Source organism: Aulostomus chinensis, chromosome 6 (assembly GCF_037954235.1).
Source record: "Aulostomus chinensis isolate RoL2024-O1b breed Wild chromosome 6, RoL_Achi_v1.0, whole genome shotgun sequence".
NCBI classification, from domain to species: domain Eukaryota; kingdom Metazoa; phylum Chordata; class Actinopteri; order Syngnathiformes; family Aulostomidae; genus Aulostomus; species Aulostomus chinensis.
The window spans coordinates 27334439-27456334 of record NC_141325.1 but is presented as its reverse complement, the minus strand read 5'-3'; the positions used below and the strand labels follow the sequence as shown (position 1 = coordinate 27456334).

The 121896-nt window shown below is 42.3% G+C and overlaps 4 protein-coding genes and 1 long non-coding RNA gene across 7 annotated transcripts; 3 read left to right on the top strand and 2 right to left on the bottom strand.

Moving 5' to 3' along the window:
- Nucleotides 1-2275: 2275 nt before the first annotated feature.
- Nucleotides 2276-29300, bottom strand: slc15a4 (solute carrier family 15 member 4). The gene is made up of 9 exons (XM_086207314.1): nucleotides 29087-29300; nucleotides 28244-28858; nucleotides 24886-25178; nucleotides 23637-23778; nucleotides 23294-23374; nucleotides 19768-19948; nucleotides 16986-17144; nucleotides 12530-12688; nucleotides 2276-3946 (listed from the first exon to the last, which is right to left on the bottom strand). Exons 2-9 carry the CDS (start codon nucleotides 28820-28822, stop codon nucleotides 3795-3797), a joined length of 1746 nt encoding a protein of 581 aa, XP_086063440.1. The 5' UTR covers nucleotides 28823-28858; nucleotides 29087-29300; the 3' UTR covers nucleotides 2276-3794.
- A 50-nt stretch (nucleotides 29301-29350) lies between these two features.
- Nucleotides 29351-48836, top strand: glt1d1 (glycosyltransferase 1 domain containing 1). The gene is made up of 12 exons (XM_086207315.1): nucleotides 29351-29844; nucleotides 31048-31199; nucleotides 31313-31418; nucleotides 32517-32568; nucleotides 33463-33499; nucleotides 35113-35169; nucleotides 41321-41419; nucleotides 42029-42078; nucleotides 45550-45593; nucleotides 46045-46165; nucleotides 46748-46846; nucleotides 48406-48836. Exons 1-12 carry the CDS (start codon nucleotides 29777-29779, stop codon nucleotides 48550-48552), a joined length of 1032 nt encoding a protein of 343 aa, XP_086063441.1. The 5' UTR covers nucleotides 29351-29776; the 3' UTR covers nucleotides 48553-48836.
- Nucleotides 48837-49115: 279 nt separating this feature from the next.
- On the bottom strand, nucleotides 49116-80708 carry LOC147260629 (transmembrane protein 132D). 3 transcript variants are annotated; one of them, XM_086207312.1, is made up of 10 exons: nucleotides 79755-80708; nucleotides 73752-74628; nucleotides 64582-64719; nucleotides 59476-59668; nucleotides 56600-56743; nucleotides 53750-53955; nucleotides 53255-53519; nucleotides 52561-52752; nucleotides 51663-52473; nucleotides 51355-51580 (listed from the first exon to the last, which is right to left on the bottom strand). In XM_086207312.1, the coding sequence occupies exons 1-10, from the start codon at nucleotides 79825-79827 to the stop codon at nucleotides 51495-51497; spliced, it is 2985 nt and encodes a 994-aa protein (XP_086063438.1). In that variant the 5' UTR covers nucleotides 79828-80708; the 3' UTR covers nucleotides 51355-51494. The 3 variants fall into 3 exon arrangements, with proteins under 3 accessions (XP_086063437.1, XP_086063438.1, XP_086063439.1); XM_086207313.1 differs by having other exon boundaries at nucleotides 51442-51585; XM_086207311.1 differs by having other exon boundaries at nucleotides 49116-52473.
- A 4708-nt stretch (nucleotides 80709-85416) lies between these two features.
- Nucleotides 85417-92607, top strand: LOC147260628 (uncharacterized). The gene is made up of 4 exons (XR_015116309.1): nucleotides 85417-85486; nucleotides 86495-86710; nucleotides 87420-87466; nucleotides 91396-92607. It is a non-coding gene; the product is annotated as an uncharacterized LOC147260628 (long non-coding RNA).
- Nucleotides 92608-117782: 25175 nt separating this feature from the next.
- Nucleotides 117783-121185, top strand: fzd10 (frizzled class receptor 10). Its single transcript, XM_086207310.1, has one exon. The coding sequence runs from the start codon at nucleotides 118530-118532 to the stop codon at nucleotides 120279-120281; it is 1752 nt and encodes a 583-aa protein (XP_086063436.1). The 5' UTR covers nucleotides 117783-118529; the 3' UTR covers nucleotides 120282-121185.
- Nucleotides 121186-121896: the final 711 nt, after the last annotated feature.

Sequence of the window (121896 nt, the reverse complement as noted above, 5' to 3'; positions counted from 1 at the left end):
TGCTCTTCGTCGTAGGAAGGGTGTCTGCGTCCTGGACTGAAACTGGGAGACGGGTCCACAGGAGGGGAGCCTGATAGCTGAAGGCTCCCATTCTACTTGTAGAAACTCTAGGAACCATCAGTAACCCTGCATCCTGGGAGTGAAGGGTTCTAGCTGGGTAATCGGGACTATGAACTCTGTCAGGTATGAAGGAGCCTGACTGTTCAGGACTTTTCATGTTAGAAGAAGAATTTTGAATTTTATGCTGAATTTGACAGGGAAGCAAAGCAGAACAGGAGAGACATGGTCTCTTCTACCAGTTCTAGATATGGTGTGACACAGTGAGCACCTGAAAGAATTATTGTACGATATTGGGTGAAGTATCACTTTAACTACTCCTGGTGAATTGTGGCATTGTTTTCTTAATGCCTTACTATTTTCAAATTCATTCATTTTGGAATGCAGACTTGAAACTCTCCAGGACTATTGAACAGCTGTTGAAAAGTGAAATTAGAAAATCCAGTGATGCGATCGAAGTGGAAGGCCGTAGGAGTCACAGGGGCTGATGGAGAGCGTGCTCCAGGAGAAAGACTATGCATGCAGGAGGTGTTTTTGCTGTTGTTTAAATCCCGCCCAATAAATCAACCTAAAATATTGGGGGGCCAGGACTAAAACTATATATCTCAGTGTTACTGCCTCACTATTCTGCCTCCATAAATGCTCGGATGGGTCGGAATTTCCTCTCAACATGAGAAACAAGCCGCCACGCTAGAATTATTACCCGAAGGCATCTGCGTTGGTTCCTAACATCAAGCTGTCTGCTCTGTCACGGCTGCGTGGCTTCTTGGACCAAATGAAACAGGAAATGGCCCTCTCCTCTCCCCCTGCCTCCTGGCTGGGAGGTTCTTCGTGTTAAAGAGTGATCCGCGATGACGTCTTGATTTCAGTTTGTCTCTGATGGAACTACGAAGAAATATGTTGCATTCCCATCAGGACTGCAGCCGTATTCCGAGCAGCCTGCCACAGGGTGTGTTTTTGGTACTATAAATAATTTAGACGCTCCGCTTTGAGTCGGCCTTAAACCCGTCAAAGCCTAACCCCAGTCATGAAAGCATCGTGGCGCCCTTTACAGGCGCATTCTGGGATTCAAAACACAGATGTGATAACGGGCTTTCACTCCATGTTCATGTTTTCCGATGCTGTAAAATGTTTGTTTACAGCAGTCATGAACAGAAGAGAGAGTCGATAAATACACAAAGAATAAAAGTAGGGCACTAACATTTACTTTATACAAACACTGATTTCGTTGAGAGTGTGAGAGTGAGAATGAATAGCTTGTTATTAGTTGACAGAAAAATCTGTGTTTTCTGTTCAAGATGCCGGTTTCCATAGCAACACTAGAAGGTTTACGTCATTCATTCAAAGCGCAACAATTAGCATAGAATTTTTGTCAGAATGAAAAGAAGTCCTGATTGGATATTTGTTTCACACTGACGTGAAGTTTCCCGATTTTTTTTTTTTTTTTTTTTACATTTTGACTTTTTGCACTCAAATATCAGCAATAAAGTTAGTATTAAATGAAACTGTGCTTAATTTGTGTCTTCATTTCAAATGGTTAAGATTGGCTTGAAGCTTTAGACATGTAGGATGAGTTAATATTGACATCAATCATGATTATTGCTATGAAAAAAACTGGCATGTAGTGAGCAGGATTGAGGTGCAGCGAAGAATGAAGTATAGGAATTTAGTGGCGGTTGTGGTTTCCATGCGTTTGAGAAATAAAACCCCTGAGTGCCATTGACTTATTTAAATCAAAATCTGAAAATAAAAAATAAATTTAAAAAAAATCAATATCTGAACCTTTAGAACTGATCAGCGCAAATCATCATGGTGCTAATTAACATTTCTATTGATTCAGAATCTAAAAAAAGAAGAAGTTTCATCTGCAGTTGCTATTGTCTCCTGTCAGATTACAGATTAATGAACGGATTTAAAAAAAAGCAGGCAACAACCTCCAAGTGCCATTCAACCCCTTTATCATCCATTAAGGAAATTTAAATAAATTAAAACGGCACTTTTCAAAACTTTATGGTCTTAACACACTGATGCGTTTCCCAGCCTGACTCCGTCTAAAGATGAAGCTGCACCATCAACTTCACACTTAATCTCTCTCTCTCTCTCTGTAATACCCCCCCCCCCCCACACACACACACACGGAAAATACATAAATAAGAGATTTGCAAGTCATTTGTTTGAAAAAGTAAAACCACACCAAACCCAGCTGTCAATTAGCAATATTTTAATGACCACAAATTTAATCAGAGAACAATATTCTGGTTCTGTGGCATTACGGAAACAGTACAGAACGAGAAAGTAAACTTTAAGAGACGCTGTAAGAGACGACAAACCCAAGTCTTTACAATGCAGTAAAACAAAACAAAAAATGTCCATTTATTCACATAATTCAACACAACTCGAATGTCTAAGAAGCTTCTAAAAATAAGCTTCTCAGTACTGAAAGGCTGTTTGACATTTCCTGGAGAGTTTCTGGCACAATTCAAGTCCTGAGAGATTTCTCACCGTTAAGGAATTCTGTGTCTTGTGCTGTATTTTTATAGTTATATAGTTTCAAGAATCACACACTGGCAACAGTTTTGTTTTTTTTTCCATTAAAAGCATGGAGCTAAAAAAAAAAAAAAAATCACAGTGAATAAATACAACAATAATACAGAAGCTTTGTTAATTTTATCCGCCAAAGGAGCAGTCGTAAAAAAACCACCGCAAAAAAGTTTGACAAGAAACAGCGTTTATCCTTTAATCAACAGTTACTTCACTATGAATGTCTAAAATAGAGATGCAATGTGAGTTAAGGTGCATTTTGAATCCTTGTTACGTTGGGAGTTTTACAATGATTAAAGACGAGTAGATGTCTTAAGAGATGAAGGTTTCCAGTTTAATGTTAGCTGCTAATTAGTCGTTTGTCACGGACTCGGCTCAGCCAAAAATAACATAAAAGGAGTCATGGAGGGTTTTGTTTTTTTTATTTGATCTTTTCTGAGGTGTTATTATTCATGTATGGGGATGTCTGTGGATTTAGAGTAGATTTACAGACCACGATCACGTGCACTGAGAACAATATGGTACATATTGAAATATGGGGAAAATGTGCGTTTTTTTTGTGGGATCTTCTCAATCAAAAGCTCCATTTTATCTGAAGATTAAAAGTGACCATGAATTTCTGCACAGACATCCAAAGCTCTCTGCCAGACCAATACTACAATTAAAAAAACAAAAACATTCAAGTAGCTTTAAACCTTGAACAGCCCAATTTCAGAACACAGATTCATCATTTTAATGTCACGAAGTACCGATGTGTAGTACAAGTTAGTGGTTAGCAAAACATCTTTCAAAACATACAACAGTAAAAAAAAAAAAAAAAAAAAAAGACAAAAATCGGACTATGAAAACAACTTAAGTAGACTATAAATCATGAAATGGGTGTTTGTTTTTAGCGGCGCCATTTCTCACGTCTTGTGCAAATGATCGAAGAACGTCAACAGAGTAAACAGGAAGGAGAGAAGGAGCACGGAAGAAGAGATTAAACAGACGGCTCCCGTGGTACCTGTCCCTCCTCCTCCTGATGTATAAACATTACTGTTATAAAAAAGGATGAAGACTCCCCGATCACAATCTAAAACTTAAAATTACAGACACACACGTACGTGTCCTCTGAGGAAGGCTTGGATCAGTCTGCGCCGACAGGACAGGCTCTTTGGACTGGAGAAGGCAGGCGTGGTGACGGCAGCATGTCGGGGTCAAGACGAGACGTGCCTGTGCCGTTGGCTTCCCGCTCTGCTCCGCTGTTTGTCGTACTTGACGGAGACGATGAGGAAGACCAGCAAAGTGACGCCCTGAATCCCGGCCAGGAGAAAGAAGTAGTAGTGGAGGGAGCAGTCGTTGATGTTACCTAGAGAGAGCAAACACATCGAGACTGAGACACGAGACAGACTTTTAGATGACAAACACAGCGAGTAGCGTGACAAATATGGAAACAACAGGAAGAAAAGAGCTGTGACATTTTCAGAGGGTTGCAGCTCCACTCCATGTTTCAAGAACACCAAAGGCAAAGGAGACGACCACCAGCTGCTTCTACCAGACACAAGACGCGGGATTGAACTGAGAATGGCAGGTAAACACAAGTCTGTCATGACTGCCTCAGTGAAGACAGTCGACCTCACAACTCTGCCTTGAGTATTGATGACTAAAGTATCACAACTACCAGAGCAACACTGGCTGTGATTTGTCCCAGCAAGTCTTTCATCAATATTAAAGGGAAGGTTTGTTTCCTCCTGGGAAAAAGGCACAATAAAAAGGAGCAGAAAATAAACTGATGCTTCCTCTGTGATTTCCAGGGACACAAGTCTGAGTTGTACACAGAGAAACCGGAGCACAAACAGTACCTTTCAAGCAATACAAAACTGACTAATTATACTTCTTGACATTCATCACCCATTTTTAAAGCGTTTCTGTGTTTCAAGCCTTTAAACACAGCCTGTCTTTGCATTCGCTGCATGCTTGATTGAAGTGGTCGTCCTCATTCAGCCATCAAACTCGAGAGGAAAGCTCTAAACAAATCCTTTCCTTATTGCAGAGCTGCAGTTTTTACATGAAGGGCAACGCTAATGACAATTTCATCGCCCCCACTGTTCCACTGAAGAGACAACTTGATTGGAATAAAAGCAGCTTTCGTCCTCTTTGACCATTTCAGGCTGCTGCAGAATCATGAGTGTGATAACATCATGCGATGATGCTCTTTGCTGGTGAACCGGCCCTTTGACGCGACAGCATTTGGGGCAACATGTACTGAGTTGATGGGACAGGCTCCAGATAAAGTTCAGCCTCACTTAGCGGACAGAGACACTGTTAGCTTCCACGCTACATCATAGTCAATGCCACGTCCTGGGAAGGCTCCCACTAGCTTCCCCATGTATAGGTGTCACGTTGAATAAAGAGGCAGAAGAAGAGAAGCTGGCTGGATTTTTTATTACATATAAGAGCAATTCTCAATTCCACGTCTGCCTTTGTCACATGATGGTGCTTATGAACTAAAACAGGACTGTTCCATACTGACTGCATTTTGTTATTTCGTCATTTTAAATTTTTTGTTTAAAGCAGACATCTGTCATTGTTCTGCGTGGCAGCAGATTCTGCTGATATGAAAAATACACGTTGCTGTGAGGGTTAGCAGGGTGCTGCACCCTATCAGGCACTCACCTGGAAAAGGTGGGGACGGGGAGCCACAGTTTGGTTCTACTGAGACGTCCTTCATGCTTACAGTGATGATTAAATTACAGTCAGCATTACAGTGACTACATGAATGACCAGCAGCTAATAAGGGCGGTGTTAGCTTCCATCACAACCATCCACTTCCTCTCTCAATATCCATCTAGTCTGGTTTCCATCCACGTATCTCGAAGTAGCACTTCAGAAAAGGTTAATGGTAAAATTTGAGAAAACATCCTCAGTTTTGTTGCAAACTTCCACTTGCTTGTGGTTGTTTTTGCTTTTAACAAAAAGAGGTACATGCAGGAAAGGAAGGATGGACACCAATGTTGCAAATAAGAGTGGTCACATGACTGACCAGCTGTTTCCTGCTGCAGAAGGAGCTGTTGCTAGATGTCAAAAACGGAATCAAAACACAACATCATTGAATTCAAAGGAAATTTGGGGCGATTTTGGGTGATTTAGCTGTATGTTTAGGTATTAGCAACCTTTGGAGTGTGCCAGGTGAGCTCTTCTTCCCTTTCCAGACTGTTTTATTCTATTCTAAGTTAGCTGGTGGCTGGTATCAAATCCATTTTTACTACACAGTACAGTAGCAATCTTTGCACTCCTTTAATACTTACTATAAATACTGAAGTCAATGAAGAACATAAGAGATTATGAACAGAAGAATTACTGGTCCTTCATAAGAGAAGATGATGTTGGTATCTACGGGTTGTGGCCCAATGCCAGGAAGTAAACTCTAAAACCAGGCAGTGAATATTCCCCAGCGAGGAACCGTAAATAAAACTCTCTCTGCATTCCAAGTCGTACATAATAGTGACTAACACAGAAACCTGCGTGTCCTTGAACAGGATTGAACAGCTCCTCCTTAGCTGCTGATCAAGGAGCAGGATCAGCTAATTGAAACAAGTGATCCCAGAGCTTTGCATGATCACTGGGGTTCAGCAGAGGAGATCACACTCATGTCATCCCGAGTATCACTTCCAGAAAGTCTTTCTGGTGTGTGCTCACACACTCTTGTTGGTAATTAGAAATTGAGGGGGAAACAAAGAAAGCCAGTAATGATAGGATGCGGCACCCAGGTCTGATTGTTCTGTCAGCGCGTTGTGCAGTGGGCCATCGACAGAATATAGCTGGAAACCTTTGATCTGGGAAGAGAGAGCTGACGGACGACTGTGATGTTCTGCCTGTGCATTAATGAAATGAGTGGCAAATGGAGAATCTGACAAATACTTTGACCCGTGTCACAGTCTTAACTTATTTTGTTGTCATCATAATCTGGTCAAAGGTTTAAATCGAGAGAGATCAAAAGCTGACGCGGCGTGTGAATAATTCATGAAGTGGAAAACAATGTGGCTGACAGGGAGCACGGCAGGAAGAGAGAAGTGCATTTGCAGTGAGAGCGCCTGTATTTCCAATCGATAATTCACTTGAACGGATAGTAAACCAAGAGTCTACTGCTGCAGTCTCAATTAAGGAAGCAGTAAAGCTTACATAAAGCAAGGAATTATGAATGTGAGTAATGAACAGGAAGACATACATACTGGGCGAAACTAAAATGGTTTTAGTACACGATCAGTGTTAAAAGTTAAATATGGACTCACTGAGTGGACTACAGAAACATGTTCAACACTGCGAGTCTGCTCATAGCCGGGACTTAACGTCAACCCCAGGCACATTACAAATCCTTATTTAGGTTATTTTTATCCCTTAAATGGAAAAAAAAAAAAGTGTTACGACTGCAGCCTTTAGATTATTCTGACAGATGACTGGATCTCAACCTAGTTATAGATTATAAAACTTCTCTCACAACTTGGACCTGAGAAATGAAAAAGGGGACTGGCAAAAAAAATAAATAAGAAATTGCAAGGTTTTCAATTTTGTAACAGTTTTTTCCTCCCTCTAATTATTAAACATTAAGTTAAGCTCTACCTCCTCTTTTCAGCCTCCGACCCCCAGGGCCCACTTGGCTCCCGAGCACTCTTAAAAATATGGAAAGCTAATTACGGCAGCAAAAGACTAAACAAGGACTTGCTGTAAAAATCATTAATGAAGCCCATAAATATTTGACAGGTATTTTAAAGGCAAATTCCCAGCAAAGAAGGGGAATAGTAGAATACTGTGGAGGAAGCCTGGCTTTTGCACTTTTGTTCTCAGAGACGTCCGTGTGTGAGCTTCCAGGGCCTGTTTTTCATCACTGTGTTAGTAAATGACAAGATTGTGATTACACCGAGAGCTCCAACACAGGAGCTCATCTCTCTGAGTGATAGAACTTGAGGGCCAAATTACCGGCGAGTGAATCTGAGCAGGCCACCAGAGTCCATATGAAACGGGTCAATATCAATTTAACATTTGAAAATTGATCAATTGATTCAGGCCTTCAGTTCAATGGCCCTACATTTTAATGCTCTGATGCCTTCAGTGCCATTCAGCGCTGCAGAATGAAATTAGAAAAGGATCGATACGTGTACGTTTCAGCCATAAATATTGGCTTTTTTGCTGCAGAGCTCCACTTTCGCTGGAGTTTTTTAATCGTCCAGAGTGTGTATCCTGCACGCTCCCATCTGTATTGACACCCACATTCTCATGTTTGACATACACACCAAAACAGTTGGGTCTACTATCGTTATCCTGTTATTGATTCCCCACCCCCCCAACCCTTTAAAAAAAAAGTCTGAAAGCCGCACATCAGGTTGACGGATCAGAACCCAATGGGTGATCTGATTCAGGCCTTGGCAAGTGCCTGCTGCTGGACTTACTACATTTCTAAGCCCTAATTTCTACGTGTTTGGGGTAAAATGATCGCTGGGACTAAGAAAGTTCAGTTGCTCCAATATGGAGTGAGAGCTCTATGACTGTAACAAAGCCACAACTGCGACTTGTGTACAGGGAAACTATGTCGCCACTGACAGGCTCAGACTGTCTGACATCGCTGAAATGATCCTACAACTAAAGTCTCGTTTACTTGCTCGGTGGATTACTTGTTATGATCCCTCTGCTCTCGGCTGTCTCTTCCAGTTTGACAGTGTTGTGTTGCGTCTCTGTTCTGAACACTGCTGGACTCGATATGATATGACACGATATGATAACAGTCCCATTCTTTAAAACAGCGGCGTTCTTCCTTTGTGAATGTCGGGAGTGGAGCAGCCACAACCACCACCAACACCTTTTGCATCTGTTCCTCCACAGTCTTTCTCCACTCTAGTTCATCTACCTCTTACAAACAGGGAAGACCATCACACTTGGATATCTCATCCACCAGTTCAATACTCCTTCACGACTGGAAGTAAACCACTGGTGGCAGTTCTTCCATGTTGCAGAGGCCCAAATGCTCTGTTCTGATAACTTTCAGGTGATTTCTTCTGTAAACAAGTGGAGGCACACCCAACTACATTAATGGCAGAGTGCGACAGCGAGACAGACTGTGGCACACAAGAGTTGCCCCATGTCAAATTTGCTAAAAACTATCATGAAATTGGTGCTGGTCCTTCTAATCTCATTTGTATGACAAAAACAATGATATACAAACAAAAATTACAGCAAACACATGGTCAGCATCTCTGTCTGTCTTTGACTAGGAAAGCATGATCTGAAGCTTTGCTCCAGATTCCAAGCATTAAGTTTGAAAAGTAAACACAACTAAAAAGACGAAAACTCTTTAGCATTTATCTTTTCAAAAATATGAAGATTTAGAACCCTTTCTTTCGAACCCGTTCGAAAAGGACGGATGACAAAGTTAACTCAATCTCTGGATCAAAAGTTACATTTCAAAGTGAATATAAGTTTTTTGTCATCATAGCCGGTTTTGACATTAAAGGCTTCTATTAAAACATTGACATTTCACTGAATGTGATCCGTGAGCAGGATGTACGAATGTCAGCTCGCTCTGAATGTCATAACATGTCCCAGACATCTGATAGGGGATCACTCAAGACTTGAACACTGGTCAAAGAAAAGGCCATTTCCTGTCATGTGACTATTACAGCTTACAAAAGCCATTCATGTTGAATGAAAGAAACCCACACAAAAGGGCTGGAAATTAAATGGAACATAGTGGACGTTCAATAAACAAAATCCTTCTTCTGTGTGACGGATACGCTTGTGAAAAGAATGGAGGTGGATCTTTGACTGACTGCTTATGGCTTCATTCTGTCTTTGATAGGAGAGGATGAGCGGTTTTATTCCAGGCCTCCGTGAGGAACTCGTCATCAAACACAACACAAAGACACAAAGTGCAGAGGGATTTGAGCGCACCATCATATGAAGCTTAAAAACACATGTTTCCACCACAGCTCTGCCTAATGTACTTCTCACACAGTCATTCCATTATGGATTCTTATTGCTACAAGAACTGAAGGCTAGTAATGCACTTGAGTCAAACACAGATATTATTATTTTTAAAGTTTGTTTGTTTTGTTTTTTTCTAACACATTTTGATCGACAAAACTGTTATCCATGACGCTGGATTGAACACTTAGCAATAATTTCAAATGACCCCCCCCCCCTTTCACTGACTTTTTCAGCAGTGTCCCAAAATCACTGAGCAAAAGCAGTGCTGGATGTTGCCACAAAATCTGGGACCTCCCAAATTGGGACCAGCACCTGTCTGATTGGATTTGACACCTCATTTATCACCATTAAAATCAGCTGCAAAGCATGTTACCTTATGTGTTATTCTTTTTTCTCGTTAGTTACCTGTAAATATTTAGTTTGCCTTTTTTAGATGCATTTTAAATATACTTGGAAAAATAAAGAGACATCAATCCCTCTTAAACACAGTGGACAGCATAACTGACTCGGTGCTAGAGATCGATAGACAGACACGACATGTCAGCAAGTTCAGTTTCCTAGCCTGTTTGCTTGTTGTGCTTGTAAATAGTCTACAGCTTTAATTCCATTTGTCCCAACTGTAACGCACAGAGGGAGAGGGAGAGAGAGAGAGAGAAAGAGAGCGCTATATGCCGCACTCAGCTGTTGTTCAGTCTTGTTTCATTTTAACAGCTAGCGAGCGCCTCAGCCTTGTCAGTGTGCTGTGCTGTGTGCTTCCCTTTCCCCTGACCCAACAGATCAGAAATCTCTGTGTTCCACAACCTCCTGATTTAAGAATGAAGCACTGGCTAATAGGTTACAGAGCACATCATGGGACTAAACTGTTGCTTTATTATTAGGAGCATTAGCTTCACTTAGTTATGGCTTCTTGCAAAGGGAAAGTTTTTTTCTTATGCCCATTTATTCTTATTGGGTGTTCCTGGGTTATCCTGCTTTCTTCTTTGTCAAGGAACTCAGTAAACTCTTTTTAGGAGTACTATCAAATCATTCAGTAAATCTATGCAAAAGGGGTAGACAACAGGCAGTTAGCTGAGACAGAAGCAGAAAGAAAAGGTTAACTAATGAACACTGTGATGGTTGTGCAGTGACATGTGACTGGGAACTAATGTCATGTTTTTGAGAAGAACAAATTTGGATTAAAAAAATCGCTTCCTCATATAAGACCATAGCAAACCATGATCTATGCCGCAACCACACAAATTCACACATCCTTTTTTTTTTAATTTGCAAACAGCAAGATTTTCAAAACACACACATCCCTCGAAGTATCAAGACAGACATGAGACCTGTTCTACAGTGAACTGACTGCCCACTGCCTCCATTAGTTGCTTACACAATGGCAACATAATTGCCTCTTAATAGAAGTCATTCCCACATAGTTCAACAAATGAGGCGAGTCAATAAAATCCTAATGACCTGCCCAGTAGCTGACTGCTCAAATGGCTTGGGAGATTTGGTGTGTGGGCATTTCTGTGTCGCTTCCTGCCAACTTCCCCATATGAAGGTTTTCCAGCCTTGAATGTTACAATGACGACAAACATAATATTTGGACTTGATGTGACACTCTACCTACACTGACTAACTGTGCTTTACAGCGAGCAAGTGGAGACACAGTGATGGCATGACAGGAGAGCTGAACATCCCCCAGTGTGATGCCAGACTACTAGCAGCGCCATCCCCATGTTAGCGCTCCGGGGGCAGCTTTACTTAAAAGGAGCAAGGCTTTGTAATCAGACACCCGGCCTGTGATTAATGTTGCTCATCTATCTTCAGGCCAGTACTGCTCAGTACTACAAAGCACAGCTCACCCAAGATGCTGTTTACCGCACACCATTCTGCCTGCAGCTATGGAAATAAGTTGCATCCATTTCACCGAGAGAGCCATGAGATCTTGAAGGAGCTACCATCCAACAAACTGTGAAAAACAGACACGCAAACACACTGCTTGATTCCTGACTGTACTTAATACCTAAGCTTTGTGCCATGTATCTTTTATCAGTGGCCAGGAGGCTGTTTTGTTCCATTTCTTCAGTTCACCTTTTAAATAACTTGTTTTGGAAAACAAAAGCAGTCTTACAGGCAATCTGACTGGAGTTTAACTGCCCCTGAAGTGAAGCAAGACTGGGTAAAAGATGGATTTATGAAGCATGCCCAGCATCTTCCAGTGCTAACATCATCAAAAGTTCCTCCCTACCTGCTGGCACACTGTATTAATGAGCTATTAGGTGTTGGTGGGTAAACAATTTACAGTGTTGGCTTATTTACGCGTGCTTAGTGAAACACACGTCTGGGTTGGGGGCCTCCTCTCGCTAGGAAGCCCATCCATCTGCTTGCTATTCATTCTACCACTTGGGCAGATTTACGCAAACCTTTTGTCAAAGGTTGACATGTCTATTTATTACAGAAAAGACTCTTAAAACAAGAGAACTGCACAGACCCCCCCACCACCATCTCATTTACAAACTTCTTAAGTGGATTTGAATCAGCACTACCTATGAGCGCAGCACAGACATAAGGCATGTCTCACAAATGAATTTCTGGATTTTGAATCGATATCAACAATTCTATTACACATTCACACAGACATAAGTCGATAATGCACTCTGCAGAGCTTCATGGGTGGTGTGTGGACAGCGCTGTGATCAATCGTCTGTGTTGACGAGGACAGCATCATTTTCAAATTAAATCAAAGACAATATAATCTCATGTTGCCATGTGGTTGCAGGGGTCAAGTATTCTTGACAGGGTTGGGTTCACGATTGAATCGGTGCAGGAAACAATGTTCGAAATTTAGTTTCAGAACCCAGGAGTACTTTTTTAGATATTTAGCTTTTCTCTAAATTCACAAAAGTGTAACTAGCACGTATCAATGATTGCCTAATTAGAAAGCACATTAAGCTTTCAGTTGTCAGTTAGTAAAAGCTGCATCTCTTACCAAAATCTTTGTGGGAAGACATCCAGCCAATCCCCTTTAGGGACACGATCGCCAACAAACCAGAGCCTACAAAGGAGCCGATTCCGGAGAAAAAGAAGAACAGCCCCATGATGGCACTCTGCATGGACCTGGGGGCAGCAGAGTAGGCAAACTCCAGGCCTGCAACAAAGAGAGGACAACACATCCATTGATTTGTTTTAGAATGCATAGGCAGAAAACATTGACAAAAGGGCACATGCTGTGAAGTGTAGCAAAGCCTCATACATACTGTCTGGAGCAATCAATGAAAACACATCTACCTGGATATAATATCTGTCTGCATGTAAGCTATGCCATCATGTAACATGGTTGACTTTGTTAACAACAGCTGTTTTTCATTTTAATATATTGTACACCAGACCTGAGGCCTCCTCAGCAATTTTCTGCGGCGGTGCTGGTGTGTGGTGTCATTGTTGGGTATCTACTCTGCTGTTCACTGCTTCAAAAACAGTTATTTCTGGAAAACCCATCTCTCTGTATTTACTGCGTCATGAAAGAAAGAAAAGGACTGAGAAAATGGGCAAGGGACTGAAGAAAAAGAGAGATGAAGAGGGAGAAAAGAAACAAAAAAAAGTATTTTTTTTTTCCTTAGAGATCTGTCTGTCTGAGAGCTGACATTGATAAATTCATGGCATATCAAACGAGATTTTTCCAATGAAGCCCTATAGCTACATCTGTCAGGAGAGATTAGAGAGCTGCGGTTAAATACGTTTGCCTTTTAGGACCTTCCTTGGAGGGGTTGGTAGCACAAATTACAGTGATGAACAGTTTCCTTACAGCCACCTGTGTTAGTTTGCAAGAAAAGCAGAGTTTAGAGCGTGGCAAACATTAAGCTATTCCTCAGTTGAAATAGTAATGACCTTTTAGAAGTTCCGCTCATGTCCAACAATAACCTTTTGATGCAACAAGCACTGGTTCGGATTGCAAAGGTTGAGGGTTCAAAGATTCTGAAGAAACCATCATGACGACATAGTGTTAAATCACCATTTGTCTCAGTGTGAACAATAATTCAAGATACAAAGTGATGTTTACGGTTCCACCACAAGCAAGACAAACAGTTTGACCTTTCTCAAAAGGCTGAATTGTTAAATAAGAAAAGTAAAATTTTAAAACACTCAATAATCCAAAAAGCAACGCAGAAAAAAAATGGAATTAGCCTTTAACATTTTTCGAATAATACATAATTTAAAACAATGTCTGGAATGATTTTTGCAAAGTTTTTGCATATTCATATTGCCGGAAAGCAAACAAACTTGTGTGTTGCACAAAGAATTACACATTGTCCTCTGAGCCTGGGGATTGCAAGGAAGAAGTTTGATGGCACCAGAGGTTTTAAACAGATTTATTCAAAGAGAAGAGGACTAAGGGGAAATATTACTCTTTAGCAGACATACTGTATGTCACAATTCTGTCAGCCAATTTCCCTTGAAGTAAACCCTGTGGGACAGAGTGGAGGGAAAGAAGTTTATTTTAAGGATCCCTGTAGCTTTTTTATGCCTGGATTTGACTTTCATAGGCACCCTGATAGTTTTGAGCAAATTCCAGTGTTTATGCAATTCTGTTCAAGCGCTTAATTATACCAGAGCTTATTAAACAAATTTCACTATCCGCTCAAACAGGATGAATAACTGTTTCATTAAAAACCTCGTGACTAGATGGGCCCAACTATTCCCACACTGTAGCAAGAACAAAACGTGTGAACATTGATGGTTCAGTCTTCACTCGGGATACTGACGTGTTACACAAGAGAGCCAATGGCAACACGCCAGTATAGCAGGGGAATTGCGCAATCGTGGCCAGAGGTCTTCGCAAACCCACTCAGACAACCATGGCCTGAATCCACCACCATGACTGAGGATGAGACGACCTGAAGAAATGAACGTTGATCTTCCCAGAGTGATCGATAAAAATGTCCCACTGCTGCTCAAGACTTGAATAAAGCGAAACAGGTTAGTTTCTATTCTTTAACCTAATTTTGTAGCTATTATTTGACACAATGTGTTATATTTCACAAGGACCAATATAATGTTACCTCTAATAGATTTTAATGTCATTTCCTCCTTAGGTCAGCCCTTGCAGGAAGTGAGCTCATAAAGCAGTTTTAAGCCAATACCAGCAACAACATATCAAATAGAAGTTTGTAGCTGTCAGTTACAAAAGAACTCTTCTGGCCACTTTTGATTCAATGCTTTTCTTTTAAATTGGTTTCTGGGAAAGAATGGGGAGACTATTTCACAAGAGAAAAGCAAACACTGCAAAGTTTCCGGTGAAAGATTACGGGTTGCTTCATATTGACGAGTATTTGTCTCAGAATGATATTTACAGCAAAGAGTCATCCAAGCAATAAAACTTGAATTCCAATCAGACACAAACGCCATTATAAACCTTCCTACTGTAAAATAGAGGTAACAATGAATAGCAGCAATTAAGACAGCTTCTAAATGACTAATGAATTAGAAGGAAGCTCACAGAATCATGTCTTTGGGACTTTCAAGAGCTACTTCATCAAAGAACATTTCCTCATCTACTCCAGATGTCGAGTCATGCAGATTCTTTTATTCGTGCAATCTTTAAATGTGTGCCTTTAGAATCACAGCATCCAACCGGTAGCAAATGATGGAAAATAAGACTTTAGTTATAATATAGACAGATTTTTTTCAAATATTAGCGCTTTTGTGTACCCTTTATGTCACATAGCAACATCCCTAATTGTACTGAGTGAGTACGAACCATGCTATGAATAATAAGCAGATATGGAAACATTGGATTTAAGAGATTTTAGATGTTTTTTGAATATTCAGCAAACTGAACTGAGGATTACACCTGACTTCTCGACCGACTGTTGTTTTTCAATTAAATGCCAATAAAAATGTTCCTATTTCATGACATGTATCAACAAGTAACACCAAAAACAATACCTGTGAATGTTTATTTGAACTCCCCCTTTCATACCGGGGGTGCTTTCTCTGTGGTGAGCAATTAACATATTCTATTACCGGTTTACAGTAAACCATGAACGGCTTTCATGATTGAAGTCCATGACTGGTTAACTGCTTTTGACGGATGACATACTTGTCTTGAGGCTCATCTGTATCTCTTTCAAAGAAAAGATTTAAATGCTAGATAAATATTCCAAAAATTGTCCAGGGATATTGTTTAATTTTCTGGGTAGTCTTCATAATAAAAATACTATGTTGTTTTGTAATGTAACAGCTGTTGTAGCCATGGAACCAGTAAATGTAGGGCTTCATTGAAGACAGACTCTAATTGGGTGCATGATACAGATATTTGAAAGTACAAAAAGGGACACAGGACAGAAACTTCAAACCACTCAGACTCAGTTAGCGGGTGCATTCAAACAGTCTTTTAGAGAAACTTTCCTGAGTCAAATGTCCTGGAAGTATCTGTGTGGAAGCAATGATAAGAGATGCTGCAATGTTTTCATTTATATCTCCTTTCACAAAGGATAAACTGGACCGTCCTTTCAGAAAGAACAGGAGATAGTCCCGCAATTCCTTGCATTAACAAGACACCATTCAGCAGACTGTGAAAAAAACCAGCCAGTCAACGTGACGGAGCAGGACGAGTGAGAACACTGCAGTCATCCCAGTGGAGTATAACGCCTGCAATAGAGGGGGTTTAAGCATCTTCCAAAGAAGTTTACAGGTCATTTATGCCTGTTTGGATTACAGGTAAATGGAACAGTAGGTACCTTGATAATTATCTGAAAATTAGATTGAAATGAATGCCTTTATGGACAATCAGCACGCTCATCAATAATTGGTAATAAAATCTATGTATGCAAGATTTATGCATTATCTTTCTTGAGTGCGAGAGTGTGGTGATGATCGGGCAGTCTGGGATCTATCAATCATAATTCAACTGACAGTTATTTAATTCTCAAACATCGGGTGATAGAACACTGAGATGAGAAGTTTAGGTCAGGGATATACACTACAGTACTAGACATATCTATGTATCTATCTTCTTTATTGCCCATCTGTTCTGACAACTAATGGGGGAATAACTTTCTTGTGAAACTGGCCACTGGTTTGAGTAATCAGAGCTTTCTTTATCATTTCAATCCAAAGAGCTTACTTTATCCACACTTTATTCATAAAACGTCCCATTAGTGAAGAATGTCCTGCAGCGCTGTGGAAAATCAAGATAATCAATAACAGATCGATATCCTGGACTATTTGCTTTGAACCACAACCTGCAAACAGATGAAGCTGGAGCAGCCTGGCAATGAATCAAACGCTGTTCAAAAAGTGTTTACACATTAGTCTTCAGTGCATTCTGCTTATGAGAATAAGCTACAAAAACTCAATCCCACCATGCAGACATTTAATTATAATGTCTACCTAAACACAGAGCTTAACAAGGGCAAAATTATACAGATGTCAAACAACTGTACCTGCAATGCTGGCAAATATTTCGCTGATTCCTATGAGCACATACTGAGGCACCTGCCACCATATGGCTAAATCTGCTGCGTAGTAGATAACGTTGCCAAGCACCTGCTCAATGGGACCTTCTGATTTGACGATCTCGAGGCGTCTGGTCTCCAAAATACCTGGACAGAAAAAACATTTTTTTTCCGCACACGCACACACACACACACACACGCACGCACGCACGCACACACACACACACACACACACACACACACGCACAAATTAGCTCTCCAGACCTGTGTGACAATTAAATCACGTGATGTCCAGAACAGTCAAGAACACACACAGCCCAACACTGCGCGGTACAGGACTCACTTATAGTCAATTAGGGATTTGGTTTGACGGCTACTCCACCACATCTGCATGCTTCCGTATTAGTAGTGGAAGAGTGCAGACCGTTCAATAGAAAGAGCCGAGCAGTTGTCATCAACCACTGCTGCTTCCTAAAAGCTTTATTCAATAGCTATTATCATGTAACCAGCAGCTATTTCAGATAACTCCCAGAGACAGCCTCCTATCATAACTACACTTAATGCTCTATTTGAGAGGAGTTGTAGCCTTGTAATCCGACTATCCTATAATACCAGCCGTCCATCTCAGGCAGTGTGGCCACTGAGCGGCCCAGAGCAAGTCTTCCTCCAAACACACAACCTTGCTTTTTTCCCCCCCTCATCACACATCAGGCAATCCAGTGTGATCCTGACAACTCAGCTCTCGCTCTTTGGACACCTAAATGACATTGAGCTTCGACCAAAGCAGATTAAGAGAAAGTGATAAACCATGCAAAAAAAAAAAAAAAAAAACACTTCAAAAGCAATATCAGCAAAGCTGTAGCGCGGCGGCCCCGGTGAGGGACTGACGTCTGAAACCTTTATACACATATAAAACGGGATCAGAAATCGTCCGCTGTCATTGCATGACAGTGTGTTTTCAGTTGTCCCTTTGCACTGCATGGGAGGTCCTGCTCCCCTCACTATGAAGCACCATGAAACTCAGTGAAATATCACTGCAACACTATCATGACAAATTCCTGCACATTTCTTGCACATGGTGATGAAAGCGATTTGAGCTCTGAACAGCAGCCAATGTTGTGGTGGGCTGACAATTAAATGTGTTGGACTGGCTATTCTCTGGGCAGAGGATGCCACACTTAATCATTCGCAACCATCCGTTTGTCAACAGCCCGATTGAGCCGGTGGACACATGCAGACAAGCACTATGGACACAAAGTGGGCTCACCGAGGGAAATGCAGTTCAAAATAGTGTGAGGCAGGAATCAATGCACTGACTGAATGTGACACAAGGAAAGACCGCCAGTAAGCAGCACTCACGCAGAGCAAATCATTAATGGCTGAATAAATATTGAAATATCTATGACACTCTTCAAATATTATGATTATTCAATAGCACAATGCACATTTTTGTACAGATCTGATCTTGTTGTTCAAATTGACTTTTAAAATCCAGGTCAAGACCCGGTTGCACAGTCGTTGTGTATTCAGCCACTGTTCTATGACCAATTCCCACATCACTGCACCATCGTAAACCCTTTCTCTCCACTCCCAGGACCTCAAATTGCTTTCTGCAATATTCAGAATTTATTTTGCCTGAATTCGTATGAAAAGGGGTGCAGTCTTTCAATGAGCCAAATGGAAAAGTAGATACTTCAATAGCTTTTCAACATCACACATCAACATGTTAGAGCACCTTTCCATCTGGGAATGCTCATGTCCTCGCAAAGGAAAATATGACTTTAAACTGAAAAGTAGACATGCAAGAGTTGGTTAATAGACCTTGCGCTTCACCACTCTCACGGAAAGAAAGGTGTTTTTGATGGGCTGACATCAATAACATTCCAACTTGACCATCAAAATATTCTCAAACTTTCACACCCTGCTTGTAAATTTTTCCTTTGACAGTGTATTTACAGCTTATAAGTCTGAACTCAAAAATATTTTGGAGTAATCAGACCTGTAACTAGTATTTTAAGAATTTATTCATGATGATACTGCATTTATCATAATGGGTTATTTCCTTCACATTTGTCAAATCTGATTCAATGCATGTTAAACAGAACGTGTTTGTATCCTACATGTCGAACATGTGTTGACTCTGAGAGAGGAGAAAAGGAAGTACTCGCTGAAAATACTATGTGTGGGTTGCTTTCCTCCCTCTTCAGGCTTGCATCTCTCAAAACATTTTAGCCTGGATGTATCAATGCAGCAGCACCTACTGACAGGCCACGCTCAGCCGTCGAAGATAATCCACAAGCAGAGACTGAAATGAACTGAGCGGCAGCGCTGCAAGTGGGTGCAGTCATTCAGGACGAAAAAGTGAGATGCCACAGCTCCCCCTGTGCTCTACAGGGGGAGGAGGAAAGAAAAACCTCTGGAGCTGTTTTTCTCTTTGCCAGGTGGAGAGATGTTTTGATACATCGACAATTGTGACAGGCCATCCGCTGAGTGCGAGAAAATAAGCCACAAAGCAAAGGCCATTTTTAATCATATTTAAAAAATAAATATATAAAATCCAGGCTCATGTAAAAGATGGCTAAATACTCAATAAACTGTGTGCCAGATTTGTGCAACCATTGGTGAGGTGTTTCAAAGGTCTGCCAGTGCACAATTAAATTTAAGATGTGATGTGGGCCTTCACTACGGCCTGTCTGGCAATTATAACAGAAAACACACTTAAAATTTCCTTGGTGTTTGCGTGACCAACTTTGTCTGTTTATGCACTCACCCGCTGCCACTGCTGAACACATAACAAAGAACATCCCCACTGCAATCCTCTTCAGAGAGGAAGGCAGCAGGCCACGTCGTTTTAGGATGGGGTCCACCACTTTGTCCTTAAGGGGAATCAGCATCAGGATGAGCACGGCGTCAAACATGGTGAGCCAAGCTGCTGGGAAGCGGAACGTCATCTAGGGGATCCAGCAGAGAGAGATGAGGTAAAACTGTTCAGAGAGCAGCAAGGCATGAAAACTAAGAGGAACGCCGGTGCATTCCACCACTGTGTGTCCAAGTGAGTGTGAGTGTGTTTTCTTTGGGCTTGCTATTGCTTTGGCACCCTCAGGTGGTCAAAGCTATATATAAGAAAATGAAAATATTCACTCCACAGTAAAAGAAAAAAAAAATACTACAATGCCCAATCCAGTAATAATTAGTGATATGTAATGTAGAGGAAGTGTTTTTTTGTGTATTATTAATAAACGTTAGGATTGTTTTATCATAGCTAGTATTAGCAGAGGCAGCAGCTTCAAATGGAAGGTAAATAAGAAAACTGTACTTCAACTGTTATCATAAGTCAAGTCTAATTTCTAAAGGAACAATTATGCTGTTTAAACAGACTGGATGACCAATGTGAGCAAACAAAAGAATCTACAACTTTAGTCAACATATTACAGTGAGCACCATTGAAATATTGAGATTCTTTTCTTTGAGATTCAAATTTCAAGTGCCATCTGAGCTCCTCATGTGTCTCTGGTTTAACACTTCTGATAGCATCATTTAGTTTCAAATTGAATTTCCATTTCATGGAGAAACTGCTGGCGGTGCATCTGTAGCTCCTAAGAGACTGTTTTCCTCCCTTGTTTGCACATTATCATATTCAAAATGAGAGAAATTGCCAAGAGAGATTTTCCTTTGCGAAGGAAGGTTATAATGATTGACATGTGAGTTGGTGTTTGGTGCTCTGTTTCCCTTTCACATATACTGTATACTGAATAGTCCATCAGTGTTTTCCAACAAGGCAAGTGTACTCCAGGGTCTACATGGAATGACTGGATTGTCACTCAGCTAAACCATAATTATTTAGTCTAAGGCAAAACTAAATCCACATCATATAAGCAGCGGGGATATTTATACACGGGATTAAAAGTGGCGTGATGCGGAGCTCCAGTAACGTAGTTTCCCTCCAGGGACAAATAAAATTTGAGATGCTAAATTATGACAAATGTAGGACAAACATGAAGTATCCTGCAAACCACCGTAGGTTCTCCTACATGTTGCAATTAGTGCTGGTGAATCACAATAGCAATGACAGCTTATGCAATTACACAACCGTTAAAAAAAAAAAAAAATTAAGTATTGTACAAGTTTTGCAAACATAATTTGACATGTATTTAATAAGTAAAAACATTTTTATTTATGCAAGTTAATAAAACATTATTTTGAAAACAATTTTTTATATGCTACTTTAAATTTATATATTTGAGAGTTGAGAAATACACATTTCAAAATGTAATTTTTGTGCATTTTTCTCTGACTCATGATACCACATTTAATTATTAACATGTACACAATAACGGCAAAATGACATTTCCAACAAATCGTGCAGTACTAGTTGCAATCTTAAACTCCACCACTAGATGTCACTACATCTTAGACACACTGGTGCTTTAAAAAAAGATGGAGTCCAGACAAATCTTTGTCCTCCCACAGTCCAAAGACATCAAGAGGGGATGAGGCTGATTAATACTCTGAACTGACTGTAGGTGTGACTGTGAGTGTGAATGGTTGTCTGTTTATGTGTGTTGGCCAGGCGATGGACTGGTGACCTGTCCAGGGTGAACCCCGCCTCAAGCTAGAAGGCTACTGGGATAGGCTCCAACCCCCCCCCCCCCCCCCCCCCCCAAGGCCCTTAACAGGACCAGCGGTAGAAAATGGATGGATGGATGGATGGAATCCAGAATCTACACCGGATGGATGAATGCAAGAGGTGATGGAAGCAATACTCCGAACACAAGTTTTGCTAAGCGTTAAAAGTAATCCTTACTTTTGTTTTCCTTCATCAGTCTTTCACTTCATCAACCTCCCTATTTATACATGCCTGCTCACCACTGAGAGGCCTGAGGGAGATTCAATATCAAATAAATAACAACAGCACAAGCGTTCACTGGCCAATTCACTGCTGGCACTGTGTTTTCCATGTTTTCCAACATACATTCATCCTGCCCTCTGAATCACAAAGTCACATGTAGTTTAAAGATGGCTTCAAATAACAAAAAGCTTTACAGTAGAAATTCTGTACAAAATACTCAGTGATTAAACAGACACAAAGACATAAAATACATACAAGGACAACAGAGTGGTAGTTGTAGAATGTAATCTAGTCATAAAGACATTTGCTCCTGCCTCCCGTTTTCAGCTAACAATAAGAGTGTGGGCTCAGTCGTCTTTAAGAAGCTGTAGTGAAATGTGTCAGCTGAGGAAGCAAATCACACCGACATCTACTCTCACTTCCCTTTTGATGTGGAGAAGTCAAGACTGGTGGCACAAAAGGCTCACTTCTGTTTTTGGTAGTAGGTATATCATACGTGAGGAAAAACAACAGCCCGCCAATATCGTCCTCTAATAGTTACACACAATGAAATATGAGTAACTAATAACATGTTATCCAGGGTCACCAGTATCAGTATGTCTCTGTATATATATCTAGTATATGTCATATAAAAAATTGTGAGATTTTGTGGTAAAGGGTGTTTCACTTCACATTTCCATGAACTTCGTGCCTGCTGAAAAAGTAGAACACCCGTGCTATATATGCTCTAGTCTATTTCAATTTCATCACTTGTAAACATTTGATTTTCTGAAGAGTTGCCTATCATGCAGAGTAACTGGGGATGTCTCAGTCATCAAAGCCTTCATGGAGTCAACATACAATCTGTCAGAGTGAGAGGTGGGGAGGCAGGTATCTCAGCAGCACTAATCTGGAAAGATCGGGTGGAGGCGCTGCTGTGGGGCTACAATCACAGCCAGGTTGCTAATCTGTGAGGCATTAGTCTGTGAAGTACTTGTGACTTAATCCCCGAGGCATTACCGACCTTTGCTGCTGCCTCCAGCTGTTACCTACCATTGTGAGTCAGCGACCTACTGACTCCTTCGGTTTCAGATGTGACACACTCTGATCTAAACCTACTTTTATGGAGGAGGGTTACAGCTCCAAACTGGCTACTAAAGCCCCCTGATTTGTGTCAGTACAGTGGTTGTTGTTGTTTTCAAGATGGTTTAACCATGCATGAGAGTCATATTGTCTAAATTGTTACTATTAATACAATAAGGAAAAATAAAGTTAAACATTTCCTTTGTACTCACAGCAATAAATGTACATCTTCACTGTTCATTCAATCAGAATTTCAAGACAATTTTGAAAAAATGACCAACTATCCTTTAAATCATCACAGCTAAAGTTGAGTGTTTTCCAACCTTTCACGATGTTGTATGAAGACTCCGAAGAACAAAAGTGTAATTGAGTTTGTCTGCTTTACCTGGTGGGAGTCAGCAGTGCCGTTGGAGGCAGTATCAGGAATCTTCAGATGGAGGCTCTGCAGGATGTACGTTGTCTGCATCTGCAACACAATAAGGAGATTAGCGTCTCAGCGTGGAGGCATTCTCCACTTTATGATCTTCAGGATGTCTGCTGCATTACCATTCTTCTGCTGTGTTGAAATGGAAAATAATCTCTTGCATTATCACATGGCTGTGCATTTCTGCATCTAGAAAGCCTTTGTACACCTCTTATTCAATTCCTTCATCTTGTTTTCATCCTTTGTTTTTGTCCACACTTGTGTTTGCCTATTCAGATGTGTGAAGCACGTGCATTGATCTTACCTGGAAATACACTGTCCAGTATGGGATAAGGGCTAAGAAGACTGGCAGGATTTTCACCAAGGATTTCAATTCTTCTACTTTCTCTTCTGGAAATTTTCCTCCATAAGTCACTTTGGCACTGTCTAGGAGTGTTGGTTTGTTGCTTCAAGGGAATTAAAGAGGAAACAATTTACAGCTACAGTGTGACTGACAGCCTGAAATAAACAAAATTAAAAATGACATGAAATAGAATTATATTCACTCTTGAAGTGAGGGCTTAATCTGCCTTTTTTGGGAACATCTTACCCTTAAATAACATCACTTCTAGAGATAGGAGGGAAACTTTATTCTAAAGCCTATAATCCCCATCGCTGGAGAAAAAGGCTTTAATAAGGAATTCTTGAAAGGCTATGGGATTGGCCAACTTAACATATTCAATGTCAAGTTTTTGAACTGATTGTGCTACTTTGGTTTTAAGTGTAGTAAAAGCACCTCGGAATAACTTTCCACCACAGGGAGTGGAGAAACTGCCTGGACCACTGGAGGGGGGGGGGGGTCAAATGATGCTTTCATATAAAGGTCTACCAACAACATCTTGCTGCGTTATTTTGCTAGATCAACACCTAACTCAACTCTTCCATGAGCAGAAACTTAGAAAAGTGGCCCTCCAGTCAGATTGATGAACTTTACTACACCACAGTTAGTGTGAGCATGCTGAAAGTCTTTGGGTACTTTTTCATCACTTTTATTGCCGATCTCAGGACTCAACGGCAATGAAATAACCCCCTTATTCCTTGTTGTTTATTGTTTACAGTGCCAATAATGTCGCACCCTACGACTACTACTACTATTGTGAAGTCTCCTTTGAGTCGTCAGCACCTCACTATAACTATAACCACTTTGTGTGTGTTACCCTTCTACTGTACTTATTACTTATTATAACCGGATTGAGAAATGATGTCTAAGGCTGAACATTTTTCCCAAATTACAAAAAAGGTAAAAGGCAATCTATAATAAAAGCATGGTATCTATAATACGGATCAGTGAGAAACTGCAATGATCAATTGTAGATCATTTGTCATTCATTGGGAACATATTCATTATTTGATAATATATTCAAATAATATCAATCGATGGGGAATTGGTGTATTGTGTATATTTGTACAGTGATAGTGTGGTATTTTCATTTACTCTGTCAATTCCAACTCTGATCACGACATCAAAGAACTGACAGACTGACAGACAGACAAAGGGGACATGCGGCCCTCACCGATGCAGCTCCGACTCCTTGGGTTTCTGGAAACAGCAGATGAAGCCCAGGATCTTGAACATATCTGTGAAGGCGCTGCCGTCAGCAGGCTTGGTGATGAAGACAGTACGGCCCAGAAGAAAAACTATAAAGGAGATCCCAAGGCACACAGTGGGAATGATGTAACCCAGCTTGAAGCTGAAGTTCTGCTGGATGTAGGCCACACCGCCCAGTGACAGGATGGCGCCTAAATTGACGCACCAATAGAACCAGTTGAAGAACCTGCGCGTGGCCTCTGGTCCTTTGTCTTTGACCTTAGTGAGATGATATAGGATGAAAACAACCAATTATGTCATTGCTAGTTTGTTTCACGTACACGGGAGAGGAAAATGTAATAGAAATAACTTTAATCTCTGTAATATGCTACAGCAAAAATTGTTGCATTGTGAAACAAAACAATTGAATGATTATGTGGTCTTTAACATACTTTTATGAATGTCTTAAGGGGAGCAGTACAAAAGTTAGACATTCTACAAAACCAAACTGGCCTGACAAAGAGGAACAAGGATCACAAGCCTGAAACTGATTGGAACAAGACAGCAAATTTCATCCAACAAACAGGAGTATCTATGGTCATACAGAATGAAGCCAGCTGACTTAGGGGAGGGATTTTGTTTATTCTCTCTCTGTTTACTGTGTCTTGCAACTCTCTTACAGGATTTGTTATGATAGGCTGCACCATCAGCTCGCCAAAAGTGCAATAAATTCAGTTAAATGTCTATGCAAGCAAATGAGTTTCTCATGATGGTACTCAGACATCAAGCGTGCAGTTACCCTCTTGGAGTAAAAAGATGTTATCAAAGCGTGATGAAGTGGATATCACTTTTACATGAGGAAGAAGTGCAGTGGTACAGCCACAATTAACTCTTAGGGAGATAATGTCATGACATTACCAAGTTGATGCTGAGAATAAATCTTCCTGCAGCTCCTCTGCTGGAGAGTAGTTAAAATTCATAATCACAACCAAACTGATTGAACACAGCAAGAAGGTTATGGGTTCGAATCCACCAGCCGGCCAAGGCCTTCCCATACGGAGTTTGCATGTTCTACCCGTGTCAAGAGTGGGTTTTCTCTGTGTACTCTGGCTTCCTCCCCCAGGCCAAAAAAAATGCTTGTTAGGTTAACTGGAGACTCTAAATTTCCCCGTAGGTGTGAGTGAGAGAGTGAGTGGTTGTCAGTCTCTGTACGTGGCCCAGCGGTGGACGGTTAGTCTCTCCAGAACAAATATATTTGGCTGCTCTCACTACCTTTTACACCAGATCAAGTCCCATGAGTGAGAGAATTCTCTTTACATAAATGATAATTCAGTACTTAGATGCTTATTACGGTATGGTGTTATAATGTTGACTTGCTAACCAATCAGCCACTAAATCCTACACATTAAGAGGTAGGGCTTGGCATCATTCATATTTTCAGCTAGCAATAGCTCCACCTCAAAACAGGTTCCTGAATAAAAAAAAAAAAAAATCTATAGTTTTATATTTATTTCATGAAACTGTTTCAAAACACACAAATATAAACTACATAAAAAACTGAATAAGGTTTTGAGTCAATATGCCTGTTTCAACTCTTCAGTTTTCCATTCAAAGTTGTTTTAAAACATAAAAAATTATTCACAACTTAGATATTTTTTTAGGTATTGAAATTTGGTGTTGAAAGACAAGTCCCCATTTGATAAACAATAGCCAGCCCCTTATTATCACTGTGAATCAGGGATGGATGATGTTGGATATTTTTTCCTGAAATTTTATAACCAATCAGGCCAACAGTAAAAACTTTATGACCATTTTAAGATATTCACATTTGTAAATACTGAACAAATGCAGTTTTTTTTCTATATTTCCAAAACATCTGGAAAAACTTGACAATGTTAAGGTGCACCGCTGCTGTGAAATATGACAGTATGTTTTTCATAAAAAGGTCTATGTATTAAGTACTAACAAAGACAATACATCTAAAAATATCAGAGAAATATTAAAAATTACACGGGTTCTTTCTTTCCTGCAACCCTGCACCAAGTTTAATCCTGGTTGTTTCTACATAATCCTCACTGACATGCTAGCCAACGGCAGTGAAGTGTGACCTCACTGATGGAGGTAGTGATAAGTGAATTGTGCACTGATATGACAACTGCAGTGGCTATGAAACAACACAAAAATTCTACAAATGCTTTCACATCCCAACTTAACCAACTATTATAAACCAGCCGCCAACACAGGTGTATCTATCTCGAAAAACTTTTACAGAACTGCAGATTCATTGTAAGACTGACGCTAACTAAGCTTAAGCTGCACAATTGATCAGAACGTGAACACTGACCACAACAGTTGTCACAGCGATCAAGTGCAACACTGATTTCTAGACAGACATGTAGACATTGAAACACGGAAGAGGATCCGAGTTTTACTGAAGCACAGCAACTTTCAATTATCAGCTCCTGCATCCACTGATTTAGGACATTCAGGCTTATCGGGCCTTTAAATTGAAATTAAATGTATTTATTAATTCAAATCTACACAATGATTTTACCATTAATAATCACAGTCTTCCACCTAACACCTTACTGATTTACTCCATATATTGCATTAATGTTGTGAACCCCAAGATGTTTTCCGATTGTTTCCCAGTGATGTATGGGTCTTGCTTCATGTTGCGTATGTTGGAACGTGATCAAAGACGCATCCAGAGAACATGACAATCTCCCAACAAGAATAGCAGCCTCAAGCAACAATCACCTCCCCCCGCTAGTCCCCGTTAAAAGGTCTCACTCACTCTAGTTTGATTATTTTGAAAAACAATGACCTTCCATTTATCTGACTGCTTGTTACAGTGAGTAATCTACAGGAAGAAAAGCGATCAACATGCACATCTAATTATTTAGGAACTAGGAGAAGATGCTCTTATGTTAAAACTTTTTCAAATAAAAAAGGGGACCCCAAACTCCCTTTTCTCTGCTGAAAAAAACTGATTGCAAGTGTATACAGCTTTTTAGTAAAAAGAAAAACAAAAACAACTTCTGTATCCAACATGAATTTTCCACTAAACTGACAGAAGTATTGTGTTTCACTTCTTAGTATCAGACACAGTGTTCTTGGTTTTGTGTCTGTGTGTGTGAATATGTTTCGGGGGGAGGCATGTTAATCAAGGGCAGGCTTGTCTAAAAGGAATCCTCATCACATGTCTATTTTATTTATGTCACACTGCATACCCAATCTTATACGAGCCTATGTCAGAAGACAGAACTCATTCATGGGCCCAAAATAGATTCCATGGCAGAAGTATTAATTCAACACGCTTTCAGATGCTTGTCATACTCTACCTGATCTGCCCCGAAAGGAGTGATGTTTGACTTCACTGTGCCCACACCCAGAGCAATTAAAAAAAGTCCACTGTAGACTACTGGGCCACAATATGGTGCACGGATGGGGCAAGTGACATTGCTTGGAGGGGTGCTGTTGGTGTTCATACACTCAGTGGGTTGTACGGGAAACGCCGCCTCCTCTCCACAGAGACCTATCCTTGTGTCTTCATTGGAAATGAAAGGGAAAAACAGCATGCCGAGAAAGTACAGGATCAAACTTGATGCAATGGTCCAGAATTTTCCAAGGTATGCGTCTGCCAACCAGCCTCCAAATGGTGAGATCAGGTAAGTAATCCCCATAAACATCAGAGGTGCCTGGCTGGCTTGGGTACCCTCCCAGTAAAAGGGACTGCTATTAAGAAAGAGCACAAGGTTGGATGTGATGCCATAGAATGCAATTCTTTCTAAAGATTCAGCCAGCAGGATGGCAGCACATGCTAGTCGCCTTCCTTGGAAAACTGATGGTTGTGGAGGTCTGACGCTGCTCCCAGAGTCCAAAAGAGGGGTACGCTCATTAGCATCCTTATCATTAGCCATTCTCAGCCAACGTAATGTACTTTCTGATACGTAAATCTGCAAGAAAATTAGAAGGCAGAGTAAACAAATGTTACAGTCACATTTCAGGTATAGATACAGCCAGCTGTGTCCAACTGACAACATTTCAATCGTCCAAAACGTGCGTTCGGCCTTATCATCTGTAAAACTGGCACTTAATTAACATTAACCTTAAATCAGTAAACCCCTAAGTAAGCTAGCTTTAGCATAACGGTAGTTATTGTTTAGAGTTTGACTATACGTCACCTTTAAATTTTGTGAAGGGTCCTGTGGTCTTCGACTTTCTCCATTAACCTAAATACTGTTTACCGTAGCAATGTTTACTTTGCCGACGAAGAACTGGAAGTCCATCAAAAGTGTCACATCACTACCGCGTGACACTCAGTCCAGTCAAAAAACTCCAACACTTGCGCGTGGTTCGGGAAGCGATCTTTAAACCATTGCCCTCGAGCTAAAGCTTATCTCAGGCCCATCCATATACTTTGGAGATCTGATCTGCCGACGCCGACATTGTACCAGCTGGAGAGGGAAGTAGTGGTTTGGTGTTTACTTCTTTTTCAACGCCGGCAAAAAAAAAAAATCCATGACTTGTTCATGAGACATTTATTTGAACGGACCATGTGCTCGTTTTCAAGTGGGTTTAAGAGGAAGGTTTTGCGAGAAAATTACGAAGTAGCTCCACAGGTTCAGACATTTTGTGCGCAACGTCCTGTGTTTCCGGGGGATCATATGGCAGACGGACTTACAAACATTGCAAGCGTGGTGCATTGCCAAATCGTCAGCTTGCATCCAGGAAATGTGAGAAGACTTCTGCTTAACGAGCTTTCTAAAGCGACATTTAGAGGCTGTGTTGGCCGCTCTGTGCTTCAGGGTTTTAATGACGCGGATATATTCAAATTTATTAGTTAGTTTTACAGACGTGTCAGTAGTGAAGAAATGAAAATCCTATTTTTAGCATGCCTCAGTCCCAAAACTGGGAACCACACCACTGCCGAGCGAATAAGGTAAATTACATTTGGTTAGATATTAAGCTAATATTACTGTGAGATTGTGTGACAGTGTGGGCAATATCTAAAGCTGCTGAGAAAAGTCAAACCGCTTCTCTTACTGCTCAAAGACTAAGTAAATCAATGTAACCCAGTACTCTGAAATAAGTGGACGTGGCTCCAGTGAATCCAACGCTGAAGTGCCTGAAGTCTGCATTCTCTCAAATGGCCAGCAGGGTGTGACTCTACTGGTAGAAAAGAACATATTTAAAACTTAACCATTAGGATACGGCCCTCAATTTTGCCTGATTTATTATCTCACAAACAGTTTCTTAATTGTTTTATCACCTGAATCACTAGTTTGGCATCTTCCTGAATACAGAATGATTTTTCCCTAGTAAATTATGGTAGTAAAATGCCCCACCCCATGTCCAAATATGGTCACCTACCGTTGCTAAAAGTTGAGATGGTGAAGTCCATACTTGAGGCTCCATAAACAATAGGAGGCATCATATACAGTAAATTTAGAGGGTGGATGTCACAATACCAGAAGTTGGATTGTTCATACCAAAGTAATAGATTAATCTATTCAATGTAACAAAGTCATGAACATGTGCATTACAGACAAACTAACAAGAGTGTGTGTAGCAAGACCAGGGTACTGAACTTAGATACCTTAACAGCACCAAAGTTTGTGAGTTTTTAAATTATTATTTAAAAAAAAAAACCATTAACGGCCTATTAACTCATTCCCTGCCAGCTTTTTCTTTTTTCAAACAAAAGTTGCCAGTCACACATGGATTTTTGAACATGTTGAAGATTCTTTCAAGACCCCAGAATATTTTGTGCCATAATTATAAGAAAACTGAACATACCAAAGAAACACCTGAGCTTCCATTTTCATCAAACGCTGCGAAAACGAACATTTTTGCAATAGATGGGTTTTTCAAGCAGAAAATTAATTTGATATTTGTACTTATCTTTCTGGGTCTTTTCTATTCTTTTTTGGGATTACCTGCTTTATCCTCTGGTCGCTGATGTTTCTTCTTTGCTTGTTTTTTGACCTGGAAGTGCAGTCGTGTTTGACAATATGCTCAATAGCGCTCTCATTCATATGTGGCTATAATGAGTAAATAATTCATAATAAAGTTTCCTAATCAGTAGAGGAGTTTTCATATTTTATTTCATAAATTGAGTGTTCAAATTCTCATCTTATTTTAGGTCCCACATTGAATCAGCAGGACACACGTGTGTGCTCAGAGATGCAGAAGAGTTTCGGTCCTCTTTTGAAGTGGCACACTTGGTATCTCAGAATCCTCCATTTGAGGGAGCTCTGGCCATCCACCTGTACAGAGCAGGCCGACTTCTCCTCGGTAAACACTCGCCATTGTAGTCTGCTGTCAATCATGTGTGTTTGCCAACATAATGGGGTTACTGTTATTATTCTGTTCAGACCTAATCGTTTCATGTCTAACCTTCACGACAGACATCCAAGTACCTTTTGGTGTTGTCTTTGGCGGAACAGACATAAATGAAGATGTGAAAGTTGAGCAGAGGCGTGTGGTCATGCAGCAGGTGCTGCATAAAGCAAGGTGATGTTCCTGAAAATCACTATTTTAAAATATTTCATTCCGTTCCAGTGTGAGAACTGATATTTTACTTCTTGATTTTACACTTCACAATCTGCTACTTCTCTTAGATGTTGTTGTTTTTTTTTGAAAGGATAAAAATATATGTTTTGTTTTTTTTGATGAAAGAGGTTTCATTAATTTAGAACAGAATTAACTGAAGTTAAAATGTGCAACTTTTATAATTGAGATAATGTGTTCTTTTATTTTTAATAAACAAAAAAAAAAAGACATACGGCTTTGCTCATTGTAATATTTGCTTAATGATTCCAAAATGTGTGAATAGGCTTTTGTCAGTAGAACATGTCATAACTGAAAATGCATGCGTGTAACAAATCATGTTGATTATGGCAGGAGCCTTCATATCGTGAGATGTTACATTCAAAGTATTGGTGTTGATGAATGGCCTGTGGTTCTTCTGCTGAGCCAAGGGTAGACAAGTTCTGCTTGATCTAGTGGCGTGTTTGGAACTCTTGTCTTCTGACAAGCTCAATAATCAACACTTTATTTGTATCCGTAATGTCCGTGCCTCAGCATACATGTTTGCTCCGACAGAGCTTTGAAGCTGACTTCCTCAGGAGAGAGCAGGAAGCAGATGCGACCCTTGAAACCTCACGATAGAAATAGTTCATATAAAATCTATACTGGTCGTGATATAAGTAACCAGGAGGCTTTCAGTCTTGGACGTGTGACTGAACCTTTTATAGCTTTTCAAGGTCAAAACAAGATCCTCATCTCATTTCAGACAGCGAGGATAAAATCATATAGACATAAATCACAGTCGGGATGGAATTCATCCTTTTAGAATTACATCAGACTTTATTTAAAGACATGCCCAAATATAAAAGAAAGCTGATGCCTATAATGTATTTATCTAAAGCATGTGAAAATTGATGAGTGCTATGTACGTTATCTGTGGAAATAAAATAATTGGATTGAGGGTAAACACACAAGGCATTTAACAGTTAATACAGTATTTCTGTTTTCTCCACGTTTCCATTTGTGGACTCTGTCCTGAAGTCCTGCCTCCAACCTGTTTTGTTTTGTTTTGTTTTTTTACAGGTTTGCAGTTGCGTTTACGGACAAAATGAAAAAAAGGGCCGAGTTATTTTTGGTACGGTTTAACATTTTTGTTTTCTGTCGCAGTTTACATTTCATAAGTATTGATCTCTTACCTTGGCGGGTCTCCGCCTGTGTTGTAGCCATATCAGTTTTCAGCTGTACTTTTATGACCGCTGCAATGGAGCACCAAACCCCACCCCACCCCCCCCCCCCCCCCGGCACACACATGCCCACACACACACACATAAACATTTCACTTACATATACAACATAAACATGCAACTACTAATATTGTCATAGGAGCTGTTTCAGCATAAATCTCCTGTATTATAAGCTCCCATGAAGTAGTGAGAGCAGAAGGTTTTTGTTTGCATTTCATGGCACATCAACACGCAGCAGGAACCCGGCAGCTTCAATAAACAATACAGCAGAAGGGCTTTTACTATACAAACACAATATGCCCCCCTGTCCCATAATAGTTCTGCATTAAAACAATATTACAGTGTTTTATTTTCAGATTAGACTCTAGCAAGGCGCCGCGGATCGAGGCGAGTGGCGTGCTTTATCTCTGCCATTTAGTGCTGACAGCAGGCAGACAGGACGGGCACTGAGAGGCATCCTCACACTTTTTTATTGTGACAGAGAACACACAGAGGGGACGGATCTAGTGTGATAACATCCAGTCAATTCCCTTTCCATCCCCTCTTGATTTATTTTGTAGGAGCTCATGTTATCTTAACAGCTACCTTGCTGAGCCTTGTTTTTTTGAAAGTTTGTTCTGAATATGTTGGTACAGTTGTGCCAAGCGTAATAATTGCCTTTTTTCCATTGTTTGACAAACCAAATTGTGTGAAGAAAAGTTGCCTGTAATTTACTGATTTATTTAAAACTCTTATCTGTTTTTTTTGTATTAATCAAATATGTGTGTTTTTTTTTCTCTCTGAAGCTGTCCCAGAGCAGTAAAATCAATGTGCAGCCTCAAGGTAAGCTGTGCAGGAGGAATATCCTCGCCTGATGCCGTGCACCCTGACTTACTATTAAAGTATTTCATTAATCAGCTTTCACATGTTTTTCATCCATTATCACGCTGTTGCCAGTGCAGAGTTGTATTTGCTCTCGCGTTTGGCTACCGTGTCATGTAGGACAACCCAAATCACTCTTCCATGTTGCTTCCAGCCAATAGCCTTGTTTGGCAAACTGTCCCGTCATAGATTAGAGGAGAGCCTGGGCCAGCTGCATGGCTGTGCCCAGACCACTGAGAGCCTCGGGTTTTTTTGTGCTGCCGCTTTGGCTACAGCAGCGGCCAGAGACATTATGTTTCCGGCTTCTCTGTGCCATTCTCGTTAACGCAGTGTCTCGGGAGGGAATTTCAGCACATTTGGCACAAATATCCACTTTGATTGAAGGATGAACACATTCAGATGCGGTGGTCAAATGTCAAAGGTCACTGTGTGCTCTCAGAATATGTTCTATGACCTCAAGAAGTCATATACTGATTATGATACTAGACAAGTGTTGACATTTTGTACCCAAAAGGTCATATTCACTCTGATGGCATGAAATGAATACAACACCTTTCAGACCTTTACCTCAACGAGGTAACAAGTACAGTGAGTCATGTCTCACATGTTTCCAGCACCATTGAGATGCTCTCAAGGAAGTCACGTTCATACCTTCTTGTCAACTGAGGTAAACTTTTTTTCTCATGACTGGATCATGGATGCATCTCATCCAGTTCTACTTGTCACCTGATTGTGAGCCTTCTTAAGTGCCTTTCTTTATATGGAAATCACATACAACAGCAAATATTTGTATTATAATACAGAGGTTTTCAAAGTGTGAGGTGGGCCTCCCCGGGGGGACTCCAGACAGCAAGATATTAGTTATCCAGAGACATTATCATCATACCTGAATGTATGTGGTTGAAGATGTGGTTAAGAGATACAAACAAGGGCACATCTGTTTTTCCTCACTTTCCAAGTGCCAGAAACTAATAAATGACTCAGGACAAGCTGTCTTCTTGTGTACTCTGAATTTTTGTGAAGAATTACAGCCGATAGCTTGGATTATTAACTATAACTAATGTAATGGGGGGGCTTTATTCCACGCTTTGTCTCAGGTAAGGATGCCCAAACTGTCTCCCTTGCAGGGACAGAAGTGACACTTAATGGTGTGCTGGAGGCCAAACACGAACATATTATGTTGTTAAAAAAAAATCCCTTTTGTCTGTGCACTGATGTCCTGGACAAAGTGTCACTCTGCTCCCTCATCAGTTATTTATGTGTCTGTTGGGCCAAATGGAACCTTATGTCAAGCCATATTTACTCCGCTGGCCTCATTTTGGACAGCCCTGGTTTAAAGGAGCTCACCGTCTCAGACTTTGAAAATCTGTGCCAATACATTTATTTTAAAAGTTAAATTAATGTTATACAAACGTTACAAATGAGTTGAAGTGATGATTAGAAAATGATTTCAGACTAAATTACTCGCCCAAATAACTAAGAAACACTGATAATTGTTTTTTTGCATTATGGATTTCAGTGCTGATGTACACTAAACGCCTCACCGGAGCATTTTATCTGCAATTATCCTACAGGGATCCAGACGGAGGTGGCAGAGAAATTCTGCTGGAGGGAATTCTTACAGAGCGCAGGTACGACTCACTAAAGCCAGTCTTATTTCCTTCCTCTTCTATTGAAAGTATTCCCCCATTGGGATCCTGCTTTGGATATCCTGCTGTATTGGAAAGTATATTTTGGTCAGGCTCAGCGTGATCCTGGTATGAGCACTATACATTTAGTTGACAGCTGTTTCATGTACGATGGGAGATAATAAGATAAAAAAGTAACTGCATGTCCCATGTAAAATAGGTCAAATAGATGTGGTTCTGGCCAGCTCTATATTCTATATATATTCAGGAGATGTACGTAAGCCTTCTGTCATATTTGAGGCCACATCCTTCCTGCTCTGGCACCAGTAGTTATAGATGTTTCCAGCCGTGGAGCAGCCACAGTAGGGAATGCATTCATTCGGTACCAACCAGAAAGCTTACAGCACATTTACTTTATATCATGTTAGATGCATCATTGTCAGTAGCATCTCCTCTCCCTTCCAATTTTCTAGCCCCTGTTTAAATAGTTAATATGTTTTGTTGCTTCAAGGATCTTTTACACTCGTCCCAGACTTTAAATTGGACAGAGCAGGATGATGTCAAGGTGCATTAGTGCTCATAGAGAGCACAGTTGAGTACAGAGAGGACCAGTTGATTAATAGCCCCACAGCCCAAGGCCATTTGTCACCACACTTCACAAACCGTGCAAGTCATACTAATTGCCCACAGTCACTTCTCCATTTGTTATACTCCAAAAAGGAGTCACCACAGTATTGTGTTTTCTCAGAAGTGATCAAAGTACTGTAATTTGGTTGTTCCATTTTGAGCATATCTGGGCCCTCTCCTGGTGCTAATTTGATCACTTACATGATACTGAGTTTGATTCATTCAGCAACATAAAGGAACATTTTAGAAATCATTCTGAGTTTTTCTTGCCCCTGTTTATCATCACAGTGCTGTAAGCAAAGCCTCTCGACTCAGGTTTTTTACGTGTTTGTTTGTAGAGTGGAAATGACTGGTGAGAGCAGAGCTTTAAAAATCGAATAAAACGATAAACCGCTCCCACTACCTGTATGTTAGTCTTCAAGGTAATAGTTGTCGTTTATAGGCTTTTACTCGTCAACAGGATTAGATGTTCCATTTCTTCCCGGGGTACTCTGATGACCCGAAGGTGACCTGAAGTCAGGTCATTGTTCTCTTTTAAACATGCAACCTGACAGAAGCCGATTCGTGCAAAAACCTCTTTCGTGTCATCCCCCACCCACCTTCCTCTTCATCTTAGCACACACTCCCGGCATAGTGGTTCACTCCTATCTGATCACAATCTGAAAATAGCAATTTCAAGGCCTGAGAATATTTTTTCAAAAATACATAAAGGCAAGAAATACTTGAAAAAGTAATTAAAATTTGCATCACAAATGACTGAATATTGAGGATCTTTGATAATGAAAATGTACCTCATATATGTGGTAAAATCCTGGAAATGTACCAAAATGTGTGTAAGCCTAGTGTTTATTAATCCATCCATCACTAGTGACAGAAATTAATGACTTAATAGGCTGGACAAGGATGATGTCTTCCTCCGGGAAAGCCTTCCTGATTAGAGATGCATCGCTATCTCTCCTATGGGTGTCACAAGCACAGAGCGCTCAGTTCTAGAAGCTGTTGGTCATGAAAGCCACTTACTTGGTGTTTGTTGTTTTTGTCCCCTGCAGTGCGCCTGGCGAGGAGGGGTTAAAAGGATGCATGAGCTTCTTGGTAGAGGAGAATAATATAGAAGAGTAAGAATGAAGCGAAACTCTGAGAGTTGAGGGGAACAAGGTTTTCTTACCTTCGATTATTGACATTGAGCAGACTACTCAGTATAAGTCTGTAGTACCTGCACAGTAACAACCTCTGGGAGGATAATGAATATTTCAGAATACTGAAAATCTGGTGTCAACTGTTCACGTGATCTTCATCGGTGACGCCTCCTTATCTGCGAATGGCAGGTGTCATGCTCTATTTCTTAATCTCTCACTCGCATGTCTTCTGCAAGCACCTAATTTACATCTAATCTTTCCTTCATAAAGCATCTCCATGCTTAATGTCTTTCACTAAAGGCAAAAAGGTCACCAGTTGATAATAAACATGCCTGCAGACACACACTGTATACGGCAGCACACCACAGCATATTTAAAACGTGAGTGTATTAGGGATGAACAATTTTGAAAAAGATTACCTCATATTGATATGTTACTGAAATATGATTTGTGATATTAGAGAAAATTGTACAATTTTGTCTCCATTTTTTTTCAATTTTCATCGAAAAGCCCACTAAAATGAGAATAGTGTCGGTGGGGATCTGTGTCACAAGAAGATGTTTTCTTTAGTCTTGGGAATTTGATGTGTAGGCAGGACATCTCTGCTGCACCACAATTTAATGTAAAATGGTATTTTGGCACTGGCTCGCACTTTAATGCGATTTGAAAATTGCAGTACGACACACTGGGATTAATTTCAATTAACTGAGCAGCGCAAATGTGTATTTTGTTAAAACCCAGTCAGACCATCAAAACAAAAGCTGGAGACACAGGTAGTGTAATGGGATAACTTTACTACAAATGTGAATGGCTCTTACACTCTTCGCACAGGCATAAAATCTTTACATTTTCCAAAAGGCCACGGCAGCAACCACTGTTTAAATTCTTGTGTATCCTTTTGCTGTGCTGTTTCTTTTCAATTTGGTGTTGGATGACAAGGCCTCTCTCAGCAGTACTGGGAGATTTAGTAGGAGCCATGAAAGGATCAAAGTTGGATTGTGAATCCCTGCAGTAGATTGAGAATTCAACAGGGACTAGAAGTTAGTGGTAGAACTCTGTATGGGCCTGTTGCACCTGGCTCCTTCCTGGTGGCCCAGCTCGCTCTCTGCTGTCCTGACATGCTGCTCCCCAACACAAACCTGGTCTGACATTTATTCTTTGCTGGCTTCATTCAAGTGAGAGTAAACTCTCACATCATGTAATGAGATACATTTTTTTGTTGCGAACTAAAATGCTGCTTTTTCATCTGTTGGATGGTTTATTTGTTCTGAGGTTCTTCTTTCATACCAAATTTACAAATTTGCCAAATACAGCTGAGTTAATTGTGTTGCTGTGTTGCTTATTTGAGTTCAGCAAGTTGTGTCATCTCCTCACATCCAAACGGCTCTAAAGATGTGAATGGTGCCAACAAAAAAAAGTATCCCCAAAGACTGGAGGGCACCAACTGCCCCGTGCTGCTGAAACATGTGGGTTGCATGAACTTGTTTCCATTATTCCCATGGAGTAACTGCAATTTTGCAGCTCAAATTGTCATCATAAATGGGAAGAATCTTAGGAACCCTGAACACAATAGCTGGACTCAATCTGAATGTTTCATATGGTTTCTATTGCTTTGCTTCTGTGTATTTACAATCTGACGAGATGTAATTTATAATTATCAGCAGTTTGACTGAGACCTGACTAATGGAGCCTGGAGTTGATCCAGGTATGCATTGCTAAGAGCCTTTGTGTCTTCAACGTGCAGTCATGATGTACTTTCAATAATACAGCAATTAAATGTACTCCTCTCCCTGCGGATGCAATGGTGCACGTGTGTGTGTGTGTGTGTGTGTGTGTGTGTGTGTGTGTGTGTGTTTGAATTAGGGTTTGGGTTGTTTGTTTTGGGGGGGTTGTCTTTTTAATTTTTTGTGTGTGTGTTTGCTCTCCTTATATAAGATACAACAGTAAGAATATTATCAGTAGGTTTTTTCATTTTAGGGAAAGCTCATGAGTTGACATTGCCTCGACTGTATTTAAATGTTGCAGCCGTGGCAGCGAGCCAGCGTGCACAGGAGTAACCTAAAAGCAAAGCAGCTAAATGGAATTCCGCCATCATTAATTGTATTAATTACACCCCTGCTTTTCCTGCTCGTACATGTCAGAGTGTCCTGTGTTTAACATTGATGGTGTTGCCATTATCCCTGTGCACTCTGGTTTGCACTGTTCAGATTGATGTGCGTTCCCACTTCCTGCACACACACACAAACATACTGTGATGAAAGCGTGAGGGGATTGTTCCGAACGCCGCTCTGAAGTCAAAGGCAAACAAGCAGCAATGGGTTTTTTTTGTTTTTTTTGCATAGAGCACAGGATCTGCAGAGAAAGCGAGAGGAGTGATTGCTGCTGCCACAATAGATGATTTTTACTATTTGTTTGTCTCCCATGAGGAAAGATGAATTGTGCTTTAGATCCAAAGGTTTTGTTTTTTTTCCCTTTTATCTCTCTGAATTTTCTGCTCATTTTGACAGGTCTGTGCTCCTGTATGATTCCATCTCTGCCATTATTCCCCTGCATCTCACCCTGAGGTTGTGACTTGGGTATTTACCTTAGCTCATGTGCCTTCACATCTTGACAAACCAATGCGGGGAAGCTGGAGACATCCAGTAGATGAGGTGCTGTTTTGACAGTACGCTCATGGGATCAGGGTCAATGCCTGGACTCCACGCTGTCATTTTAAGATGCTCTTTAATAGCATTAAAGAGCTGCCTCAGCCCCCTGATCTGGACTTATCTGGCAGCCGGGGATTTCACTCCACTGTCACTGTGCTTTAAGCACCTGCTTGTGTCTGTTTGTGGTATTATGGCATGTGGTATTTATTCTTTGTCATCTTAAATGTTTCAACACTGCTTTACTAGCATAATCACTACTAACACCACCATCTGAACATGTAGGATCAATCCTTTTGGGTCTTTGTGAAGCATAAAAGATCATAGATAAAAAGTGTTTGCACAAGTAGAAATGCGCCGCTGCATGGATGTGTGTTTGTATAATTGAACCAAAAGGACCTAAAGATTTATTTTTGTATGAACCCTGTTGTAAGTCCTCATAAAAGTATGTCTGGAAGGCCTTTTCCAGCCTGCAGTTTCTGTCTCTACTGTTGTTAGTAAGTGATGATCAGATTTGCTGTGTCCAGATCCAGATCATCACAAATCTACCCACAAGACTTGAAGATGGACGATACCTGTGGAGATGCAGCTTGAGAGTGATGGAAAGGACACTTTGAAAATTTCTCATTTGAATATTCAGAGCATCCACACTGAGATGCATCTGTTGGAATCTGAAACCTTAAACCATCTAAAAGTTTGTTTCAAAAATCAGATTCTATGCAGTTTAAGGCTAAACAAAATGTCACAAAATCAATCAATTAATCAATGGATATGCCAAAACTCAGATTCAGGTTGGCAGTTTGAACAAAACCAAAGAATTCTGTTTGGTATAATGACTCAAAGATGTACTGTGCTTGGATTCAGCTTCACAGGGCTGCTAGCGTTACCGTGTGTAGCTTTTTTTGGTGCAGGTTTACATTTGTGTTGTCTTTGCTCAGGGGCCAGGGAATTGTCTCTGTTTATCAATGTAATGCTTCAAATTAGCTCTCTATTAACTCAAAGTTGCCTCCGTAATCCAATTCCCTGTTCACAGGTCAGTGGAGAAGCTAGTTCTGGTCCACCTCTTGTATAAATACTCCCAGTACAACTGAGGTCCAGTGTACTGTAATTATCTGTTGAGTTCAGGGTCTGTTTACTTATAAAAAGCCCAGAGAGTTGACTGTCCGTTGTGCGTATTGCCATCGTTATATTGCAGGGTTGTGTTATTAGGGTCAGGACTTGTATCTTTTGGCTTTAGAGAGTCCACGGCTGCCAGCCTTGAACTAATCCCTCTTGAAGGCCAGAGTTAGATGATGTGGGAATAGAGCTGACTCAAGTAGGATTGCCTCTCCCTTAATACAAGTTTCTTGGATAGATGGACGTTGTTTGCATGTTGTTTGTGTCACTCATTTCAATCTTGAGTTGCTCGGTTTGCTAACTGTCACCCAAACACATTGGCTATATAGTTGTGATGCCATATTACACACTGATTAGGCCACAACCTTCCAGACGATTTCCCCGCTGAGCGTCAGAACTCTGATCAGAGAATTGTTCAAGCACATTAGTCACCGCTGTCTTATTTTCCTCATGACCTTGGGTGATGTATTGCTTTCATTATCTGCTGATGTACTCGGGATGTTCATTATGCAGTGTTTTGATATTGTGGCCTGGCCTCTGTGTGTGTGTGTGTGTGTGTGTGTGTGTGTGTGTGTGTGTGTGTGTGTGTGTGTGTGTGTGTGTGTGTGTGTGTGTCTGGCTTCCCTCCAGGTGTAAGTGGGGAGGATTTGGACCAGCTCAGTGTCTTCCTGTTGGTCTGTGGCCTCAGAAGAGTCAAGGACCCCCTCTATCTGGTGGAGGTCTTTTCAGGTACACCGTGCATCCCCATCTCTTTTATAGAAGTAATAATAACCATAAAACAAACACTGGCAACAAAGCGGGATGTTGAAGGAAAGCAGGTGGGTTTTTTTCCTCAGTTAAATTACAAAGCCTTTCTGAGGCGAGGGCAGCGCTCTCATGAATTAGCCATGATGCGAGATCTCTGCGGTTCTCTGAGTTTCAGCTAATTGAAAATTTATGTGAAAGTGCAATGAGATTCTTTTGACAGCTCGGGTTGCAGTGACATTGTCTTCTGTGTATCCTTTATGTTATGGGAACTTGTATTATATTCATTTATAAGAAATGGCCTCTGATTTGCAAAATATGTAATTGAATTAATTCTGTTTCATGATATTACACAGTTATGGAAATAAAACCTCACTAGAGGGCGTCAAATTGTGCATAAAAATATTTTACTGCAGATAGGAGTGGCTGATGTGTCTTTTCACATTTGACTTACCTGCATGGAGACCATTTGTTACTTCAAGAAAGTGTAGCCCTGATAATTCTATATAAAATAAAACAGATTAACTGCTTTTACTTTTCCCCAAAACTGCTGTGGTTTTGTTTGCATCAGTGTTTTCATTTTATGTCTTACAGAGTGGCATAGTGAGAATCCCCAGAATGTGTTTGTCATTGTTGGGCCGAAGGTAAATACACAGTCAATACACTCAGGTTTCTTTTCTCTATTTGTGTGTGTGTGTGTGTGTGTGTGTGTGTGTGTGTGTGTGTGTGTGTGTGTGTGTGTGTGTGTGTGTGTGTGTGTGTGTCTTTCTCTTAGTACTATGACCATGTGCTACTGAAATTACTGAGACGCCTGCTCCAGGAGTTCAGGCAGCCTCTAATTGGATGTAGCAGAGATACCAGCTTTAGCTTTTTATCCAAATTGCAGCCAACGCTGAGCAGAAATGACAATCCTCTGCAAACAGGAGCGAGTCAGCGGGGGGTACTGGTGGTTCTCACTGGCTGAGAGTTTGATATGCATTGTTTATTACAGACGGGCACTTGCATGACTAATAAATATCTTAAAGCAATGCTTTACTCAAAAAATATAATTTGCCTTTTGGGTAATTAAGTGATGTGTGTTGGGCTCATGAATTTTTTTTTTTCCTTTTTCAGTACTTCTTCTTGTCTTCAGAATGCAGAAAATATGGTATATTTAGTTGAAGCTATTAGTGACTGGTGGCTAGCAACAGCAAATCTGCCCAGAAATGTCCACTTACAGACTCTCAAGTGCATCTGATATGATTCACATCTTCTTTATCCAGCCAAACGCTCAGTAACCTGTAAATGCTTTGACTTGGGCTTAAAACAAACAAACTACAAGGCCATGGTTTAGCACAACCATGAATGACTGCGAGCAAATTGTTTCAACTGAATGCACCAACTTGTTGCTCTCAACACAACCGTGAACAAGTGCTGACCTATAATCTGACAAGAAAATGAAGAACTTGCCATTCGTCCGCCCGTCCATCATTTTGTCCTTCCGAGTCAAGCCATGTCCTTGCAGGGCAGCTGAATCCATGTGAAACTGCACATGGCCCCGGAGAATTGCCATCCCTAGAGAGTGATGTGGCCGAATAGTAAAAACTATTGATTACTGTCGTAATTTTATACGAAACAGAGCTTCAGCAGCCACCCTCTTATTCTGAGTTAAAACAACAGCGCCGGTCCACCATTACCACCTACTTTGTGGTCGAATGTGGAACTGATTTAGATCAACGTGATGTCAACATTTTTTCACAGCAGTTATAAATCTGTTTGTCATGCAGCAACCACAGCACGAGAGAAACACCTGGTCAGACAACCATGGAACACGGATGTGTTAGAAGCTCGGGTTGGTGTCACATCTAGGTACATACGTGTTTCTAAAAATAATTCATGCACTGATATAGACCATATTTTTTCATGCCTTATTCATTACTCTTTCTGGTACATGTCATATGCTTAAGAATTTGTTTTGATGTCATTACTCAATACTGAGCCTTTGCATATTTGTTGTGCTATATTTCGTTGGATGTAAGACAACAAGTTAACTCTTTTCCAACAAAAAGTCTACTTCTGCATATTCATCTGTGGTCTGTAAGGTCACAACGAGCCCATTTACCCTGGATGTTGTTGTGATGCACACATCCCTGGGTATGTACTCGTTGTCAGTTTTTGTTTTTAGCTGAAATCTAAGTGTTGGATTACTGAGCATGTCGCTGTATAAAGAAGGTGTGGATCACAATGGATGATGCACTTTAGAGTTTGTAATGGACATTTTTGGACAGTTTTGTTGTTTGCAGTCTGAGGCCTTTGGGCACCATTAACTTATAAAGATACAGGGCTGGCTCTCTCCTTGTTCTGGAACAAAGACAAGATGCAGGAGGGGGAAAAAACCCCTCTTTGTGAGCTCAAGACACTTATTTGTGAGTATTTGATGGGCAAAATACAGTTTTGGGTGAAGTATTGCTTTAATGGGGCTTGATCTGTATATGGTTTGGTATTTATTTCACCTAAAATCATTGGTAGCCCAGTCACACAACCACAGGCTTATGTCCTGTCTGTCCTTCCTGACAATAATAACTGAATAGAGCTGAATATTTAAAGAAGTCATGGCCTCATGTCAAGTGAGTCCAAAAAGTTTAAAAAAGGAAATGTAAGCGCCACAATTTTTGCTCTTCATAATTCATCCTGTAAACTAGACACTCCCATGAGCGGGGGGCTTCCCTTCTCTTACTGTTGAAGTGAGATGGCGGCTGGCAGCGGCAGCGGCAGTAGTAGCAGCAGCAGCAGTCAACAACTTTAACAACTGTTCTATATTTTCCTCTCCTTATCTCATTTCAGTCTGTCGCTCATTGATTTCTCTATATGCTCGTCTTCGTCTTTCCCCTGACTTGCTTTGATATGACATCAGTGTACAGTATTTCAGTGTCTGTTCTTTCTTTCAAACAGTGATGTCAGGCAAAAGGTATGTTCTGCTTTAGTTTTGCTGAAAAACAACTCAATTAGACATGGCTAGGGGCTTATACCCTGTCTTACTGCAGCTTCTTGCTCCGCTTGGCTTTGTTGTTGTTGTTTGATAACACGCTAGACGTGCGATTTATCTCGACGCCCGAATCACAGCGTTACTCTGTTTGTTTGTCAGAGAAATGAAAAGGCAGATGTTCATAATAAACATGACCATTGATAATTTTAGGATTCTGCAGTTCCTTGTGAACTTTTTTCTCATGTACATAATTAAGCAGCCATGCTATCTAAACATAGAAATGGAAGTTTGACTGCCGCATGCCTCGCTCATGCTGTCATGTGTACTGTAAATCCGCGGCTTCTTTATTCAAGTAGTAGGCGCTCTGTTTGTGAATCATCTGTCATTGAAAGGGAAAATCCAGGTCAGTTAGTCAGTGATGACACATCTCACTCCTCTGTGACTTATCAAGCATCACTGTGTGCAGCTTCCTTGTGGCTCCTCCTAATGGCAAGAAAAAAAACCTCTAATGTTCAGATCATGGAATGATGCGTCTTTTCTGGCAGGAAAAGACAATCAACGCTATTATCCTGAAAATAGTTGTGACAGATTCTTTTAGAATAACAAAAGCACTGATGTTGGGTTTTTAATGCAGCATCTGTTAATTCACAATGATACCGTACAGAATATGTGCTTAAATAATTAGTTTTATGTTAATGCAGCCTTTATCGTGGGCTGTGATCCATTCCCTGCTGGTTCTGCAATGTCAAGTAAATCCCAGATTACACTCCGATGCAAAAATGTTCTGTTTAGATTCTTTGATTTTTAATGCACACACGCTTTTAAAGCAGATTCAATTTCCAAATTCCATCAGCTATGAAATGAAAGAGGGAAAAAGTAGCAGCTTGCTTGGCAGCATCTTTGACCTAAATTGCTACGCTTTGACTTCTCTATGGGCAAGCTAATGCACACAAATCCCACATCACAATTAATCAGATTGGCCACCCACCCCACCCTGACCCCAATCTCTGAAAATACAGGATTTTCAGAAAATGATTTGCTCACGGTAGAAATTATTAATTGTGTCATTGTTTATCCTTGATGACTTTGAGGCTTTTGATAGTCGGTGAAGGGGTTTCACTCTCCTTTGTGATCTTTCTGTGGCTGCCAGATTGATCCTACGCTTACTGCTGAGGTGGAAGCTGTTGTTAAGAGGTAAGCCCTCGGTCCTGTTTGGTTTTCTTTATCAGTTACGCATCTCATAAAAGAACTTCAGATAAAACTTTACTCCTCTGAGAAAACTAAAGACTGCTTATCCCTCTATTTATCCCACGTGGCACAAAAAAAATATCCAGGCGAATATTGCTTACATTCATCTTAACAAAATAGGAACAGAATACTAATCTGAGGAGAGTTCTCTTTTCCTCCCTCCACTCTCAAGTCTTGGCCGATCTTTCAGTTGTTTGCCGAGGGCTTCCACCACAGCAAAGGTTTTTGTGTGGGGAAGCTGCCCTCTCTGGTTAGGCCTTCACCTGGACTCTCGGTGCATGTCATACATAGTACAGCCGTGTTTTTTTGCCCGGAGCTTGTCACTGCAGTTCATCATCATTCACGCCTTCGCGAGCCCTGAGTCACGCAGTACTGAGCTTTGCCACTGCCTCTGCAGAACAGCAGGGGTCTTCTTGGCCCAGGAGAGGAGCCAACAGGAGCTGCATGCTGCCATGAAATGTTGCTTCGCCATGGTCAACAGCTCCATCTCAGAGGGCATGTCAGCCGCCATTTTGGAGGTAAACATCTTCAGGGCTCATGGGTAATTGGACGATGTAATAATTAATTGGAGTGTCATGACTTGACTGAATTCAACCGATAAACTATATCTTATGACTGCTCAGGCCTTGTGTTGTGTAATAATAGATTTTGATTAACCAAGCTCCTAAATTCCCATCCAAAGCATTTGCAAATATCATTTTGTAAACATGAATATCTACACCAGGCCTTATCTGTCTGTTTCTTGCTCAGCTACAATGTTATCTGACCACTTCAGGGACATTTACTCAAATTAATTGCTTGACTCCAATATTTCGCTTCCTGAGCGAGCAAAACCTGCAAATCCACTTAATCGCTCCTAAACACAGTCGATTAAGACAATCCACAGTAGGCTTAAGGTGTGATTAGTGTGTTAGCATGTTTCTCTCAACAACCTGCAGAAGGTATTAGCTGATACAGATTGTTCATTCTGTAACTGAACTATGGCACAGGGGAGCACAATGTTTAAGCCCCATGATTTCCAAAATGGTTTTGTTTCTTGGGGGGGAAATTAGAATTAAAGATTGAACGCCTTGTAAGTTTAACACTATGTGCTCCAACAGGCCATGGATCTGGGGCTGCCCGTGCTAGCCAGAGACATTCCTGGAAATGCAGCTGTGGTGCAACATGAGATCACTGGTTTGCTCTACTCGTCTCCTCAGGTATAAAGTGACAAATACTGACTAGATCACTGCACGCCTTAATTTCTGCTAAGCTTTAACGCTGACAGAGTTGATGAACTACAGAGAAGACACACTGAATGTGCCCCTGTGACCTCAACTGACCAGAAAAGTACTTCCTGCTAATTAGTAGCTTTGGAGCAGTGTTTCAAGATTGTGGGATGCTTCTTATTAAGGTGACATACTGACAAGTTAGACCAGTGAAAACTCTCTTTTGTTGAGTTTTGTACTGTAAACTCTAATTGTTTCAGTCCAGACAGGTATATTATAACAAAAGAGGCTGATACCTCCTTGAATAAGCTGCCTGCTGCAATATTTCCACACGGTGATACAACACACTGCAGCCCCCCCACAAGAACTAGCCAGTTTGACATTTAATGAGGTTTGGAGCAAAAGCAGACTAACCCAAGGTAAAGCCAGTTGAAGGAGGGATATAGCATGTTTGGAGACTCTGCTCTAGCGTGATGTTGTAGTGGCAGGAGATAAGTCCTCTCTGGGGAGGGCGGGGGGGTCACGTGTGCTTTCCTGAGCTGCGAGAAGGAGGCTCTCACAGATGGTTGCAGCGACTTGGGCCAGATAAACTACAGCGGCTAGTACTGATGGATGGCAAATGCCAGAGCCAGACCTTTTGTTACAGAGGATCACGCTCCGTGTTTCAAATGCTTTCAAATACTTTTGATGGACGGTGCCTCTTTAAGCTTTCCAAGTAATTGCACAGTGAGAATTGGTATCAAGAAGCGTGTTGAAGGAAACAAACACATAAGTACGAAAGCTTGAAGGAGAATAATGGCCTTCCCTGTCTGGCTCTGTAATTTGTGGTAAGAGTGAAGTGATTATAAGCATGCTGCTCATAAGTTGAGCTTTAATCCTGTTGCTGAGGATTTATCGCTCTTATACGGCCATAGAGAAGAGACATCTTCCTACCAAGAGCCTCTCCAGACATAATCGCATCACTTGAGTGAAGTAAAGTGAAGTGGCTTGCTGACTGGCAGCGGTTAAAAGTTTGCATGCCCATTGGCTCTCTGCTGCAGCTGATGTCATGTTTCAGACACACTTTGAGGCTTTGGCTCTCAGTTTGCCGGCCGACTGATGAGCCACTGTGATTGAGGATGCCACGTGGATACGCCACGTCCTGACATTCAGTGAAGGCACCATTTCTTATTTTTTAATTGGTCTAAATGTTTATCCTCGTCTTTGCCTCCCTATGTCTCAATGACAGCTGGTGGTTGGCAATATTTAACAGTTGCAGTTTTCCCTTTCTTCATAAGTAAATGAGAGGTGACAGCTATCAGGAGGGACTGAAAAGGTCTGTTGGACATACTTGGATGTGGAGCCACAAATATCTCCATCCTTTGGCAATATGCAGACACTTTTGAAGTGTTTACTAATCAGAGCAAAGGCTTTTATCTGAATTCTGTTCTTTTGCCTTGTTACTGTATATCTCTTAAGCTTTAAAAAACGTATCTTCGGGCAACTTCAATGGTGAGATTTAAGTGGCATCTGGCAGTGAAAGAGACTCCTTTTGCCTTTATCCTTGCCAGGAATTTGTGCATCAGTCTTGGAGGCTGTTGTCAGATCATGAGCTGAGAGAGAGACTTGTCAGGAATGGAAAACTGTATGTGGAGGAGCACCACGGCCTGAAACAGGAGAGAGAAACTTACCAGAGGCTGGTGGATGCTCTGCTCTGAGCCTGAATGTCCACACCGTTTCCACTCTCAGGAACTTCAGCGGCAGACAACTGGACACATGTAATGTGTACTTGTGTAATTGACAGTGGTATATTTTGGTGTAACATCAAACATGTTTTATTTGACCCTTCAGATTGGGGTTATTCTACAGGGAACTTTGAGGCAAATACCAAGGGATTATTCTGATGTAATGAAACAATGAAATGCTTGTTTATCAAAGTTGTATTTTTTTGTATTTGAAATTGAGAGTGTATTGTTATTTATTGTTTGCAATAAATACAGAAAAAAACATTTTTGAAGACTCATCGGGTTTCTCTGTCACTTCATCAATCAGAAACAAAAAAAAAATCCTCAGGGTGTTTTTGACTGCTTGGTGTCATGTGGTGGATCATTCTTACCTGCAGTACAGGTAATCTCTTGTGTCTTTTCTCTCTGTATGGTGTTGAGGTGCACAAACTCAAAGACTGTGGAAAAAAACTTCAAGACTTTATTTCAAGTCTGGAGGGTCATGAAAGGTTCTTGTAATACACTCACAACTTTGACTGTGCCCTGGGGAAGCCAGTTAGAAAACATCAAAAATGTAAAGTTCTGCACTATATCATGTTTTTGAAGCAGCTGTAAAAAAAAAAAAAAAAATTTTTAAATTCAGAATAGGATCTGTAGCTGGATGTATTAGGTTTGTATGTGTTTAAGCACCAATAGACACATGAAGGGGATGTCAAAGGTGCTGTATGTAAGAGTTATCCGTACCATATGTGCATGTCACATTGCCTCACGGGCCACACAGCAGACAAAGGTGCCAGAAGAAAATTAGCAGGTGGGTTCTGGAAATTTTAGTTGTAATTTCTGTATTTTCACGTTTTTCAGACTTCTGAATGCCACAATGGATTAATGTGGAATTGTGTCCTGTATTGCTGCAGCTGCTGAGTGACCTTTTCCATGGTCTACTATGTTCACCTGATGGGGGTGAGCCTTCCATGGCATATATCAATACTTTTGTGCCCATGCTGATGGGGAATTATTTGGTCGGTTTTATCAAACATCAGAAGCCAACTGGTGATAAGAATCATGCTGAGTGTAATACACGTCATGCCTCTGGCACTCACCGCTCTCAACTCAAAACCAGTCAGCAGACCAGAAGCAGAGGGTGGACTTGTGCACCACGAAAGAAACAGCCACTTCCTCCAGGCTTGCACTCCACCATGAAATCATAAAATTTCATGTACCAACATTACATTATTCGTATAATTTGTATGCACAGGCCAGGTCTGGTGGCATGTAACCAGTTTTTAATAGCCATTTTTAAGTTGATCCACAACTGAATCCACACAATCTAAAATAACAATCAGCATTTATATTAAAAATAAATGCACACTGACATATAAAAAAGCATCTTCAACGTTAAACCAAAATTCCTGAAAAGGTGAAACTGTTGAAATGTGGCTGATCAATTTAGTGCTGCTCTGATGATCTTTAAGTGTTGTCTTAGTGTTCAGTTTATGGCTTGTTAGCTCAGATGTTAGCAGTACCATAGCACCCAGAAACTCTGTACTGACACTGTTTGCCACGTTTTTATTATAATTTATTGCCAATAGTTGCTCTAATGGTTCATTTATAATTGTTCTAACAAGGTCAATATCCCTGGTTCATTGGCTAATGAAACCGCCTCTGGGCAGAGCTACATCTTCATCCTCTCATGATGGACCGAGGGACGACTGGAGGCTACAGTGTAGTAGAGTTGAGATATGAAATGGTAATACGGGACAGGACAGTCAGGGCTAGCCAGTTACCTTGCTAAGTTTAGTAAATACTTCTGCAATATAATATTTAGATGTCTTTGGCAGAAGGTCAAATGTTATTTCCTCAAATTCTGTTGATAATTTGACTTCATGAATGATTGTTTTGAACTAAAACCAAGTCGTTTGGCAGCCGAAACGTGTGCTCACATACGTTATTGAAATTGTGCTGGTCGGTTTCGTATACTTTCAGATACCATCAAAAAATTGGGGTTTATATGCAACAGAAAATCAAGCCAAAGGCATTATTCAAGATCATAGTGTTTAATGGAAAGGAAAAAAATGAAATCAAAATAAAATGCTTAAATTTACAAAGAACAGGTCTTGATATTGCTTTGTTGGATAAAACCCGTTCTGGTCATCATCGTGTTTGATCAAAACTAAATTTTTGACAATCCCATGTCTGATATATCAGTTTTACAATTTGTTGTAGTTTGGGAGTATGTAATTTTGTATAATCTTAAGGAGTGTCTTTGTCCTGTATATACCAGCACTGAGTGCAAAAAATTTTGAGAAGTAACCACATGCAGCATTAGCATTTGTTGGCTCAAAACATTGTGTGAAGTCCATCGGGTCATCACAACCATCTGAAACATTTCCACACGCATTTACGCTCCAGTATTAACACTAATATACAGTACATATACATGTAAAAGGCCTTGATAGGTAATGAAATATGGAGGGGAGAGTTTTGTGGAAATCCCATGTTCTTGACATTTATTGGTGTTATCAAAGGCATTGAGGTAATCAAAGCCACATTTTCCGTAATGTGAGTTCAGGGTCTGTATTATAAGGGCTCCCCAGGCTCTGTGATGGGCACTTGGGGTTCCTCCTCACAACTGTCCTCCTTCCCAACCCAGTGGATGCCATGGCCGTTCTCCCTCGGTGGGAGACGTGGTGAGTGCTGGCGCTCCAGCGTGGAAAAGGTGGTGAAATGGACTCTCTTCCTCTTACTGGTGGGTGAGTGGAGGGATTCGGTGTGCATTGTTTTGCTCCTGAGGGAGCCCACACAGCTAATGGGTGAGTCTGTAACAGACGCTAGGCAACTGGGCCGTCTGGATAGAGAAGCAGTTTTATCAGGCCCAATGTCTATCACAGTGGTTGTGGTCTGGGAGTCTTGTTGGACTGGGCTGCCGGGCACGCTCATCACCAGTTCAGCGTCTGTGCCAAGCCACACCCAGTCATGCCTGTGCCCTGTGGTCTCCTGGCCATGAGAGGGAGGCTTCTTATGTCTGAACTTAACAACATATGAGATACAGTTTACGAGAAATACCAGGATGGCCAGACAAAAGACCCCCAAAAGAGCATACATACCAATCTCCAAGTCTGTAAGAGGCCTGTTAGCCAACATGTCTTCCTCACCACCAATCTCCACCTCTGGTGTCTCCTGTCCAGGTGCCACATCCTTGGTGGGAAAGTTGTTGTAGTTTACCAGGTTACCAGGGGCCTTGATGGTACTTGTGAAGCTTATATCCCCCACTATCATATTATCAGAGCCGTATGCTTTGCTGCTGTCACTAGGGCTGCTCATCATGCTGACACTGACAATGCTGGGAGGACTGCTTCCTGAATTTCTCGTCTTGCCCACTCCCCCGAGGCTCCCGCTGGTCATGAAAGTCTGTTCGGTGATCATGGTTGTGACCTTCTGCATGGGGCTCTCCTCAATCTCCGAAGTTACACTACGCTGTGAAGGATCCTGAGATGGCCTCCTCAGCTTCTTTTCTCCGTTCACCTCCGCCCCATCATTTCCGTAGTTAATATCCGTCATCCAGAAGCTGCTGTTCTTAGTGCCTCCGGTGCTGCGGACGGTGCTACTGTCGATACTTCTGGTATTGCTGTCTGGGCGTCTGCTTTTCACCTGAAACTTGACCTTAAGACTGCCATTGCCCACAGCCACAGTGCTCTTGCGTTTGGACTTCTGGCAAGCCTCACAGATGGACATCTCCACTCGGACCAGAACTCCTTCTCCCTCTCCTTCTGCCACCACAAACGGCGGAGTGCCCTGCACCGACACCACGCCCTGATCCAGTGACGTCACCGTCAGACGGTAAAAGGCTGTATCATATATGTCGAGAGGTGTCTGGCTGCCATCGCTGAACTGCACCCAGGCACTGACCACAGCCTCCTGATGGGACAGAAAACAGCAGGAATCGTGTCGGTGCATAAATCTACAGTATAATTTGAGATGTTGAGATGGAATAGCAAATGTCACCTGTTTGGGGAACTGGAGAATCTCCTGCGTGGTTGTAGTTGCAAGAATGGCCTTGTTGCTTCCTGGACTGAGCTGCAGGGTCATGGACAGGCCTGTAACCAGCTGGACCCCGAGTTCTGTAATAGTCACTTTGTCATCTACAACTTTAACAGTTGTCTTTGCCAAGACTATGTCAGAGAGTGGAGAAAACACCTGTCACAGAACAACATCACACAGTGAATTAATTGGGGTTCCTCAGACGGTTTCTAAGAGTATAAGGAAACAAGCCCGTCCACACTGTTTCTTGCTTCTCACACAGAATCGCTTGACAGCAGGGAATAGTGACAATTTGTTTGAGCTGCAGTTAAACAAGGTGTTTCCTTTCAGTTGGTACACTTGATACAACAAATCAGTATTCACCATTGCATCCTTGCTTGACCAACTTGTAAAACCTCTCTGAAAACACCTTTCACACAAGACTGACTGGCTTTAGTTTTTCTACTGTTTGGGGGTCAAGGCTGTGTACCTGAACAAGATGCTGAACCTCTAACTTCTCCTGACTCAGTTGTATAAATGTGTGTGTGAAAGGGCAAATGTGAATGTGTTGTAGAGTGGTGGGTAGACTATGAGCCATATTTGACAGCCACTCTCATACTAACATCACTCATTTTCCTCCCCCAGGGCTCAAAAAGCATATTCATAACCTCCAGTTTACCTGGATGGTGGTTGTCCCAAGATCTCGTCCAGACAGCACCCTTCCTGCCTGTAGCCGTGCTACGCGGGGGTCCTCCACCTTCATAAAGTATCGTACCAGCCGTGTTACATCCACCTGCCAATCTGAGCCCAGGAAATAGACCTTAGGGTCCCGAGGGTCCTCCGGCTCGGCCATGAAGTAAGTTAGAACACGCACCAAGGTGTGCTGGTACTGCAGCATGCAGCCCTTCCCCTTCCTTTCATCTTCTTCACTGTTCCAGCCAGATCTGGGACATTAGCAGAGACACATACATAGGTCACACCTGTCACGGCATAAATCACTCAGCTATGTCTCTTTGCGTGATTTGATCACATGAGATATTACAGTACATCACGTTATGCAATCAGAACCCTCGGAAAGATGATTTGGATTTGCATGAACTAAAGAAAGCTTCTAGAAATCCCATCAGAAGTCAAATTAAAAAGGGCTTTTATTTCATCCAAATGTGCGTCCCACCTTTTGGAGGTTAAAATCGGTACCCTCCAGCTTTTGATCTGGCTCAGCTCTGTGTCTGACACCTCAATCTGGAGAGGAAGTCGGGGCATCCACACGTTCAGTTCAAGCTGAGCACTCAGGTAGCTGTAGGTGAAGTTCACCGTCATCTTCACTTTGCCTTTTGTCTCTTTGCCATTTACAAACACGTAGTCGCACCTGTCTGACACCTGGATGGGAGGAGAAAAATGAATCACAATCACTGTATCTTTTCATTATAATTTCCCTGATGATAACCAGAGTTTGCATACATAAATTTGTGCAAACAATGAGACGTCATAATTAGATTGTCAGCAAAGGGGATGTAAGTCATCTAAACACTGACCAAAAAAAACAAAACCACAGATATTCTCGTAAAAGTCACCCTTTCAACAAATAGGCAATTCTTCCAACAACAAATGGCCTTGCGGCAATTTTGCACTGCATGTGTTGCCATAGTAATGTCAGCTGGCTGTAATAAACTACTGAGATGATCACCGGCCTAAAGCTTTAGAAGAGGCAGCATTGCAATTTTATGTTAATCAAAGTATCATGTGGTGCAGGGCTGAACATCAGTCCTTCACAGCCAAGTGCATTCATTATGCTGTAATTTCAAAAGTGACCTTGGCAAGTTTGGGTGACGGCTGAAGAATCTCATGGACATTCAGAGACAAGAGTCAGGAGGTTTTTCCCTGGTCCTCTTAACAGTTACTGCTGAGAACAAATTGGATGATTAATGCAGCATTTAAAGTCAGTCACCAGCCCCTGGAAGTGCACACAGGAGTGGCTGTGACAGATAGCCTACAGAAGAATGCAAATAGCAAATTTGCGTGAATCCAGCAGTTATTTACAGCATGTGCTGTCACACGGACATGCTATTTTTTTGAGCGGATTTCGTGTCATCGTTGGATTTGAACATGAGATGACCCCAAAACTGTGTGTCATCCTTGCTACAAACCATGGCGCCCTGACCTCTCCGTGATGACTCTTAGGCATGATCTGTAGTATCCGAACATTTGCAGTGTGGCAGCAGTGCCCTCAAATTTCTCATGCGGGCGTGGAACAATCATTGAAGACGGAGTTATTTCTTATCATGCTGTCTTCAGTTCACACATTTTAATTTGTCGTGGGTGCAGTCAACCAGTCATGCATGATCTAAGAAACTCATTTTTTTTTCTCTTTTAACAACAGCATCATCCAAGAGTTCCTTCTCACACTGAACTTCCGTGTTCAAATAGGGAGAGCCGTATTAATGCACCATCCACCCACTCTTCTTAGTCATAATCTCATCTTTTAGTCAAGAATATCCCCTACTGTTTTTGGTGTCAAATAGGTATTTATTTAAAATGGGATTTCTCTTTCATCAGTGGGTACAGTATTAAAAACATACAAGAATTAGACATGCTGGCTAACTGTAGTGTCCTGTGCAAACAGAGAATGGAGAATTATTACTATTAATCTGAGCAATCTGCCGCAAAGGGGGCAAATTCAGTTCAAGAGTTAAACTGGGTTCAGACTTGATAAATGGCTGTGCCACAACACAAAGGTCTTGATAAATCAACCGAGTCTGGAAGTCTGTGCAGTCTGTCCTTTCTTATTCTGAATCAATCCCTCAATCCTGAAGTGAAGAGAATGTCTGCAGGTTTCAAATCTCAATCATCAACTCTGCATCTTGTACCAGCCTTTGTATCGTTTCAGATTGAACATCATTTTTGTTTTGTCACTTGAGTTGTCCATTCCAGGTAAATCCTTCCCATCTAGCTCTGTCACAGATTTGATACTCTTCAGGCACACGAGAGAAGAAAAGATATCAGAGTTGAGCTGTTGGACTAAGAAGATTAAATGGAATATTGTTGTCTGGTCAGCAAATACACTGAGAGCTGCAGTCGGTTTAGAACAACAGCAAAGACAGATACATGGCAGGATGAAAAGAATGATTTACTCCACCATTTGGCCTCCTGACATCCCTCACATAATCCTGCTTGTCTTGCACTTAATACATGTATACTTATTTATATTTATCCTGTGAATCCCATCATGGAACCCTGAAAACCGCTGCGTTTATGATGTTATCTGAGACATCTGCTGTTTGCTAAACCTCCTTCTGAGCATATTTGACCAGTAGAAACATTTATTAGAGAGCTGAAGTGGACTTTATGTCTTTATTCCTTGTTTACAACACCACTTCACCCTTGAGTAAATATATGCGCTGCCTCTGACCTGAGGGGCCAGGGGCCTGACTTTCAATTTCATCAGTAAACAAAGCCGGCTTTTGGCAGTCAGCCGTGCTCAGGTTCACAGGATAAAGGGGGCATGTCACGGGATGGGAGCGCTGTGGCAGACTGTGAGGTCATTTGTGGTGAGCGATTTAGCGCAGTGGCTGTTCATTGTCAGGGAGATTGATGGGTGATGTTGTCAACTCATTTTACCATGTGGAAAAGAGACAAAGACCAGAAATGACTTTGGTGCAACTTATTTGTCCGCTGCTGTCCCTCCCCATCACATGGTGACACAAACCCTGCATCTGTGGAGCCTGTTTGTCGCAGGTACTCCAAATTGCCCCCCTGCCATTTAGTCTCAGAGCAGGCAGACGAAACACAAACATTGTTTCATTTATTGCTGATAAAACCATGTTGTTCTCTGATGATTGAACTATTTTGAAGACAAAAATGAAAGGTCGAGAAAAAAATACTTGAAAGCATGAAAAATGAAAAAAAATGTTCAGAGCCATTTCACCTGTTATATTTTTCCCGTCCCCTTTATGAAATAGTCTTTCAGAATGCAATTTGCGACCTTTGTTCTTAAAATGGGTGAAACCCAAAAAAGAACTTCTACCTTGAGAACGTCTTCATCACTGGAGCTACAGTCTGTGTATTCAGATACATCAGTGACCACTCCATCATCCTCCACCGCGACTGTCCTCACTGGCATCACCACCTTCTTCCCAGTCAGCACCGCTGTGTTCAGGATCTCCGTGTCCTGTAGGCACGAGAAGAAAGCATTAATCTTAGCAATATTTCATTTTAGACATATATGATGCTGCCACCAGACAGCAAAACATTAAGGGGTATGGAATGCATGTGAAGGTAGAATGTGAGAGAAATTGGAGCAACGAAGTGTAACTTAGTGACTCAGCAGTCCACATAAGGCTTTTCTCCCTTTGGGAAGCCAGGAGGAGAAGAGTTGAGGCTGGGTGATGGTCAGGTCTCCAATGCAGAGCTAATTTTGTGCTTTCAGCAGAGGCATGTCCCTTAGAGCAATGGCTGGTAATTGGAAGGTTACTGTTTCGATCCCCCGACTCCCCAGAGAGCAAGATACTGAATCGCTAACAGATGATTGGCTGGTTTCCTTGCATGGAAGCCAGAGGCAGCATCAGTGTGTGAGTTTGAGCATTGATATAAGTGCTATATAAATGCTAATGACTATTGTCTACAAATGTATGATTACTTGGTTTTCCTGTGTATCAGGATATGATGGTGTTTTGGTAAAATGAGCTGATGTTGGATTGAAATACTGCTCACAGTCAAAGTTACAGTAAATATCTGAGTCTGCATGTCATATTAGGTCAAATTGATTTCTAGAGCACGTTTAAAATAAGAGAGTGCAAACTCCTCTCAGAATATGACCAAAGTATCATATGTTCATGTTCCGTTCTTCCAAATCACCGATCCAGAATGTGATTGTACCACCCTAAAATTAAAATGCATGAAAGAATTTAATCAAAATACGCTCGATGTTTTGCAGAGGTACACCATTATTTCCATACGATCATAAGAATACACGCAAGATGATTCTGTCAACCTTTTAACATGAACCAAAGGAAACTGAGGGAAATTCATCCACATCCAGAAAAATACCACTAAAAGCTACATCCTGTCCATGGACAAGAGCAGGATCCAGGATCTGCAGTGATCCGGATGTCCTGTAAACATGTCCAGTCTCAGCTGTTTCTTGCAGTATTGCCCAACTTTCTACTTTCAGTTTTTGAGAATCTGGTAAAACAATGCATGAGGGTGTTCTCACTATGTCCTTCCAAAGTGTAAACAAAGCAGCCCATGTTATTGTTAATCCACAGAGCAAATTATAAAAAAGCTAGTATGGCAGGAGTCAAAGTGAAGTCACTGAATGCAAAGAGCCAAAATAAAGAGGGAAGCCTTGAGCTGAGTTAATTCCACAGACTTGGCCCTGCAACTGAAAAGGGACGATCTCCCTTGAACGTCCTCCAAGCCCAAGGATTGGCCCCAAGTAACTGCTCAGTGGTCTGGAGTGATCGTGGTGGGATTTTGTGACTTAAAAGGTCAAGTAGGTAAAGGCGGAGCCAATCCATGGAGCACTTTACACACGAGTGGTAAAAGTTTAAATGGATGGAGCCAAGAAGTGATGTGCTCGTATATGCCTGACGCACTTGTGTACAAGGTGGGCAGTAAGGAAAATAAATGTTTGTGAATTTTAGGCCTCCTAGCTGGAATAAGCTGCCTCGCCGAGTGTATCTGTCAAATTTGTATGTGTGTATGTTACAGATATGCGTCCATGTGTGTGCATCCATGAACTCTCAAAGCATGAAATTGAAACAGATGGATGTATGTCCCTTCTGTATAAAAAAAACACTGTTTTAAATGAAGCTTAAGTAATGTGTGTGTGTGTGTGTGTGTGTGTGTGTGTGTGCACGTGTGTGTGTGTGTGTGTGTGTCAGAGAGAATTAGTGCGAGAGCAGCGGAGCGTAGCTTGGTCAAGTTCTGAGAATTATCAGTTAAATAAATTCACTCAGAGGAAGGAAATAAAGCAGATGGATACACGTCTCTCAACTGTGAAACTGGTCTAAATGAGGCAGAAATAACTCGACATAATTTTTCTTTTATTGTCTCTACAATATAGCTAAAAATACAGATCTGAAGCCGGTGTCGGCGAGCTCTTCTGAGCTATGTAGAAAGAACTTAGCGGCAGCGCGAGCGGAGTCACGGCGTGACCGGTGAGGCCGTCCAACAAATGTCTTCATGTTTGCTCCTCAACCTGAGGTCAGCCTCTAATCCACCAGAGAGATAGACCACGTCAAACTCACTAATAAGGCCATTATTAGGATGCAAGTGCTGCAGGCAACATGCTGAAAGTAACCTGCTGCCTGGTGCTGTTATTACTCAACTTTTAAATGTAATTTGAAATCAAAGACTAATGAATTTCTCAGAAAGCCCTCATTATAATGTGTATCCACCAACCTTCCCTGTAAACAAAGTGGCCATCAGCCCAGGTGAGAGATAAATCAGTTTAATCGTTGTTATTCGAAGGGGTGTAAATGCTTGTGTAATGTTCCGTATTTAGTTGTGGAGATTATATCATGGATTAATTATAGAGGTAGCATGATAAAGAGGCTCGGCACCAAAATAGCAGCACATGAAGCATCTGTTGGGAGGAGAGGATGTCCACATTATTGTATGCCTGAGCAGAGCAGAACAACACAGAAGAAAGACATCAGCTTGCTGACAGACAACAACACAAGGTCAAACTCTGCTTAAAATAGAAGCCATTTGCTAAACAGTCCAAAGCGTTTCCAGCCGTCTGTCTATGCAAACCAGACAAGAATGGATCAGAGCAAATTACATTTTATATTTTCATGCACCGATGCTCAAAGGATGCAGTGTTGGCATTATTGGAAATGTAGCTGTCAGTGGCATCAATGCTGGTTTGTAGTGATGAGGTGTGACATTCGAACTCACCATCACGAGAGGGGCGAGGCCCACAAAGTCTCTCTGAGTGGTATAGATCCTCATGGCTCCTTCAGTCTTGGCGACATTTTTGGAGCCAGATGGCAACTCCAGCTTCCATATGATGACCTGGCTGTCAAGGGGACTGCTCAGCTCCTCAACCTCGAAGTCCATCTGAAGCACCTCCAGCAGACTGCTGTCAAGTCTGGGTGGGAAGCAAAGAGATCGCTTAGGTTCACATTTGTGCGTAATCCAAAAAATGAGGCTTGCTAATTGCTTATTGAAAATTAACAGCTCAGTTCACATTAAAACATACTCTGAAATGAATTTTATTGCACTTTTTTTAGTCGTGTTTTGGAGGGTTTCATTCTTCTACCAACATTACCTAGATTAGCAGCAGGGAAAGTAGCTCACAGTGTTGCCTTCATTGCCTCGGATAGTTAATATGATTATTTCACCACTGGTGTCTGCAATTCCCTCTCGACGGGATACTGTACATTCCCGTAGAGATAATCACGTCTGAGTGAAGGTGTTCTGATTATACAGCAGAGTATCCTGCACTTTCTGCCTGTAGCTCAGTGGGACAGGTCAATACAGGAACTGCAAAACATCGGCTTTTATGGTTGTTGTGAGAGTCAGAATTTCAAGCACATTGTGGCTGATGAATTAGCATAACGGAAGTTAATGAGAATGACCAGAATTATTGGTTTCATGTCTGATTAAACTAATATTGTAACCTGCATAAAGATGTATGGGGGTATGATGACCAGGGTTGGGTGTAATGAATTGTAAGAAGTTGTGTTAATTGATTGTTCTAAATTCAGCAATCCTGTAATTACCACTCCCTGATTGACCTAGATTAGATTTTCATAGCAATAAATGTCTTCAATCATCCGTGTAATTTGCCACAAAAAAAAAAAAAGATAAAACATGCCTTTCCAGGCAGGAGCATGGTTCTTGCCTGACCTCTCGTCTTAACTCATCCAGAGTTGATGCACGTGTGACAAAAATAGATGAGCAGTCTTGAGGGTTGGAGTTATATCTGATTTCAGATTTTGGACTTTTAGCCTGAAGAGAAAAATCAGATGGTAAAGTCCAATGTGCCCTTCCAGAAAAAATGGCCCAGGACTTTGTTGAGCTTTGTTCCCTTGTTGCCTTGTTGATGTGGGATTTGTGCTGATATGTAGGAGTGTATTTTTAAGTTTTAATGTTACATTAACTGGCCATAAGGTAACAGGTGATTCTGCAGAGTAATGCAAACATAATGTAACAAGCAGTGTAACAAATTACTGTCGTCCACAGAGCAATACAGTGAGGTATAACTTTTACGATATAATGTTCATTACTCCTGTGGATTAACGAGCCCAGCACTGGTATATTCTCTGTCAATAAAACCAGAGATCTACAGGCTGCATGCATACTGCATACACACATCTGTAGAGCAGGGATTTTACTAAACCGCTATTATACAATGATAGCTTAGTAACAGTAACTAGGTAGAGCAGATCTTTGGAGGGTTATATCCACCATGGAGCTCATGAATGTTAGCTTAAGCAGCCTGATAAAACCTGGCAGTTGTCCTTTTAAAATATAACATAGACAGTCACGTCAGGAATAGCGAATTATTTTAACTTGCAGAATCAGACTTTAAATCTGCACATATCATATTTTTGAAATTGGGGTTATTGAAAGAAAGAAAAAAAAAGCTTGGTGTTGCAGGTTGAGACTGGATTTTTGAAGAAATCCAGCTAAAAATACAGTGAGATGATATGATGTTAGCCCTGAGGATAGAAAGCGTGGAGATTTTGTTGGAGAGGAGTATGATCCAAGACCTCAACCCCCTCCTTTTTTTTTTTCTTCTTTTTTTTTTTTTTTTACTTTAGAGGGCTTGCATCTCTGGGCTTTTTTCTCAGACTCAACCAAAAGAAGAACAGCGATGAATTCCAAAGTGCCGGTCTTAGCCTGGAGTTGCTGGTCCTTTGAAATGTTAGAGAATAAAAGGTGGTCCAAGGACAGCAGCAGCAGCACGCATACACAACAAAGTATGAGCCTTTGTAACTTATAATGGCCTCTCAGTGATGCCAGCTGTACACAGTGTCCTAGCTATGGATTCAATTTTCTCCTGTGGCTCGAGTTAGCATCATGTGTTTTATTTCTTGGCACAGTATGATCCATAGAAAAGATAAATTGTTGGACAAAAACACAATGCACACATTGTCAGACCTATTGTGTGTGTACATGTTGCGGTATATTTGTGTCAGCACTATGCAGACATAGTAAGTCCCGCATACTGCGTGGGAATGACCTCTAAAGTGCTCCCAACCAGCCGTCTCCCCGCATTAAAGCAACAACAATTGAAGAAACTGCAAATCATATTTAGTTAATCCGCCATTAAGTTCCAAACTCAACAACAAAGCGCATAAAAAGTCCAGCTGTATCCCTCTCTCACTCAATGATGCATTCTGTCTGCACAGACAGAGACTTAGTGTAATTGAATAATCTCAGCATATTGCTCCAAGACCTGAGATTAAAAGATCATGTTATTTGCATCAAGTATCAAAACAAGATATGCTTGACTTGACATTAGCATGCCCATATCCCCTTAAGTATGCATTAACATAGATATCCACGACAGGCGCTGGTGCTGTGCTGTTTACACCCTCGCTTGCTCTTGTAAGGCTTGTATTAATAATAAGATTTCAAACTTCTGCAACAGGATAAAAAAAAAAGCTTAAATACACAGATACTGCAAATAATTTTAGTGCTCACTGAGGACAAGACAACAAAAAAGTCAAATAAATCCCCACTGTGGTGCGACAGTAGACGAGCTCTACAGGGGTCCCGATAGTTTCATGACATTTTAGAGGGGCTTAGCCGCAATGACTGAGTGAAAAAAAGCATGTTAACCCATAAATAAATTGTGATAAACAATGTCATAATCCATGTCGAATGGGGAAAACAACTTAATGAGGTCAAATCAACAGCGACAAGCACAGGTCTGTTGTATCTGTGGTTAAAGCAAACTGCACTGTTGTATGACCTCTAAATAAAACTGCATTAGCTTCAGGGAGTTGGGATTTATTTCTGTAGCAGTGCCAGTTGACCTTTTTATATTTTTATTAAAATGTTGTAACATCTTTTTTTACAGTGTTACTCATTCAGTTGTCCTGCAAAAGTTGGCTGCCTCTTCACTTTTTTCCCACTGTGCCAACCATTCACACTCAGATTAGAGGCTCGGAGACAGAAATAATCTTACTGTTTGAGTTAAACCTCAATGGGCCCATTTTTGGGAGGACTGGCAAGCTTGAATGGGATAAAAATAAAATAAGGTGCATGAAAACAACCAATAGCCAATATGGTTGGATTGTATGATAGAACAATTACCAGATGTTACATTTCTGGCTGGCCCGGCAACAGGCCAGCCCTGAAAACAGGTTTGTCACTGAGTAGCTCAGTGATCAAATTGTCATAATTTTTTCGCTTGCTGGGGGCGTGTTGTTTGTCTGTCAGTCGCCGTGACCGTTGAGGTCATCCGTGTGGATCCATCTCCTTCATATGAAGTTTGAGTCATCAAAACATGAGTCATCTAAAAGACTCTGTGTGAAACACACACTCACAGTTCGCCTGCAGACTTTTCAAACACAAATGTTTCACGTCATTACTGCAGTCCAGACTCCATTCAGAAAATCAATTATTTCACTGCAGCAGTGGCAGACAGGCAGTTCACTCAGACCTGGCACAAAGGCTCATCCAGCGGGACCAGCAATACAGCCTCCAGGAAGTGGATGGACCCTGCTGCCCTGCTGCAACTCCTCTTGGTAACCACCAAGAGGAGTGATGTGTAATGTGAACTGGCGGAGCAGTAAGGCAAAGATCTCCTGCTTTGAATGAACCGCAGGTCCTAGGAGCAGCATCCTCAGCCTACCACCATTTGGAATCAGGTTGTCCAGTGGGTTACAGTTAAAAAAATGCATTTGTGCAGTAGTTTAAATTGTGCTGCGATGGTTAAAGTTTTAGCAAAAAATGCAGTATTCCTGCAGCCACTACATGAAGTTTAAGATGAACATTTAATATTCAGGAATTCACATTATAGCCACACCGACGTGCACCCCTGTGACAAATTGGCCACATTTTCAAGCGGTCCAGACGTACCAGGTACTTATATGTCTTCTTTAGTTTGCAGGACTGAGACTAGAGTGGAAAAACAAATTCAGTGAAACAGACACTTCATTTTGACAGAATGCCACTAAAAGAAAAACAATTTACACCTGCTGCCTGCACATGACTAACCAAGACTGCCTCTCAACTTTTAAACACTCTTTTGGCAGCGTGTTAGGAAGAAATCGTGCATCATGAGCGATGTGACTAAACATTCAAATGAACTCCACTCATATAATTTCAGTGACATAAAGCTGCACTCAACTGAATTTGCAAAGACATCTGAGAAAAGCTGCTGTTACAGGGAGGGTGTAGCCCCGTTTAATGAAGTTACGGAGCAAGATAAGTACTTCTTAGAGGCTGAGTTTGAACAACCTGCACATGACTTGTTGGCACTTTTAGCGTCACCTTTCATATTGGTCTGTTTTGTTTTTTGTTTTGTTTTTTGTAGTTTTATTTAAAGTCTCATAATGCTGGAAGCTTTTAGGTCATATATTAAAATCTATTTTTGCTGCATGCTAGAAATTGAGCGCATTGTAAATGTTTTAAAAGATTAAAGCACAGAGGAGAAGTTGGCCATAAAGTGAAAAAGTGAGGGGTCAGCTTTACAAGAGTGGGAGTATTAGAGATGTCCTCCCAGTGCGCTTGTGTGCTTCACTCTTATCAGCCCTGCATTGTACAGGTGGTTTGTCTTTTATTCCACAACTACCGAGACAAATACTAGAGATTCATCTCAGCAGTCACTCTGTTAACAGCTCCAGGCAGTGTTGTCCAACAGAAGTTGAAAAATTACCTTTAGAGTTATTCAGACAACAGCGATTCAAGCTGATAAAGTTGTGATAAATTCCCCAGCAACAGCAAAACAGATGCACGCGTACACACACGCACGCGCACAAGCACACACACCTATATATATAAATTAATGGCGAAAACATTATTTTAGGAAACACACGGACTTGCCTTTTTCCTGGTATGGGAGCTTTTCTCTGACAAGTAACAGCGATGGTTCCATCTGCACCCATATCCAGAGTGATGTCCCACAGTAAGGAGTTACTGGGTGTTGCTGTTCGAAAGGTCACACCTTTCCTTATTGTTGCTCTGAAAGAAGGCAAAAACGCAAAGGTCAAGAATGTTCTAAATAAAAATATCCCACATGAATGGAATTCACAGCAGTAAAAGTCAGTATCTAGGCAATTTAACTTGTTTCCTAAGGTAGATTTGCTGAATTATTATTGCTACAAAATCAGGTTAAATTTATTCAGTTAAACAGTGTCAGGTAATAACAATAAATTCCAGGAAGGTAGTTTCTATTATTTGATATTACACATAAAATTATAATGAAGTCCATAATAATATCTTTCCCTTTGCATTTGAAACAGCACAGAAAATGTTAGTCTTCCCGTTCATCTATCTGTGCATCCATTATTTAAACTGTACTAACGACTCATTAGTTTTCTTGGCCATTCATTTGTAAATGTGGTGCAGTTTGCAGCTGAACATGTAGTTCTTCCCAGGAGACCTTCCCTACATAAGCAGCTCGCAGCAAACGCAGAGATATATGTCCACAGGAGTTACTTAGGAAGCACGCAAGTAAAAATACAAGAAAATACATCACTGTACTCCAACAATGATTAAATGTGCTCCAAAGGATTTGCTTCTAGTTTACTGTATTAAGACTCCCTGAAAATCAATAATAACTCAGACAAGTTGTCTGTAAGAGTTCAGAACAGCATCCTCATGCAGTTCTTTGGTTTTCATCTGCATGGAAAGCCATGATGTTTATCTCTGAATCTTTTGATAATCACAAGTTGTTGATCGCATTAGGGCTCCCTGAGGAGGTGTAATCTATGATAGGAGTGAGAGCAATCTGATGCTCAGCACTTCTCGTGGTCTAGGTTTTGGGGTTGGACTTAAAATGTTAAGCAGGGTAAGAGGAGACATTGTGTCCTGTACAGCCTAATAACAGAAAATAGCCTGGAAGATGCATCTCCTTGTTGGAATAAAATATAAATAAACCTTAAAACAGTTGTTGTTGTTTTGTTTCTGTGTAGACTTGTGTGTGTGTGTGTGTGTGTGTGTGTGTGTGTGTGTGTGTGTGTGTGTGTGTGTGTGTGTGATACAACATCTGCATATTCAGCTTTTGCAACATGCAATCTGTATAGGAGGTCTCAGGTGGCTACGAGCATGGCATGCAGGCTTTTGCTTTATCTCCACACGGAATGAGAGGACCCGCAAGTCTCCAGACTCATTTTATCACAAACACACAAGCAGGTCAGAGGTTAAATGTGACTATTAATAAGCAAGGAGCAGTATTTTCTCCCGTCAGGGTTTTAATCTTGTGCCATCATTGCTTGAGAGACTCAAACTTTCCATTCCAGCTGCACTAAACAGCTGCTGATTTATCTGATTAACAAAGGTTGAAGCAGAGAGTAGAAGGCTGAAAGGTGAATTCATTCACTCGTGCATTCAACCTTTATTTATAATTCTCTGAAATCTCCTGAGGGTGACAATCATTTGCAACACATGAAAGATTATTCAGGGAGCAAGGCAAACAAAACTGAGTAAAAAAAATACGAATGAAAAACAACAGCAGGGCATCAGGTTGTGCAGCGGTATATTGTGTCGCTCATCATCACTGGAGCCGCTGGTTCAGTTCCACATGTTTGCCCTTGCTTGGTCAGGCATCCATGGTGTCTGCTGACAGAGGAAGGAGGGTGTCCTGGTTGGTCGCTGCAGTAGTGCTTCCCCTGGTGAACCTGTTAAGTGGTGAAGGGAAACCGGGGGATCCTCCCACGCTCAAGTCCTGATGTGGACAATGACTCTACATCTACTGCAGGAAGATGTGGTGGTCTGTGGTGCACCCCATGTGGCTGTGGTGGCAGCGGGGGATGCACCACAACCAGGACGGCTTGGAAATTTAGCTGGCGATGTACAAATGGAGAAAAAAGGGGGGGGGGGGGGGCTGAAAGAACAAAACCAACAAAAAACAGTAAAAAGAAACTTTAAAGACAAAACAGTTACAAGCAGGCGGTGAGTGGTTTCTAATTATATCGCTTAAGTGTCCAAGAGGAATGAATGTATTCTGTTTTGAGCCACATTGCAATGGGTCAGGAGGTTCAAAAGCTGAAAAGCACTGATACTGAAAGCTGCCCTTCTGAGCTCGGGCCAGCCATGAAGCACCAGCCAGACACTGGAGCGAGTTAAACATGGAGCGGAACTCCAGTACAGCTGAGATGTGATGCATGCGGCTCTATAGATATACAGATAGCAGGGATTACAGCATCTCTCGGTCAAGGAAGGCCAGCTGACCTTATCAGAGAGGATACATGATAATGAGTGTACTCGCCGTTAGCAGGGCTGAGCAGTTCCTCTGGCTTGACTGATAAAATGTTTGGATCTACAATCGTTCTCCAACTGATCCTGTTCAGAAAGCCAATTTTGTGCTTTCATTTGTTGCTGAGGTTTATGGTGATTAGATGTGATTTTTTTTTTTCATCGAGCCAAATTCCAAGACATTTGTATTCTGCATTCTTTTCAATGTTCAAACTATGTGAGGTAGAAATTTGCAAGTCGATGTAGCCTGAATTTGTTGTTTTTGTGAAGTATGAATTATTACTGTTAGAGTGTTACAGTAAACAAGACGATTGCTGTTTCTCATTGGCAAATTGGACCAAATCAGCAGTACAGCATAAAACGGTAAACCTTGTAGTGCTGAATCTGTCTGGAATATTAAAACCTCCAAGCATTTTGTTCATACTTCACCCTTTTAGTTTGAGGAAGCTCTAATGGAAACCTGACAGTTGCATTGAAGCCTTTGCCTGTACACACTGACTGCTCAAGCCCAAGCCACTAATGATTGCCCATAACATGGCCTCTGGCTCTGCACCCATGCACTTGAACTCAATCATACAGGTTTATGCTCTTTCTCTGCTGTTGTGTTCCTCCCAGGAGTGTCACCCGGCATTAACATCCACACACAAAAGGCAATCTCAGTTTGGCCATTGGTGCAACAATCTACCAAATAACATCAGAGCAGAGACATCCCTCTTTATCTTCAAGAAACTGTTGAAGAGATTCAGCATGAAGTGCTTACTCCGGGGCCTCCTGCTGAGCTGAAGACTGTTTTTAAGGCTATCAGCCAAGTGAAAAGAAATGTAAATGTACGCTCACTTTACACATTTTTCATTCTGCTCAAACACTGTGTGTGTCGTGTGGATTTCGTGGGTTAGCGGAGTAAACAAAGGTGACTTGCTCCCGTGTACCATGTGTTCCATTGATAGACAGTAAAGAAGTGAAAAAGGGGAGCCAGTCCATTGGTATCAGTCAGATGGTTCCCAGGAGGCAGCAGAGCCAACAACACGGAGGACAAACAGTCCAGGCTAAATGAGAAATCTATGAGGTGCTGGTGTCAACGGCTCCAGCCTTTGATTAGGATGAAAGATGAGGAGGAGTCTAGCAGGCTAGCAGACGGTTGCTAACACAATGAAATTAGTTACAGAATTTTGGCTTCATAAATGATGGCGCTACAAAATGTTTTTCTTTATTTCACAGAAGGAAATGCCTTTTCAGAGAATCACAAACCTACAAATTATTTTTGCAGTTAAAACTAGAAGTACAACTTAGCAGTTGTTTGCCTCCAAAGTGTACGCCTGTCAAAATGGCTTAACCACCAAAATCTTTCAGTTCATCGTTGAGTCCCAGTGAACGTTTGTGCTATATTTGACATAAAATCCCTCAAGGCGTTCCTGGGATATCATGTTCACATGAGATGACAATGAACTTGACCTTTGATCACCAAAATCTTTCATTTCTAATCCATTTCATCCTGAAGTCCCAGTGGACGTTTGTGCCAAATCTGAAGACATTCCTTCAAGAAGCTCCCGAGGTGTCACGTTTACGTGAGATGCAGGGACTTTGACCTTTAACCTAGAATGTCGATGGGCGTTCCTGAGATAAGGCATCAACGAGAATGGAACAGATACTGTGTAAATATGAGACTTCTAACCACAAAATGATTTCACAAAAGGGTCAAGGGTGACCTGAACTGATGGAGGGAATTTGTGCCAAATTTCAGGAAAAAAAATATCCCTCAAAGCGTTCCTGAGTTAAGGAGAACAGACCAGACGAACCAAATTTCACACAAAATTGCAAATGTTCTGTTGTTCAACTGACATTTACTTTCCTTTTATTGTACTGATCATTTGCACTACAGATGCTGGTTGTGCAAAATGTGATCAGTTTTGTGTGACGCGGAAAAACCAAAGAAATCCAGCATAATAGTGGAAATAAACAGAACAACAACCGCGGTGTTGTAATGAGAAAACCCAGGTTGGCTGTTAATCTCGTAATGGCTTGTGTGATGAAACACCCCTGTGTATTGAGCTGAAAGGAGCAGGCTTTAACTAATAAAAAGTGACAGTAACAAGAAGACTTATCTGCCTTTTTACCTCCTTTCTCTCCCCCCAGTGTAGAAAAAAAAATCCCCTTGTGACTCGAGGAGTTTTTTTCTTATGAGTGGTTTAGAGTGGGAGCCAGTGTCCGTGGCTTTGGTTAGCGGGCCCTGAGGAGGCGGTAGGCAGGGGGAGGCACCAGGGCAGAGAAGATGGATGGCTGTGGAGACTGAGGCTGACAGTGTGTGAGAAAAACAGCTCTCAGGTGTTGCACCTGCCATCCATCTCACTTCTGACCAGGCAAGGCAGGAGTAGCACGCTTGTTACATACACTCCTTTCACTCATATGTAAAATACTGCATATGCACGCTGGTGAACGGCCACACGTATCCACACACACATTGTGAGAACAGACCTTGGCCCTGGACTTTCATCCATCGGTCCTTGTCCCGGAATAATTAATGAAATTGTAGAGAAAGTGCTTTTTTGTGTCAATTCAATGTGACTAATGCATAACCAAATGAAAGCGAGGCCGAGCTGATAAAAGTCGTGTGAGCAAGCCAGCCTGTTCCAAATTCATCTCTGAGGCTGATATCAAGATGCTACATAGAGTTTCTAATTACTTCCCTGATATAATTTGTGTTCCCGTTTTTGGCTTTGTGAATGCATCACTGCAGGGCCGCAGTACCACCTGTGAACCCCAGTGCAATCAGAAACAGATGCAATCATTAATTATGCAGGCAAACGTCCACTGTTTAGCCAGTCTGATGGCCAGTCATCAGCAACGTGCTTATCGTACTTATGGAGCAGTTTAGGGAGTTGGGGAGACATTCACACCAACGCGCCTGCCAGATGGCAGACGCAGCAGCACTAAAACTGATGTAAAAGTCATATTTGACACAAAGATGGATGATGAGGCTGCCGGTTTGAGGAGCTCGCTGACACCGTGTCATGTTGACGTACACACGCACACTCGAATGTGTTTATTGGCAAAATACAGCTCCCGCTTTAAATAACATCTACGGAACAAGACAAATGAGGCTGTCTCCTTAAGAAAACACCACTTAGTGAGCATACACCTACTCACAGTACAGTGCTTTAACTATGACCTTTATCAAACTGAGAGAATGACGGGTCCGTTGTGCTGGAACGGACAGGTGTGGCACGTCTTTTCTCATTCGACCTCAAATCTGTAGATCACTCGGCAGCCATAGACATCAATAACAGGTTGATCACGCTGATGAGAGAGGATTAAGCAAAGCTAAATGGGACGATTCCGACAGTGATAAAACACACAGACAGCTGTCGAGGACTAAATGCGTAGAGTTTGTCAATGAGCTGAGAGGCGGGGGTGGGGGGTGGGGCGGGGGTGAGCAAGTTGTGTGTATCATGCCATGATTAAGAGATGCAAACCATTGAACTTAAGAGTTTTTATCAGTGTGTTTTCTGAACTGAGATGAGAGGAGAGGAGACATTACTGCTCTGCGCTTTTTTTTTCGTTCAGGAAACCTGTCTGTCTGAATAAATGAACTAAAGCTGCGATGATTAGAAGTGACAGGATGAAGAGGGGAAATCACGGTTTCTTTTTTGGCTTCACTGCCTCAGAAAGAAAAAACAAACTAGTTCATTAACTGAAATACATGATGCAAAACCAGTAAAAGTGTATCAACCTGATATCATAGAAATGTGTGAAAGGTCTTAAAAAGGCATGAACATCCAGCGGAGGGTTCAAAACGACGTGCTGCTCCCACCTGATGTGATCTCACCACATGTGACACATTTCAGACGCAGAAACCCATGACACAGACATGACATCTGAACACTGCACTGCCTGGTTATCTCTTAAGATTCCTTGCCAGCGTAACAGAAACTATGTCAAGTAGAAAGCCAGTCAGGATCCTTTTGACAAGATTTTGACAAGACATGAGATCCCTTTTGTTTTAATCATGATTCTCAGACAACAGACTCAAAGAAATGGATCTTCACGACAAGAAAATAATGTTTTACGATGCATGAGGACGGTTGAGGTCCAGCAAGGTTCAGGCACAAAAAACACCTGGTTAGATTGTTACTTGTTATAAAAGTGACTTGAATAGGAATAGAACGCCGTCTCTGCTGCAAAGTCCGGTGACTGTTATTACCAACCAGCATCCAACCTCGGATGCAGACGACCGTGTTTTTTGAACAGCAGTAAAAGTGGTGGATTCAAGTGGATACAGAAGACACCAAACCCTTCAGTCCTTTTGAGTTCTGATGAAAGATGCAACTATCTATATTTTTCCAGATCCCATCCAGTACACATCTGCCGATCCCGATGCTGATTCTGATTCCAGTTCTCCTTCCCGATGGTTGCTATGGCTGCTGTTGTTAGTGTTATATTTCAGGTTACATCATCATGTTATGTGGATCAGTGCTTGGATGCAGTATCTGATCTGGAACTAACCCCGGTATCCTTACCGGATGTTCCTGATTTGATATCCCGTCTCCGGTTCTTATGCTTTTTGTTACGGCACTATACTCTTTGATAACAATAATGATAATCATAAGTGCAGACTGTCTCAGTCTTCTTCCAAATCTGATTCAATTGCAGTCACACGGCAGAGGACACAGTAAAATGACCGTATTCTTATAGTGATTTTCTACCTTTATGGCACTCAAAGAGTTTCACAATGTTGCCTCTCGCACTCATTCTCACACACTGATGGTGAAGGCCGCCATGCAAATCACCATCAACCTTCTCATCAGGAGCTGCTGGAGGATCAGTGTCTTGCTCAAGGACACAGTAACCAAGTGTGCAGTTATGTGTGGAATTGGAAAGTCTGATTCATGTTGGTTCGTTGCACACGATGATGTGGCACATATCAGACATCAGTCAAGTTAAAAAAATGATTTATTCATTCAACGTAATCTTATACACTTGCATGTTTGCAGGGAGCCGGATCTCAAAAAGCAAAAAGTTTGCACAGACGGCTGAATGAGGTTGCACGCCAGGCAACTTATGTTGAATTACTTGAAACAAAAGCTAGAGTTCAAGCTCAACGTTTCAGCTTTCAAGCCCTTGTCAAGACGTATCAGACGTTAAAATGTTTTGTTTAAAATGATTTGGTTGTTTATTCAGTGACTGCCACTATTTCATGACACTGTTGAACCAAGGATTTTATGGTACTGGAGCGGCTCTATGGAGCAGAGTATATATGTTTCTGCATTGTGTGGAAACCTTGTTTTTCCTTTCAGCGTAATGGCAATGAAGCTTCTTCTATTTCGTATTCAAATTGGTTCATGATGTCTAGGATGAAGCAGTTTTCATTGTTTTGTTTCGCTGCATCAAAACGAAGCAGCAAATCTGAGACAAATTCAGAGAGCCTGCACACAAACTCATGCACATCTGTCCTCTCAGTCAATATTCACCTATACCAGCGTTCACGATTGATCTGAATAAGTGACTGTCTGAGTGACTGAATGCAGGAGTGGGTGAAACAGGGATAAATAATCCATGACTCCCCTCTTGTCTCCTCACCACCACTGAAGCATGTGAAGGCAACAGAGGTAGGACAGAAATTATTTATTCTTCAGGAAGTATTGATTGCGTGGTTGCGTCTCTCTGGGAGGACTCTAACTACTGTCCAGAGGCCAACACACTCATGTTTTGCTGCCTTCAAGGACCTTGATCATGCAGCTGACTGGACTGGACATCACTCAGAATCAACAAACACACATTTCTATCCTTAATTTTAAGATATGAAACCAAACCACAACCATGCACGCACCCAATCAATACTTGAAACACACAAGTTAAAGTATTTCATGCCTCCTGACAGGCTATTATTCACTTCCTCGGAGGAGATGGTGCCTGGAATAGCGATGGATACATTTAATCAAGTTGGTGTGAATCTCTGCTTTTTGACAAATGTAGCTTTACCGCAATGTGATTCACTTTGATCTCTTCCTGGTCGATGATAATAAAAGGAATCATGCTGCGATTTGCCGTGAAAATGGTCGGAGCAGAGTGGAAATTCAAAAACAGTCTTGAGGTGCCAATCTCCTGCTTTGCATCATTCCAACTTAAAAAAAAAGGAGGCCTTGAACTGGAGAGGAAGCTGCTACCTCAGATGTGGCTGAGGCCTTAATTCATGGGAAACATGTATTTCCTCAAAAATATCCACATAAAATGACCACCACCATTACTGCAGATACCAACAAAGACCTCCAGAGAGAGAATAGTATTGCTTTATGATGACTCTCCAAACAGTATCATTATGCGTTGCATTACATTAAATAGAAGCTGGTAATCTCCATAATCATTATACATTCAACAGCACTGCACTGAGGATGAGCAAACCCTTTAAAGCAGAGCGAGAGTGAGTCACAAGCTGCACGTGATGCTGTTTGATCCATGTCAACCTTGATGACTCTCTCTTCAAACGGCCTCTAATGTTATCAGGCTGTGCTCACTCAAAAAATACCGTTTTCTAATTTAACGTGCATAATCTACCGCGTTTCCCGGAAAAACGGTTAACCTCTATCATATTTTCAGAGAAGTCCCGTAATCCGAGTTTAATTTGATTTCATCTAATATTCTCTGATTTTTGATGGCACAGGATTTCTACAAGTTCGGGGGGGGGGGGGGGGAACTAATGCTGTTAGGGATAATTTCCTCGTACTGAATTCACTGTGACCATTTAATTTGAACTTCATTTCTCTCCTCAGCCAGGAGTAACTGTACGGCAACAGAAATCTCACCTGAGGGTGAAGTTGCTCAGCTGAGCCGAGCTGGCCATGAGTATGTAGAAGGTGGCGATGTCAGTCTTCTTCAGAGGTTTGGAGGACGTCCGTATGACGATAGAATTGCCCAGCTTCAGACGGGAAAGGGTGGCCATGCCCTTGGGCACCTGCAGAAGGCGCACACTCCCAATCCTCTGCATTGGAGTGACCGGAGCAAACTCTGCCTGCTGTTGTGAGCTTCCCCAGCGACTCCCATCCAGGGAGTTACACTTCCCGTTGACTTTGGGCTGGGCCTGGTAGTACAGCTCCACGGGATTCCCAGCAGATGGATCCTGCTTCTCCCTGCTGGTGCTGTCAGAACCTGCAGCAAACCAGCCTGGCAGAGGAGCCAGCTCAGCCATGCAGGTGCCCCTCTCACCTCCCAGGGTGCAGGAACCCCTCACCTCCTGGGTTTGCCAAAAAGCATATACCGTCACACACGGTAGCTCATCCACAGCTCCTTCCTCCCTGCCCCAGTCCCTCCCTGCCACGTAGAAGAGCACGCGCACTTTTGGCTTGGAGGAGAAGACCCGCGGGGTCAGCACAAAGGCCTGAATTTTCCAGTTAAAGGTGAAGACCTCCGGTGCTTTGAAGAGCTGCACAGACTGGACCAGATCTAGAGGCACAAGCTGCTCCGCGGTCATGGTGCTGTAGCTGGCGATGACAGCTGGCTGGCGGCTTGCTTTTAAGATCACAAAGGGCTGCGTGTGAGTCTGCATGCTGCTGTTCCTCATGAAATCCTGCCCTGCTTCGTTTAGAAAGAGGTAGTCAGCATCCCGCACCTCATAGCTGACTGGCAGGAAGATGGGAAAAGGCACTGGGCTCTTACTGTCACTCAGCTCTTTAGGACTCAAGTCTGGAAGGTAAACAAAGACAGTGACACAAGGCGTTACTGAAATCCATCTCACGAAACAGATATGAAACACTCAGCTATCCACTGCATTTGAGATTGAACTGAAAACATACAAAGCCACCTGATCAAATGAATTAAAGCGTTAAGGAGGCATCTGGATTCAAACCTCACTATGAGTGCAAATGAGCAACAAAAAACAAAAAAAAAGGAAGGTGGAATAGTCCGAAATTGTGTGCAGTGTTAGATTTTCACATTGGTTGTTGCTCTATCAAAGTGAATATGCATGAGCTGTTCTATATTACATCATCAGGGAATGCTGCAATTTGTTCTCACTTACATTTTCAAAAAGTATGAAAAGAGTGTTTACAGTCATTTCGCTTGTCGGGGTTTGTCTTTTTGTCTTCTTCTGCTGTCATGACAGAGACAGATTTGAGCAAATTTGTGGAGTGCTTGTCGCTGCCAGTTTGGAGCACTTTTTCCGAGCAGGGACGTCTAGCTTTGCCATTTACTATTTCATCTAGACTAAACCAATACTAAAATGAATTGTAGCTGGTGTGGTACAGTAGTTACGTGCTTTGGGCTGATGCTTCTAGTGATGATAGTACACATTAAAGTCAAAAATGTTTGCAGATAAGCATTAAAAATTCAGGAATTCACATCCAGTGCTCCTGTGACAAACTGGCCACATTTGTGACACTCACCAACACGGTTCAGCCGGCTTTGACCTTGTTTTGTGTCTGAAGCAGCATTCTCACAGTAATTGCTTGCATGACACAGCAGTTCAACTCAATGGCTTGGCTAAATGATTTCCAGAATGCTAATCGCAAAGAATAATTGAGCTTTCTCAAAAAATTACACACAGAATCAACTTTTTTGTACATTTGTCTCCAAAGTTTTGCTCCACCGGGAGTTTCATCTCTCACATGAATGATCTACTGGTGCTCCATAGAGAGAAAAGGTGGGATCTGATACATCTGGCACATGCATTAATTCAACCATCATAACGTGGGATTAAAATGGCTTTTCAGATTGTCAGCAGACAGTGAATATCCAGCCGATCCCCTGGGAAAAAACCCCTGAGCGGCATGAGGCGGCATCATGTGAAGTAAAGGCCCAGATTTAAATTAGAATATTGAACAAACAACATTATTCAGTGAGACGCAAATTTATATACCGTTTACTTTGACATTACAGAAGAGCGCTGATTACAAAGATTACTGCTGTACTGTTAAATAATCACACAAAGGATAAATGACCTTTTCATGATCTACCACACCAGGACTAGTATAAACAAACAAACAGACAAACAAACAAACAGCGTGAGTAGTCTGAGATGTGCTTTAAAAGCCTGATGTTGGCGGCAGACGTCACCCGGCCCAGTCTTTACTGAGCGCCCCTTTTGATAGAATTATAAAGATTATGGCAGCTGACCCGAGTGTGCACTGTTTATCTGGCTGCTAATTGCCCTACTTGTAGAATTGAGGACAAAAACATTGGTGTTTACTCTGGAGATGACAACAAAATGGATGAAGCTGTATTAAGTATAGTTAAAAACAGCTTTACATGAAACAGACCCAAACACAGTGTCATCACACAGGATTCAATCAAATATCATTCTATCAAATCATATCAAAAGTGAAAAGGTTGTGTAATCATGACAAACGATGCCGGATAGTGTGTCTGTCACTCAATTAGAAGTTGTTTCCCATGAAGAAGGCTCAGAGCTTTTTTATGTCAAAATCAGTCATCAAGCCCCCTTCGAGGGATTTGGCATTTGACTGGTCCGTCTATCACGGTCTCTCCTGCTTCGCATCATGACAGCAGAGAGCCTGTCCTGATGTCTGATGCTTCACCGCCACGACGAAACTGTGTCACAATCATGTCAACCCTTTAGAGGACAACAACAGCGTCGCGTTTGTTTGTTTTTTCTCCTCTTGCAGACATAGTCGGTCATGTTTGCAGAGGCAACTGAGAATGGAGCCGGGAACTGGGCCGTCTGAGCTAAGCCTAGCAGTGTCCACGCTGACAGATGTGCTGTTTAATACCAGAGCTGGCAGCCGATCCGGCTGGAGGACTATAAACTGGCAGCCTGTCTCCAGGAGGGAGAACGCACGGCCAATGTAGCAACAAAGTACTTTACATGCAGGCTCATCCCTTTACAGATGGGGCCGATGGTTCATCAGTGCCCTTCTCATGATTTCACATACTTTTACTTTTATGGAAATCATTATATTATTGTTATAACCATCTTGAAAGCCGCAACATGAGGAGAGACGTGAAAGACTTGATTTGTTTTAAAAAGTCCGGAAAAAGTAGCGATGGGGTATCGGATCGGGAATGTGGGTGCCGATACTGTTCTTCGCGGATCGGATATCGGAATGATGGTGCAGATCCATGAACTGACCCAGATTCTGCTCCCAAGCTCGAGCTGACACACGTCACTGATGCAAACAGTTCATGTAATTACTTTGGAAACTGTTCAAATTTAATGCATTTGTGTAGATATTTGCTCCTTTAATTACAAGCGCTGTGTGGTTTGCTGCAGCCTGATGCAACCTTAAACAAGATGCCAGTAACAACAATGAAGATGATGATAATCAAGAGAGAAGACCAGTTCTGGTATCGGAATCAGTACCTGCAAATGGGCATTGGAATCGAATCAGAACTGAGAGGAAGTGGATCGGTACATCTCTACAAAACACCTCAAACAAGGAGGGAAAACAGAAATAGTTGGGTCTCATGCCACGGATGAGAAGAGGGTGCGACCATGGCACCAGACAGCATCCTTCTTTGCCACTCTTATGAATCACAAACAAGAGGAAAACTCTCTTAACAATGAGGGTCTCCACTTTATCCAGCTGATAAAAGCAGATCCGTTGCACCAGCTGTTCCCGGCTCTCACATTACTCACGTTGAAGATTCTCCTCTTCCTCGGCGGAGTCAGAAAGCATCAGTGTTGCCATGTTGATGATACAGCATCCTCCTCTCCTGCAGACTAACAAGTTGGAGGCTTTATTCTATTTTTTAGTGGTTCGGTGGAGAGAAGTAAACATAACGTTCTCTGTATGCCGGGCTGAAATTCATATGTTGTTAATAAAGTCGGTGCTGATTCCTAAGTGGAAATGTTACCGTGCAAATCTCCACATAAAATAAACTAAATCCAAGCAAACTGCCACGGCAGAAATTGAGCTGCAGGTGTGGAATAATTGAGTGGATTTCTGAAATATATTTGATGTGTACATATCTCTCGTTCACGCTAGCTTGGCCTCTTGTATTAAGCAAATACAGTGCAATTCAAGTTTTATAGCTGTGAATTAAAATGGAAATGGAAAGTAATCATTGTAACCTTGACAGGTTTTTGTTCTGTGGTGTAAGTAATTACACAGTTCACTTTCAAAATAATGGACCCCATCACCAGTTTTACTTCAATAATCTGTGTTTTAACTATATATTGTGTTATATTTTGCCCTGCTCTGTATAAAGTTCCTCACTTCTTTTCCGGCAGTTTGTCTTCCTCACTATTTAAACTGCAATCAATCTTTGTATTATTAAAATGCACAAACTCGAGCAACCATTGTGAATTTGAATGTGCAGTAATGGCTTTTTACCATATGTGCAAAACAGCTTGCAGAAGTCAGATGACTCCCAAAAGCATCACGGAAGACAATAATGAATCTGCATTTTAATCAGTAAGCAAGAGATTACAAGGCCCTTTGTGTCTCCAAATTTCAGAACTTTTTGAACAAATGCATGTTGATATTTTGGATCCTGTAAGAAAGTATCAGAAGATGCCCAGATGTTAACAGCTATGGAATACTTGTAGCTGACAAAGGTTAAAGGTACAACTTCATGCAGTAAAACTAGAGAAAAGAGTTCAGTTCTCTGGTTGATTTGGTCTTGAAGACAAAGATGTGGATCTTTTAGACTCTTAGCAGGAGGATGCAGACAGCAGAGGAATGACAAGCTTTTGGTGCAGTCAACATTTTACTAATTTGAAATAACACTTTGACTCCAATTATCACTCTGTCTGCTGCAGCGGAGGATAGTAGTGCTAATTAAATCAGATGATCTCTGACACCTTCCAAATTTTATGAGCAGGATAAGTACATGTAACCAAAATATGTCAAAGAAAGCCTAAAACTTGCTTTGAGATCACTCAATAATCCATTGATTTGTTGTCATGTCCCTGTAGTGTCAGATATGTCAGTGAATTGTGTGCTGAAGCTGCAGAGAAGGCCTGATTATTAGCTCTTAACTCCCTCCACAATATCTCTACAATCTCCTTGTATAGTCAAAGTACATTAGACAGAATTATACCCCCGCCTTACATGCTTTACACAAACATAAGAAAGATGATGTAGCAGTGATCATACAGTATGTAATACTCTGGAGGGGAGGAAAGCGAGAGGATGGAGGAGAGTGATTGAGAAAGGCTTATGCCTCTGCAGTTATTGGTAGGGATTGCTGCGTCCAGTGACATTTTTAAAGCTGCTTTTGAAATGAAATTATTTCATCCTTTTATCTTTATATTTCAAACCAGATTGTGTTCCCTGGAAATGGCTTTCTAATAGGTGCTTATTAGCTCTACACCACAAGCGTTTGTGATGTACTTTCTTTTCTGCTTATCAAAGATCAGATTGTATCTTTCTTGTTGCCTCATTTCAAATGTGCTGCCCCGGTTTCCAGCAGATGTCTATATGGGACAATAATACCTCCCTGAGAGGAAGAAAAGTACAATGCATTAGGCAAGTTGTAATATAAACCCGTCAAGGATTTCACGTCTCAGTGATTTTATTCTAAATATTTAATATCCCACCTAAATATCAGTGCTGTGACAACCCCTTTGCTTCAAGTTGAAACATATGTCAGGCTCACTAGGATACTGTATCACTGTGGAGCAGGATGTAAGTTTGTGGCACAAACGAGGACGCTAATGCATTATTCAAACTTGTGGAGAAGGCTGTTTTACGGCTGGCATGACACTGCTGAGAATGAACCGTTATTATTAGATACTCTGGAGACACTATATGCATGAGATTCCAAGTTAATCCATTGTGCGTATGCGTTGTGTAAACCGCAGCTTCCCTGGAGCAAATACACTAAAACAGCAAACCAATTACGCCACTTACCTTGTGGGAGAACCGCTATTATCGTGGTGAATATTATCTGTAAGATCCCCCAGCTCTGGCAGTAGAGGCTCATTTTGGCACCGGTTCGTTATTCTGTGAGTTGCCAGTCTCCTTGGTTCGCTCTTGTTTCAGCAGATTATGAAGCGCGTCGTTTCATCCATCCCTGCAGTACGCACACTTAATATAATCACACCTGTTGGGGTAAATATTGTAACGTAATCCGTGGTGCAGGTAACAGCGGGAGCGCACGGATATCTGCTCATCGGTCGGTCCACATTTGTGCGTAAAAGTTACGCGTAACGAGCCTGGAGATGTGGCTCCTGGAGATTTTGTGTCCGGTCAGAAGATGTGGAGATCTTTAGATGAACCAGCGCGACGGAGACGTGTTCAGGCTCTCGGTTCTTCCTCTTATTAGAACTCTAAAGCGAATGATCTCAACAAGTCCTCCAGATTCAGTCTGCCGCCGAGTCTGGGACTCTGCGGAGCTGTTAGCAGATCACCGACTGTCTTGTGCGCAATCCTCAGGGCACTAAACTCATCATCTGTCACAGTTCATCCGCTCAGGAAAGCGCGTCCACTACGCAGCTGGTGGGATTAACCCTGCGATGGTTTGACTAGAATGCCAGGAGACGTTAACGAGTGTGTTTTGTATCTTCTCTTTTTTTGATGACTTGTTAATGAGGAACATCGCGCCTTTCAATTACTGTATATCTTCTCCGGAATCTGTTTGGTGTGAGATTGTGGGAGCAGATAAAAGAAAGAAGACTTCGTACCCACGTAATAACTTTTTATCCGTGTCATAAAACCATGTCGGGTTGGCACAAGTGGATTAAGACATCCTCAAAAAATCTTTTAAATCCCTATAAATCTCCATCGGTGAAGGCTCTCTTTGCTTAATGTAGCATTTATCATTCTAATGTTCAACAACCTACACGGAGGGGAAAAGCATCACATAGACCCTGACTGGTGGACATTGTAATAATCTCAGTTTAATTTGGAGCGGACTCCTGTCGACATGGTTGCATCACACTTGCCTCATTAAAACATCTCATTCAACATTTAGGAAACATTTGGTGATGCCGCACTTTTAATGACACTGATGTTGAGCAGCGGCACCAGGGAGCATCAGGTGGGTTTTTAGTGCCCTCTGATGGTTAAGAGGAGTTTCTGTGTCAAGTTGAGGTGAGTGACTATTGTTGCTTGCACCCAGTTGCATCAGAAATGATCAGGTTTCCAACTCATTTTTAGCTCATTTTGTTAAAAGGGGAACTTGATGAGTACAAGAGCAGAAGCTTAATATTCATGCATGTGCTCAAGTAGTTTTTCTTTTTTTTTAATCAGGTGCTGCGTGCAAGGGATGCTAACACTTTCGGCTAAACTTTTCAGCTTTGTGGGGAACTTCTGGGCAGATTTGATGAGGAAGGAGTGTCCATCATCCTTCAGGAGCAGGTAGTTTTTGACAACTCAGTGTTTCAACATTTACTGACACTTCACTCCAACTAATAGTTAACAGACTTGTAGTTATGACTGTAATGGGGCTTTATTGACTAATTAAGAGGATTAACCAACACATCAGTGCCTATTTGTCACAATGGCACCAGGAGACTTGAGGAAGTTGCTACAAGCTGCTGCTGTGTGCATCTTTGAGCTCCTCCCTAACACTGCAGTACAGTGATAAGCAGCAGCAGCAGCAGCAGCAGCAGCAGCAGCAGCACTTGTGTGTTGGGGTTGCTCCAGTATGCAGTAGTGAAGCCATGGGGTGATTTAGATCCTTCCCCTATTTACCTACTCCTTACACATGAAAAACAGCACAAACACAATGCATTAAGAAAGGCTGTGAAGATTTATCCTCCCCTCCAAAAAAAAAAAAAAAAATGGTGCTGAAGTTGTAGTTGTGCAGCCATAAAACCACTCGGTGTTCACACATGCATGCATATTCCGACAAACTCGCAATCATGAAGCGGGAGAGTGTGTAAAGAGGACACGAATACTTGTAATAGATGCATTGAAGCAAAAATACTTCATGAGATTCAGCTGGCTTTAATAGAAGAAAGTAAACAGAAGTACCATTTTCCTTTGCTATGCAAATTAAACCGTTTTGACTTGAATTGACAACTGCATGGTTGAGTAAGCCAATCTTTATTAAAACAGTGCAGGCGTGCTCCTGTAAGGCAATAGCTTTTTAGCCACCTTATGCAGCACACAAGGCAAATTACTTGTCAGGAGTGTCACGCATTCCCCCATTTAACATGACGTTACGCTGTTCAAGAGAAAAATGAATTTTGTGACCGAAGAAGCATCCAGACTGGCTTGCATACACAGAGAAAACATCTGGTGAAACCTGTCAGGAATATGTTATGAACACTTAAAGGACAAAAAAATAAGGCCCTCGGATATGTGAGTTGAGACGCTGACGCAGATGGATGTCACAGCAGAGATGTGCTAGAGTGCGGAGAGCGGCCATAAACTGGTGATAGATGTGAGTGCCATGAGGAAGGGAATGTGTTTTCAATGTACATCATCCCTCTAGTTGACAGATAGCGGTAGCGTCTGCTGAGGTGCATTTAGCCACACACAACGCTCTAATGTCCCCAATCTCATTTTCACTGCAAACCCAGAAAGTGAGTGCACTAAAATGTACATGTCCCTGCAACGACGCTGTCGCTCACCACAAACAGTGGTATATAGAGTTACCTTCAGCGTGCTACTGTTGCGCTGTCTCTGCTGGTCTTACATGAGATCTTGGTGCGCAATATATGTCAGAGTGCGCTGTGAAACTTTGTCTTGATCTTAAATTCCAGGTTCTAGACCAGACTTCTTTTAGAAAATCAGAAGCAGGATCCAAGAACAGGCTGTCCATTCAGTGTGCAGGCTGGACCCAGCAGGAGGCAACAGAGCCGCTCCACATTGCTGACGACTCCGCTGCTCCTCTGCGGTTTGTCTAAATCCACCGAGAAGAGGGAGCATGCAAGGCTGCAGACACATGCCTCGCAAATATCAACGTTCAACGCATCACATCAGGTTTCCTTTCTAACAGGCTGATTCTCACTGACAGCAACAATGCGACCACTTTGGTCTCTTAGTTTTAGTCCAAACACTGAGTCGACCTTCGTGACTAAGCCATGGCTACGGTGGTGTGGAACATGGAACCTCAGCTGGAGTTGTGACACTTATACATATGTCAGCGGGGTGCATATGTGACGGGCATCTATCTGCTGCTCTTGCACGCTCCCCCTGTAGGAGCCACCAGCGAGGTGAAGCTCTTTTTCCTGCCAGGCTGGTCTCTGCTGGCATGTAGCTGCCTTTTGCCATTTAATCAACAAATCATGAAGTGATCCTCTCATGGAGAAATAAAATCTATTTCTCATAAATAAATCACGGCTCTAATTTTCCTTTGACTGGCCTTAAAACGTGTGCAGACACACATAGGGATGACGTGTTTTAGCGAGTGGTGACATCACTGAGGATAAATCAACGGTTATGCAGGTAGAGCACAATAAACAAATCTGCCGAAGGTGTTTAATCACCTCAAAAGAAACCCTGGCATTGTTGTGAACACTTTCGCTCTTCAGCTACTATTCATAGGATCGTCCAACAAACAGGCCTCATACTTAAACTACTGCAGTGGTTCTCAAACTTTTTCTGTCATTCCCCCCTTTGGAGGAAGAAAAATTTTCATTCCCCCCCATGCCAAATTTTTTGACAAAACTCTACAATTCTACAATTTCATTTAGCAGACGCTTTTGTACAAAGCGACGCACAACACAAGCAAGAATTTAGACCTAATTAAGGAAAAGTCCATAGGAAGCGCAAAAGTGGCCATGTTTAACTTTATTGACCTACTAAAAATTACAAACATTCCTTTAGTTTTTCAGAACTAGAAAAAATGAAATAAAAATGTGTTTCATCCCTGTCAAATATCTCTCCATTTTAAAAACAGACCTGACCACAGTTGCTATGAAAGAGGTTTAAAGCGCGCTTTGGTTCCGCCGCGAAACAAATTCCGACGTCCACACATTAGTTCCCCCCTCCTCTTTTCCCCCCCGGTGAGGGAGGGGACCTAATGTGTGGACGTCGGATTTTTTTTCGCGGCGGAACCATTTACAAAGCGAAAGGTGAGGGGGAACCAATGTTTGGACGTCGGAATTTGTTTCGCGGTGGAACCATAAACAAAGTGAAAGGTGAGGGGGGAAATAATGTTTGGACGACGGGTGACTCGTGGCCCCCCTGGGACGCCTCGGGGGGCGCGCCACACACCTAGAGAAACGCTGAACTAGTGGAACAAGGGCATTCCGGTGTGAGAGGAGCTGGGTAATGACATGCTGTAAGAAGGGCCTTGTGTGCATTACAGGTGGTGGCGGCTCTGATCGCGCACAGGGACAAACTACACGCCAAAACAAAACAGTAAGAATGATTTGTGACACGTCGAAGTACACCCACTAAAGCTGCTGATCAAACAGGAGAGTCTCCAAACTGTATCTGCTACGTTCAATTAAAGTTAGCGATGCTCCCACCTGCTTTTGGCTCCATCTGAATGTTCTCACCAAAACAAAACAAAAAAACCTTTCAAAAAGTTAAAAAATTCTTGCTCACCCTGCAATGAATAATGAGCTCTCTACAAATAATACTGAGGCACAGCTTCCCATTATGTTCTTCAGTGGATAAAACAGTGATAGACAAAACTTTGATATGCAGGAAGCATTGTACCTATTATCTCTACAGAGAAAATGGCGTCTGTGTCCTTCATAAGCAGGAGGCGACTGGACTGGAGGCTCTTCTATTACACGCCTGTGCAGCAGCATCCACTGCACTCCAACGCAAGCGGCTCTCTAAAAAAGCAAGTTGGTAGAAGTTGAAAGGTACAGAGACGAGACCCCTGCAAACACAGACGGATCAAATACACCCTGGAGCCTCATGGTTCTTCTCCTGAGGAAAAAGAACAAATATTGTGTACTGTTTGCATGAGAAAGGTAAAAAAATTTGACTTTGAATTGCACGTCATTGTATAGAACAGCTCTCATCTGAAGCAGGACACATTGGAACACACTCACACAATAGAGGCTACATTAAAAGTGGTTAAAAATGAGTGAGAACACACTCCCCAGGGTCCTAGAGGCACACAGGTTAGCTTCTCATCTCCCCAAACATCCATCAAGCAGGACTAAACAGGAGATTCTGATCATAAACTGTTTATGTTGAACAATTAGTGGCATTTAGGCGTGCAGGCTGCATTCATTTCAATCCATGCAACAACAACAAAAGAATAGAGATGCTACAATTCTTATAAACAAGAGTTGGAATAGTGATGCAAACTTGTTTATTCTCCTTTATTTGAACAGCAACCACTGGTTGTTTTGCAATCTCTTTTACAGAAAAAGGCTGGTTGCAACTTCCTAATCCAGCCCAAACTGGGCCATGAGAGACAGCTCTCCATGTTTGGGATGAATACCCCCAGGCAGCTGAAGAAGAGTTTGTTTAGCCTAATCTCTGCTGTGTGATGTGTGACTTCTTCCCCTGCTGTCGTACTCATGTAATCTGCTGCTTGTGCCGCTTTAAGACCAGGGAGTAGTGCGGGTTGAAGCAGGAGACAACATGATGGGAACTGTCATCTCTGTCCCATCGATGTGTGCTGCCAGTATCCTGCTAATCCCCAGAGTAATCCCACCACCACAACACACCAAGGCAGGCAGGACAGGGCTCTGCAACCCTCTGCACAACCGATACTGTAGCCCGTGCGCGCACACGCACACACACACACACACACAGCCGTTAACACTGTGACAGCAGCCTCTTCACATGAAAATTGCTGCTCACGCTTGGCTGGGGATTGAATTGATGTTTACATGTCTTGACAAATAACAAAAAAGAATGTATGAAGCAAGCAGGATTGGTTGCATTTAGAATGAAATTGAGTCATTTCTTGGGTAAAAAATGTTAACCTGCAGCCTGTCTGGGATGTGTGTGACTGAGAGCTTTGGCATACGCCTGTTGATCAAAATTTGTGAGTTGAATTCAAACAGTCTTCAGAAGCACTGCGAGGCATTTTCACTCAGAAGAATCTTCAAACTTTCTAAATAAGTTTTCATTGTGATTCCCCTCCTCTCAGTGACAGTGTAGGATCTTAAGGATCAGTCAGCCGAGGCAAAATAAAATCTGATGTCTCCTCGCAGCTGCCTGAAAAAGCACAACCAGAGGGATTGTGGGTGAAAACCAGATGTTTGGTTGCCGTGTGAAACCTGCTTCTCACTCCAGCATGCAAACATTTTTTTTTTAATCTCATGATATTTTTCTTTCTCTTTAATGGGGAAGCTTTCATGTTTCTGTGAGACAAATCATTCTTACTGGAGGCTGCTTCTTGACAATTATCCGAAATATCGTGGCAACAACAATAACATATTGATAAAGATCTGTTCCATTTTAAAGGCAAGAGAAGAAAGGAAAGCAGGCAATTATTAAATGGGTACTTTGTTTCCTATGAAGATCATTTGTTACACACCAAGTCCTCATATTTTATTCATCCTCTCATTAATTTCCAGTTTAGTTATCTTAAGGGGGGGGGGGGGGAATCAATGATGCAGTATCCAGGCCCCAATTAAGTATAGGAGCCTCGCAGAGTAATTATCATTATTCTCCCATTTATCTCAATCATTTATCATTTATTTCTGTAACCTTCAAAGAGTGCTTTCCCGGGGTTTTCACAAAGAATAACCTCCTTTCCTTCTGTATTCCCACTTTTCTAGACGCTGCAGAGGAAAAGTATTTAGTTCTTTATGGAAGAATACTTGAAAAGGCACCAGCAGGATCTAGAGCTCCAACAAGGAGACAAGATCGGAAGTCTCAAACCAAAGTTAAAGTCCAGCTGAGACAGCTTTTCCAGAGAGTTCAACTGCAGTGACGTGACATCTTTTTTCAAGTGAAATTGGCTGGGGATATGCTGAAGATTGGACGCCGGAAAAGTGGGTGAATCCAAAGTGCGTCATTGCGTAATGTTACACGAGGCTTTGACAATTTACACTAACAGGAAAGCGGTGTCTGTCAGGGTGAGAGAGATGAAGCCCATCTTGTGCTCAATGTAGCTGAAGCACTCTTCTGTAAAATGCCCTGCTCACCATCTGGAGCCGTCGCACACCCCACTTTTCCTCAACATGGTTAAATTAAAACCAGCAGGCCAGAAACCATAGGATCTTAGGAGAAGAGACTTGGTTTTAGATGTCCAGAGGCAGCCGAAGATACGCCGAAGTGCCATTTTTGACAGCTAACGAACATGTCTTACTCCTCAAGTTAGCACTGCCATGGGTGCCTTTGACAAAGGCCAATTGGATTTTTAAATTGAATTTGGAATTTTAATTTTTTAAATTTTTTTTTAGGAAATAAGCTCTTTTGGGGAACAAAACTTTATGAGGTCACTTAAAGGTTGTGTTCTGCAACCCCCTTCTTAGGATTTTTGAAGTGTGGATGCAAACGCCAGAAGTACAAAGCTAATAAACGGACTCCGCCACGGCTTCAACGTCAGAACAACAAAACTGCCGTCTGGTGTTCGGCACCACAACATTTGAAGTCTTATCAACCTCTCCCTTACTGCAGCTTCTTTTGGGGGTTTTCATACTGACCCCTGCAGCTGTCAAAAAAAAATGATAACTCAAATCTGTATACTTGCATTTGCAGACTGATGGACAGGTGGTGTTGGATGAAGCTGGTTGGCGCGAGCTTATGTAAGTGTGAGTCATATTCTGTTTTTACAGGAACAACAAAAAAAAACAATTGGATTTTGGTACAGAAAGATATAAAGACGTGTGTTTTTTTGCGTTCTGTGTACAGCTGAACAATGTCTAAAAGAGTTAAAAAGGTATTTTTCATCTCAGCACTACTTTTCATGTCTGACAAAAGGACACACCGAACACGTGGTCGTACCATACGTAGAGAGGAAGAGAGAACCAAGAATGGATGGTAATAGCTGCGTCTATGATCAGACGTGAACTACGTGATAACAGGTTATTTAAGTGCAAGGACAGTTCCATACAATGCGGGTGGGCAGCGAAGGTATTAATCTACTGTGAGAGGGGCCCTTAAATGCGACCCAAAGGACCTATGAGGCTGATGAGGTTGATGGAGAGGGCAGTGCGAGTGAATTGCTACACCCCATTGGTGGAACATTAAGGTCATGAGGTAGACCTTGGTGCAATCAGATTGTCAAGGATGAGGGGTGCTGGGGGCAACGTTCAATAAAACATGAGAGCAATCTTCTCAGCAGGAGGAAAAGTGCCTCGCGGTTCAACTCCAGGCAGCCCAAACAGATTTCCCCTGTGAGCCTAAAGAACTGCAGCTGCTCATTCACCACGGCCGGGCAATCCAAGCCGCCATCAAATCGACAGCCGATGCCAGAAATAGTGTTGGAAATTGGTCAAACAGTATCTGACCTCTGACAAAGCTTATCTTGCGCAAGAAAGCATGTGGAGCTGAAATGATAGTGTCTGTCTGTGCCGGCTGCTCTTTCTGCCTCATTAGTTGCTGATATTGGATGGGTTATCTCAGCTTACAGCACATTTTAAGGTTGGAGCCAGTTCACCTCATAAAGGTTGCATTTTAGTGAGAATATCACACCTGAAACTCCTTTTTGAATATGACGTTGATAAGTATGTGCCCGTGATTCCTTCTGCTTCTCCTGTGTGTCAATGATGGCTACTGAGTTTGTTCCGTCGCTGAAGACTGTCTGCTACCGGGCATGAAATGAGGAGACAGATGATAAGCTTCTCCCTCACGCTCCGGGGAACACAGGCAGCCGTGATGGAATGAATCACGATGGGCAGGCATTCCAAATACAGATTAGTATGTATACAACATGATGCAGCACAATATGGACAAGGCGTGGTCTTGATTTGGACATAGGATGCATGGAATTCCTTTGGCTTGATTACGTTGGCATGAACATTCATGATCATGCCTTTTGTCTGCACAGTTCTGTAATCAAAGTCAAAAAAGATATGTATTGATATATTCCAGCGCATGAGCAGAAATAGCTTTCAAAGAAGTAGCATAGACTGCAAACATCAAACTTCCAAGTCCTTCCCTTCAAGCTTTCTTTAAAGACACTCTGCAAGACCACAGGGGCTTCGCATCTTAAGCCCAATTTCCTTCTCACTGATAGTGCCAAGTTCCAAGAAATACCTGGCAAAGTGTGATCAGGTCCAGAGGATTAACAGGAATATTCTCTTCCAAAAGTCAGGCTTCTTCCATCTCCAGAGGCTGGTTTAGGTAAAGGCCAATAAGTGGATGTCAGAGCTCAACTTTAATTTATGTATATTTCTTTCAACCAAGCTCACTACAGCAGAACATGCCGGCTGAGCAGTTAGTCAGCCATGTTATTAGATTTTTTTCTTCTTACTGGGGATGATGGTGTACTCACACATGAGGAGTTTAAGGGCAGGCAACATGTCGATCGAACAGCACAGGTGAATGGACAGATATGACATGTATGTAATCAGGTTATGTCATACAAATGAGTGAATGTCTAAATATTCAATCGCTGCAGCAGTGCTGTTGTGCTGCCATCTAGTGTTAGAAAGCTGCACCTCGCTGCTTGTTGAGCTTCCAGTGGGATGTGAAATGAATTCAGCTCTGGACTGCATTCATTTTCTTTTCATTTATCTCCCAGGAAGCGTGTATGTGTGTGTGTGTGTGTGCGTGTGTGTGTGTGTGCGCATGTGCGTGTGTGTTCTGTGAGTCAGTGCACACATTTGTGTGCATGTGTGTGCGCGTGTGTGTCTTGGGGAATGAGTTTAGCCACTTTTGGTCTTTTCATTTATCTCACAAGAAGAAGAGTGCATGTGCACACGTGTGTGTGTGTATTTGTGTGTGTCTGTTTGTGTGTATCTGTGTTTGGAGAGACTTTAGACACTTCTGGGGACACTCACCAGAACAAAAGTTATGTGCCTGATTAGTAAAATGCAGAATTTTTGGGTCAGCAGTGAAGGGTTACAGTTTCCATGAAATGAATGTAAGTCTGTGTAAATACCCCGAAAGTGACTAAAGTAAATGCACGTGTGTGTGTGTGTGTGCACGTGTACGTGTGTGTGTGTGTGTACATGTACGTGTGTGTGTGTGTGTGTGAGTGTGAGACTTGTAAGACTGCGCCTCAGCACACATTTTTATTCAGATCATTTTAAGTGTGTGTCTCTTGTAGAGGTAATGCCGGAGTGTATCAAAGCCACAGTCTGGTACTTCAAATTATTTGGGATATTTTGCTGGTTTTTAAGATGTTGTTGCAGCATTTGGGCGCAAAAACCTAAGTGATTAAGGTCTCAAAAACCTGGCAAGATCCTCCAAATAATTTCTATGGCTATAAACACACATACACTAATACACTGGGGGTTTAGACTTGAGTTTAAGGGTTAAGGTTAGCTTAAGGTTCAGGTTAGGATTAATTAGTTGTTCGTGATAGGGTTAGGGGAGGGGTCTGGGGGTGCATTATGCCAATGAATGTACTAACTAGTTCACCCTCTCTGTCCCTTTCTTTCTTTTACTGTTTCTGTCTTTGTCCCCGTTTTCGTCATCTCGGTCGCAAGATGTGCTTGTTCATGGAGAATTGTTGGGTGTTGATTAATTGAAAGCGTGTGGCGGTAGACCTGCTCTCCTGCTTAAGCCTAATGAGATAACCTTTGTTGTCATTTGGTGCTATAAAGATCAAATTGACTTGACAAAAATAGCTGTGAAAGCGTGTGTTACTTGTGTGACTGCACATTCAGAGCATTTTAAAAGGAAAGGTCTGTGTGTGCTTGCCAGAAAGTGTTGACCACAAAGACGGACACTTGAAGGTTCACCCAGAAATATCCATAGAGATTAGTTGGCATAATTTACCCGTTCTAGGAACGTTGTTATCAGGGGAAAGTCCCTTAAAAGATTAATGTCTCAGAAACGCAAGTAAAACCTACAACTAAAACTAAATTATAACTATATTTTTCTCTACAGAAAAGTCCTAGAGAAGCCTAACGCACTCTGCATTATCAGTCAGTCGTCTTGCTGTTAAAGCAACAGCTTGACATTTTGGAAAATGTGCTTTCTTTCTCGCAGTGACTTGGATGCGACGATCAATACTGCTTCCATAATGGCTAGCAGCACAGATGACATTCCATTTCACCCCCATTGTACTGAGGTGGTGAAAAAAGTTTCAGAAATCTTAAAACTTAAGCAAAAAAAAAAAAAAAAAAAAGTGCAAGAGTGCAAAACACAATTTGAAGTACGAGAAACACATTAAACTTTGATTGATGGGCTGGTCCCCAAACATGAAAGCATCCTGCTACTCTTATAGATCACTTGATGTACTTTTTATTAATTAGGTGGAGAGATGCCCTGTGAGGATTGTCCCAGAAGTAAGAGCATCTCTCAAGCAACTGTGAGAATATTAAATTGCTCAACATCTACAGGCTACCCTCTCTGTCGCTACGGGCTCGGTAACGGAAAACCTGTAAATCATGAAAAACAGAAAACAGTGTGTATTCTTAAGACAGCACCGTTTTAACAATTGCATCCTGATAAATTTGATCTCTTTATATCCTCCAATCACTCAACACTCTGCAAAACAGCAGATAATAATAACTCTTCAGATGATACAGACGTCACCTGGAGTTGTTATTGTCCTCCACAGGCCTGCATTCTACTGTGGCTCGGCCCTGTGATTGACTGTGTACAGCAGGAAGAGCCACACGAGGACAGAGCCACTCATCACTCCAGGAGCAATGGATGCCCTGAGAACTATGCAGCCCGAGCTGCACACGGCGTCATCTGTCAGCGGTGTAGGTGAACGGGAGGATGAGAGGAGATGAGCAGAGCTTAGATTTAAACCCACTCATGTCACATTCTCTCCCCTGGTACCACTGGACATGTTGGGAAGCTCCCTGAAGGTAGGCGGTGCTGGAACAGTTAGACTTAACAACAGGGGAAGCATAGGAGACTGGGTCTCTCAAATAAGACTGTATACAGCCCTGATGTGAGGCCATACTGACCTCTCTGTACCAGTGTCAGCAGGCGACGCAGAATTTCCACTCTCACCCTCAGCCTGAAACTTCTCAGTCCTAGAAAGTAATTACAGCGGTGAAAGTTCCTGGAGGACAGGATGATGCATTGCAACATAAATCTAAGTTTATCCTTGCATCTATTGCAATCATCAAAATGATTGCAGAAAAGTAACTGACCCGGGGAAGGGCCATCATCCACAGAAAACAAGCTTTTATCATAATTGTCTTCATGTGCAGTTCAGTCAACTGCTCCATCTGCTGTGTGGGTGGGGGGCTGCGGTGCAGAGACGGCAGAGAGAGGGATGGTTCACTCAGCGGAGATGACAAGTACCTACCTCGGATTCCATGTGATTTATTTCCACAAAAAGTATAGATGTGGCCAGAGCATCGGCAGGTCAATTTGGTTTAGAAGTAGAGATGTTTGATTGATAGAGCATAGCCAGCCGTGTTCTTTATGCTCCGCTCCCCCCCTCCATCAGAGCCCCCACCATTGCTGATTAATCCTCAGTACACAGAGCAGAGGCTCTGGCAGAGATTTTGTGTGTTCATGTAAGCTGACATCTCTGACCTGAGACTGTCTGCTCGTGAAAACAAGCTACCATCTGTTTGAGTTTGGCTGCGTCTTGTTCATTTTTACACATTGCAGTAAGATTAATCCAAGGGAATGATCTGAAGCCCCCCAGTGCCCACTGAATGTCCTGGGACCTGTAGATAATACGCCTTTAGTGAATTACACACATGTCACCAGTAGATGGCAATATCAGCTAGATGTGGTGAAATCAGTGTTTGCCAACCTGCTCTGTCACCAGCAGGCTCTTCATCTGTGCTGCCAGGTTCATCAACACCCTGCAACATCAGTAACATCCATCCATCCATTTTCTTCTGCTTATTCATATTAAGGGTTGCGGGGGGGGTGGAGCCTATCCCAGCGTCAACGGGCGAGAGGCGGGGTTCACCCTGGACAGGTCACCAGTCCATCGCAGGGCCAACACATAGAGACAGACAACCATTCACACTCACATTCATACCTATGGTCAATTTAGAGTATCAATCAGCCTCGTCCCCAATTGCATGTCTTTGCCTGAGTACCCAGAGAGAACCCATGCAGGCACGGGGAGAACATACAGACTCCACACAGAAAGATCCTGTGCCCGAGCCGGGACTCGAACCCAGAACCTTCTTGCTGTGAGGCGACAGTGCTGACCACTGCACCACCGTGCCACCAACATCAATAACATGTCATTGATTATTTTTCATCTTTTTGTGTCTTTAATGAACAACATAGTCAATTCCCTCAGCTGCTTGCTACAACTTTTCTTTTTTTTTTTTTACTTAAATGACACCAATAGAGCACAATGGTACAGTGGTCAGCACCGTCGCCTCACAGCAAGAAGGTTCTGGATTCGAGCCCCAGCTCCAGCACAGGATCTTTCTGTGTGGAGTCTCCATGTTCTCCCTGTTCCTGTGTGGGTTCTCTCTGGTACTCCAGCTTCCTCCACAGTCCAAAGACATCAAGAGGGGACGAGGCTGATTGATACTCTAAATTGACCGTAGGTATGAATGTGAGTGTGAATGGTTGTCTGTCTCTATGTGTTGGCCCTGCGATGGACTGGCGACCTGTCCAGGGTGAACCCCGCTTCTCAGCCCGTTGACGCTGGGATAGACTCCAGCCCCCCCGCGACCCTTAACAGGAATAAGTGGAAGACAATGGATGGATGGACACCAATAGATCCTCTTTACTCATCTCATCCAATGTTTTAAGTCTTTTTTGTAGTTTTTCATTTCATTCAATTTTTTTTTTTTTTACAATCTATATTCATTACTTTAAACCTTGTCAGCCATTCCTCTACTGCTTAGCTTCTCTCAGTTGCTGTGGAGTAGCATAGAGTTCGGTTTACATTGTTGAACATCTGGGTTCCTCGCCTACAGTCAGTGTTGTTTTTTTGAAAAAGGTTTTTGGTTTGATAAATTGAAAAGGTCAAGTTAATATATTTTACATTTTTCGTCTATGAAATCACACACATCATGAAGTAAATACCTCATTTGCCAGTTTCAAACCATTTATGTCTTAAAAACAATAGATGCTAACAGGTTGTCAAGCTGGTCGTTGTGACCTTAGACTCTTGAGTCAGCAGTTTTGTTTGTTCGTAACACAACGTTAGTCTTGCTAAGTTCGCATTTACACTTCAACAGCCGTGAAAGTGGCGTTCATTTGTAATGATTATTTTGCTGAACAAAATGTGTGAGTTTCAAATGTACGAGTCTGCAATACAAAAATCCACAATAAAAAAACAACAACAACCCACTGGCTTTTGGCAGATTGAACCCATGGGGATGCTAGCGTCTACATTAATCGACTTCCCTCACATCATACGCACTTTAGTTGAATTATTTGTTTACTCAGCGGCTGTTCCCTAAATTTGGTACAGGTTAAGTCAACTGTTCTGTCTCTAAAGAAAAGCTGACAGGAGTGTTAACTTCAGACGGGGGAGGAATCAGGTGACAGTACGACGTGTAAATCAGTTTACAGCGTAGAATTGTGACTAACATTTTGTTAAAACTGTCATCAAATGATCAAATTTCTGCACATGACCTCTGGAAAGTCCAAGGGTATGATAAGGAATCACTTGATTGTGATGTCATCATCATTGTGATGTATACTGCGCACTAATTCCCTCCATCTCTACGCTCCCATGCATATTCTATAAGCTGAAGGGCAGGAGAGCAGAAAGCTGCCGACTCGCTCCTTTATCAGCCACAACAACGTACCCAAGCTGCTCACTTCAATGCTACTTCAATGCTACTCTCCTGGAGTTTCCTCTCAGAGCTCCCCCAGAGCCTGGCGGTGCTGGGTGAAATGTAACAGCCCGTCACATCTTCAAGGCTCAGTTTGGTCAAAGTGATGTCCCACTGACCCTGCCCACCTCTGCGTATCTGGCCAAGGCCTCCTTTTTTTTTGCCTGAAACCCCCCCAAAGGCTTTTTATCCCTTTATCCAGGCATGAGATCAGAATTCTCGATCAGAATTAGGGTCAGCATCTGGATCAGTTGTATCACATGTCTATTGAAGCACATCTCTCTTTCTCCTCTTTAGCTTTAGCTGGTCCACCAAAAGACGTTTCATCTTGTGTTCTCCTCCTCCTCTCTCCTGGAGATGAGTGACACATCAGAGATAGCCTTCAACTAATCCCATCCTTTATGCTCTGTGAAAGTAACTCGTGAGCCTGTAGCCCTTTCACACTTTATTTGTTGTCGTTTGAAATCATACTTAATGTCATGCTCAGCGTCAGATGGGAGCCGGGTGCCTTTTTAAGTTTCACTCAGTTAGTGATGTGCCTCTCAGAAACAGAGGAAACTTAAACATCAAAGCAAGAAAAGAGTTCTTCCAGTCAAATTGTTGGTTATTGTTGGAATTGCTCCAAGAAAAGCTTGATGAATGCACTGGCAACGTGCCTTTTAACAGGGCATTGTTTTCCAAGCTTCTAATACTGCTGCAATACAACAGCGGGATGTCTATGATGAATACGCTGAAACTTTCTCCTCAATCTTATGTCTCTGTAATTTGCTTAATAACTTCATTTTTTTAAATCTTTTTTTTTCTCTAGCATGAATGCTATCTGAGCTACTATTGCCTAGCTTGCTGAGGTCATGTGTTCATTCTTCCACCAGATGGTGCTGGCTGTCTGGAGTTCCCACAGATCGTGTGTGTGTGCGTGCGTGTGTGTGTGTGTGTGTGTGTGTGTGTGTGTGTGTGTGTGTGGAGGGGGTGTCTACCCCCACAGCTTTACCTGACCTGCCGTTCCCCTCTGCGGCGTGCACCTTGTCAGCAGCTCGGGTCTTATCTACCTCTGACTGAACCGAGCCATTCAGCGCACACTTGACCTTGTCATTATCATGTGTTTTCACTCTCCTTTCTTCACGTTGTGTGTTTCCTGACTTTCCTTTTACACACTATTTGAAGAAAGATAAGAGCAGAGTCTATTTACAAGCACCCCCCCCACACACACACACACACACAAACGCACACTCGTCTCTCTTTTGTTTATGAAAGAAGCCTTGTGTTTATTACAAAGAGGCCCTGACCGTGACCTTCCGTGGCCCTTTGAGAAGTGTACTAGCCAGCACCACTAGTCTTTTTTCCCTCATTTACAATATAAAGGAAGGACACAGGAACAATTTTTTTTCTCAAGTACAAAGCATATTTAATCTTGTATATTGATGCTATTCCTGTTAAACGCTGTACGTAGACTTCCCCAACATGACCTAACCACAAAGAAAGACAGGAAGAGGAGGTTGAGACTTTAAGGCTGAGTCCAATTCAGAGAAGCTTAAAGTAAAAATAAAGAAGGTCGTGGCACAGGAGAGATTCACTGGTGTTCATGTACTGGGCTGATGAGGGTACATGCGGTACTTAAACTGATATGACAGGAAATGCATTTAAAATTAAGAGAATACAACACGAAGAATATGAATAAATAAAAATTCTTATCTAAATGGAAGAAATGTGACCAATGCACTCCAGGTCAGTGTTTAAATTCATGGACATCACAGCACCACATGCCTGCGCTGACACACACACACACACACACACACACACACACACACACACACACACACGTAGCGCTCTTCATCTCCAGGACTCTCACATGTATGGGACATACGGTGATAGCAGCGGTGACATGAAGTAAGCAGTGTCAGCTAGCTGCGGCCAAAGATGACAACAGCTAAAACAATTCAAAACAGGTTACAACTAGGCTGGAAATCGTATGATTGATACAGCAAGGTGACCGAGTGTTTCCGCCTAAACAATTTTATTAGATAAATTACAGGTGCAGGGGCAGCATGGCTCAGAGGAAGAGTGGCCGTCCTGCAGCTGAAGGGTCGTTGCTTCGATCCTCACTTCCCCCGGTGACCATGTCCAAGCATCCTTGAGCAAGATACTGAACCCCTAATTGCTCCTGATGACCCTGGGACGGACTGGTGACCCGTCTGGGGTGAACCCCGCCTCTCACCCAACGTAAACTGGGACAGGCTCCACCGCGACTCTTAATGGATAAGTGGCATAAGAAAATGGATGGATGGAAATTACAAGTGCATATGCATGTAAAACAATACTTTCATGTTGTCCAGAAGGAAAGTGAAAAGCCAAAACTCAAAGCAACAGGTTAATTTATGACTCATAGAAGTATATTTCAGTTATGATGACATGAGTGAAAGACTTATAAACATTACTTTACAAGTACTTTCACATCTGACTACACTGACATGAACAGCAATATTACGATATTACCCCAATCAAAGCAATACTCTCAATAAGATATTCCTATGTTTACAGCATTTTCCAAAGGCCTTCACCAGCACAAGGTTCTAGCTGGAGTAAGCAGTAATTGGATTTAAAGCTATGAGGTATTTGTCGCTGGCGCTGTTGTATTTGACAGTTCAGTGTGAATTACAGTAGCCAGTTCCCTTGGGCCTGAAGACAGAAATACGGGGACAATGCTATCCTGCACATTCCCCCTTTGTGTTTTGATTTTGGGTCTTTTTTTTACACATAAAACAGCCAAATTTACTGGGTTATTCAAACAGTCTTGGAAGCTAATGTTACCGTTGAGTTCATTTCCAGTCACTCTCAGATAAACGTAGGCTTGACCCATATAATCAGCAACAGTAGCAAAAGAAGAAGAAGAGAAAAAAAAAACCTTTATGAAATAGGAACTATTCTTTACACATTACATCTGACGGTGTGAAGTCTTAAGAAACTAAGTGGAATGTTTTATAGGGGTAATAACAACAACAGCGGCAGGCAGGTAACACACTTCGGTTCATGGAACATGGTTGTTTACTCATGTATTTTTGCAGTCCCATCTAACAGAAAGTAAGCATTCCGTTGGCATAGTTTCAGCTGGCATGAACTTTCAACCAGATAATGTAATGTTAGCAGTTCGTGGTCATTAGGTTGCAGGGGCCTTCGAGGTTATGACTTGGAGTGCATCTAAGGAGAAATATACTCTTTCGATATCAGATAATTACTGTGACCTTGGAGAATAAAATACTGCTTCCGCATGATAGTGCAGCCAGGATCGTATCTAAAATGAAATATTTTCATTGTGCATTGATATATTGTTCAGCAGACGTTGCTCTAATTTTAGTCGCATTACACTTTTCACAGTATTCTTCTGACATGAAATGAGAGTGAGAGAAAACTGTGATGCGGAAGTTCGTTCTCCATATAACCGAGGGATTCAGTCAAGTTTCAAAGTCGCTTTTGGAATTACAATACGCATATCCTACCCATAAAGCAAGCCTCAATATATCTGTCCATCAAAAAAGTTCACTAAGAGCATGAGGAGAGCTGGCGTTTGCCTTTGATTCTAATGCTGAGAGCATAATTTATGTAAGATGTTTGAATGGCTTTTTTGTAAGAATAGATTAAAGGAGGTTTCATGTTTGAGGAGCCAAAAAATTGCCTGCAAAGCAATGTTTTTAAAACCCCTGGGGCTGCAAGAGAGTTGATGAACAGGGCGGGTGCAAATGGTGATTAGCTCAAGCCATTTATTGCACTAACAAAACAGCGTGCCAATCACGACCATCCCTTGAGTTTTCATCTCTTTTCTGTAAATATGAAAGACCATGTCCCAACAGTGACTTCAAACGTGGCTGCGGCAGCCCCCATACCAGGCCGTGGCGTCTTCCTGAGCCCTTCCCCTCCACACATCAAACCCCAGCTGACAAAAGAAGCTCTAGGTGGCATAATGAGACACACCGCTCCTTTCAACTATGTGTGAAGTGTGACATTCTGTCTTCTTGTGTCTTACGTTGACATTGCGGCCTGTGTGTGAGGAGTTGACCAGACGGTCCAGACAGCCTCCCCCTCTTCTTGGACACTAGCCACTGAGGGCAGCATCAAAGCCCAGCAAGTTCCTTAGGTCAACATTCAGACCTCTGTACACACACAACTGACACAAAGGCGGACATGAGCCGTTTTGGTCCGGCACTGTCTCCAGTAGCTTCCTTAAAAGTGTTCCTCGTGGACAGAGGAAGGCCTGCAGATCAAAACACCGACTCAGTTTTCATTAATCTCCCGCGGGAGACTGTGCACTTAACTGTAAAGCACTTTTAGGTCAAAGTCTCATGGACATGTACCACCTATCACGTAGGAGATACTGGGAGGCATGCACTTGCCTTGTGACTGACTCTTTGGTATTTTTGGAGGTGATGAAGGCCATTATGAGTGGATTAGCAGAAAGTAAGATGGTGGGGGCTCACTACTGCCCTCATTCTCCCTCGCTCGTATCCCATGTATCGCCCTCGTCCTCTGGCCAGCAGATAAGATCCCTTGCACCTCTCATATGACCATCAGGCTTGTGCCAAAAGTAAAAGAGGCATATTCAAGCTGCAAGAGGCCTAGCCGTGAGCCAATCCACACACAGAAATAGAGGAAACCTACAGAGGCACATCAAGTAGCATTCAACATGTCACAACACAGCCGAAAAAACAAAGACTGGTTTCTGCTCCCTGGAAGCACACACACAACAGCTGCATTCATATTCATTCGCCATTCATCTCGATTCATAGCATAATACAATTGGACAGGTGGATTGATAATCTAATATGGTTGAGTGTGTTTTTTATCCTGTTCCTCTCACTTTTCAAATAGTTTACTTGGAGCCCGAGGGTGTGAGCCATCCTGTTTTCTATGGCCGCCGAATTACCTCAGAGCGCACAGTGCCGAGCTCACTGCCAAAGAGGGAGGCGAGTATTGTTTTCATGACAGAGATCAATGGGTGGGTGAATGTGCTTTAATTCTGCAGGAGCTCCTCTCCCAGGCTAATAAATGCAAGCCTCCCTGCTGACTGGGCTGTCGTGCTGAGCCCAGCGGGGGTCAGCCTTTTTGTGTTCCTGTGCCCAAATTATGGAACCATCAATACGCTCCCTGGAACCAGTCAATAGAAGCCTGCTTTGTGGCTGAAGGGAGACCAACTTCAAGGCTGATCAAAAAAGAAAAAAAAAAAAAAACCCACAAAAAAAACAAAAAAAAAATATGCTAAGCTCTGACACATTTACCAAATAAAATCAAGATCAAAACGTACAAACACATCCAAAAGTTCACAATCACTATTATTACTTCTACAGAGAGATTTTGGGTGTGTCTCACCAAAGCCAGGCATCCAGCCAAACTTGTTTTAAAAACAATTTGTTGATGATTATTTACATGTTACAAATTCTTCAGCCGTGAGGACAGACGGCTCATGGTGTTCGTTAGACTTCTGCTTTTCAAATGAAGCTGCAGCGGCTGGACGATTATTTTGGTTGTTTTCTCAATCTCCATGGTGATGTGATGCAAAACAAATTTTCGTATAAAGGGAAAATGAAGGTTTTTATAAAGAGGAGTGGGTAGTTATGCAGAGTGAACATATATTTTTCAGACTTTTTTTGTTAAAGAAAGCCTATAACTAGATACTTTATAAGCACGGTTAATAAAATCTGTTCCCGAACATGGCTTTGCTTTTGAGCAACCCTGAAACACCCCTTTTCAACTAAACAGTACATTTCTTGCCGCCTGAACCAGGGGTTGTGACACACTTTCTTTTGACAACACATAGGCGATGAAAACTGTTGTCATGCATGAGTATGTTTCCATACTGCCTTACTGCTGCTTGTAGCATCAAGTGAATTATTAAGTATCCAGCTTCAAACAGCTTGTAAAACTCTGTCCTCCTCAAAATCTGAAACTTTTTTCTCCCCCCCCCCCCTCTTTTTTTATTTTTGTTGGCTTCTCAAATATCAAGTTGTCTCCAGATTTTCAAACGGGTTGAAAAATAAGAGTTCCCCCAGCTTGCAAGCGCATTCAAAGGGCGCGTTCTTCAGATGTGCCACCTTGCAGCGTGGTGGTGGCTGTGCAGGAACAGGATCATTCAGATATGCTAATGGATCAGCGGGGTAGCTCCAAGCGCGGCTTACCCCGCTTTAAAAGACAGCTGCCTTCTCCCTTTCTTTTCATGCCCTACTCTCAGCCTGCTTCTCTCTTTCCCTCTCTACATTGATAGCAGGTTAAAATTTAATAACCATTACATTTCTACTAATTAGACAGATAGAGCAATTAGCCGGGTGCATGTAAATCCAGGTTGTGAAATATGTAAGACAAAGAGAGTTCAGAGGATGAGTTTGGGCAGTCGTTGAATGCAGCTGAGGTTAGACTCCGCGCGGTGTAATGATATCATGCTCAATACGGAGAGCGGTGGATAATAGAGCCAGTGCCCACTGGCCCTCCCCTTGGTGAAGTGGCCCTCTGTGTCAGCGCCTGTATTTGAGCCATTGGCTCTGCTGTGGAAGCCCCCAGTCCCACACTACCCTGGGCTATCTATTCTCTGCAGCCAGAGTCATGCTGCGCAGGAATCCTGGGTGATTGGGTTTCTTTCAGGGGCCTTATAGTCAGTCATAAATCGGAGGGGATCCTGCCCGGCCCCTCGCTCTCGCCCCTAACCCTGGCTCCAGCTGGCAGGGGACGATTGTTGGAGAGCCGAGGTCATTGCAGGGTCGCTCACTGTGGCGCTTCTTAACTCTCCTTGTCTATTTTTTTTCTACCCCTCCTCTCCACTGTCCCCCCCACCCCTTTTCTCTCTGTCTCCCGGCTGAGGTTGCTAGGGCTTGGTATTTGCTTTTTAAGACCATGTTGTAATTACAGAGGAGCTCTACTCCCCTTGCAGCCTCTGGATCCGTCTACCCTTTTTATCACTGCTGATTGGTGGTAGAAGCTATACTGGGGCCGTCTCACCCCCCACACAAGGCTTTTGTACGGCTTCCTCCCTGGGCACACATAGAACTGATTCATTCACATATACTAACCTTTGCTTACGCAGAAAAAGAGCAGGGTGGCCTCAGAAGAGAGGAAGCTGGAGTCGGCGACCCAGAGGATGTCAGTGTGAGAAAAAAAAATGGGTAGAACTGAAGCTGAGTCATTGTTCCCTGTAATTGCTTTATGGATGACTTTGTATATATCTATATATATTGTGTTTTGTCAGAGCGGACAGTTGGGATTTCAAAACAGAAAAAATCTTTTAGTCTGTTTTTATCTGTCAAGCGAACAGGTTGCCACAGTCCCAGGCCATATTTTTTCCTGTATAGGCCTATGGCTGCTTTGTGTTTTGGGAGGAAGAATCTGTGTTTGCTGTTTTAGCAGCACTATACCACAGAGACCATCAGTCACAGCCCTGAAATGTCTTTTGTGTTGGATTGCACCCCTCTGCCAACATCTGGGACCATAAACCAAGATCAAGAAGTGACAGAGAAAACAACAACAAACAATCATTCCGGTGGAAAATAAACAGAGCAGAGCAGAGTAGGAGTCCCCTTCAGCCACAGTTTCACCGGGGGGCGAGAGCAGTCATTAAACTATCTGGTGTGAGCATCAAACTTCAGATTAATTATAATATAACAGAAGAAAGCTTTGGTATATGATACTTGGACAAACAGCATAAGCTGTCCTGAGCCCCCCCAGATAAAGGGATACAGCAGCTAATCATAAATATACTCTATACGCCATATAAAAATACAGTCTGGAACTAAATGATTGTATCTGCATCATAAATCCTTTAGAGTGAGCAAATCGTTTGATGGTATACAGAGGCTTGTGTATTCCCTAGCATACTTCAAAGCAGAAAAACCAAAATATCATAAAAATGCGTACAGTGCATAGCACTATAGAAGCGTGGCTTGGCTTTCATGTGTATGGAAAAGTGGCACAAACTAAGCATTGTTCCCTATGAAAAAGGATACAGACTTGGAAGAGCCATTGTTCTATTTCAGTTTGCTTGAATCTCCTCCGTTGCATGCTGGCTCGCTGCTTCACCGTTCTGACTTCTGACAAACAGCATCTGCACCAGGGATGCCACTTCCTCCCACGAGGCAGATGGGAACAAACTCAGTATAATCACTTCAAATAAACAGGATGCCATTAATTGTTTGCCCCATCAATTGAAGTGTGTCCCTTGGTATTCAATGAGATCTTGATTTATCATTTTAATGCTCTGACTTATTGGATGCCAGCACGAAGAGATGAAATGTCTGGCACGTAACAAATCCCTGCTTGAGGCCCACTATAGAGCAGCCATTTATACTGTGGATCCACCATGACCACATGTGATTATGGCAAAGTATCATGGCTCCTTTAGAAAAAGCCTCCACAGGTGATTTTTTGTTGTTGCTTTGCCTGCATGCTTTATTTAACATTTGTTCATGACATTTCAGGAAAAAAAAAAAATCTCAGAGCCTTCAAGTTGAAAGTTAGCATTGCTTCAGGGCTCATCTTGCACTGGGACTTGGACTGTGAATGCTTAACTAGTGCACCAGCTAGAGGGAGAGGACGTAGTTCTGGGTAAAACTGCTGAAGCGTGTTGTAACCGCAATTTAGTTCTTTAAGCAAAAAAAAAAAAAAAAAAAAAAAAAAGGCTGCATTCTGTGGTGAGGATGGATTGCTTGGATCACTATTTGACAGCAACTGTCTTGGCACTCTGGTGGTCACCGTTTCACACCCACAAACATCTGGCTTTTGTCCTCGCTTGGAACAGATACAATCAGCATCCATTAGCAGGACGCTGCAGTGAGTGTTTATCAGCTCCTGCTCAAATTGATAGAAACACTTAACACGACACGTCAGTGTTTGAAGTCCTTCATACAAACCGCTTAGAAAATGGCGGACACTTTCAAGAAATATTCAAGGTGATCAGATGAAGTGTCTGTCTATCAGCATCTATCATACTCTAAGTTCCACTGATCAGATCAAGAAACTCAGGTGGTGGCCGAAGCCTTGAGTGAAATTCTTTGCCCTTCTTATGAAGAAGAAACATCCAATTCTGATAAAAACCAACACTATAACAACACCTGCAACGAAATTGGTTTTTTTTTAAAAACAGATAGTTGTAACCACACCACTATCTCCTCAAATGACGCTGATAGTCCCGAACCACTCACTGAAGACACAAGACTTACTTGAAAGCTTGGCCAGACGTATTCTTGTGTTACGTCGTGATCTCGCAAATCCTGCTGCCTCACAAGGTCATGTGTTCCTATGCTGTCAAACCAGATACACCAGATACATTTTCCTCTTGTAGTCAACTGGCAGCAGCATGGTATTTTGCACAATAACTATCTGACAAACTGATTTCCCCATTTTGCACAGCAACCAGCCGTCAGTTCCGCTATTCCAACATATTTCTTATATTAAATGTGAAACTATGGACAAGTAAATGTCTATTGGAGTAGAAAACGAGTCAGTAAGCAACTTTAAAAGTAATAAAAATTTTTTTTTTAAAGTTCAGAGGAGGGTAGCAGCACATCCAACTTTCATCCCACTGTAGGAATCATTCAGAAAGTGAGCAACAAAATCAAACCTATTTTAGCTAAAAAAAAATGCATATGTTTCAATGATTGTGGACTCCACGCCTGAGAAATCGGAAAAATTCATTGATGGTTTTGTTACCCTTGAACCAGTTGATGGTAACACAGACCACAATCTGGCTTATACTCAACCAGCTACTCTCCATAGTTTAGAAAGTTCAGATGCTCTAATGTCAGTAATACGTCAGGGTGCAACCTTCACTTGAAAAAGAAGAATCCTGTAATCCCATGACGAGTGTAAACGAGTGTCTCATGGCTTGCCTCGCTCTGTCCCGTAAAGATCCACTCCTTCTCTTTCTCTGATTAACTGGTTCTGACCCAAATCCATCCCAGCCTGCACTAAAGGAACCAAGTACCAGCCACTAAGAGGAAAAGGATTTGCGCCCTGTAAGCCAACGTCTATGCTTTGGTTCAGGGACAGATTTTTCTGAATGCAGATACTGAGGAAGACACAGTTAGCTAGAGCCTACCAAGCAGAGTCCAGGTCTATTCATCCGTGGCCTCTAGTCTTTGACGGCTGAGCTGAGTAACACCTTCCTCTGGTGCTTTGGAGCTTGAGTCATACGTTCATACATAACTATTAAGGCTACGTTAGCTTTACTACTACCCAGACGAGTGTCTTCAGCTGTCTCACTGTCTCTCTGCCGCTTTCTGTGCACCGACTTCGACATCTCCTCTTCCGCCCTGCCGCTACCAGTTGGGTCCTGTCCCCGGTAGGCTCCGTGCCGACACCTCCCTCTGTCATTTGGACCTATTTTTGGACCCGGTTCTGTGCCAAATACTGTTGATCTCTCTCCAGAAAACTACAAAACCCATTTACATCATGACATCCTGTAGCCAATTAAAACTCTTTATTTGTAATTAGCTCCTGAATCTCTCCTGTTACTATCATGTTATTTGCTGTGCAGGTGCCTCTTAATTACTTTTGTGGAATATATATGTTGAATACCTTCTGACACAGATAAAAAACCACTGTCAGGATGAGACTGTGTTCAGAATTGTCTTGATGTGTCTTTCAGTTTGGGACTACTTCTTGCAAGCATTCAAAGTGAACCATAACCAAATGTTGGCCAGAGATCTGACGACTTCTTTTCACCTTTTCAAGTCTTTCTGATTACGGATTATATCACTTTTAGAGAAGTCATAGCATCACAGCATATGCCAGTCATTCAAAGATGAATGCAATGGGCCAAGCATTTCCAGGTTAATCTACAGAATAACATTAGAGAGGATGAGAGTGATGAAGTTAGTTTGGTATTCTACTGACTATCAGAGGATTTGACCACTTCTGAAGGCTGATGAGGAGAAAAAACACAGAAGCAACAGTTGACCCTGTCAGGAACTTGGACTTGAAGTTGTGACAGTGTTTGCTCAATGGAAAGTTCCTAACAAGGACAGCTGTGCAAGCTTGTGTGTGTGTGTGTGTGTGTGTGTGTGTGTGCGCGCGCGTGTGTGTGTGTGTGTGTGTGTGTGTGTGTGTTGGAGGGGTAACCTAAATTTAACATTGTATTATCATTATAAAAAATGCAAAAAAGGCTCTTGCTGCTTAATATTTCATTTACATGAAAAGCCTTTCCTCAAGTTGCATTGTAATTGTTATTCAGTGGTTCCTTTTCCTTTTCCATTGAGTTAAAGTTCCTTCTGCAATGAGGAAGAAAACAATCTCTGTATGCCCTTTATGCTTTGCCTGATGTATTAAAGAAGGATAAAATGCCTGTCATCAAAAAATGGGGGATGGGGTATACACTGTTGACCTGGGTCATCCGTTTGCAGGAGAGAGGAGGACAGTCGAGGAAAGGAGAGAAGATTTTTAGAAAAAGACTCCACAGCTTGTTCAAGAGTGAATATTGCACTGTATTGCACTTCCTCTTGTTGTTGAGCAACAGCTCACAACATGCGTCACACAATTGAGACAAATATTGACATGCCCACATCACCGCCGCAGTGCCTGATTTGGTTTGAAACAGCCATTCGCCAACTCTGTCGTTTGCTCTCGGTGTTAATGCCATTGCCTTGAGTTTCTTCATGCATTTCAAACAGAACCGAACAGATGAAATGGAAACATGACGCCATGGAGCGAACCCGTCGTTGTGGTCTGTATTGCTGTGATGTGAGGCTACGTTCCTGGGGAGGTGCACGTGAGGCGTCCCAGTTGGCCACATCATAGGGTTGATGCAGAAGTGTAAAACAACCTCTACACTTGACGTGTCAAATAAGATTGTCAACATGCTATTATAAAACACTGATGGCATTGCAACGCTTTGCTGGATTCTGTATGAACAAGCAGAGCTCTATATTGATGGTGTCATTTGTATGACTTTACTACCGAATCTTACAGTGGTTAGATTCAGACAGAGAAAGCGATGGTTAAAAAGTACAAGCGAGGAACAAAATACACTCTGATGAAGACAGATGGATCTGGATGCTGAAATAAAGATTAAATAGTGTAATCACTCACACCCGAAGAGTACCAGAGTCAGTTGAACTGGCTCCTCTGTGGAACTGTCAGGCCTGTCTTGCTGGCGAGTTAACAGCCGGGCCACGGTCAGATCACAGGGGTTTTGACAGCTAGATGAAGGTGATTCACCAAAAGGTGCAAATGTAAACATCCTGAACCTCAAACACCAGCCTTTCTGTCAAAGCCACAGGGGCAGAGCAGGTGAGAGAGGGAGGAAGAGCACTGAAAGCAAGGAGGAGGCCACAGTTAGTTTTCCAGACAGAGAGGGGCATGGTGGTGTCCTGCTCTTTACGGTGACATCCAGAAGATAGGGGACAGACACGGCAGTCAGTCATCACAGGGCAGAGGACCAAGGGTGAAGGTGGGGGGGGGGGGGGGGGGGCATCAACAAGGCTGTGTCATCCCCAAGAGGTGGGGGGGGGGGGCAGCTGAGGCAGTGTTGACTTTCAGTCCTGCTGACCTGCTTGAACTACAGAGGTCTGTCTGTTGTCGCCCTGTTTAGACAGCCAACAGTCTGAACACAGACTGTCAACAGCATTTGACACCCAAGACTTCATTTGAAGACATGCAATGTTTGTTTATCATCCCTTTGGTCTTCCTCATAGGCGAAAGACGGCATCAATCTTCCCAACAGCTCAGCTTTTGTAGGAGACAGAATAATTACTGGAAGCAACTTCGGAAAATGCAGCTGTCCTTTGCGTGAGGTTGACACTGACCTCATCCTTGTGTGAATCCGACTGCATTATTCTCCATCGTCCTGCTTCCTCCCGCTGCACATGCCAGTCACTGTCTGCTTTGAGCAGCCGAAACAGTGGCTGCATCCAGTAACTGTCTAATCTTACCCTCAGTTGTTGAAAATGTGCATTTGATGTGAAAATAGTAATAAGAATTGTCGTCCAAATGGACTACAGCGCCATTACACATGAACAGCGATGTAAAACAGGCATCTTTAACCCTTTTTACACAGCTTCTCTAAGTCAGGAATATTACTCCACTGTTCTGTTAAAGTGCAGAGTAACCGCATGGGGCAAGAGATTGTTTAGGCTCTGAGTCGGCAATGGAGGTAGCAACACTGCCTAATCACGCGTGTTCATGTTTTCGTCACTACTAATCAGCACTAACTGCCACCAAGAGTAACTGTGTTACGTTTTTGGAGCATGGATTTCATGTCTGCACCACAGGAAAAAAAAAAAACATTCTCACTGATTTTCTGTTGGAATTGTTTCCATGGTAGTGACACAAAGTTTAACAGATGCAGTGCCACGATTATGTAACGTACTAGTAAGATGTCGTAGACACTTAGCTGACATGATGTTAGACAGCAAAAAGGATAAAGACACTGGTGATGCTTATTAAAATGGCAAACGTATTACAAGACTAAGATGATGCAACGTGTGAAATTTTGCAGCAAAACAAAGTACTTTTTGCATTCACACGAGTTCCTATCAACATATTTTCAGCTGCATTTGAAAGTATCGCATCAGAAAAAGTCGACGAACATGGAATTTCACCTGAAAGTTCTACCATTGCAGAGAACATTCCAAAAAAGTGAAGGTCGGTGGATCCTCCTAGTGACCAGCACCTACTGCATGAAGTGAATCTTAAAGTCACGTGACTGATCAGCTTCTGACATCAGAAATATCTGCATTACTAGCTGGTGCTATTATATTATAACTGAGGATCATTCCTCCTCAAAGAATTTTCTACATTTTTTTATGGTCTTTACTGCTCTTCTTCTTTTGTGCTGCTACAGCGACAGACATTGATACCATTGCCTGTATCTTCTGAGGGATATCTTATTCCACACCAGGTGATGGTTAACGCTCCTCTTCCTTTTCAGTGACGTACCCACCGTTCATTTTAATTTCACTTTGCAAAAATTACTCACTGTTGCCACTGGATGCGAATCGTCAGCGACCTATTTATAGTTCACAGGTTAACATCTAGTTTGAATCCTTCATGATATAAAAACAAATGTGGCTGCTCAAATAGCAACCACAGCAATTCAAGTCAATACTAAATAAATGATTCTGCTCTAACTGATCATTGAATGGTTACAGATGAAATAATAACGACTTTAGAAGGTAGAAAAAAATGTTGAAACCGCAACAACTTTTAATAACAAGCTGAAGAGCTCCAGCCTCGCCTGTGTGTGCTGCCCGGTCTACTGCAACAAAAGCCATCTTTGAAGAGGCCGTTCCTCTGCTTAATTCACTAAATTCACATCAAACCAACCACAAATAAAATTACTTTCTACTACAAAAGCCTCTTTTTTTGGACCATAAGTTTCAGCAAGCTTCTTGTCTGCGATTGTGTGCATGCATAAAGATGAATGCATATTGTTTCATGATTGTGTCATAGAGAGAAAACAGCCGTTCCCTGAAGACACATCCCGCGTACGTAAAACCGAAGCGTATCAAGGAGGTATTAAACTTGCATGTCAAACAGCTCAGTTCAGGACAAGTTTGAGCTGATTGTCGTCGTGATTTTTTCCTTTGACGTGTGGCAGGGTCCTTATTTGATAACTCAGAACTGAATCACTGATGTGAAATAGAAATCACTTGGTATTAAGTTTGATATCAGCGTGTGGGATGCCTCTCAAACATTCATTGCACTTACAATACAAAGAGGGAATAAAGCCCACTGGCATATTCCATAACTGGGTTACCAACAGCTCTACTTTGACAAGAATTGAAATGTGTAAAATATATTTCTCTGCCTACCATCATTTATTATATGTGTGAAGTGGTATACTTTGTTCCAGACTGAGGTTTACTTGATAAAGAGCTCTTCTTTTTATACTGCAGCTTCCTAAACTGTTTCTGTTATCTGACATACTTTAACCTTTACACTTTATGGGTTATAACACTGCAAAATGTAATTCTCCCCTCAAAACACAGTCTGCTTGACCATGCGGTAACAACTGTGTTCTGAGGAGGGAGACTGACAGGTTATTTAGTGCTGTTTTGATATTTGAGCCTGAGGAATGCCTACAGATACAGGGATCCTTCAGTCTGAGGAGGAAGCTTCATAGATGAGGTAAGACTGCTTACAGCTATGAAACAATATCTCAAACAGATTAAAAGACATTTTCCTCTGCTTGATTCATGTTCCTTTCAGCTCACCCAGGTGTTACACCTCACAACAGTGAGGTGGAGAGACCGGGAAAGATGTGCAAATGCAGTCTTGCATGTATTTGGGAGACGCAGAAAACAAAGCCAGTGCGTCTTTGTCAGTTGTTCCAGCCTCCAGTGTCAGCTGCCAGACATTTTATTTCTATTCAGCGTTTCGACATCCTTGCTACTTTGTTCTGCTGAAGATAAGAATTGATATGCAAGACTGTGTAAAGATCCAACAGGAAGAGAATTACATCAGTAAGAGAAACACCCTTGGACTGCAGTGTCTGCAGACACTGATTGTTCCAGCTTGTCTACATACCTGTTCAGGTTTCAATGCGAGGCTTTTGAGGACCTCAAACGCAGCTCTGAATTCTACACCTGCACCTTCTCTCTTCCCCTCACACCTCGCCGACATCCTGCAGCATGAGCAGAGCCCTAGAAAATTACCCATAATTACCAAGATTTGAGTTCAACATAACAAAGACATTTTGTTGTGTTATTACTGGAACATCGCATTCAAGGAAGCTCTCTCTAATTAAGACTGACAATGTGCTGTTATCTGCTGTGCAGCACTGAGAAAACTCGATCTGCGTCTGATTCTTTGTGCTAGCGCCGAACATGAAAGCAAAAAAAAAAAACGGCCAGAGAGATGTGTGTGAAAGACGCTCTTCAGGATTCTTTCAAATATAAATAAACTTCAGAGAGATTGACTCCACATGTGGTTCCTTAAGAAGACGTCCCGTGCACCGGATGAGAACACAATGACAAAACTTAGACCCGCACGCCTCTTTCTAGCCAAAGAAATGCAGCTAATAACAGCACACGACAACACTGTTCCCTTGCTCGCTCTTCCTGCCACTTTCATACCCTCAATTAGACGCTCTCGTTATTCTGCGACTTAATGCAAAGAGATTCGGATCAATCAGTCAGATATCAGCTGTTCTGTGAAATCGCTGATCATTATGACAGAGTTTTCCTGTCTTCATCGATGGCCATTTCCTTTCTCCCTGCAGCAGCCTCACAGTCTCCTATGCTGGCACTCAGCAGAGCATAGGCAGCACAGTCCCGTGGAGTGCAAGCAAAGGAGGAAATCAATAGAGAAAATATTGCTGCAGGCTCACATATTTTTTTTATCTTGCTTTGAACGAGTCAGCTTTAATTTTGCTTTGATCTCAATTTGCTGCTTTTGGGAGAGCTTGGCTGCACGCTGAACCAAGAGGAATAAGCTTCCACCAGGGCTTTCTTACAAAAGACCCTTTCAGTCGAGGCCTTTATTTTGCCCATATGTGTCAGTGTCCATTACTGGTTTACAAGGAATTAAGATACAAGGAATCAAAACAACTAATACTACAGGACTCGGACACACTGGTGCACATCTCATGCAGAGTTTCCCGAATGCACTTTATCTATTCTGGTCAGGGAGGATTTACGGCCAAGCAGAGCAAATGTTGGACAATGTTAGCGAGGGGCCACAATAAAGAGATCCTTAGTGTTGCTGTCAGAAATGGTTCAGTGTTTTTTGTGGGGTAACAGGTTGACATAATGCACAGCTGGCGTTGTTCTCACTGCTCTGCCAACCACACCGCTCACACACACACACACACCCCCTCCCTCCACACATCATTAGAACTGACACACCAAAGGGATTGTAATATTATCGCATCACCTAAGGTCTGCTAAAGATGCCCTTCCCTCATCCTTCTCCAAACCGGAGCATTCTGAGGAGGGGAGATGTTTGGGAATTTGTTTCTCTTTTATAAAGCAGAGACAAAAGGGTAGGATAAATGACTGGGCAGAGAAAAGACCAGCGCCTTGCTGGGGAGAAAGGGAAGGGTCTAATCTAATTTGGTGAGAGGAGGATGCGTGTGTGTGCGCACATGTGTATGTGCGCACATGCATGGCTGCTCTGCACAGTGTGAGGGGACTGTGGGAATGGGACAGGAGGGCTGTGCTATTCAATGGCGCCTCCAGAGCCAGAAGCAGTGGGGAGTCTCCCCAGACGCGCTGATTCCGGCCGGCCACTCAAAGAGGGATTAGACCAGAGAAGGCCTTCCTGATTAGCAATTCACACTCAAGTGCCCCCACAAGGACCTCGGGTAATAATATTGCCATCAGTGTCCTTCACCGATGCCGGCAATAAAATGTTTACATCCTTTTTGACTTTAATTTCTTCCTCTGTCATCTGTAAAGTCCACTAATCACTCTCATGTTTGGAACAACTGCAGAAAAGTCGACCAAACGTCTCCACTGGGACTGATGTGACTTTTTTGAAGAAGAAAAAAAAGAAAAAGCATTTCGCAACTGTTTTGGTTCATTGCTTTGTCTCAAGATGCTAAACTCCCTCCTCCTCCTCCTCCTCCTCTTCCTCCAACACTTCCTCCTCTCTTCTTTTTTGCTATTAAACGGCCATCACATGAAAGAGCATGATGTAAGAAAACCCCACTAAACTAATATTGCTGTTTCAAAGCCGCCTCAACCCACATGTTATTGGGCTTCATAACAAACAAAATCTATTATCAGAGTGTTTATTGCAGATTGGCTCACAGTCCTGTAAAAATCCAGCCTCATTATAACTGTTCCAGTCGACTCTATAAAGGGGTGCAATAGCTGTGACTTCCCCCTATCAAGCGGCACCCACAATGAATGAGGTCAGAGGGTTAACTGATGGGACTATAGTCATAAGAGCCGGCCGAAAGAAAGCAGACTTTAATGGAGCAGAGAGAAAAGAAGAGTGAAACAAATTAGTCCTCATTAATAAGTTACTTTATTGAACTATTTAAACCATATGAGCAAAGAATACTGCAGGCTTTGATGTTGACAGAGCTCTTCAATAATTAATGACATGATTCATATGCGTTTCCTCAAAATGTCTGACCCTTTACTAAAACTGGTGCTCTTATTAAAGCGCCGACATTTCAAACAGGGCAGAAAAATACCATGTGTGATATTCAACTGAATCTTTTTTTTTTTTCCTCTCTCTTTGGAAAAGAATTAATGTGATTCTGGTTTCCTGCCCTTGCACTTGCTTCATCATTACTTTTTTTGGCACAAACCTCTTCACAAACTGTTGAGAGGCTATACGGGAGAAAATAACAGATTATGTTGATAAATAGGATCATCCCGAGCTAAACGCTGAATGTGTGCGATCAGGAGGGAGAACAGGATCTTCGGACAATGTGCGGGGCATTTGGACAAATAGTCTCACCTCCAACTGAGTGTGTTGTTTCTTCTCATTGTGCCCCGTGAAAGAGAAGAGGAGGGCCTTGGTTAAGAAGATTATAGCCCTACCCCACCCGTACGTTTAATCAACATGCCCTTTCAATGCCGCCAACAATGCCAAACATGTCTAAAACGTCCCCCGTTTCTCCCATAGCATACCTCACATGCTGGAACAGCAGGCAAGTCATAACCGCAGCAATTTAGAGGAATACTGTGGTTACTCGCACTGACGTGGAGGCAGGATAAGCAGATCATATTTCCCTTCAATTGAGTGTCAATTTCACATATCAAGATGGCGTGTTTGATACCAATCTGATTTCAAGCCTAACAAAAATGTATTAGCTTCAACTCAATTTTACTGATCAGAATTCCCTTAAGAACCCACGGAGCTTTGCTTCCTCACCCTCTGTTTCTTTCATCCATGGTTAAATATGTAAATAAAATGTCTAAAGTCATTCTTCAAAGGGGAACAAAAGAAAAAAGGGGGCTGAGGGAAAAGACAGCCATAAAATTCCTCCGATTCTCCATAACATTAGCCAGAGGGGGGCCAGCTTCCAGCCAGAGCCTAGCAGCAGGGGAGCGGGCTCGCTCCATAGAATCACACATCTCAAATCCCACACACACAAAAAATAAAATATCTTTTCAGCTTCGGCCATCAAAGCCCCCTCCTTTTCACTTTATTAGTTACAGAATTATCTCACAGTTGCTGATTTCTCAGAGATGGAGCTGTGGTGCTTTTCTTTGTCGCGGTTGCAAGATGAGATAAAGTTTCTGTGTGTGTGTGTGTGTGTGTGTGTGTGTGTGTGTGTGTGTGTGTGTGTGTGTGTGTGTGTAAGTGTGTGTGTAAGTGTGTGTTTGGTGCACATGTGTGAGATGGAATAAGCTATAGAAGGCGGTTGTATATGAAAACGAGGGTGAGACGGGGGGGATCATAAAAGAGAAAGTAGTTGCTGCTGTGGCTACAGATGCTAAATACTGAGCAGGCTTGATTCCTCCTCTTTTCTTCTTCTTTTCAAAGCGATATCATCATGACCAGCAAAACAAGCATGAAAGAGAGGGAGGCAGGAGGAAAGACAGGGGCGAGAAAAGAACAAAGGTGATTCATTACAACAAACCAGCAGACTGTCTTCTCCTTATTGGGCTGTGCAACGTTATCTTGTCAGTTTCATTACACCAAAGGCAGCGATAATAAGGGCAGATATTTGCTTTAAAATATGTCAGACAGATTTCCCAGAAAGACACATGATCAGAATGCAAAGAGATTACATTCTTCAGCATTCAGGCTGTCAATTCTTTTTGTTCTACATCCACACACATGAAGCTATATAATAAAAGTGTATGGAGAGGAAGGGAGGGAGGGATAGAGCAGGCACATCAGCTGTTGTCCTTGTCTCTGTGAGACGTGAGATACCCCAATATAATATGTGTGTGTGTGTGTGTGCGTGTGTGTGTGCGTGTGTGTGTGTGTGTAATTCAACTGGGCCCTTTTTGCCAAAGAAGGATGGTTTGCTTATGATTAAGAATTTCCCACCAGTTTGACATGATTTTGCACCCACATGCGCAAACCTGAAACAGTGTTTAAAGGAAGTAGATGGAGAACCGTGTAGCAGAAAGCAGAGAGGTTTTCCTCAAAAACGTATCAGACAAACAGATCATGTTGTGTTTCTTTTCATAAAAGAATGAAAATAAGTTTAATTTCAGGCTAAACCCCCTCAGACAGTTGGATAACAGAAGTCTGCGCAGCACATGTGCTGCTGTATAGGAGGAGGGTATTGTGTTCAGAAGTGTATTCATATCCTGTATTCATGCTGCTGCTGCTGCTGCACACACACTGAGTGTGAACAGCTGAAATGCCACCACTAAGATACACTATGCTTAAACCATTTAGACACACTGGTGCCAGGTTTCTCATCTTGCAGTGACACATTTCTGAAATACTATCCAATGCACATACTTGCTCTTGTTAAAAAATAAAAAGTCGTTAAAGCTCTGCTGTTTGCACATGATCAGTATTTCATACTTGATGAAGCTGGCGGCCGAGCCAGAGTATAAATCTTAACGCCAAAAACTTTTTACAAGGTAATGTGAGTAAGGTCTGGAGGATCTCACATAAACACACACCGCGCAGCAGGACTCTCTGTCAGCCTGCCGTGCTATCACAGTCCTGCTCAGGCTGACTGACACAATATGAATCCACAATGGGCCTCTTTACTTTTGCCTTTTATGATGGTGTTGTATTTCTTTTACAGCATTTGGTAGCTTTTCTGTGTCTTATGAGGCTCAGCACACTACAGGAATGTTTTGTTTTAACAGGGTCATAAAAGCCAACCATCCATTCAGTTTGTAAACCTTTTCTTTTTGGTCATAAGGGGCTGGGGGCCCCTCACCCCACCCCACTCCCCCCTTGAGAGGCAGGATGCACACTGGACAGGTATCACGGCTATACTCAGACCTAACCTGCATATCTCTCCTGTATGAGGGGGAAACACACACACACATACACACAGGGAGAACATGCTAAGTTGAAGGAGGACAGTCACAGGCTCGTTGCCCAATGCAGTGAGGGATTATTACATAGGTCTGCAACTCCTTGGGCACGTTTCCACTGGCTCACTTCGGCTCGTGTCGGGTGGGGTTGGGTCGGTACGGCTCGGTACGGGTGCGTTTCCACTAGCTGGGTACTACATCAGCGTGGGTGGACTCACCGGCCAAGAGTTCCCCAGCCTAATTTGTGTGTGACACAACAACAACAATGGAGGACATGGAGGCAGCGTTATGCCTGTTGCTCGGTCAGTGGTTTTTGCTTGAACTAAAAGTAAGAGACGACAGACAGGCAAGGCTTCAAGTGGCCAAACAGAACACCCAAGGAAAGAATAGAAGACTTTAATTGTCCCTCGGGGATAAATAAAGTCATCTGAATCTGAATCTTTACCAAGCGATCGACCAGTATTCCACTGAGGCCAAGATGATACAAAGTAGACAACTTAAGCGTGTAAGTTACGCAATCAGCGCCCCGCTATGTGTTTACGTCACATTTTATTCCCTGCTCGGGACCCCAGCGGAAAAGGGACCAAAATGGTAATGGTTAGTACTGTGTTGGGGCCAGTGGAAACGGGGCCAAACCGACCCGATCCGAGCTGAAGTGAGCTAGTGGAAACAAGCCCTTATCCTCCAGGCTTCACCTTTAGTTAGCACCCCTCCAACACTGGTGTGTGCTCCCCCTCCCCTCCTGATAATGTACAGTCTTACCGAATCCCATGGAGGCAAAAAGTCAAAACAAAACCAGAGGATCTCTCATGCTACTGTGGCTGCTTGTGCAATGGTTTTCCTTCCAGAATGAATGTAAATGGACTGTATTTATATCACACCGCACTCAAAGTGCTTTACAATGTTGCTTCACACACATTCAGTCCAACACGCAAAAGCACAAACACACTCACCGGTGGAGGATGCAAAGTGCACATGGACTCACCAGAAGCAACTGGGAGAATATCTTGTTTAGACCACCTTGCTTCATAAATGCAAGATGATTAATCAAGGAATGTTCAACTGTCTGAATTCACACTAAACTATTTTCCGCAACAACATTTGAAAAAGGGGTTGAAGCTCAAATTGAGGCTCTTTCAAGTGTAGAGAATGAAAGTGTCTGTAAGGACAGAGTGACATCTGTACCTGCCGCCAGAAAGAAATATGGAGAAAACTATTGGTTGTGACTTTAAATCAGTGCTGATAATAACGAGTTCATGGAGGAGGCACACATGTTGTCCGTGTTTCCAAATGGTCCTGAAACCATTAATCATATGACTACATTTTGTGACATCACTCAGAGGGGTAGGCCAACACTGAGGTTTTGTAGACTATGAGGACACGTCGTTTGTAGAGAAATGGACATCCCTGACAAAACGTGGAATAATGTGGAACAAATGTCAAGTATCAGAAATACTGATGCAAGATCCTGGACTCCACAGTAGAAGCATGTCAACACTCAAGCAGACATTTGAAAAAAAAGGAGAAAAAAAAAGGAGGAATCCAAACTCATTTATTATTGTTACCTCCAACTAAGACAGGAAATGACCACAAGGTGTTGACCAGAACACACAATCAACAAACAGACCCCTAACACTTTCACCAACATCCTCACACACCTCCTCCCTGTTTCTGCCATGAACGAGTCGAATATGAAACCTGCCTTGTGATTCTGCCACGTAGGAATGTATTAAGTGTATTAAGACCTGAAAGTGCTGCGATGAAAGTTGGACATCTGCATTGGATTTTTTTTTAAGACAGGGAAATATAATGTCATACAAAAGAGGAGAGACAATTATTTGAATCTTTCGCTCATCTGTGTTTAACCACCATATTCTTTTATTCATTTTTGAAACATGGATGACTCTAGCCTGCAGTAATATGGCTGCTTCTCCCTGGAGATCAGCACCAGCATGTGCAGTACAGGGACAATATTACATAAGTTTTTGCATAGATGCCTCTAGATTAATTACTTGCCTGGGGATATATATATATATATATATATATATATATATGATCTACTGTTAAATCACACCAAAAACAACTGCTCTAAAGCTATGATATTGTAAACAGCTTGTTGTGTGAGAGGAGAGGAGGGAACTCGCCTTCCTACCTCATCCCGTATGTAAAACATCTTTGTGACCTAAACTCCGGCTGTGGCGCGCCTCTGACCCGGTGCGCATTTGAACCATATTGCGCAACATTGTGGGATTCTCCTAAAACGTGTCTTTTAAAGCTCAAGTTTGTGCTTGAGCTCCTACAAACAGAGAGAAGGACGTTTGCTGTGGGCCTTTGAAAATGCAGTAATGAACAAGCTGTTCCGCACGATTAGAAAATAATCCGCGTGTCAGTGTCATCTTTCTTATGCAAAGTAGCTGTCTTTGAAGGCGGATCTCTTGGCAGGTTAGACCGGGACGGAGGCTCCGACCAGCTCAGACGAGCGCAGCCACCAGACGCATCAACTGGCTGCGTGCTGGAGGAGAAGCAGAAACCGGCACACACTTCTGAGTATCACCCGGGATATTTATTAGACTCCCACCGCTGATTTATTCGGTGTTTGCGAGCTGCAGCCTCACCAGAGAGGGAGAGGAAGCTGCTTATTTTTGTTGTTTGGCGAACTTATCGGACTGGAATCATAACGCTATTCGGCGAGATTCTCCGGGGGAAGAGTGACATGAAAAGCGGGGACGGAGACTTTTTGGAAACATTTTTAGAACAAATCGGAGCCAACGGGCGTTCTCGGTATACTCATATTACAGTGGATATAAGCGGCGCAAGAGACTGAACAAGCTTCAACTCTTCTCACAGCGGAGCGCATGCAAGCATGGACCGGAGCACACTCCTCCTGCAAGACTACATTTTCCCACCATCGCGGGATTTATGTGTTTATTAAACTGCAATGAGGAAATTATGGTCTTGCAACAGATAGCTTGTAAGTTCGTTTCTACTCCGATCTGACACAAACACCAGCTTACAGACTTTTAATGAATTAACACAGAGGGACGGATGAACAATTGGCCTATTTTTTTTCTTTAAATAAAGAGAGAATGTGTTCATCTTCTAAACTTAGCCTCATCTATGTACTGCTGGTCCTATGGAGCAATGGGGCTTCAGCTATTAGCTCCATAGACCCTGACTGGTCTGGAGAGGGAAGATGTCAACACATTAACATCCCCCTGTGTAAAGACATCGGCTACAACATGACTCGTATGCCAAATCTCATGGGCCACGATGACCAAAAAGAAGCAGCCATAAAGCTGCAGGAGTTTGCAACGCTTATCCAGTTTGGCTGCCACGGTCATCTCAGATTCTTCTTGTGTTCACTCTACGCGCCCATGTGCACGGAGCAGGTGTCCAACCCCATCCCAGCATGCCGGGTCATGTGTGAGCAGGTCAAAGTGAAATGCTCACCTATTTTAGAGCAGTTTAACTTCCCCTGGCCTGACTCCCTGGACTGCTCCCGGCTTCCCACTAAAAATGATCCCAACAACCTTTGCATGGAGGCGCCCAACAACGGTTCAGATGAGCCACCTAAAGTCTCCCACACCCAGCCTCCAGATTTCAGGCCTCAGCGGCCTCAGATTGGGCAGGACCTGCAACTGAAAGACACCAGCAGCAAGCAGACATGCAGCAACCCTGGCAAGTTCCACTTCGTAGAGAAAAGCGAGTCCTGTGCTCCCAAATGCTACCCCAAAGTGGATGTGTACTGGAGTCAAGGAGACAAGCAGTTCTCTCTGGTGTGGATTGCCATCTGGTCCATCCTCTGCTTTGTCTCCAGCGCCTTCACTGTGCTCACCTTCCTCATCGACCCGCAGCGCTTCAAATACCCAGAGAGGCCGATCATCTTCCTCTCCATGTCCTACTGCGTTTACTCTGTGGGCTACCTCATCCGACTTTTTGTGGGAGCCGACAGAATAGCCTGCGATAGAGACAATGGGGTCCAGTATGTGATCCAGGAGGGTCTGGAGAGCACCGGCTGCACCATTGTGTTCCTCATCCTGTATTATTTTGGCATGGCCAGCTCCCTCTGGTGGGTTATCCTGACCCTAACATGGTTTCTGGCTGCAGGGAAGAAGTGGGGTCATGAAGCCATCGAGGCCAACAGCAGCTACTTCCACCTGGCAGCGTGGGCCATCCCGGCCGTGAAGACCATCATGATCCTGGTGATGAGGAAGGTGGCGGGGGATGAGCTGACAGGTGTTTGCTATGTGGGTAGCATGGATGTCAAAGCTCTCACAGGCTTTGTGCTCATCCCACTCTCCTGTTACCTTATTACTGGCACTTCCTTTCTGCTGTCTGGCTTTGTGGCCCTCTTCCATATCCGAAAGATTATGAAAACAGAGGGGGAGAACACGGACAAGCTAGAGAAGCTGATGGTGCGCATCGGGGTTTTCTCTGTGCTCTACACTGTCCCTGCCACCTGCGTCATCGCCTGCTATTTCTACGAACGGCTCAACATGGACTACTGGCGCATCCTAGCAGGGGATCAGAAGTGCGTGGACAGCAGCGGGCCTGAGGCCGACGAGTGTGTGATGAAGACCTCCATCCCCGCTGTTGAGATCTTCATGGTGAAGATCTTCATGCTGCTGGTGGTAGGCATCACCAGTGGCATGTGGATCTGGACCTCAAAGACCCTCCAGTCATGGCAGAACGTGTTCAGCAGGAAGCTAAAGAAGCGGACAAGGAGGAAGGCCGCCAGCGTGTTCACCAGCAGCAGGCCATACATCAAACCTCACCCATCCCTCAAAGGGCACAGCACTAAGTACGAGCCCACGCGGCCCCCTCCCACATGTGTATGAGCTCTTTGTATAAACCCAGAAAATGCTTGTAAAGCCCTTACCTAAATGAGACATTGTAATCAAGAGTGCCATGAAAAGAAACAAGATTCATGTTTTATTTATGCAAACTGCATTGAAGATAATGCATCATGTGTTGTTTTTTTTGTTTTGTTTTTTGTTTTTTATCTTGAGCCATCTCATGCAACAACAGCTGCCTTTGTTTGAGAAAAAAATTCTACTTCTGGATTCAGTTATCCTACAGAAGAACTTGGTTGAGAAAAGATATGTATTGTTCCATTGACAAAACGTGTGGAATAAACCATTCGGATGTGCCACGGGGTTACTTGAATAATGTGCAATAGATGCTTTCCTTCCCGGTGAAAAAGACACTTGTACTGTTAGTGGCAGATTACAGACAATGAACAAACCCCGCAAACAATGGAGGCAAATGGTCAGAGAGATGAGTGTTGTGTTTGGAGGCTTTTTAATGGAAATGGAGGCAGTGTCATATATGTCTGAACTTGAGTGAGAGCAGCTGTTGAGAGGCACTCCAGACCTTATGAACTGCCCATTGTGAGGCAAATCCATGCCATAAATTAATCGAGCACTCGTTATTGAAAAGTTATTTGTACACGCAGTGGAGTTTCTTTGCTTTGCTGTTTTTATAGCACAAGGGAATGTTTGTATATATTTCTAAGACTTCAGATTTTATAGGAAAAAAAATGAATAAAACGTTCTAGTTTTAAACGTTGGTGAAGTCGGAACTGTGTTGTCATTTCCTCAAGCCTTGCTTTTTCTCCCTTTTTTGCTGTTGCTGTGCTTGGTTTTATTGACAGTGAAATTAATCATAAAAATCCCACTAAAATTTTATTTTGTCAGTGTTACAGTCTGTCAGAGGTGGATTTAAGTCAACCAGGAGAACTGAGAGGAGTGATTACTCAAACTAAAGCTGTCAACATTTTTTATGAGCTGCACAGGTCAGCAACTGCACATCTCCTGCTACGGAGGGGAAAGACGTGCACTTTTAAATAAAAAAAATAGATAAGGATATAAAAGCATATTGTTGAGATTAAGATGTCGTCATTTTTCATATATGTGAAGCATAAATAGCGTCTCGATTCTTAATTTCAAATATTCATATGGAATGAGCTGGATATTCACACGAGTCCCTGTGCGGCAGCATCAAAGATGCCGAACAGCAGAAACAGTCATGAAAGGGTCATCGTCGGCCTTCCGTTCACCGCTTATACACTAATGTGAACTTACATGGTCACATATGCACAGCGCTTATTCATTGAATGCATTTTTTAATATGAAACGTCAAGTGTAATATTTTTGATTTCTTTGACAAAACAAACTGAAAGCAAATCACCCCTAAAACACATTTTGTTTTCATTGTTGTATTTTTTTTTTTAATCAAAAAATTTACCTTTTAAAATGGTGGGGAGGTGTGGCCTGAATCGCGATGACTTAATGCATAATCATTTTATCTATAATGGAAATGAAGATGTCCTAAAAATGATGTCCTTTAATTCAGATTCGGCAGCATGACATTGAGATAATAATTTCTTCTTCTTCGGGGCTTATACAACCCTTTATGTACCTCCTCACCTCCGCTGCAGTGAACTTTATTTTA

Bases quoted from the DNA above. Each gene is read 5' to 3' on its own strand.
- slc15a4 (XM_086207314.1), bottom strand. From the start codon at position 28,822: ATGGCTAATGATAAGGATGCTAATGAGCGTACCCCTCTTTTGGACTCT. The intron at 23,375-23,636 runs GTAAGATCAATG...ATTGTGTTGCAG, and splicing joins ACTGGACAGTGTATTTCCAG to ATGCAGACAACGTACATCCT. The intron at 12,689-16,985 runs GTACAGTTGTTT...TCTTTGTTGCAG, and splicing joins AATATTTGCCAGCATTGCAG to GCCTGGAGTTTGCCTACTCT.
- glt1d1 (XM_086207315.1), top strand. From the start codon at position 29,777: ATGAAAATCCTATTTTTAGCATGCCTCAGTCCCAAAACTGGGAACCAC. The intron at 31,200-31,312 runs GTAAACACTCGC...CCTTCACGACAG, and splicing joins AGCAGGCCGACTTCTCCTCG to ACATCCAAGTACCTTTTGGT. The intron at 46,166-46,747 runs GTAAACATCTTC...GTGCTCCAACAG, and splicing joins TGTCAGCCGCCATTTTGGAG to GCCATGGATCTGGGGCTGCC.
- LOC147260629 (XM_086207311.1), bottom strand. From the start codon at position 79,827: ATGAGCCTCTACTGCCAGAGCTGGGGGATCTTACAGATAATATTCACC. The intron at 64,720-73,751 runs GTGAGATTTCTG...GCCTTCTTTCAG, and splicing joins CTGAGCAACTTCACCCTCAG to AGCAACAATAAGGAAAGGTG. The intron at 52,753-53,254 runs GTAAACTGGAGG...GTTCTGTGACAG, and splicing joins TTGGGACAACCACCATCCAG to GTGTTTTCTCCACTCTCTGA.
- fzd10 (XM_086207310.1), top strand. From the start codon at position 118,530: ATGTGTTCATCTTCTAAACTTAGCCTCATCTATGTACTGCTGGTCCTA.